Here is a 138,626-nt window from a genome sequence, read left to right as displayed (position 1 = left end):
CAGGACTGTCACAGCCCAGCAGTGATGGAGCAGGACTGACTGACCTGGGCACTGACAGACAATGTGGACATGACCTGGATTGTGTTTCTTCACATGAAAGCAGATCTCAGTGAAAGACACACTGTAATTTAATTCAGCACTATTCACACACACCAGGGTCTAGCAGTCAGCTCCTGGCTATAGTTCATTGCAAGAAAATTCAGGAACATCAGATACCCATAGAGGCCTTTAAAGGCTCTTTAAGTGCCAATCTTTAAACTTTAATTCATCATCATGAGTATGGTTCAGTATAACCCAACCTATTTTCCAATATGACAGAGGAGGTAAGAGGTTAGACGTCCAATCTTCAATAGCAAAATCATTGAACAACTGGACTGAGCCAACAGAACTTGATCTTGTTCATTTATACTTATATACAATTCAGTTGTATATAAGTATAAATATAGAATTGATTTGAGCTCATTGCACAAATCAATTCTGGGCTCATTTGTATCAGACTGACAGTTACTCAACCACCAAAAGTCTGCCCTTTGGCCAGCTGATACAGCACCTGAACACAGAACACACTGTAGCACCAAGCTCTAGAACACTGAGTCCAAAATATCATGAAAACACATTAAAACACACCTTAAACTGGCCAGATCACTGACACTGAAACACCATTAAAACACACCTGATATTGACCAGATCCACTGACACCTGGAGAGAAGGCAATTCACCCCACAGCACACCAGAACCCCAGCATACACTAGCCTCTCCAGTGTTTAAACAGTAAGGGCAGACAGATAACTAAATATAGACTCACTGACCACAGTCTGGCTGTTTAAACTGACCAACACCCAATGTCCAGGGAAGACAAGGTGAACTACATGCTCAGATAGTCTCAGACACTTCCAGTTATCCTGCTGTACAAACACATGAATGAGAAAAATGAGTTTTCCCAAACTGAAGAGTCATGTGCTGAATTTACACTTTATCCTTCATATAGTTATAGAATATAATTATCAGTAAATTATAATTTATGTATGACATATATTTATTGCTTATATTTATAAATACTATATGATTTGTGTTTTAAAGGATTTATTTTTATGTTTATTAAGAATATTCCTAGCTAATAGTAGACAGTAAGAGAGCAGGAGGAATAACTGTAGGGAAAAAGTTAGTGAGAGCTGGTTGATAATTTATATGGTTTGGATTTATAAATAAAGGCACACAGTGACAGTGTGGAGTGTTCTCAGTGAGCAGGTCTCAGCAGGACAGGAGCAGTGGGAATGGGATGATGGACAGATGGATCATGATGATGGACTCTAGATCAGTGAAGGAGTTTTAATTGTCCTCAGTGCTGGAGGCTGAAAAGATGAAAAGATTCTATGTCTCCTACCTGAACAGATCACTCCAGCATCAGAGTCATGGGAAGCGCCATAGTGTTTCACTTCAGTTGTTCTGCAGTGCCTCAGCGCAGACTCTGAACCTCTGCAGGAGACCAAGCCTAGCAGGACTGATCCAGATCCTGGTCCGAAGTGAGATCTTCCTGGTGCTGAAATAGCAGATCCACAGCCTAGCTGTCTGCACACCACTGTAGCATCATCCAGATCCCAGATAATACTGCGAACTGCCCCCCACTCTCCTTTATAGTGAATCTCCACTGTCCCCTCACAGGGACTGGCACCATTAGCCAGCCTCACATCAGCACTGCCTGCGGAGAGAGAGAAAAGTATCATTACCATGTTTACAGGATATTTTGTATATTTATACTGCACATACTCAAAATGTGTCAGACATTGAAATTTACTTTAACCTGTTTGACTGGATTGCTAGTCCATCTTCCTGTGAACTAGAAACTGGGGACACACAGGAGGTGGAACACAGAAAATCTAATATCATTTCAGACTGTATGAGATAGTAGATAATCTACTAGCACAGTGACTATAAGAAGGAAGAGATTCTGGAGAGTTTAGCAGCACAGTGACTGTGTCACAGTGACTGTGTCACGTAACACCAGGCTAGGGGAGGTAGGACCCTGTGCGTGGCAATTCAGGTATCTGTGGTTCAGTGCCAAAATGAGGGACGAAGACATGGTCTTGGACAAAAGCTAGGAGGTCAAAAAGCCGGGAAGGTTCCGAGAGCAGAAGGTACAAAAACGGGAGGCGGAGTCGTAGTCGAGGACAAGTGAAGAGTTGAATTGCCGGGAGAGTAGAAATCATAAGACTAGGACTGGGAACGTACGGAGCTCTTGTACTAAATATATTATTTTGTAGAATAGGTTTGTTGACTGGGTTTTGGAAAGAAAGAAGGGTCTTTATAGGAGATGTTTAGGGTTTGAGGTGACTTTGTAATTCTTTTTAAAAAGAGGGCAAGATGTAAGCTGAAGCCGGAGTGAGAACTGTGATTCTCACTGAAGAGAGTAACAGATGCCAAAGAAGTCAACCTGAGACAATCTCTCCAGGAATGTTTTTACAGAAGGACCTGAGTGTTTCGGTAGTGAAAGTGAATTGTTTAATTCTGCCCACATTTATTTTAACTTTTGTCTGTCTGCTCAGCCTGCTTTACTCAGAGCTCTTGGCTCCAGTATCCTTCTACCAGGTCAGTGCAACAGGTATCAAAATATATGTATTTAGTTAAACTCATAAAAAAAGATCAAATAGACCAAATGGCTCCTACCTGAGCAAAGCAGGGACACTTCTTGTCCATCACTACAGTTGACTTTCTGTGGAGAACTGCAGTTCACCAGATGAGTCTCATCCCCAGAGCACTGAATACCTGTCAGATACACAGGGCTGTCACTGTCCCATACAGAGAGGTTTTATAGACTTGTACTATAGAGCACTGAATACCTGTCAGACACACAGTACTGTCACTGTCCCATACAGAGAGGAGTTATAGACTTGTCCTACAGAGCACTGAATACCTGTCAGACACACAGTACTGTCAGTGTCCCATACAGAGAGGAGTTATAGACTTGTACTACAGAGCACTGAATACCTGTCAGACACACAGCACTGTCACTGTCCCATACAGAGAGGAGTTATAGGCTTGTACTACAGAGCACTGAATAGTTGTCAGACACACAACACTGTCACTGTCCCATACAGAGAGGAGTTATAGACTTGTACTACAGAGCACTGAATACCTGTCAGACACACAGCACTATCGCCTGTCCCATATACAGAGGGGAAATACATTTCCACTACAGATCCACAGCCCAGCTGTCTGCAGACCACAGAGGCCTCTCTGTAGCCCCAGGAGTGCTGGAGGAGTCTCCCCCAGGTGCTGTTGTAGTGAACCTCCACCCGGCCATCACAGTGACTCTCTCCTCCTGACAGCCGGACTCCACCGTCTAGAGCTGACAGGGAGGAATCTAAAAAAATGATAATCAAGATTATTTTCAGTCATACATCAGTAAAACAAAACAAACTCACAGAGGGGTTATCCAGAATATTATTTTGTAAAATTATCTTGATACAACACAGCTTATTATGTCTGAACATAGTGTTTTAAAAATAGTCATACTATTTTTTTTAAATATTCTTGCTTAAGACGTTTGCTACGGTGTGAAATTCTAATATGACACTTACTCTCTCTTCTAATACTATACTCTCTTCTAATACTGTAATTATTACATATATGAATATATAAATATTCACTGGCTGATGACAACTGTGCACATCTTTTCTTTTTGCCCTCCTTCACCTCAACTGCCTTCTTGCAGAAGCTCTTTAGATCATTCCTAATGAGTGATCTAAAGAGTTCACTCATTAGGAAGGTTATGACAGCACATTAAAGGTTATGACAGCACTGGGCAGGTGAGCTCAGCTCACTGGGACACTAAAAGGAGCACAACCTGTAGTGTGGACATCTTTGGCAGAGAGCTTGTGAATGAGGAATGTGAATGTGAACTGGCTTGTTTGTTCAGTTACACAGGGTGGGTGCAGCTGGAATTAGCAGCTGAGTAGTGTCCTATAGAACAGCATGAATGTGGGTAATGGAAGCTAAATAGAAAGCAGATGTGGATAGATAAAGTGGATGGATCTTGGGAACACAGTTGTGCTGGAGCTCTGTGGAGATGAGAGAGGATTATGGGAACAGAAGGCGGAGAGAGAGGTGATCATGGTTGTACTGTGGACTGTGGGAAAGACAGCTGGGTGAGAGGTGACAACAGATGTGCTGGAGCTCTTTGGAGGTTAGGCCAGTTTGAAAAGTGAGAAATATTTAGTGATTCTGGTAAGAAGATTGCTTTTACTGGGATTTTGAACAGTTGGTCTGATATGCCTGACTTGGAGACCAAGACCATGTAAATGGATTTGGTTGCTTCATGAGCAAGTGGCAGAAATTTGGATTAGACATCCTACTGATCTGTTATTTAAAGCTTTCTTAATTCTGAAAATGTGAATATGCATTGATTCTTACTAGAACAAATGACTCCAGCATCCTGCCCATGAGAGCAAGCAGCTCTGCCCCATGAAGAGACAGCGCACCAGGTGAGATGAGTCTCATTGCCCCAGCACTCAAACACATCAACCCCTCTTGATCCACTGCCTTGTCCAAACCAGGCCTGTCCTGGAACTGCTACAGCTTCCCCACAGCCCAGCTGCTGGCAGAGAACAGTGGCATCTCTCAGGTCCCAGTACTGGTCACACACTGTCCTGTATTCACCGCGGTACTGCAGCTCCACCCGGCCAGAACAGGAGTCAGGGCCGCCCATCAGCCTGTAGTCACTGTATTCTGCAGAGAGGACATGTCAGGATCCGTAAGCATTAACATCACTAGACTTTATACAAAGGACAGGAGAGTCAGGAGCTATACAGTATGAAATGTTATTAAGGTTGATTTTACAGAAGGTAGATTGTACAACAAACGTCTCATACATACGCATAATTATTGAATATTTAACTTCAAAACACAAGACCAATTATCTATCGCACTGTGAGAAATAAAAATGAATCATGAAAAGTTGAAATCACATGACCACAAGACCACTGCTTGCTGCAGCTCACTGACTGATCCAAAGAAATTAGTTTTTTGGTTCAATATGCAGTGCTCTGAAATGCAAAATACAAGCATATTAAACTTAGGCAAATATTTTTTTTAAAGTGATGAAACACTTTCTAAAAAGCAAGGACAAAAAAAATCAGGACTTTACACCATTTTTTCTTTAGATATTTAATTAAACTAGATGATGACACAGTAGAAACAATGCTCTCAAAGATCAGTGGGAAAGCTATGAGGAAGAAAAGTAATTATCCCATACTGCTCAGAATGTGATATTGAAGAGTTTATACAGCTGGGAATCAGTACAGACAGCAGTGCTCTCACCTGTACAGACCAGGCCGATGTCACTGCTGTGAGTGCAGCTCTGGTTCTCCCTGGTTGAGGTGGGACAGTCTTGGATTCTGGTCTCATTTCCCCGACACTGGATCTCCTCTGTCCTGATCAGCCCCTGTCCCTCTCCGAAATGAGCCCCTCTCAGCAAGTCTGCTGGAAATCCGCAGTCTAGTTCACGACAGACGACCTCCGCATCCTTCATGTCAAAGTCAGCCTCACAGATTGTACTCCAGGATGTCCCTCGCAGAACCTCAACTCTGCCAGAGCAGAGACTCCTGCCTCCTATTAACTGCACCCCTGACATGTAACAAAACATTTGTACACATTTTAACAGTATTAGAGCACATTAACAGTGTGTATAATACAGTACGTCAAAGTAAAATAAAATCAGATAAATTATATTCTTTAGATTACCTGTATTAAATCATTGTAATCCTCAATTTAAAAGATCTTAAAATCATCACTTGCATTTAATCTAAACGTTTCTGAGGTATTAATATGCTCGGTCACATTAGGAAAAAAAAGGAAAAATTAGAAACTCAGTTTTGAATTTAATATAAAGAGGGCAATAATACTGCAGGGTAGAGGTGCAGAAGGATGGTGAAAAAATCATACAGCACCGAGGCCTTAAAAGAGAATAAAGGAGGACTGACATCTAGAAAGTCAGCAGGAGCAGCTCCTGTAGTCTCAACAACAGTCAGAGAAACTGAAAACTCATGAACATTTATGAATCATTTAAACTACATCACTCATAGAGCCCAGAGAACAGTACTGTCACAGCCTGGCACTGCTGGAGCAGGACTGTCTGACCTGGGCACTGACACACACTCTGGACAAGACCAGGACTGTCACAGACTGGCACTGCTGGAGCAGGACTGTCTGACCTGGGCACTGACAGACACTCTTGACAACACCAGGACTGTCAGAGCCTGGCACTGCTGAAGCAGGACTGTCTGACCTGGGCACTGACAGACACTCTTGACAAAACCAGGACTGTCACAGCTTGGCACTGCTGGAGCAGGACTGTCTGACCTGGGCACTGACAGACACTCTTGACAAACCAGGACTGTCTGACCTGGGCACTGATTAAACAACAAACCTGAAATGATTGAATTACCCTAATGAGCCCAGAACTATTCTAATTCAGATTTATTTGTATCCAATGTTGTGTTGAGATCTCATCTCTCAATTAAATCTGAGCTCTTCTGATCCAGGCTGACAGAGACAGAGAGAGAGAATCAGCCCCTGGGCCAACTGCTACTGCTTTTAGAGTGTCCTGTCTGTGTTTATACCTCTTACTCCACACAGGTAGAAAGACACAAAGTGACAGTGGGGAGTGTCGTCACAGCTCTCAGCAGGACAAGAACAGTGGGAATGGGAAGATGGACTGATTGACCCTGATGATCAACTCAAGATCAGTGGAGGAGTTGTAATTGTCCTCAGTGCTGGAGACTGGAGAGAGTTAGACTCCTGTCTGACACATTACTCCAGCACCATCAACATTACTGACACATCAGTCTTACCTACCTGAACATCTCACTCCAGCATCTCTAGTGTGAGGTATATTATGGTGTTTCACATCTTGTTTTCCACAGCCTCTCAAAGAAGATTCTGACCCACTACAGGACATCAAACTCAGCAGGACTGATCCAGACCCTGGTCCAAAGTGAGCTCCATTTGGTGCTGAAAAAGCAGATCCACAGCCCAGCTGTCTGCACACCACCGTAGCGTCATTCAGATCCCAGTTTAAGTCGTCAACTGTCCCCCACTCTCCATCATGATACACTTCCACTGTCCCCTCACAGGGACTGGCACCATTCACTAGTCTCACATCAGAACTGCCTGGAGACAGAGAACATATTATTTCCATGTCTGGAGGAAATATTCTATATATGTATATATACATACTGAAAATATTTCAGTTAGTTAAATTTTACTTAAAGTTCTTGACTGGATTGATACTCCATATCCCTGTGAACTGGAAACAGGGGACATGCAGAAAGTTAACCACCTACTAATTCCACAAAGTCAACTTCTATTAAACACAGAAAGTCCACTATCTGCCATTTCAGATCCTTACTTTGTGTAAGATACTGGAGAGTCTTGCAGCACAGTGACTGTGTGTGAGATACTGGAGAGTCTAGCAGCACAGTGACTGTGTGTGAGATTCTGGAGAGTGTAGCAGCACAGCGACTGTGTGAGATATTGGAGATACAAGCAGCATAATGACTGTGTGTGAGATACTGGAGAGTCAACCAGCACAGTGACTGCGTGTGAGTTACCGGAGAGTCTACCAGCACAGTGATTGTGTGTGAGATACTGGAGAGTCTAGCAGCACAGTGACTGTGTGTGAGATACTGGAGAGTCTAGCAGCACAGTGACTCTATGTGTGAGATACTGGAGATACAAGCAGCATAATGACTTAATAGCTATCCACAAATTGTCTGTCTTTCCTCCAGCACCTTGATGATTCTCCAACGCTCTTTCGTTGACCTCCTTGGATTCAAATTAATCTACCATGCCGACATTTCTTCCTCTCCTTTCCAACCTGCTGCATTATGCTGCTTTATAGTCAAGGTGTAACGAAGCATAGATCAGGACCCTTTGCAGATGGAAGAATCCGGAAGGGAGTGAGACACGGGGAGATGACGATGAGGAACTGAGCAGGTTGACGAACACCCTCAAGTGCAAGGAGTGGACTACTACTGTTGATCCTTGTGTGTTAAGGTGGTTCTTTATTTTATGCTACAAAATGATTCTCTACTTTCTTCCAAGTTCATACACCCATCAGTATTTCCACCCTGGAACACTCCCTTCATGATCTTCTCTCCCCTCTCGTTAACGACTTTCTTGATGGCCTCTGAATTATTTTTTTTGCGCCATCAATTCCATCATTTTGTCCTGTCTTCCTCCCTCTATTGCTGAAATATCACTTTAGATCTTAAATATTTAGAGTTTAAATCGCTCCCTCCACTTTTGTTTTCAGATTTTGAAATTTATCAATAAACACAACTCGATATCCTAGTTGGGGCTTTGCAATTGTGTTATCCACATTATACCTCAAGGCAAATCTTTTTCTCAACTTCTGTCAGCTACTGTCAGCCTCTCTCAATGCCCACGTTATCAACTGATGCTCAGAAAGATATTAGAATGTGGATATTTCTCCCCCACTGGAACTGCCACTTTGTTTTGCAAGAACTGGTGTCCCACTCTGCACTACCTGTCCTTGATTGATGCTTCTCCTCTCAGTCTAATAGTAATATTCAATGCTCAATGGTTTTTCTAATTTCCAACCTCTCAAATCCAGGAGCTCTCTCTACATGCATGATCATCAGCCCTTCTGGAACTCTACCTTGTTGTTGCCATCCATGTCAGGGGAAATCAGAGGATGGGGGGAAGAAATAGAAATAGAACATTCTTATTTCATGCTGATAACAAATCCACCATTTTCATTACCGATAAAGGATGATCTTCTTCCCCCCAATTTCAAGCTTTTTGATCCTCATTTGCGCTGCCAGATTCTTGAAGGTAAATATATCAATTGTGTTTTTTTCCTATTAGACAGCTCTGAATTTGGTTACCGAGTAGCGGGTTCTGGAGAACTTGTTGTTGCTCTAAATCCTGGGATTCATGTCTTCACAGGTTTAACTCTGGGCGAATTTATTCTGGCTTTCTATTTTCAGGGATGTCATCTGTTCTTCCACTCTTCCAGGTGCCAGAAGTGGACAAACACTGCTGATATTTGTTTAAGTTTTTTGTTTATGCCCAATTAAATTCAGTCTATGGATTTTTAATTTAACCATTCTTCCTGTTCTAATTACAAGCCTCCTTCAACATCTCATACAGTTTTCTGTTACCCATACTTTGTATCTGGCAAGGAACACCTCCCTGGTCTTTCCAAAGCTGTAGCCAATGCTCTTTCTAGTTCACAGTAACCTAAACTCTTCTTGCTGATGTCCATTAAAGCTCTCTTCCTCTTCAAGTTCCTGAGTTCCACCATCTTCATGATCTACCCACACAGCCTACTCTTCTGCCTGAACTACATGCACTACCTTCTGCACATTCCACCAGCCACCTTCATCTCCATTTTAACCTCGCTATTCTGAATGTTTTTTTCCAAGTGCTACAAGATCTTACCTCCGGGATTCAATTCCACCTCAGGCTTCAGTCTTTTCAATGTCCTAACGGCTTTATATTGCAGCACTCCATCTCGCAGTTCGTGGAATCCAGAGACAGGACCACCAAAAGCATCTTCTAGGAAACATACTGTATCTCCTCCAACAACCTCTGCATCTTACCCCCTTCTAGGATGCTTCTAACTGCTGTAGATTCAAAGAGCCACAGAATTCACCAGTTTCTCCATATTCTGTTTTCAAGAATCACGTGTTTAATTCTGTGACCTGTCTCATATCCCAAACTTTAACTTTCATTTCTATGCTCTTCCAACCCAATCCAGTTCACTGTGGATCCTTCAGTAATCTGAATTGAAGCTGCCACCTACACTGCCCGAGCTCACTCGGATATTCAATTAAGACACTCAGCTGTCCTCCCTCCTCTGCAGTTGACCTTTACATTCTCTCAGGCATTTCAGCTACTCATTATCCCGGAGTGGATGCGATAGAATGCCCGGAGTGGGGGCGTCTGTTCCTCCGGACCGCCAGAGGTTTTCCCTCTCCACTGGGTTTTTTCCTCTCCAAGGGTTTTTTCCAAGGGTTTTTTCCTCTCCACTGTGCAGTCAGACTCACACTTAGCCTCTACGCATTTCTTTCCTGTTCTTTTCTCTTGCTTCTTTATTTTCTTATGCTTTGGCACACACTTTGTTTGTCCTCACAGGTGTTGGGAGAGAAAATGTTGGGCTGGGGCTCCATCTCTGGGCGGTAAGTGAAGCTCGCTTCCCCAACCTCTGGATGGCAGCACCACCTTGACCCTTTCTGGGGAGGTTCTCAAAAAGTGAGCCAGAGGGGGCCCCAGCCACATTATTCTCGGTCCCCTGAGGGCTTATCCCAATTGCAGGGCGCCGCCTCAAATCCGACTCTCAGCAACTCAGGGAACTTCTTTTGTTTCCTTCTCAAGCAGCTTTCCCTTCATTCTCAACCCCTCAGCCGGCACCTTTCAATATATTTCCTCAAGTCGGGACACTCTTTCTCTTCCCCTCTTAAGGGATTCGTTCCCAGTCACAAAGCAGCACCTCTCATGCAACTCAAGGGGCTATCCCCTTTTTTCTATCCCCTGATAGCAAGGCAGGAGCCTGGTTGCAAGGCAGCACCTCTCAAAGTGACTCTCAAAGAGTCAGGGGAGTCTTCCTTGCCTGAGGGCCTAGCTCCAAGTCGTGAGGCAGCGCCTCTCTGCCGACACTCCGGGAGTCATGGGTGTTTGTTTTCATGCTTCAGAGGCTGCCAAGTCAGCCAATCCACCTGGGTTCCCCCCTGCGGTCCGGGTGCTACTTTTCTCTACTTTACCAACCCCTGCTTCTCCCCTTGAAGTAATTATATATTAAAGCCCTGGAAAAATTGGTAGGATAACATCATATACCCTTTAGTAAAAGCAATTGTAAAGTTGTGCTGATGTAACTATTTACCTTCCAAATTACACAACAAGTCAGATGTTTTTGATATTATGATTTTAATCTAAATTAGTTATCATTTAGTATGTTGTGTGAAAAAAAGTCTCCTAAAAGTCTAAATTTATTATTATGTAGAACAGGTTTGTTGACTGGGTTTTGGAAAGAAGGGGGGTCTTTATAGGAGATGTTTAGGGGCTGAGGTGATTTTTTACCCTTTTAAATTCTTTTTAAAAAGAGGGCAAGATGTCAGCTGAAATTGTAGTGCAAACTGTTATGAGGATACCCAAATGTAGAGATATGGATCCTGTGCAGCCGCAGGAGTAGCCGGTAGACAAGGCAACAAACTATCCGAATCGAGAGGCGAGTTTGTGGTCAATGGAAGTAAGGAAGTAAGGAGGGTCGAAATCCAGGACAGACACTGGAGGCAAACAATGCAAGTCGAGAGGCGAGGTATGAAGTCAAATGGCAAAAGGGGAAGTCCAAAATCCATGTGTCATAAGGTTAGGGTACGCCAGGTAGAGCTCTAAGGGAGATAACTCAATACTGAGCAGCGGGAAGTGTGTTATGATGGTATAAATAGCACAGGGTGCCGCACGGTAAAGCATGTGCAGGTGTGTTAACTCGTGCGGCGGCGCTTGCTATTATTAACCCACTGCTGGTGCTGATTAGTTCACTTATGGGTTGATCTCCGCTGGCTGGCGGTCATGACAACCGTGATTCTCACTGAAGAGAGGAAAGGATGCCAAAGAAGTCAACCCGAGACAAACTCTCCAGGAAAGTTTTTACAGAAGGACCTGTGTGTTTGGGTAGAGAAAGTGAATTGTTTAATTCTGTCCACGTTTATTTTCACTTTTGTCTGTCTGCTCAGCCTGCTTTAGTCAGACATCTTGGCTTCAATCTTCTTCTACCAGATCAGTGCAGCAGGTATCAAAATATATGTATTTAGTTAAACTAATAAAAAAAGATCAAATAGACCAAGTGGCTCCTACCTGAGCAAATCAGGGACACTTCCTGTCCATCACTACAGTTGACTGTCTGTGGAGAACTGCAGTTCACCAGATGAGTCTCGTCCCCGGAGCACTGAATACCTGTGAGACACAGTGCACTGTCACTGTCCCATACAGAGAGGAGATTTAGACTTGTACTACAGAGCACTGAATACCTGGCAGATACACAGTGTCACGTCCACCAGCAAGTGCATTCTATCCAGCAATCGACCTCTCTCTAATGAGGCCACATCTACAGGTAATTCCAGCAAGCGCTAGCTGATCAAATTACCAGCAATGACACCACACTAATGTCCGCACCCTCAACTGCTGGGATATTCTAACCTTCAAGTCTGTGCTTGGTACTAGACTCTTTTCTAGGAGCTCCTACCTCACCATTCTTTACTGAGAAATACTCTTCCTGACTGAACCTCTGCCCTTCGATACTCAACCTTCGTCCCTTGACTTCAACTACAGCCAAGCATCTAGGGTAAGTAGCCATCGATCTCCTTCCCTTTTTACCCCTCTCTCCGACCCTCCGAAACTCTCAGAATAACGCACAGTGTTCTTCCTCTAACTCGTGGACACATCATTTGTAACACACAGCAGTGTTACCATTTCCCATACAGAGAGGAGTTATAGACTTGTACTACAGTACACTGAATACCTGTCACACACACAGCACTGTCGCCTGTCTCATACACAGAGGAGTTGTATATTTGCACCACTGAGCCACAGCCCAGCTGTCTGCAGACCACAGAGGCCTCTCTGTAGCCCCAGGAGTGCTGGAGGAGTCTTCCCCAGGTGCTGTTGTAGTAAATCTCGACCCTGCCATCACAGTGACTCTCTCTTCCTGAAAGCCAGACTCCACCATCTAGAGCTGACAAGGATGAACCTATAAAAATCAATAGTCATGTTTATTTTCAGTCGCACATCAGTAAAATAAAACAAACCCGTAGACGGGTTATCATAAATATTTTTTGTAAAATTAACTTGATACACCACAGTTTATTGTGTCTGAACATAATGTTTTAAAAATAGTAATAATATTTTTTTAAATAATCTTGCTTAAGAAGTTTGCTAGGGTGTGAAATTCTAACATCACACTTACTCCATCTTCTAATACTATACTCTCTTCTAATACCATAATTATTACTGTACATGTAAGAATATATAAATATTGACTGACAACAACTGTGCACATCTTTTCTTTTGATTTTTCTTCAAGATATTGAAGTGCTTGTACTGCTGAGGATCAGTACAGACAGTAGTGCTCTCACCTGTACAGACCAGGCCGATGTCATTGCTGGGAGTGCAGCTCTGGTTCTCCCTGGTTGAGGTGGGACAGTCTTGGATTCTGGTCTCATTTCCCCGACACTGGATCTCCTCTGTCCTGATCAGCCCCTGTCCCTCTCTGAAATGAGCCCCTCTCAGCAGCTGTGCTGGAAATCCACAGTCTAGTTCACGACAGACAACCTCCGCATCTTTCATGTCAAAGTCGGCCTCACAGATTGTACTCCAGGACGTCCCTCGCAAAACCTCGACTCTGCCAGAGCAGAGATTCCTGCCTCCTATTAACCGCACTCCTGACATGTAACAAAATATTTGTACACATTTTAACAGTATTAGAGCACATTAACAGTGTGTATAATACAGTACGTCAAAGTAAAATAAAATCAGATAAATTATATTCTTTAGATTACCTGTATTAAATCATTGTAATCCTCAATTTAAAAGATCTTAAAATCGTCACTTGCATTTAATCTAAACGTTTCTGAAGTATTAATATGCTCGGTCATGTTAGGAAAAAAAAGGAAAAATTAGAAACTCAGTTTTGAATTTAATATAAAGAGGGCAATAATACTGCAGGGTAGAGGTGCAGAAGGACAGTGAAAAAATCATACTGCACCGAGGCCTTAAAAGAGAATAAAGGAGGACTGACATCTAGACAGTCAGCCGGAGCAGCTCCTGTTGTCTCAACAACAGAGAAACTGAAAACTCATGAACATTTATGAATCATTTAAACTACATCACTCATAGAGCCCAGAGAACAGTACAGTCACAGCCTGGCACTGCTGGAGCAGGACTGTCTGACCTGGGCACTAACTGACACTTTGGACAACACCAGGACTGTCACAGCCTGGTACTGCTGGAGCAGGACTGTCTGACCTGGGCACTGACTGACACTTTGGACAGCACCAGGACTGTCACAGGCTGGCACTGCTGGAGCAGGACTGTCTGACCTGAGCACTGACTGACACTTTGGACAGCACCAGGACTGTCACAGGCTGGCACTGCTGGTGCAGGACTGTCTGACCTGGGCACAGAAAAACACTAGACAACACCAGGACTGTCACAGCCTGGCACTGCTGGAGCAGTACAATATCACCTGGGCACTGATACTCACAGACCACAGTCTGGCTGATTAAACTAACACTAAAGTTCCTGGACAGACAGGATAAACTACATGTTCAGAGAGACAGAGACACTTCCTGTTGTCCAGCTGCAAAAACACACAAATACAGGTGAAGACTTTTCCTAAATTTAATACCCAAATTTACACTTCTTCCACAGTTAATTACAATAGATATTTAATAATAATAAATATTATTCACAACATATAATTATTACTTACACTTATAATACTGTAATTAATATCATGTGATATTTTCCCAAACTATAATAATCACCTTGGCCCTGGCTAGCTCTTTTGAAAGCATGAAACTCATAATTTCAGGGCAGTGGGTCCCATGTGGGGTGCCAAGGGCGCAAGTCTAACAACTTTGTCCTGTTAAAACTGAAACAGCAACAGGAAAACATTGCTGCTCCATTTGCCAGCAGTGGCAAGCAAAAGTGAAATGCCATGAAATGGCAGGAGAGCAAATAGACCCTATCCGTAGCGGAAAAACAGGGATTAACTCAGGAGGTCAGACGATGTCGTGTAGAAACCTATGCCCACAGGCCGCAGAGGAGAGGACCAGGTGCTAGGCGGTCTCAAGACATCCGAACCCTTAATGCTGAGCAAGGAGCAGAGCAGACAAAGGAAGTAAATAGGCTATACAACAAGACACACCGGAAAGACATGAATAATCATAGGGATCTAGGAACAAGACAGAAGAGCAGCACCCTCTAGGTGTACAGGACGTGACACTCAGACAGGGTCTCCTGCCAATGTTTGTTCCTCTGATTTCCCCACAGGTAGAGAGACACATACAGTTATTACAGTGAAGAGTGTTGTCACAGCTCTCAACTGTGGAAATGAGAGGATGGACTGATGGATCATGATGATAAACTCTAGATCAGTGTCTCCTACCTGAACACCTCACTCCAGCATCAAAGCCATGAGAAATGCTATACTGTTTCATTTCTTGTTTTCCACAGTCCCTCAGTGCAGACTCTGACCCCTTGCAAAGGACCCAGCTCAGCAGAATTGATCCAGACCCTGGTCCAAAGTGAGCTCCTCCTGGTGGTGAAACCGCAGATCCACAGCCCAGCTGTCTGCACACCACTGCAGCATCATCCAGATCCCAGCCAAAGTCAGCTACTGTCCCCCACTCTCCACCATGATACACCTCCACTGTCCCCTCACAGGGACTGGCTCCATTCACCAGCCTCACATCAGCACTACCTGGAGACAGAGAAAATAATATTACCATGTTTGGAGGAAAAATTCTATATATGTACATATACATATTGAAAATATTTCTGATAGTTTAGTTTTCTGTGTTACTGGACTGCTACTCCATTCCCTGGTGAAACAGATTACATGCAGAAACCAACACAGAAAGCATACTAAGTATACTAACTCAACTTCTGTAAAACATTGACGCCCACTATCTGCCTTTTCAGATCCTGATCCTGACTTTGCGTGAGATACTGGAGAGTTTAGCAGCACAGTGACTCTATGTGTGAGATACTGGAGAGACTACCAGCATACATGTAGTAATTCTATGAATTCAGAGGGCTGGGACTTGTATTTCTCTTTTTCTAGGAGCTGTGGTCAGTAGAGTTTTCAGTGCCAGTGTCAGAAGTCTGAATCACTGATGCTTGTTTGTATCTATGTATGAGGCCTCATGTAATAACTGCAAAATAAGAATGGAAACTGAATACTGGTCTGTACACGGTATGAGATTTAAGAACTGATTTAAGTATAGAAAGTGAGGTACAAACAAAGGCAGGGTAGAGCTCTCTGAGAAAAGACTCAATACCGAGCAGCGGGAAGCGGGTCTGGATGGTTTAAATAGCACTGTGTGCTGCACGGTAGATTAACACGTGCGGCGGCACTTGTTATTAGTAACCCGCTGCTGGTGCTGATTAGTTCTCTTATGGGTTGATCTCCACTGGCTAGCGGTCATGACATTTTCACTGTTTCAATACACAATTTTTCCAGATTTCCACTGTTTAAACAATTCAATAACTGTTGAACTACACAGTTTCATTTAACACACCGAGCATTACTGCTCAGGTTCAGGTTCAGCCACCTGAAGAAGGCTCCAAGGCCGAAACATTGTGTATACTTTCTTCTTTTTTTTCAGTATAGAATAAACCTATTACTTGTTCCTTTGCAAACTTAAGATATGTGTATCTGTGTGTTTGCTTATGCAATCGTTAGTGTACAAAATGTACAGCAGAGGGGACAAGACACAGCCCTGTGGTGATCAAATTGAAGTGTAGCGAATGTCAGACAAGCACTTCCCCCAACTTGACCTGTTGAGACCTGTTAGTTAGGAAGTTTAGCACCCACCTTATCAAGTTCTCATTCAGATTGAAGCACTACAGATTCACACTTCCACTATTATCATCAACTCCTTTCATGTCACCATTTGCTTTACCATGTTTCTTACAATGGAGTTCACCATCTTGCTCCAATCAATGTTTACTCTTAACAACACATCTTTACCTCGTGTGGCTTCTACATAAATGCTAAACCAATGTCTAGTTATTTCCACAACTCAAACATAACACCACATTTCTGTGTGTGATAATCCTGTACATCCTATACATCCTGTATACCCAGGGCAACATTAAGACTATCATAGGCCTCAGGGCTATAGACTTTCAGGGGGCTCCACATCACTCCAACTCACATCACTCACATCACTCCCAATCAACAAACACAACTGTGCACTACACAACTTTGCCATACACTACATTTAAAGTTCAAATCTTGTTCAAAACGTTGTAAAAAACAGAGCTTAAGATAAGTTAGAATCAAAACTAAAGAGTCATTTAGTCTTACAGTTGCAAAAAGCCTCCTTGGCCCTACATACACATATACAGAAGCTACTTTCGAATTTCAGCCCCTTAAAACTGCTTTTAACACCACCACAGACGGTCTTCTCAACAGACACACAGCGCATTCCTACATTATTCCCAGCACTACAGACTCAACCACTGCCCACTCAACAATACAAGCACCATTACAAAGAATGCAGTTAAATAACACAAATCACACAAAATCACCTAAAATGGAAATAGGTGCTTTTACTCCTCCGCGGCGGGAGTGACAATAAGGACCATGGCTGGTAGCTTACCTGAAAAATAGTCAAGACAACGTAATCATTCTGACCAGCGATTGATACAAAAACTCTATACATTAGCCACAACATCCAATCATTCACGTTGTGCTCACTTTATTGTATATTTATGAGGTTTTAAAGAGTTTTACCAATCTGCAAAATGATGAGAAGACCAGACACGAATTAGTGTGCAGAATGTTCTGGCGGTGCCTTTAATTACTTTGCCTTTTCACTCTTGCCAGAACCGCGGTTTCCTTATCACTGCCAGTGGCAAAACGCTATTTACAGGATAAACTATTAAACAGCATTGAAGCTTGTTCTCATCCTCTTAGGAGTTTTCATGTTGTGTATAATCATGAAGAAAAATAAAAAATAATAAATTTAAATGAACAAAAAAGAGGGGTACCCCTTTCTTTCAGCTAACTAGTAAATTCATTAACCCTCTGTGTTATTGTAAAGTTGTCCTAAACGATGCCTCAAGCCTGAGTGCTCTGATCATGAATCTCCAACTGATGGAGGCAGGAGAAGTATTTATGTAACTTGTACAATATTATTTAAGTAATTATTTGATTTTCATTATCCATGCTTAAAAACTAGCATTCAAATGAACACCAACCAGATTGCAGTAAACCATTCTTATTAAATCTCCACATTATCAAAAAGAAAAATAGTCCTTATTATCTGAATCTTAACTGTAGAAGACCAACTCATTTATCTGTCAAATTTTACTCAAATGTGCAAAGTCAATATAATTGCTGCCTTCCAGTTCAGTTCCAGACCCTCTTTGCTATCTGTGTGGAGTTTGTATGTTCTACCTGAGCTCACATCTTTTTCTTTTTCTCTGGGTTCTCTGGTTTCCTCCCAGATACTATCAAAAGTGTGTGCATGTCTGTGTCTGTGTGTGTGCCCTGTGATGGACTGGTGTGCTTTCCAGTGTGTCGCCTGCATTGTGTCCGTTGCTTGCTGGGATTGACTCCAGCTTCCCCGGGACTCTTCATTCAATAAAGCAACTGTAACCCTGGTTTCTAATAATAAAAAAATCATATTTCACTATTATCTGAGCAGTAAATATTTTTCCTACAGTACAGCCTGTTCTTTTCAATGCCTAAACACAGCAAACCTGCATGAACCATACAGAAAAATATGTTTCTGTAATAAAACTACCACAGTCTCAAAAATATATACTCCTATCTGGAAACAGCTATGGGTCCAAAATAGTTTCACATCATATTTACCTCCAATATTCATTTTTTTTAATATATTGACCTCCAATAAATAGTACCTCAGTCTCTTTTAATTAATTTCTCTAAAACTATTACTGGCTTAAAACTGTTCCAAACTTCAAACACAGATTTACCTCAAATAACATTGAACTATCTAATGAGCTTTAACACTGAAAGTATCACATAATGAAAAAAATACACATCTTTAATAATTCATTTACCTACAATGCTACCTCGGTTTCTTATAATTATTTAGTGGGAAAACATTACTTCCTCAGACATTTTCTAGTGTTTAAACATGCATTTAAATCTATTATTATACCTGGCCTTAATAATTCTTCAAGCTTAAATATCACCTTCTCAAGAAATGATTTATATAAAAGTTCCATCTGTAATAAAGCCACAACCTGTAATAATAAAATATACTCCTGTCTTTAATAACGCTCTTATCTGTTTTAAGAATAAGAATATTGCATACAGATAATTATACTGGAGACATAAACTGAAGATAATAATAAGTAGCAGTAGATTGGCAGAGGTGATGCTATTAAAAATATAAAGTTGTTCTAAGCAGCTAATTATTTTACCTGACTTACAGACCAATCAAAATAGTTTTAATGTTTTCTTATGAATACCCATAGTCCTGGATTTAAAATAAAACATTAAAACCTCTTATCCCGAGCTCATTTACAAATTATGTTGTGCAGCTTTTCCATCTTAACTTTAATTCTTGTTTTCTGTCTGTCTGGAAAGCAGAAGACTGGTCACTTACTGGCTGAGCTGTGCAGCACCAGGACAGCGAGAGAGAAGATGGACAGGCAGCTCTCCATTGTCATCAGCACAGATCGCAGCTGAGACCTCTGTCTTCACCCCTGAGCCCACAGGGCAACTGAGCTGCTGCTCCACACCCCGGACCCCCAGTAACAACACAGCCCCCCGCCCCGCCAATCACACACAGCACTGCCTTTTCAGACTGACAGCAGGAACCTCTCACACAGGCGGGACGCCAATCACACAGGGCCCTTTCAGTCTTCTCCATATATATCAGAGACACATCACTGTTTCCTCTCCCTGAAGACACTCCCAGCAGTGCGGAGGAGAGGAGAGACAGGAGCAGCTCTGTGTCTCACTGGAGGAAACACAGATACAGATACAGACAGCAGGGCTGCAGGTGCTGCAGGGGCAGGAAGAGATCAGATATGAAACTAAAAAAATTGTAGACAAGTATTATATTTTTAAATCAGTATCAAGATAATCAATTATGTATATATGGTCCTGTAATTCTTGCTGTCTGTATCAGGAAGTGTCTAGTGACTGGTGTCCAGAATGTGGTCCTGTCCTGTTGTCTGTGTCAGGCAGTGTCCAGTGACTGGTGTCCTGAATATGGTCCTGTGTGTCTTGCTGTCTGTGTCAGGCAGTGTCCAATGACTGGTGTCCTGCAGTGACTCACAGAGTTGTTGTGTCTCCAGACAGTAATGTCTTCTGGTCCTGGTCAAGGGCAGTGTGAGGAGAGCCTGTGCTCAAGGTGGCAGTGAGGTCATTCAGGTCAGCACAGGAATACAGAGACAAGGTGGACTGAATAAGAACTGGCTGTCCTGTGACTGTGATCAATAATGTAAACGAACAAGAATAGCCAAGCAGTGTCTGTTCCCTCTGTACTGAGCCTGTTGGACAGCAACTCTTCCAGTTGACTCCCTTAGACCCTGAGCCTGTCTCTGTGCAGCTACAGTCCAAAAAGATGTTCCAACCCCTCCAGTTGTGACCCCAGTGTCTCTCTGCGTGGAGCCGACTGCATGACTGAGACTTTCTAACAGCACAGTGGAGCTGAACTGATACTGATAGACTGATACACCCCCAGTCTGAACAGTGTGAGGGCACAGCTCACATCCTCTTCCTTATTATTATAGGTAGTAGGAGCAGCAGTAGGAGCAGCAGTAAAATATTAGTAGCAGCAGTAGTATCAGTGGCAGCAGTTGTGGTAGCAATAGTAGTATTAGCAGTTATGCAGTATTTAAACTCTCCTGTTCAATATAGCAGAGGTCTTGTGTTACAGCTTCACCATAATAGCTGCAGCAGCAGGAGCCACAGAGCAGGAGTCAGTTTCAAATTAGAAAAAGCAACAAAATTATGAAAAAAAAAGTTCAGTCCTTGTTAATACAGCTGGAGCCTCAGGTCAGACCCTGCAGTGAGTCTGTGGTTTGTGCTCCTCCGAGCTCTTCCAGCACAGGAAGTCAGGCTGTACTGTGAGGCTGTGGGTGTCAGTGTGATGAGGCAGCTGAGAGCTGAGCTGTACAGAGAGACACACAGGGAGCCCAGTATTCAGAGCTCCAGTGCTGCACAGGGAGACACAGGAGAGCCCAGTGTTCAGAGCTCTAGTGTTGCACAGGGAGACACAGGAGAGTCCAATGTTCAGAGCTCTACAGGGTGACAGGTCCTCTCCCCACACAGCTCTCTCAGTGTGTCTCTCAGGGCTGAACAGGTGGGACTGTTCCTGTCAGAATAGAGGCTGACTCTCAGAGCTCCAATGTCAGTATGAGGAGAAGCTCTCAGACCTGACTGCTGCCAGAGCCTCTGAGCCTGAGTGTCCATGAGCACTGAGCTCCTCAGCAGCTGAGAAAAGCCTCCTGTCTCTTGTGGTCACAGTGTGGTTGAACACCTGCACTGTCTTCCTGCTCCTTCTCTTCTCTCTCCCCTTTCCTGTCTCTCTCGCTGCGTGTGCTCTTATCTGTCCATCTCTCTCTTCTCTTCTCTCACTCTGACAGTCTGTGCAGAGTATCTGAAGGGGATGTAACATTGCTTGGCAAAGGAAAAGACTTCTCAGAGTTAGAATAAAAAAAAGTATCTCCTCTCAGTCAGATTCACAGCTCAGACTCACACACAGAGCTCTGGGTCCCTCAGTACTTTACCCAAACTCCTCCCTCCTGAACAGACAGAAGCTCATCTCCATCCTTCTCTTTATCCCGACAATTCAGAACCAGAGAACATTGTGACAATCAGTGCTGCTACATGAATAATATTAGACAGAACAGACTGGACTCAGGTCACATCTCCCCCTTTTCTCCTTCCTCACAGCCTTTTAGAGACAGAAGTGTTTGACTGAAAATTGAGCAATATGTGATTATCTCTTATTATTATTTTTACTGATTTAATGAACAGCAGTATTGCTACTCTTATAAGTGTAATATGATTATCAGCAGCAGCAGACCAATGGTCTTGTCTACAATAGTGACCAGTTGACCAGTCTGTACCTCTCAGCAGTGGGACTCAGATCACACAGAAGACCTGTCTGTGTGTGATTCCACACCAGCCCTGGGATACAGCGTCTCCCACACGTCTCTCACGGAGAGTCTTATAAATATACAGTTAAACAGAGTCTGATAACAGTTATACAGTTAATTAAATCATCAAACTGGCTGAGGAACTGAGAGCTTGAGTGGAAATAAAACCAGGAGATGCTCTTCAACCTCCAGGATAAGGAGTCTGATCCTCCTGGATTCTGTTCTGTGGAGATTTGTGTAAAACGCTTAAAACCGCTCATTACAGGGACTTGTGGCCTTTCTCTTCTGCTCTACGGGAGTATGCTATACAACGCATTAGTCTGTGAAGTAAACTATTTTTTTTGTTTCATAAATTGTATTCCTCGGTTTGTCGCTCTCCATTTCCAGCTGTTATGAGTCGCCTTTATTTTTGGAGATGTTATATGTGTAAGAAAAGCCCCCCGGGCTCCGGACAGGAGTCTCCTCCAACGGAGACGCGCTCTGCTCTGTCAGAAAGAGCGCTGTGACGTCACAGACAGCAGCCAGAGCGCCGGGATCAGAGAGCGAGACCGCGGGAGGCGCGCAGAGCGCACGGAGGAGACTTATTGATCACTTATCTATCGACAACCAATTAATTCAACTGAAGAACCGTAGAATAATTGATTAACTTCACTGATTGGTGAGTACTGACCCTGTTTTAAATATCTAGAAAACAGTCAATACAGCCTCTATCGATCAATTACAATAGCGCCTTTAGTGTTAATAATGTTCAATCAGAAATTAAAGAATTATTATTCAAATGATTGTTTAGGAATTGTATGCTAGAGCTTAAAAATTATATTCCAAGTTGATAAATTCTTAAAAACTGTATTCCAAGTTGATAAATTTGTGTAAGTAAAAGCTGAAATGCATTTTTCCACTGTTTACAAATCATAAGTATGGTAACCACGGCGACAGGCGCCAAGTCACTGTGCACTGCTAGGTGTCTCGCCTTCGTCACAAAGAGCGGTGTGACGTCACGGATAGCAACTAATACTAATATTGTCTTCATGTTAATATTAGTGTAAGTACAATCGGTAGTTTTAACATTAATGCTAGTGTTCATGTGAGTATTAATGATGATAGTGCTACTGATTGTTTTAATACTAGTTTTCCTGTTAATATTAATGATAATTATATAGATAAGGTTAGATTATTTACACTAGTAGTCATGTTAGTTTTAGTGATAGCATTACTGTTATTATTAGTATTATAAGTGTAGTAGTATTTTGTGTCAGTGTTGGTGATGATGATAGTGTAAGTCTTAGTGATAGTGTTACTGTTGCGATATAATTGGTATTTGTATTAGTGTTATTTATAGTGTATTTGTAGTTATGAGTGTATGTGTTTGTGAGGAGTGTGTGGTGTCTGTCAGTGTGTGAATTTGTGTTTGTGAGTGTGTGGATGTGTGTCTATAAGTATTCGTAGTGTCTATGTGTGTGTCTGTGAGTCTGTGTAGTGTCTGTGTGTGAGTGTTTGGATGTGTGTCTGTCAGTGTGTGTGAGTGTGTGTGTAGGTGGACTTGTGCTCCACTGGTGTGTCTAACAGAAGTGATCCATCAACAGGTGTTGAGGTCCAGAGCTGTTTGCGAATGGAACCACTTTCTAGAGTCCAGACCCACATCCACAGATCTGTGAGTGCCCTGTTTTTATCACTATTACTAGTAATGACAGCAGTAGTAGTAGCAGGAGTATTAGTATCAAAATTAGTATTAGAATCTGAAGTCATGGTGGTAGTAGTAGTAACAGTAGTAGTATTAGCAGCAGAAGCAGTAACAACAGTGGCAGTTGGATTATCCAAGCAGTTACTTCAGAAACTAAGGTTTTACAAATTTATACTCTACTTTTCTATGCATGTTTTGTAAAGTGCCTTGATGCTCTGGATTAATTAAATTAAATTAAATTTATTTTTATATAGCGCCTTTCACAATAACTAGGTTGCCCCATGGCGCTTAACAAAGGAAGTGACTGTACAGTGGATATAAAAAGTCTACACACTCTTATTGAAATTGCAGGTTTTTGTGATGTTAACCCAGAAATCAAGATAAATCATGTCAGATGTCTTTCCATCCTTAATGTGACCTTGCCACCAACAAAATTCAAGAGAAAAATTTTGGAAAAATTGAAACTAATAAACCTACAACACCCTGGTTGCATAAGTGTGAACTCCCCCAACTAATACTTTGTGGAAGATCCTTTTACATTTATTACAGCAGTAAGTGTTTGTGAATAAGTCTCCATGAGCTTTGCACACCTGGACTTTGCAATTTACTCTGTAGACAAGCAAATCTGTTCAAGGAAGAAACTCAGTTTAGTGAACTACTGGTGAATTCAGCACAAGTTTTGTCATCACTTGTTAGGATGGCTGAGTTGTCTAAGGTGTCAGACTTGAGAACTGATATCTTTCATCTTGGTTGGGTGTTCTGGTCTCCAAATGGAAACATGGGATTAAATTCCACTTCTGACAGCTACTTTTTTATTTTTTGTGTATTGTTCCTGTCTTATTGTGCTGACAATGACAATAGGAGGAAAACAGAGAAACCGCTTATCAAGAACATGATGGGCAGGAAAATGCTTCGTCAACACTTAAATGTGATTAGCAGAAAGGAACTTTTAGATGGGCTCCAATTTCTGCCTTAAGAACTTTTTGAGCTGTCTGTAAGTAAAGAAAGATTTCCGGTAAGGTGTGCATTCAAAAGTCAAAGACCGAAATATAAAAGCAGCAACACTGCGATTTGTGAGTGTTCTGTAGTGTTAAAATCCACAGGTTTCCATGCTTCTTGGATTTCTTAGCCCAAGAAGTGATTCCTGTTTCATTTTCTATTCACCAGTTCGATTTGCATTACGCTCCTCAAACCTCAAAACTGAATAACAAACGCTAATCAAAGTTGCACAAGGGCTACACTACTTTGCCCTGTCTAAATACCATTATGTGAAATTAAGAAACCGCAGTATTTTTGACAAAGTGCGGTCTTCAAACAGCAAACGCTCAAGTGTTTATATTTACTTGTGAGCAGACCAACCTTGATTTAGGAAAGCCTTTGCTCGCCCCTTGCTATAACAACGATATCTGAATCGAGCCCCAAAGTGGTAAGAAAGCTGAATTACACAAAGCACATAAGACATTGGGTTGTCACTGTACGCTATCATGTTTTGCTTGCACTGTCCTACTAAAAGATTAGAGGGATCAGAAAGGACACAAACAAACCTTGCATCCACAATTCTGAACTTAAGGGTCACCAGCTCTACCGACTGCACCTCTCTTGCTCCTCTACTACAACAGTAATATTACTAGCGTTGGTTGAACATGGTATAGTAGGCTGACAGCTGAAACACATGGCTCACAAGCAGTGACAGAACCATTATCAGATATCGCTGCAGCATATTGGTTTGGAAGCAGGAGTAAATATCCCATGGAAACATGTATGCCTCCATTAACATCGTATAGTAGGTGGACATCTTGGCTATGAGGGTTCAAACCCTGTCCGTGCTTCTTCATTCTGCACCACGTTTCTTTATCTAGGTCTTCAAATTACTTGGCAAAACATTGGTTCTTGTTACTCTTTCTCTTAAGCGGAAGATTGGTAGTTCAAGCCCACCTAGAGGAGCACGTCTTGTGATTCCCATGTAAGCATAATATCTGCTCAAACTCGATTATTGTTCTCAGTGACACCTAAAACATCTTGATATTTGCAAGAAATGCAAATATTGTGCACGTTTCAAGCTACAAGAAGTAATCAATTTAGTACTTAAGTGAATATGATCTGGAATGCTCAATAACGACCAACATCAGCAGCTTCCAAGAAATTAATTTGAATTTCATACTCACCTTGCATTCTCAGCTATCATACTTCAAAATTACAGTGCAGATTTGGTGGAGAACTTCACAAGCATTATTAGGTTTGGACTGTACAATTGTATTTTAATATCTCGGTATATGTACCTTCATTTTAATATACATGTAACCATAAATGCTGTATAGTATATTGTACTTTTGTTGTACTTTTTAAAATATTTTACCTGAGGACGCAAGGGGACTGTTATATCTTGTGATACATGCAAGACATCTGTAAAAGAAGGTGACATTTTAATAAAATTGGTGATTAAAAGAAAACCACAACTTGTATGATATTATCTCTCGATATCGAAGACCAATTGAAGGATTTGAAGAAACTATCAAAGAAGCAACAGCAATAGCAGATGTTTGGGTTTTGAACCAATGATTACACCTCAATAATCAATTCGTCCTCAAAAAAAGAAGAGACAGGCATGTTTTGAGCCTCATAATGATCCTCTTCTGGATCCACAAGAAACGTGTTTTGGATGTACTTATAACTTCCATCAAAGAGAGATCTCATCAGTTGCATGCAATTGAAACTTTTGACTTTTTGGATGGTATTGAAAATATTTTTTAAAAATAAAATAAACAATTTTCCAAAGAAGATCTCATGAAGTATTGCCAGGATCTATTCTTAGCGTTTGGTAGTGATAACACTGCTGATATTGATGGGGTAGAAACGTACGATGCGTTGACAGGATTTCTGAAGCGAGAAGTCCTAGAATGCCGCCTATAAATGAGCTAGGATTCATACCAAGAAATACTTTTTGTTTTCCACCCAGAAGGCTGCTATTGCATTACACATCTTGTGAAGATTACCAGTTTTGGTAGCTTCTGGGCGTGATTTTCCAAAACCGAAACTAATAACAAAATTATTTAAGATGCACCATGTCCAAAAATTGTAAATCGAGACTAGTATTACTACAGAAGAAAATATTTAACTGAAATATCAATAAGACCTGTAAGTATAAAAAGTAGAACAATTAAATTTATATAACTTATTTTTTATTCTTATTAGAAATGGGCTCACACACCGGAAGACACTAACGTTTATCTTTGTTAGAGTGTGTGAATAACAGTTTAACCCAAAATGTTTGTAATTGTGATTTTGTTAAAATGCAATAAATCGTCTATCAGCAGTAAGAAATTATTAAGAAAGTAAGAATTTTTTTTATTTCACAAACGGTAAGACGTGAAGAGAGTTTACAGTTCGTATCCTTCGCTTTGTCTTAACTTAAGCGTTCAGGATCCAAGCCCGTGTGTGGATGGTTGTGTTTCTTGAATCTCTTGTAATCATCAAAAGTCGTTGTTTAGTCCTTCAGTACTTTCTCGAGTTGTACCATGGATATTTTAAACGATTAATACTATTCATGCTCTTTTGCCTTTTCCTTCACATACGGAAAAAGTGTCCTTATGGCTGTGCTCCACATCTACACGAGAGCACCTGTAACAGTACAGGACACGCAGTGAGGAGTTCGCGCAGCTTTCAGTTTAGTGCGGAGTCCAGAGGGAGGACTCGCTCGCTGAATGATTTCTCAAGAAATCCCGGGTGAGATTTAACAGGTGATTTCTTCAACAGCCACGACAAGTGTGGAGACGTTCTCTGGATTTCCTGAATATGACGTTAAATTAGTTCAAATCATTTGTTGTAGTTAACAGAACTAAATGCTTTGGAGGTACATCTAAAACAGCAGAGCAACACTGTAGCACTTCGTGTGTGACTGAACTTAATTGTGTAAACCTGGCTCTCTATGAACACCGACAAAGAGTTCTCACTCAACAGAAGATTGCGATGTGAGCACAATAATATAAAGCACGTGGAGATGCCAGGGATTGAACCCAGGACCTCATACATGCGAAGCATGCGCTCTACCCCTGAGCTACATCCCCAGTGGTGGGTGCTCATGGAGAATGCCTGCAATTTCCCACTTTCGTGTTTCCTCTACTACAGAGTAAATTCATGGGAATGAAGAAATAAGGAAGGAAAAATAATCGCATTGAAGCTTCCAGAGACTGGGCAAAAACGAATCAGTTATTTTTATATCCAGTCACACGGGCGACGGTGGTTAATTCCTCAGCGGGGGAGTGCTTTTTTACCTCCTTATTCTACTGTCTTTCAATTCTGTTTTCTTTGAAAGCTTTTTGCATCTTTTAAGTGCTCTCGGTTAAACTACGCATAGAACAACAGCAGTACTGATGATTTTCATGGACCGATGCACACTTCTTCTGTACAACTCCAGTGATAAAGCCCTGTCTGTAAATATTGTAGAAGAACGAAAAAGGGCGAAACAACGCTCCAACCACAGGAATGGTAACCAGAAGGATCGTGTTCTAATTTAATATGTCATTTTGAGATGCCTTGTCAACGCAGACAGGCGTTAGAGCTGAACAAATAATTTATAGTGGTGGTTGTAAACATGGAACATGTTATTTCTATACCAGGAAGAAAGGAGCAGACTCTTAAACTCTTTAACTCTTAAGTTAAAAGAGACAAAAATGACACCTAATCACAGCTAACATTAATTAAAATGACATCACAACAAAAGAGCAGAGCCTTGAGTGAATCAAATTCGTTTTCATTGAATGTCTGTGTCTTCATCACTTTCACCGGGGTAAAGTTAGCTTGAAGTTCGAAAACGATTTTGGCACGCCTGTAGCGTTTTTATGAAACAATTGCTTTGTATATACAATTGCTCTGTGTATAAAGTACATTGTGAATGTTCTCACAGCCTTCAGTTTGTCTTTTTATTCCACGTACGAATATTCTTGTGTCCATATCACATATCATATAACACAGAACGCCTTCAAACCAAATGCATTTTAAAGACCACGACTTTGGAAATTTTCACAACCCCTCCATAAACATATCAGTAAGCTAATTATTCTTTTCTGACACTCGGGGTTTTAATTGATGCGCAATTACGCACCATCTGGAACACTGGGGGACCGCTGTTTACATACATACTGTAACGGACAGTTCTTTCCGGACCCTATGCGGACGACACAGTCCGACGGAGTGGGGAAACACTAGGGAAACGTCATGCAGGAAAACGGGGCTGAAGACAAGGGGGCGTGTCCAAGGTGCGCTGGTGCACGGGGGAGGTGTGGCCGAGGCGAACAATCCAAGAGAGTAGTCCTTTGGGAATATGCAAAACAGAAGGGTAAGTCCAAAACCAGAAGATCCATCAGATCAAGGAATTAAAAACCACGAAGGCCGGGTCGGAACCGGCGGACGGGGAACAGGAACGGGAACGGAGGTTAAAACCTTAACAGGACCAGGCGCTTCCAGGTCCCGGACTCGCACGATATGGAAATCGGATGCAGAGTCCGGATGAGCGTCAGCGCCTGGCTTTTAAGGGGGAACGGGAATAGGGATCAGGTGCAAACAATGGGAGGGAACGAGGAAGAGCTGGGGCTCCCGTAAGAGGAGGGGTTAGCGATCGTGACACATACATTCACAACACAGAAATACTGCTCAATAGAGTTTCATGTGAAAAACCCATATATGACCATAGGAAACAGAACAGCAGTTTCCAATTACCCAGACTGTCAGCACGGGAATAAAGCTTTGTTTTATTTCTGAAACCCTTTCTTTATTTCCTGTTTTCATTCTGCATGAAAATTCCTATTCTTTACTCAACAGCTTTTTAAAAACAGCACCCATGATGTTCAAATCATGATGTCCATGATTGTTTACACAGAAGACTGGCAGAGCTTTGGGTTGTGAATCTCTTCTTCTTCTTGGTTTTATTGAATGTGGCACTGTGCACTAGGATAGGGGGATGCTGTTCACAAGCCAATAGCATTTAAACCACAGCACCCACAATGCTGCAAGTGTTTTACACACTAAGCAGGTCCCCTGACCTTTCCCAGCCTTGCTTTGGGTTGTGAAAGTGTTCTTTATTTTTTTATGATTTTTTTAATATAACACTACAGGTAATATACTGGAATAGGGGGGTCTTCTTAATACATGGGGTACATGGGGATAGCGCCTTAAAAGGTGGCTTCTCAAAGCTCTTTACAGAATGACAACAACAATAAATAAAAATACACAAGATAAAACACAATTACAATATATAGAGGAGACCGTGGATGGTGGTACTAAGAAAAACAGAGGGGTGAAGAATGGAACCAGTTCAGTAAAGGCTTTTCTAAAGAAGAGGGTTTTGAGTCTGGATTTGAAGTAGTTTAGAGAAGGTGACTCTGTGATATCCTTGGGGAGAGAGTTCCAGGGCTTGGGGACATAACAGGAGAAGGCCCTGTCACCCACAGAATGTAGATGGGCTTGGGAAACAGTTAGGAGAGCAGAATTAGAAGAGAGAAGGTTGCGAGGTGAGGAGTAGGGCGATAATAGTTCAGACAGGTACTGCGGTGCCAAGCCATGCAGAGCCTTATAGGTGAGCATGAGAAATTTAATGTGCATTTTTTCCCCTCTGTAACAAGAAACATGTGCACTCTGAATTGAGTGGGTGTCAAATTTGTAAACCTGAAATTATTTTTTATTCATATAGTCATTAAGATCCAAAAGACTTGGACAGAGATTCAACGAGCCCAGGCATAGAGACTGAGTGTCGAGCGAGCAGGAGCGGTGAGGAAGGAGACTGCGAGAACATAGATATAGATACTTTACACAAAGTACAGACAGTGCATCAAGACAATATACTGTACAAACAGTAGACAACGTACAAGTAAACAATGCAGACATGTAAACAGTGACTGCAGATGTGCGGAATAAATAAGAAATTAAGGTAGATGTTTCTATTAAATTAACAGTATTCGAAATGTAAAAAGAAAAGCAATTTGTTTTGTAAAAAAATGAGAGATGATTTTTATTTTATACAGGAAAGGTGTGCGTGTCAAGTTGATCTTTTCGGAGTGCACCATTTGAAAATATAAATTGGAAGTTAGTTTGGATAACTCCTGATGGATATTGTATTACAAATAAAGTTAAAAAGATATCTTTCAAAATTGTTCATAGGTTTTATCCAGTTAAATAAGTACTCTCTAAAGTACTTATTTAAGCATGAGCAGGATGATTTGTGCATTTTTTGTCGGGCTGAAAGGGAACCTTTGGTACATTTAGTTGTAAGGTGTGTGTTTGTGAAGTTGTTTTGGACGGACTTGCAGAATTTTGTTTGTAGGCATTTAAAGGTGTTTTTTTAGGTTTAAGGACTTTGATATTGTACTGTGTAAGATAACTTTTTTAAAAAAGCATTTATTTATAGCAAATTTATTAGTCATTCTTAGTAAATTTCACAATTAATTTAAATTTTTCTTGTATCCATTTCGGCTCCTGTAGTTGTATTTGAAAATTATTTACACATTTAATAAAAATAAAATAAAAATGTCGGTCGTATACGTTACACTATAATATAACGCAAACATGTATTCTGGACTATTTTTTTCAGATTATTATTATTTGACTAATATTTTTTTGGTTCATAGCAACGGTCACTAAGGAAGTTCATTTGATAACCCGGAAGTCCTCTGTTTGACCACGTTTCGCTTTTTGTGTTCAAACCCACGTGTTTACAGCCACTGCAGCTGCAGAAATAGTTTGTGTTTTTCAGATCGACTCTGAAAAAAATGGAAAATCTACTGCCTAATCTGGAAACTGGGGCGCACTCTTTCATGGAGATTGTTCTTAAATCGATCGTGCAAGAAGTTTCGGTAGTTTTCCAAAACCGGACAGATGATTCAGAGAAGTCGATTGAAGAAAAACTCCACCGTATCTCCCAGGTTCTGGCGAGACGGGTCTTGATTAAAATTATGTCTGTCGACAATGTTTTTGGGGCCGAAATCGCGCAAATGAAGCAGGAAAACGAGCTTCACTGTTTCATGGAGGTTTTGCTCAAATCGTTCGTGTCTGAAGTTTCAGAAGTTTTCCGAAACACAATGTCTGACTCCCAGGACTCGTTTCAAGACAAACTCCGCAGCGTCTCCCAGATCCTGGTGAGTCGGGCCGTGATTAATATCACACAGTGTGTGGAGGACAGTTTCGGGACAGAAATAACGCGAATGAAGGAAAACGAGACCTTTAAAGTGTGATTGCAGCTGTGGGAGAAGGAGTCGGGAGCAGGAGATCAGGGAGGGACAGATCATGTTGGACCACCGGGGTAAAGTTAGCTTGAAGTTCAAAAACAATTTTGGCACGCCTGTAGCGCTTTCACGAAATCTGTTAGAGTTACAAAAACACTTGCTTTGTGTATAAAATACATTGTGGATGATTTCTCAGCCTTTACTTTTTCGTTTTTATGACATTTTTTTGACCAAGCATGAATATTCTTTTGTCCATATCTCCGCAATGGAAGCACAGAACGCCTTAAAACCAAAAGCATTTTAAAGACCATGACTTGTGGATATTTCCACAGCCTTTACATCAAACTATCGGTGAGCTAATTATCTTTTTTTAAACCTCCGGTTTTTCATCGATGCGTAATTACGCACGAACTGGAACCCGGGGGACCGCTGTTCACAACCCGAGAAATACTGTTCAATACGGTCAATATGACCATAGGAAGCAGAACAGCGCAGTCTCCAATTACCCAGACTGTAAGCACGGGAATAAAGACACAGAAAAAACAATTGCAACGTGGTTGTCTACTTACCCACTTGATATCTATGTTTCTGCACCTCCTAAAGAATTAGATCACTTGGGATAAAGAAGACTACAGAGACGATGTAGAAGACTACAGCATTGTTAAATATGCTTGTAGGTATGGGGCATCCTTAAAAAGGTCTGACATATATTTCCACAATTTAGGGGCTGTGTGCCTAAATGCTCTGCTACGTGCTTGCTATTGTTAACGTAATCTGTTCATTGATCTAGACAGCATCCTACAACTACCTTAACCTTACTGTAAGAAAAGTATCACTTTGGTGTCTAGGCTGTTCTTTTTCATGAGTCTCCACTCCTGGAGATGTACATGGTACGATATTGAAAGCCAGTGGGGTTCGGACTTCGATGATGCAATTGTGTTTTATTGTTCCGGTTAGAATCCTTTTAGCACTGTGCCCTGTCTGAAGGTAGATAGGGTACTGTTTTGGAAACCTAATAAAAAGGAATCACCCTAGATACACTTCTATTTGATAGAAGCCATTTTTCTTTGATCTTTCTCACAACGGAGTGGAATTTCTTGATTAATCTATCTTACTAGGATGGATACAATTTTATCTGGAAATCTTTCACATAAATCATGTCATGGTGACTGTAACGAACAGTTCTTTCCAGACCCTATGCAGACGACACAATCCAACGGAGTGGGGAAACACTAGGGAAACGTCATGCAGGAATACGGGGCTGAAGACAGGGGGGCGTGTCCAAGGTGCGCTGGTGCACGGGGGAGGTGTGGCCGAGGCGAACAATCCAAAAAAATAGTCCTTAGGGAATATCCAAAACACACGAGTAAGTCCAAAACCAGGAGATCCATCAGAACAAAGAATTAAAAACCACGAAGGCCGGGTCGGAACCGGCGGATGGGGAACAGGAACGGGAACGGGAACAGAGTTTAAAACCTTAACGAGACCAGGCGCTTCCAGGTCCCGGACTCGCACGATATGGAAATCGGATGCAGAGCACGGATGAGCGTCAGCGCCTGGCTTTTAAGGTGGGCTGGGAATGGGAAACAGGTGCACAGAATAAAGTCTTGAGTGAAAGGGCTGGAGCACCCTTAAGGAGGGGGGACTAATATCGTGACAGTGACATACTGTCGATTTACATTTCTTTGCACTACTACAGTGATGTTAACAGTGTGTAGTGATCATATTTAAAAGGGACTGTGTTGTGTCATGATTAACTTTTTTACTGTTTTCATACAGACTTTGTTTGGTTTCTGGCAATAGATAACAAATGGTTTCTACTGATTTTGTGTTCTAGTGTTTTTCATTATTGTTTGGCAAAGTGTACGAAAGTTTACTCTTACCCAAGATAAATTTTGGGGGAGATATTGAAACTTGTACTTACGTGTCTTTTGGAGGTGAATTCTGCTGAGAACACGTTGACAGTCTTCTTGAGTTTCCAGCATGTCTTTTATGTAATGCTCGGGAGTAGGGGGTGGATGCTCACTCATCAACAGTGCTTGAAATATAAAACCGTAAGAAGGGTTACGAACTGCAAAGGATCCAAGGAGTATACATGGGTCACAGATCAAGATCTAGGTATTTGCACAATTTGCCAGATCTCTCTTAATCAAACTCCTTTTTTCTTACTTTGTGTTTTTACAGCAAGACATTATATTTTTTCTGTGCTAAATGGCAAGCTCTTTTAGGTGTTCATGGTTGTGTCTTTGTTTCTATACTATTGGAAAGAAACCTAGTAAGTGATTTGATGCATCCATGTCTAATCATTAATCTGACACAGTAATTCTATTTTTGAGATGCCTGTGTCATGTAATAAATTGCACAGATTATCAGTAATCTTTTATGTGTGCCTTCTTTGGTGTGTTTTTTGAAAAGTTATCTCTAATTTATAGAACCATTAATGCCAGAAGACAAGCCTGCAATCCAAACTTCTTAACAATAACAAACAATTATAACTTACTTATAAATTATAATTTACTGTATCTCTTGCAGTAAGTGCCCAGCCATCTACATTGGAGAAACAGGAAGGAGACTCGGAGACCGCTTCAGAGAACACGTCAGGGCTGTGAAGATTAAAGATCTCTCCAAACCCATTGTTTCTCATTTCACCTCTGACGGCCACGACCACACTAATCTCTCCGTCTGTGTTCTCAAAGACGGTTTTCCGAACTCATACATCAGAAAGACCACCGAAACTAAAATTATTCTGCAGTTAGGATCACACATTCTCCCTTCCCTTAACGACAGATTACTGTTCTTTTAAATTTTCTCCATTCATTGGAAGTTTCATTTCACACCTCTCTGCACCCATTCTGACTTCACACCTCTTGATTGGCCTCTCTTTCTGTCCCCTGCTCCCGCCTCTCACTCCTCCTCCCTCCCAACCTTTGTTCTCCCGCTACTTTACCTTTGCCTACTGCCCTGTCTCTCTCACACCTGAAGAAGGCTCCACGGCCGAAACGTTGTGTTCTCTTTCTTCTTTTTTTCAGCATGGAATAAACCTATTACTTGTTCCTTTGCAAACAATTATAACGTCCACTGAAATATGTCATCCTACTGTATGTTTCTGCTGAATCTAAAACTACATGTCCTGCTTAAAAAACCCTTTCATAGTGATAGTTTGCATGCAGAGCATACTCACCAAACTGGGGTTGGCAAAATGTACATATCCATGTTACTTCATTCTTTGCGCTTTCATACTCTTCTTTTGAGATGCACAATTCATGGAACCAGTTTTCACAACTGTCACACTGAATCTACACGGACAGTAAACCTTATATCAGTTCAGCTATCACATTTCAATGGTATGTTTTGTTAGTATGTGTGTACATTACACATACAGATAGAGATGATGTTCACTTACCCAGTTTGTCTGCCGCACCGGTGTTTCTCCATACATCAGGCACATGTCCTGGAGAGGAGCTATAATAAACATGCCAAATAGACTGATTTTTCCAATGTTATCTACAGATCATTGTTGCATAATTGAAGACAGTTTGATAGAGACCTTTTCGTATGCACTTTCCTGATTAGGTGTTCTACTGCTTCTTAAACCGCACATTGTCATGTCTCAGAATACTCCTGTCAACACCTGTTACCCTTTTTTGTGTCAGCGTGTGTTGCTATGATTTTAAGGGGGCACATGATCACACAGCTATCATGTTTCAGTTTGCTTTGCTTCACTATGGGCAATTTAGACCCACACTTTTCCCAGACAATGGTTGTGTCAACCACGACGAAGGCCAAAGTGTCATTGAATTTTAACTGTGTGAAATGTGATTTAATTAACTTTTCATCACTGTGTTATATAGTACAAAAAGAACACCCAAATGAGTTCTGCATATAAATAAATTGAGAATCTTTTTCATCCAGACTTGTTACAGAGAGAGAACATGCTTCAGGAAAATAATATACACCAAGAAAAGTAGGCAATGAGGATCAAATGGTACAATACCTGAAGCCTCAAGAATTCTGATTGACAGGTCTTCCCTCAACTTTCTCATTTCTTTGGCACTGCTGTTTATTTTGATATATGTTGGAATATCCGGGAAATTGTTAATGATGTCTGCGCCCATCTAACAGACAAAAGTTTGTTGCAATTATTTCCCTAAAAATCTCTCATACAATAGTTTTAAGTCCAAAATTTCGGCGTGGAAAGGTTATGCTGACCTGCATCACAAAGACCCCACAGCTTGAGGCATCTGCTTGCCTGGTGTGACCAATCACGCTTGGGTGCCAGTTGATATTCAACCAGTCTTCTTTTCCTAGGACATTCCTTCGCATCTTAAAAAAGTCCCTGTGAATCAAAACAATAGGTTATTGATAAATGAGGAAATATTTGTCATGCTGAACTTGAACCTGAAATGTATGTGTGCCCCTGCAGAATTTCACCACGAAACCAATGCTTGATTTCTTACCTGAACCTTTTTGCTGCTGCAGTGGAGTCTCCCATCTCGTCACTCCCCATAGGGTCGACCACAAAGACTTTCTGTGATGGAGCATACAGATACTGCAAGAAACAAAGGGCCCATCATCAGACATGAAGTTGCATTTAATGTGGGGCCAGACACACAGGCAGTTTCAGGAGTTTTATGTTGTTTAAACAAAGGTTTTTAATATTTGAATATTTTATATATATAATATTTATATTTATATATTATTTAACATTTAATATTTTGCAAACCTCGGCAAAGACAGTCAGGAAATGACCTAACAGTACTTTTTTTCCTACATGACACTTTGACTTGTTTGGTTGTCTGTTCATTACACAGCAGTATTCACAATAATACAGTGCCTTGCGAAAGTATTCGGCCCCCTTGAACTTTTCAACCTTTTGCCACATTTCAGGCTTCAAACATAAAGATATAAATTTTTTATTTTATGTGAAGAATCACCAACAAGTGGGACACAATTGTGAAGTGGAACGAAATCTATTGGATTTTTGAAACTTTTTTAACTAATAAAAAAATGAAAAGTGGGGCGTGCAAAATTATTCGGCCCCCTTGCGTTAATACTTTGTAGAGCCACCTTTTGCTGCGATTACAGCTGCAAGTCGCTTGGGGTATGTCTCTATCAGTTTTGCACATCGAGAGACTGAAATTCTTGCCCATTCTTCCTTGCAAAACAGCTCGAGCTCAGTGAGGTTGGATGGAGAGCGTTTGTGAACAGCAGCTTTCAGCTCTTTCCACAGATTCTCGATTGGATTCATGTCTGGACTTTGACTTGGCCATTCAAACACCTGGATACGTTTATTTGTGAACCATTCCTTTGTAGATTTTGCTGTATGTTTGGGATCATTGTCTTGTTGGAAGATAAATCTCCGTCCCAGTTTCAGGTCTTTTGCAGACTCCAACAGGTTTTCATCCAGAATGGTCCTGTATTTGGCTGCATCCATCTTCCCCTCAATTTTAACCATCTTCCCTGTCCCTGCTGAAGAAAAGCAGGCCCAAACCATGATGCTGCCACCACCATGTTTGACAGTGGGGATGGTGTGTTGAGGGTGATGAGCTGTGTTGCTTTTACGCCAAACATATCGTTTTGCAGTGTGGCCAAAAAGTTCGATTTTGGTTTCATCTGACCAGAGCACCTTCTTCCACATGTTTGGGGTGTCTCCCAGGTGGCTTGTGGCAAACTTTAGACGAGACTTTTTATGGATATCTTTGAGAAATGGCTTTCTTCTTGCCACTCTTCCATAAAGGCCAGATTTGTGCAGTGTAAGACTGATTGTTGTCCTATGGACAGACTCTCCCACCTCAGCTGTAGTTCTCTGCAGTTCATCCAGAGTGATCATGGGCCTCTTGGCTGCATCTCTGATCAGTCTTCTCCTTGTCTGAGCTGAAAGTTTAGAGGGACGGCCAGGTCTTGGTAGATTTGCAGTGGTCTGATACTCCTTCCATTTCAAGATGATCGCTTGCACAGTGCTCCTTGGGATGTTTGAAGCTTGGGAAATCTTTTTGTATCCAAATCCGGCTTTAAACTTCTCCACAACAGTATTACGGACCTGCCTGGTGTGTTCCTTGGTCTTCATGATGCTCTCTGCGCTTTCAACAGAACCTTGAGACTATCACAGAGCAGGTGCATTTATACAGAGACTTGATTACACACAGGTGGATTCTATTTATCACCATCAGTCATTTAGGACAACATTGGATCATTCAGAGATCCTCGCTGAACTTCTGGAGTGAGTTTGCTGCACTGAAAGTAAAGGGGCCGAATAATTTTGCACGCCCCACTTTTCATTTTTTTATTAGTTAAAAAAGTTTCAAAAATCCAATAGATTTCGTTCCACTTCACAATTGTGTCCCACTTGTTGGTGATTCTTCACATAAAATAAAAAATGTATATCTTTATGTTTGAAGCCTGAAATGTGGCAAAAGGTTGAAAAGTTCAAGGGGGCCGAATACTTTCGCAAGGCACTGTAATTTAGGAAAAGTGCACTGTCACCATTGCCTTAGACACTCACTATCAATGTCCACCTTTTTTAACAGGAGAGGAACACATACATTGTGACTTTGTAATTTTTTTAGATGCAACAAGGATAATCACTTGAACTGTAATGGTTCCAGGTGTAATTATAAACCTACGCTGTTTTGGATTACCTGCACCACACTTACCAACAATTTCCAGTGGACACCAGTGTTAAAAAAGGTAATAATGGCTTCATAGTTTTCAAAGTTGACCTGTAATGAAAAGAATGACAAGATTAGTACAACAGGCTGCCTCACAGGGATGGTGTGCTACCTTTGAATTTTGATTTCTGACTATAAAGGTAGTTTCTTTAGGCAGCACCATGGGCACAGTTGTGACCTGTTTTGATTGCTTGTAGCTCCCCTTGTTTCTCTATTGATAAAACAATCATCAGTTAGTGAAAAACCATGTTTGCCCCTCACTAATGTAATCCATCAACATTTGTGTTTGATGTCCTTACCTTGGACAAACGTTGTCTAGCCATGCGCTCTCTATTCCCACTCATGATTACACCAGTTGTGTAGTGGTTCATTAGGAAAACCTTCTTCCCCAAGTCCATGGATTCTTTCGCTACTTGAAAGTAACACTCAATGGTCTTATGGAAAAAGCAAACACAATTGAAGAAGATGTGATTTCATGCACTCACACACATTTGATTACACAAAAGCTCAGAAACCTTAACAAATGCATGCAATCAAACACTTTCATCTTACCTCGCCTATGAGCCACTCATCTGGTTTCAGAGACACAAACTCCGAGTGTCTGAGAATATATGTGTCTGCACTGCGCATGGATGGCAAAACTGCAACCACTAATTCACTCGGATTGATGTTCCAAAGGGCGTGAACCAAGCCAAAAGCATACACAAGAGATCACAGGAGCTAACATAACGAAAATTGAGATTATACACCACTGTCAACAAGTATAACAAGTTAGAGAGAAATGACAAAGAACACCTACAGTAGTAGAAGATGACATTCATAAGCTCTGAAAAAGAAGTGAATGTCCACACAGAGAAATATTTGAAATACAAATCCTACCTTCTTTCTGAAATCTGTTTTCTCTTTTATAAGTTTTGAGATGGGGCATGCATCACAGTGTGGTGTGATCACTTCAGTCATGCCCACGGCAGCTTGCTTGGGTGACACTTTCCCTTCTTCTTTGTGCTGCCATTCTTTACATTCTGTGGTTCCTGCTTTCCCCTGCTGTACTTGCAGGCCATTGCTGTCATCTGGCGAATTTTCACTTGTTTCAATATTTCTATTGCTAACTTTTTTTTTCCTGTTTTCTCATTTTTTGGGGGATTGGAATTTTCTGTGTTGCGCTGTTGAATTTATTTTTTGTTTCTTTGCCTACACCTGGTGCTCTCTTTGCCCATTGTTCCTGTGCATGTTCATGACGTGTCTTAGTGGTGATCAATGGTGCCATCAAAACCTTTTTGGGGAGATCATTTTGGATTATATGTTCTCTGTACCACCCTAGAGGGATTTTCTCATTATCGTAATAAACTCTGCTGGCCTCAGTTTCCTCCTGTGCTGAAGTATTGATTGCTTGACAATGCCAAACCAGGTCTCAACATGACAGTTAGTGGGTCTTGTTTGTGCTACCTCTGACATTGATATGTCTTTTTTGCTGTCTGAAGCATATCTTGTCAGGTCACCCAACAAAATTCCACTCCACAGTGGAAATAATGCCATGTATCTTTGCAACAGAAATCTAATTATGTCTTCACAGAAATAGGGGTTCACATTGTGTTGTGTCCCATAGTCATCATGTCCTTGAGCTGATATGCTGTCTTCATAAATACCTTTGAACTCCACAGCGAAAGGAGAGCAGCCCAGGCTGCCTCTCATGTTTGGGTACAGTACCTCATCTGTGTCTTTGACTTCTGCTTCCTTTTCCATCTGGTCTGGTGTGGTTGTTTGAGAAATGTAAGCGTTAAGGAGGCAGACACTAGATTGGACTTCAGTTGTGAACCTCCTGCTTGAGAGTACAATACACATGTGTTTGAAAACATTTCTGGAGACACTCAAAGTTGTGCTGTTTTGCAGGATGGCAAAGGAAAATGTTGCAAAGTCTCGCAGTGCTTTGTCTGTTGTTTTTTTACTAATTGCTTGAGAGACAGCCTTTATGACCTGGGCAGAGCAAGGGTGCAGAACAGTGAACATCTGAAGTTCTGTGTACTTAAGTTTGCCTTGGCAGACTTTCATTGCACGATTTAAGTATGCATGGTATACTGGTGTCCCCATTGAAGGCAAAAAAACCACTATGAATCAGGGCCCAGCTGTAGTCAGTTTCTACATGCTGCACTCTCTTGGTAGTACATGTTGAGATGTCAAACATGAATTTACGTAGCCAACGTTCTATACTGACAATGGTGTGGTCAGTTGTCAACATTTCAGACACTGGTAATGGAGGCTTTCTTTTCCACCTCCAGGTAACGTAAGACTGTATTACAAAATTATTTTGTTCTCCGATGGAATTTTTCTGACTACCCCTCCTGTCGCATCCAGGTAAAGGCTGACTTTCTCCTTCATCTTTAGATGGGCAATAAGAATTCACATACTCTGTTCTGTGTAAAGATAGGCAGCAAATGTGTCTAACTGCAAAATCTGTATATATCCTGAAAAATGGACAGTGTTGAAGTCGCATGCTTTCATATATTTTTGTGCCATATGTAATTCAATCACTGGATCATAGTGAATGCGTTTACTGTTCCTGAACTCTGATGAAATGACTTTCAGGACATTCTGTGTTAGTGGTTTAGATAAATTGCCTGCTGCAATTTCAGCAAGCGGAGTTCTGCTCAGGTTCCTGTAGTATACATTGCTGATTCTTTTTGTGAGGGCACTGGCAATCTTTCGACGATAAGGCTGACGTGCTTGTTGAAATTGTTTCCCTTTTACTGTGCTGTATTTGCCCTACTTGCACAACATCAATTGTGATGTCATCATTGCCCATTGGTTTGTGTCTTGTTGTCATTATGTATTTTACATTGCAGGACCTGAAGGTACAGACTGCTTTTATCATCAGAAAGTTTTTTTTTCTGCTGTTCTCTTTCCTGATGTATTGGTATTTGAAGGCTATTGGGCAGCAAGGATTTATCTTCCTGAACTCGCTATATAACATCTGGGTCCATGGTCGTCTTCGTTTAGATGTACCTTTTAGAGGTGCTATTTTTCTCCATTGTTCAGCCTTTAGACATACTTTGAAAGTTTTAGGCAGAGACATAATCTTTCTTAATCCCCTTTTATCCTGAGGTGACGTCCCAGACGAGCTTGCCCCCTGGGAATATTCACTGTGCTCTTCAGGCTTTTTTTCTGATTCTACACAGAATTTTTTTCTCCCTCTAACATGTCACCACTGTCTGTGCTGCCGTGTCCTGCCCATGCATCTTTTGTATCTTCTGATGAACTTCTGAGCTCTGTGTTGCCTTCCAAACTATGTCCCTCACTTTGACTTGAAATACTGACTATAGATTGTGTACTGTCATCTGGTTTGGAATCCCTACCAATACTCTCCTCTTTCTGCACCCTAAGCACTTGGGTTCTTACTTTTTTTCTATCTTCATGCCAAATCACTGATAACCATTTCTTGTTGCTGGGGCAATCCTCTCCAAGGACTCTGTTTGACAGTGTTGACCACATATTGTCATTCCAACTCATTTTTTTTTAGAGTTTAGAAAACCTCAGAAATTCGTTGATCATATTCCCTACTCCACCAGCCCTTGACCACAGGTCTGAGGGGTGCGTAGTGTGGTGCAGGTTCTTGTCCCATCCTGCTCTTGGTCCAGGTTGGAGGGTTGCACCGATTCTGAGTCTTGTTAGCTGGTATGGATTGGTTTGGGGGTGTTGATACCAGAGTGGTCCAGGAGGGGGGTGCAGGTGTCTCGGGGGCATTCTTGATTTTCTATGACTTCAGGTTGATTCTGTTGGTTCTGAGCGTCTTGGTTATATACGCTTGTGTGTATAGATGAAAAAGCTATTGAAGAGCACCCCATTCATCTCGGTGGAAGTTGCCATGTTCAAAAAATCCTAAAAAGAGAATTAAAGTTTCACACAACAAAGCATGACTGTGAAAGGTCAGGAGGCCTGCCTTGTGTGCACAACACTTGATTACAGTAAAAAAATCATGAAGCCATGAAGAAGACCCACCTGTCCCAGTGTATTACCTGTAGTGTTATCTTCAGAAAATCATAAAAAATAAAGAAAGGGGCCACAGCCACAGCAAGGTTGTATGAGGTTCGGGGGCCTGTCTGGTGTGTAAAACACTTGGTTTCAGAAGTGTGGCTGTTGTATTTGAATTGCTATTGAGCCATGAAAAAGACCCACCTATGCCAGTGTATTACCTTTAGTGTTATCTTCGGAAAATCATAAAAAAATAAAGGGGCCACAACCCAAAACAAAGCTGGGAAAAGTCAGAGGACCTGCTTAGTGTGCAAAACACTTACATGCAGCATTGTGGGTGCTGTGATTTAAATGCTATTGGTTTGTGAACAGAATACCCCTATCCCAGTGCATTGTGCCACATTAAATAAAAGCACGAGAAAAAGAGATTCAGAACACAAAGCTGTGTCAGTGTTCTGTGTAAAAAGTCGGTATGAACATCATGGGAGCTGTTTTTAATAAGCCGCTGAGTAAAGAATATTTTAATCTTCCTGCTGTCAGTAGTATTGTCAATATAGTTGACCCTTACCTGAATGAAAACAGGACGTAAAGGAAGGGTTTCAGAAATCAAACAAAGCTTTATTCCTGTGCTTACAGTCTGGGTAATTGGAGACTGCGCTGTTCTGCTTCCTATGGTCATATTGACCGTATTGAACAGTATTTCTCACGTTGTGAATGTGTGCACACAGTGGTCCCCGGGTTCCAGTTCTTGTGTAATTACGCATCGATGAAAAACCGGAGGTTTAAAAAAAGATAATTAGCTCACTGATAGTTTGGTGTAGAGTGTAGCGGCAATTCTTGTTAATAAGACAGAATTAAGCGTTGGTATGCTGTCCTAAAGGAGGCCCCATCTCACCCTCCATCTCTGTGGTGCTGCCACAGAGAAAGTATTTATGCAGGCTGATTTAAGATGTTTTCTTTTGATAAGGAACAAGCTCCCAGACGGGGATGCACTTAGCTAAGCCTGGCTATCATGATCAATGGTCATCCATTGGCGCCTATCAGTCTAGGGAGTGCCGAATGGACATCTGGACTGCATTCCTAAGTGTCAAGAGTAAGTGACTTATATCTCACCTTGACCAACCAATCAGGTACTGGCAGGGCGTGGTAATACCACGTGGGTCTCCAATGCCCGCCAAACTCTCAACCAATCAGCACACATCTGGGTCTTGATCAAAAAGGGAGCGCAAGCTCAGATCGGGACACGTGACAACTGCTGTTGTCTGCAAAAGGACTTGGACTTTGTTCTAAGCGCGAGGCCGAGGATCCCGTACGTACTCAGAATTCTACCAACGTGAATGCTCCGCTTGATCAACGGCAGCCTACAGTTGGACCCTCGTCGACAACCTGAATAGCTTATTCAGAAGCAGCGCTGGACCGGGAACGAACCAGCCTCTTCCCAGGCAAAAGAGTGACTTGTGAGGACTCGCGGTCACACTCTGTGCATAGAGACTTTATACTAGCCAGCCGGACTGCTGGTAGATCCCCTCGGAGCAACAACTGCCCTGTGCGCCGCAGTCAGATTCCTCCGCCCATCCTACACCGAGCTGCACCTCGACTGGTTGGCCGGTAGCCAGAGGACGCCGACACAATGCCCATTGGACAACCGCTGGAACAGAGGCTGCAACAGAGCCTGTCAGCTGTTGGTGTTCGTGCCGGGAAATTCCAAATCCATACACAGTGGATAAGTAAACCCCATGTTCTACATTGCGTCTCGAGAATTCAATTGTACCTCAACACAGGTTGTTATCAATTTAATTCATGAGTAATGTATTTACTTCCGAGTAGAGTAACAGTGGGTAATAACACTGATTAGCGATTTGGTAACCGAACGATATATATTGACATATATTCTCTGTTGTATATCTCTTTGTGTTTGCATCTCTTCGAGATTATATACCTTGTATATTGATAACCCTCACAGTAAGGTCTGCCGCTCGTATCCAGGCAGACTAGTATATGTTTGGTGCACAGTTTATATTAATAAATGTATTGAACCCGTGTGTGTGCGTTGTTAGTTGTTCTGACGATTGATTTTCTAAAAGCCCCAATGAGCAACCTCGTGATTACTGCTACAATTAATAATTGTCTCAGTAAACCCATCAAACCACTACAAGAGGCTGTGGAAATATCCACAAGTCGTGGTCTTTAAAATGCATTTGGTTTTAAGGCGTTCTGTGCTTCCATTGCGAAGATATGGACAAAAGAATATTTGAGTGTGGTCAAAAAAACGTCATAAAAACGAAAGAAGTGAAGGCTGAGAAAGCATTCACAATGTATTTTATACACAAAGCATGTGTTTTTGTAATTCTAAGAGATTTTGCGAAAGCCCTACAGGCGTGCCAAAATCGTTTTCTAACTTCAAGCTAACTTTACCCTGCTCACGTTTTGCACGTTCAAGTAGTTTTAATGCAGTTCCTTCATACACGGTGCTGATCTTTTGGGAAGCAGGAGGCAAAGCCGACACATTCTCATACCGGGAGTCAAACCCAGGCCGCCTGGGTAGAAACCAGGAATCCTAACCGTTAGACCATATGGGTGCGAACAACCGCACTGTTCCCGGCATCATGCAAGCAAACTACATAAATATGAGAAAACACGCAAGAGAGTTGTCACTCAGAGTGTCGAAGGGTCGATGTATACTGGGGCTCAGTTGAAATGCAACGTCAGGACTTTTCCGAATTATGTCACACGAAGAGAGCACAGCCTTTTCCGCCCTGCCACGTGTGTATCGGTAACTCGCTGTGATCGTATAGTGGTCAGTACTTTGTGTTGTGGCCGCACCACACCCCGGTTCGAATCTGGGTCACGGCAGAATGGGGGCGTCTGCTTTTACTACTTGCACGAATGAAGGCAAAAAAAAGCCACTCGATGTGAACGAACGGTGCTTTACAGAGGAGTACTGCCTGACTGGATCGTTGATGAATGACAGAGGCCACTCCGACCTCTTCTCGGTTTTCTTCAATGACTTACTAAGGATCTTCTGCACATTCGCCCATGCAGGGGAAGCCAGTTACACCAAAGCAAACGCAGGAAAGTGCATTTCAAGCAGAGAGCAGGAGGGACTTGTTTACACCGAGAGTGGTCGGAGAATGGAACAATGCGCCCAGCCCTGTTGCTGGAGCCGATTCTTGATGAGATCTTGGGCTCACTAAGAGTCCCCCGCTGGATGCTAATCTTTCTGTTGTTTTTGCAGGTGATGCGCTGCTTTTGAGCCGACAGAGCTCGTCCTGGTCTGTCGGCACAGCCCAATTGCAAATGATCGGCTCCGCGTACAGAAGGAACGTGCGTTTGGTACAAGAGTGCACGAAGGCACCGGAAATACATTGGGAACAAATGACCGGTCACTCAAGACCTCTGTGAAGTATAGGAGCATGCAAAACAAGGCTGTTTCCACCCGGTCTCGAACCGGGGACCTTTCGCGTGTTAGGCGAACGTGATAGCCGCTACACTACGGAAACCTGCAGGGACCGCTGCTGGTGTCTCACTTGGGTTTCGGGCTGAGAAAGGGACGCGTCACTTTAGGCAGGGGGCGCTGGAGAGAGGAACAAAGGGCGCGATGAAACAAAATGCCGAAACCCGGGATCTTTAGATCTTCAGTCTAACGCTCTCCCAACTGAGCTATTTCGGCGGTGCGCCGAGCCCACAGCCACCTGCTCCAGCCTTCCTGTGTTGCGGCATGAGCGCACCAAGAGTAGCGGGAGAGTGTTGCAGGAACGTCACTCAGAAGGAAAGCCACCCAGCTGCGCCCTCTGAGCTCTGTCCAGCGCATCTTCCTCGCATGGACTCCTGCCTGCGACGGGCAGGAAACAATTAGCAAGAACAGAACGACACCCCATGGGCGTCTCATGACCACACCTTAGGTTGTGACACGTGCAGGTGTGAGGGGTTGCCGGGCTACTTTGGAGCAGAGCTTGGGCGGAGGGGGGGCGGGAAAGCATACAAAGAGGTGACACCTCAAGGTCTGCACGATCACAGCTCTCCGCCGCCCCAGGCTTCCGCTCGATAAGCTACTGGACACACCCGCCCCTCCTCACACAGACCGTGGAAAAGCCCCCGAGTGGGAGGGCTCTCTCTTCCTCCCAGGAGCTCTTGGACACAACGCACAGACAGGGCGCGGGGAGCCGCCGCCTGCAAACACGGCTCCAGGCAGGACTCCACTCTGCAGGAGCCGCAGAGCAGAGGAGATGGGGGCAGCTTAGCTCCTGTGCAGAGACCTGAGCTGTTGTTGCTGCGGACGCTGTCTTTTCTGCACTCGGGGTAGGAGTGAATGTTGAGTTGCTCTTAGAAATGAAGCAGAGCACTTCAACGGCAAGGGTGTGTGTGTGTGCGTGCGCCCTGGTGATTCTGGGAGACAGATCGAACCTGGACTAAAAGAGAGGGGGCTTAGCCCTCTTCCATTTGCTAGTTCAAAGTTGTACAACCCATTTGTATCTCCTAGGCGGCGCAGTCGTCGTCCACAAAGAAGGCTTTGAAAAGCGTCAAAGGCAAGTCATTCCGAGTTGGTCGTTTGTGTTTTCCGTTCAGACGCGAAATGCTGAAATGATCTCTCGGCTCCACGGTTGTCATTTCTGCTCCGTAAAGGAATCACAGCACGCGTCGCCTTCCAGCACGCTGGGTCGGGACACGATTCCGGGTGTCGGAGCGTGCGATGTCTTCCTCGTTAGTATAGTGGCAAGTATCCCCGCCTGTCACGCGGGAGACCGGGGTTTGATTCCCCGACGGGGAGTAGCTTTTCTTTCACCTCCTTAGAGAAAGGACTGCCTTTCACTTCTGTTTTCTTTCACAGCGTCGTGCACCTTTTCATTGCTCTCGCTTTCAGAGCCTCCGCACGGCACACGACTCGACATCAGGAAGCACATTGAAGTGAAAGCAGGAAGCGCTGCGACATGCACTGTGCAGATCCCGCCACACTAAGAGGTGAGTGGGTCTGTTCGATGCACAAAGAATGCTTTGATAAGCGTCAAAGGCAAGTCATTCCGAGTTGGTCGTTTGTGTATTCCGTTCAGACGCGAAATGCTGAAATGTCCAATCTACATAAAGATGAGAAAACACGCAAGAGAGTTGTCACTCAAGGGTCGATGTATACTGGGGCTCACTTGAAATGCAAAGTCAGGACTTTTCCGAATTATGTCACACGAAGAAAACACAGCCTTTTCCACCTGCCCCGTGTGTCTTGGTAACTCGCCGTGATCGTATAGTGGTCAGTACTTTGTGTTGTGGCCGCAACAACCCTGGTTCGAATCCGGGTCACGGTAGAATAGGGGCGTCTGCTTTTACTACTTGCACGAATGAAGGCAAAAAAAAGCCAATCGATGTGAAAGAACGGCGCTTTACAGAGGAGTACTGCCTGACTGGATCGTTGATGAATGACAGAGGCCACTCCGACCTCTTCTCGGTTTTCTTCAATGACTTACTAAGGATCTTCTGCACATTCACCCATGCAGGGGAAGCCAGTTACACCAAAGCAAACGCAGGAAAGTGCATTTCAAGCAGAGAGCAGGAGGGACTTGTTTACACCGAGAGTGGTCGGAGAATGGAACAATGCGCCCAGCCCTGTTGCTGGAGCCGATTCTTGATGATATCTTGGGCTCACTAAGAGGCCCCCGCTGGATGCTAATCTTTCTGTTGTTTTTGCAGGTGATGCGCTGCTTTTGAGCCGACAGAGCTTGTCTTGGTCTGTCGGCACAGCCAAATTGCAAATGATCGGCTCCGCGTACAGAAGAAACGTGCGTTTGGTACAAGAGTGCATGAAGGCACCGGAAATACATTGGGAACCAATGACTGGTGGCTCAAGACCTCAATGAAGTACAGGGGCTTGCAAGAAGAGTCTGTTTCCACCCAGTCTCGAACCAGGGACCTTTTGCGTGTTATGCAACCGTGATAACCGCAACACTACAGAAACCTGGAGGGATCATTGCTTGTGCCTCGCTTGTGTTTCAGGCTGAGAAAGGGAAGCGTCACTTTAGGCAGGGGGCACTGGAGAGAGGAACAAAGGGCGCGATAAAACAAAATACCGAAACCCAGGATCTTCTCCCTACTTTGCAGTGAGCAGTATTTTTTTCTTTTTCTTCCCTTGTATTTTCCTTGCTATCTTACTGTCCCTTTCCCCCCACGCAGAGATGGAAAACATGCCGAAACCCTGTTTCACCCTGTGTTTGTGCAACGTCAGTCTGTGCATGGAAAATAAATCATGCAACTGCAGTGGCGCAATCAGTCAGTGCGTGGTGCTTATACGGCAGCGCCCAGCGGAGTTATGCTGAGGTTTGAGCTTTACCTGGAGCAGTGTAGCCTGTGTCTTTAGCTACTGAAAGCAACTCTTGAGATTAGGTGCTCTTAGGTATTTGCTGGAGATCAGGTCTAAATTAACATGAATGAAACAAGTAAAGGTTTACTCTGTACCAAACCCAAAGAAGGCTCCACTGCCCGAAACGTTGTTTAGCATGGGATAAACCTTTACTCGTTCCTTTGCAGCCCATGCATGCTGACACAGCTACTTACTTAAATTACCATCAGCTGTGGACCCTCAGCTGGCCTGTACACAGGTAGATGAGAGATATCTTCTTAGACGAGAAGAGCACGATGGAGTACCGAAAACTTGAAAAAGCTCTCGCAGTTAGATTATGTGTTTTTGTTGTTCCCCAGATATGTTTTTAATGTTCTTTTTAATTTTGTTTTGCAGTGAGCACTGTTTTTTCATTTTCTTCCCTTGTATTTTCCTTGCTATTTTACTGTCCCTTCCCCCCCAGGCAGAGACGGAAAACATGCCAAAACCGTGTTTCACCCTGTGTTTGTGCAACGTCAGCCTGCGCAGGTCTTTAGCTTTTGAAAGCAACCAGTTTAGATGCTGCTACGTATAGGTTGTCCTTAACACCTTATGTAGTGGGATTGTAGTCTTTTAGGTATTTGCTGGAGTTCCGGTCTAAATTAACATCAGTGTAACAGGTAAAGGGTTTATTCCATGTCACACCCGAAGAAGGGTCCACGTCGTATTTCCTTCTCTTTTCAGCATGGAATAAACCTATACTTTTTCCTTTGCAGCCCACGCATGCTGACTCAGCTTCCTACTTAATTTCCCATCAGCTGTGGACCCCCTGCTGTATACAGATAAATGAGGTCTACTGGGACTAAGGGAGCACGATGGGGTACCGAAGACTTGAAAAAGCTCTCACATTAGAATCTGTGTTTTTGTTGTTCCCCAGATTTGTTTGTAATGTTCTTTTTGTTTTGAAATTGTTCCGTTAATTATTTTTTTTAAATTGTATTTTCTGTAGTAGTTAGACTACTACAGTGATTTACCTAGGTTCCCGGAAGGCTTCTCGCATTGTGGCTGTCGTGTTTTCGGGTTACATGTATTTTTTTTTCTATTGATAGGACCCCTATCATTACATTACTGTGGGACTAGTTAACTAAGTTCTTACATTGTACCTGAAATTACCACATAAACTACTACTCAATTATGTTTTTTTTTCTTTTTTTTTAAGTCCAAGGACCTCAATGCGCTTTTTATGTTTGACATCTTCAAGGAAAATGGTGAAATCGCAGGTGGAAGAGGAAAATGATCCTTGAGTAGAGGAAAGACGACCATCTTGAGCACTAACTCATGTCAGGAGGCTAACTTCTGTGACCAGGTGATGGAGTGGTTAAGGCGATAGAGTGCTAATCTATTATACTCTGCACATGTGGGTTTGAATCCCATCGTTGTCGATTTTAAGTTTTGACAAATGTGCTTTTTTAAAGTGGGTGACCTCTCGTTTCATCTTTCACTCCTGTACTAGAGCAGTAATGTTTGTAGATCTGCATGAACTTGGTATAGTAGGCTGACAGCAGGAACACGTGGTCCACAAGCAGTGAGAGTATCAGAGGTGTCTGCAGTGTGTTGGTTTGTGAACAGCAATAAAATAACTTGCCGTGGAAGCATGTGTGCCTGCATTAATATAGATCCATCGAGCAGAAAAAGCAACACAAACACCGACTTAAAGTCAACGGTAAGTTTCCATAGCTGAAAACACAGCCATTGTGCTCCAGGTGAAGCTTGTGTTGCAGGATGTGGGTCATTGAGGCAGTCACGGGCTGGGATTGAGTGGGTTATGTTGATTAGTGTTACAGGATGTGGGTCATTGAGGCAGTAACAGGCTGGGGTTGATTAGGTTATGTTGATTTCCATAATGGTGTCAATGTTGCCTCTCACTCAAGGGAGGCGACTGCAGTTGTCCTAATGAATACCGCCTAGCAGGTACAATTAGGTATCGAGACTTGGAGGTGTGAGGAGTCGCTGAGCCAGTTTTAGCCAGACCAAGGGGTGAACTGATAAGGTCCCATGACACCTAGCTCGGCACACCCACACCCCTCAAACAACACAAGCTTCCTCCTGGAAAAATACTGGGCAAATCCGATTCTGTCAGGGACATTGGAAAACTCCCTGAAAGGGATTGGCTAAGGAGTGGGATACAAACACCTGAGACAGAACAGAGGGGGCTCCCGATTCCCACTGGACCCTGGACACGACACAGGCAGCACAAGGGAAGCTGCAGAGTGCAAGACCCCGGAGGTACTCTGCAGAGACTTCTAATACCTGGAGGCAAGGATCTACTGGTTCAGTAACTGACGACAACAAGAGACATTGGCATTGAAACAGAGGTACTGTACAGAGACATTTAACACCTGAAGGTGAGGAACAAGGAAACTGGCACAGCTAGCCGATTCAAACTGAGGGGAATGTAATACAGCCCGCAGAGGATTTCTATCATTATCTGAATGGAGACTGGGGAACAGGACTAGGCGATACCCGTCTCCTTCAAGTGGGCCATCAGAGACTACAGGTACTAAGTAGAAACGTTCGAGTAGCCTCTCTTCAGTATTTTACAGGAAAGATTGCTGCCCCTGGGAAGGACCTTTTGCTGCTGTGAATACAGTTTTCATTGTGTTTTTGGGTGACAGTGAATGTGAATGTAGTTGGAAAATAAAAAGGGCACTTATACAATACAAATGCTTGTCGCTGGTCTGTGTGAGCATTGGTGATTCTGGGAGATAAAAAGAACCTGTGGTAATGTAGAGGGGCCCTAGCACCCCGTTTGTATTGCTAGGTGGCATAGTCGGACATGAAGCAGGAACATTCCTCGCCCATAGGGTTCACTTTACTGTGACACAACCACATAGGGCTTGATTTAGTTTAATGCATGAATGCATTTCCTTTCTGCAACAACTTGTTTTTCAAAAAATTCATACAGCTTGTGAAAAATGAAATTTAATTCTTGGCTATCAGTGCAGAAGAAATCTTGCCGGTTGGCATGAAAATGCAAGCAATTGCATGTGAATGGAGAAAAGCCTCTCTCAACAGTCTCTGTGGTGCAATCAGTGAGCATGTTCAGCTGTTAACTGAAAGGTTGGTGGTTTGAACCCACCCAGGGATGATCTTGTTATTATTGTCGATGTAAACACTGTCTCCGCTAAAACCGAAACCTTAACCCTCTATATTTGCAGAAAATGCGAGTCTTTTGCTTGTGTCCAACAACAACACTTAAACAGTTGAGTGCCTGAGTCAATATCACTGGGGAAGTCCAATAGTGACCAACATCGCAACTCCCAGAAAACCATATTCACCCATGGAAAACTATCTTTGACTGGCGGGAGATATCATTTATACTCCTGTTGCGTCCTCTGCTTAAAGAGTTTAGAAATACAACGCGGAATTGTTTGAGAAGCATTGTTACGTTAGCACTGTGAAGTTGGATGTTGATATTTTGATATATTTACCTTGATTTTAACATAAATATAAACATAAATGCTGTACAATCTATGCTGTACAATCAAACACAGGTATATTTTGAGTCTTATGCTGATCGTCTTATGGATCCAAAAGAAAATTTTAAAGCTGATACATTTTGGATTGTAATTTGTATCTAGCTGCAACATCCCTGGAAGAGAGATTTTATTAGTTGCATGCAATCAGTATCTTTCACTTTACGTATGGTAGTGGAAATAGTTTGAAAAATGTTTTCTAAAGAAGATTGTATTGCCAGGACCTGCCATTAGCGCTCAGTAGGGATTACGCTGTTGATATAGATGGAGAAGAAATGTAAGATGAATTGATGATCTAAGATAAATTAGCCCTAACACGCCTCCTGTAACAGTGTTTGTATTCATAGCAAGTAATATTCTTTTTCAAACCCGAACGTTGCTTTTGCATTAAGTGTTATGTAACCATTAGCGGTTTCGGGAGCTTCTGAAGAGCGCACTTTTCCAAACTGAAGCCTATAAGAACATTATTCAAGATGCACCATGGCCCAGAATCGTGCATCGGGACAAGGATTAACATCAATTGAAAGTACTCCCAAATAAAAGATTTGACCGAAAAATTGAAAGAGTAGGCAAGTATTAAAACAACGCCATAACTGCTCGACTTACAGTCGCTTTCCTGGTTCAGGCTTTGTAAAATGACATGATCAGTGGAGTCATGCCACGGTTGTGAGTTCAAGCCTCACCTGGAGCAGCCCGGTTTTCTGTCTTGACAGGTAAACAGTGTTTTGTGTTATTTGCTAAATGGAGAGAGGATTCTGTGTTAATTGTGCTCCTCCTGGGAGAGGTCAAGATGAGAAGTTCACGAGGCTGGTGGTAAATATCCTGTCCAGGAATACCGGGGCTGTAGGGGGTCAGATCTATAGATGTAGTAAATACATCAGTGGAGACGGTGTGTCTGCTCTCTGTGAGAGAGCCGGGCGGAAAGAATAATCTGTGGTCTGGGAAGAAGAGACCCTCGTTGGAAGAGTGGCGCTCCTCACAAGAGAGAATGAATAAAATCGTTTTCAGGGACGCTGATTGTTCTCTTTGGGTGAATTAAAAGCACTTGTCACAAGTGACCTCGTGGTGCAACAGTAGGGCGTCTGACTCCAGATCAGAAGGTTGCGTGTTCAAATCACGTCGAGGTCAGCTGAGGAGTTTGCAGGTGCTGCTGGTGCCGACCCTGGAGATTACACCACGTAGTCGGGTTTTATCTGTACACCACATAGGTAATCTGAATGAAATAACAGCGCAGTACAGAACACCCAGTCAGGAGCTTATGCAGCGAATCATCTTGAACACGACAAGAGGAAAGACACACTGCATATCCGCAAAACATCACGTCTGGCTTTAGAGACAGTAACATCAGAGAATGGAAGTTTCAGACCTCTTTATTATTACAGGTTCAAGCAAACCTAAAAGTTAGGGAGTGTTTGGTCACATTTGTATGAAAAATTGTCTGAAGCCTGTAATTATAATTTGCCCTTTTTTATTGTGGTTGAAACTCCCATGTACTAACACCTTACAGTATATTCATGTTTACTTAAATGACTAACGCTATTGGACATTAGCGTCCTTGTTTTGTAATGATTTGCTATTGCATGCAGGAAAAAAAGGAAACCAGACCCAACGTTTGCTTTCAGGTGCGGTTCATTTACATAACGGACATCTATTTCTGAGGAGCCTGATTTAAAATCACACAACACCGATAGAAGTCGAATCGACAATCGTATAAACCGAAATCAGACACGTTATCCATTAAACCATTTGCCCGTCACATAACTGAATTGCACATGGTGAGTTCAGCGCCGCTACTAGTAATACACCACCCCATCTAAAATTTCTAAGTGAGAAACGTTTTTTACATTTTTATCAGTTTTAAAAAATCTCACTTTTAAACAGAGAAAACGTTTATGTGTCGCTCTGAAATTCTGATTGATTTAGAATTCAAAGAAAAAAGTGTTTTCTTCCACAATGCCGTGAAATTATCACGTCTTTCACTCTACTTCTCTTTTGTAGTAAAGCAGACCTTGCTGGGTGAGTATTTGCTCTGGTAAATTAGGTCGCGGATCATGTTAACTCACTTCTGCTAAACACAACATTTCCTTGTACACGAGAGTGTGTCTTTATACAGCTGTTAAACAAAGGGCTGGTGGTCAGGGACGCGCTTCGGATTGTTTCGATGTAAACATAATCTCCGCTAAAAGCCCTCTTGAACTTTGCAGGAAATGTGCGTGTTTTAAACCATTTTCACGTGTGGAATTTTATCTTCAGCTGGCTGTAGTTAGAATGCCTTATACACCCGTTGTGTATCCTTAGCATAAATATTTTAAAATTATAACACAGAGTTGTTGGAGAGCTTGACAATCCTTGACAATCATTATTAAATGAGCACAGTACAAATGTACATTGATATTTTTGTTGTATGTCCCTTAATTTTAAAATATATAAACATAATTGTGCTGATATGGATGTTTATTTGAAGGATTTGAGGAATCTATAAAGGATCTGAGAACAACCAAAGAAACATTTGGGCATCTGCATATTTGTAAAGATTAAAGAGCACCGTAAGTGTGAAGTTTGCACACACGAGAGAAGAAATCAGTTTCAATGCACGTCATTAAACTGATGGTATGCTTATCAATCGTGCATAAAACGTGTATAGCAGAAGATGGCTTTGATCCATCGATCTTTGGGTTATGGGCCCGGCACGCTTCTGCTGCGCCACTCAGCTTTGTTTAACACAACTGCTTTTGCACCTGAGATGAAAAGTTTCAACGGTAAACGCAGACGTCACTGAGCACTTGGTCTTTTGTAGTACAAATCATCACACGCTGCTCTACATGGGCGTGTCTTCAAGATCGTTGAGAACCAAAGCTTCTGCCTTCCTGGCTACTGATTCTTTCTTCGTTAATTCCCAAATCTTCAATGAGAATCAGTGAAACGAAAACCAAACACATGAACACACTCGCGTCCTAGCGTGAAAGAAAAATGATGGAAGCGTTTGAGAAATAACGAGTAGTCTGAACAGCTCCAGCCTATCAACTGCTCTACAAAGTGATCGCTATCTCCACACCCAGTTTATAACACTGAAAATGATTCAGGAAGCATAGCAAAGGTCTAAAACCAGTGGTTGAAAAGCGTCTAGATACATAAAATGACAATTTCTCAAAAGTAAAATCTTCATCTTTTAAATATTGTCATCCATATATTTTCGTTTTTCTCTTTTTTACATAACACGCTTTCGAGAAATAAACTGTCTTGTAATGAAGGCTGCATTAGAAAATGTGTATCTAAATTAAAATCGGGTTTATTACTTCTGCGTTTTTCAGCTTTCTTAGCGCTTGGGTCTCGATTCAGATATTGCAATGAAAGCAACAGGGGAGTAAGTTTTCCTTTTCTAAATCAAAGGTGATCTGCTCACAAGGAAGTATAAAAACTTCAGCGTTTACGTTTTGAAGACCGCAAATTGTCGAAACAATATTGCTTCATAAGCTAATAAGTAACGTTTCTGAGCACGCATTGTATTACTAATGCTGTTATTAATTTAAAAAAAAGCTTAAATTCACATTATGGAATTTGGACGGCTCAAAGTAGTCTATTCCTTGTACAACTTTACTTGCCCGCTGAGTAGAGTTAAAAGCAACGGCAGCAGAAGTAGCAGTAATAGCAACAACGTGGTTAGAGTGTCACAATACACTCTATGAAAGAATTGCGGCTTCAGATCGTTTTGTTCTGTTGAAGCTGCCTACAGGCTCCGATTTGCTGACATTGGCTGTGATCTTTTTCATGAAATTCTTCACATATTTGAAATATTTAATTCGGGTTCGCCTAATGCACGGTGCAAACAGTACCTGCAGCAGGATGCTGTGGCACATGAAGTCGTTTTGTTTATCGGTTGTAAGGACTGAGGAGCGTACTACAAATCGAGGAAGCGAAAAGAAAATTAATCAGGAGTCACTTTATGGATTGTTAATCCATTGTGCTCTGCTCGTCTTGGTTCAAATCCCGTCCTTGTCATGGTTAAGGCCTGAGACGTGTGTTTTTTCTAAACGGTGTTTGCATTTGTTTCCTCTTTTACTCCTGTAAACTCAGGATTTTTTTTCCTTGGTGGCAACAATACGCTTCTGCAATACAGTAAATCGTAGACTCCGCTTTCAAATTAGCTGCACCAGGCATTCGGATACAGAAAAACACAGGGATTTAAAATTCAGGAATATGAATGGCCAATTGCTTACAGCTAGGGTTTTTACGTTTTCTTATTTAGCGATTTGTGTATCAATCTTTTAACAATTCATTAAAATGCTAACAATATGTAAAATCAAAACAACAGCACCGTTAAATGCTGGGGAGACAGGTAGTTTTTTTTTCCAATCAGATGCCAATCTCTAATGCTGTGTGTGAGAGCTTACTGTACATACCTTTCCTTTTCTCACATTTTCTGACAACTATTCCAAAGGGGCACCCTGTCAGCTCCTAATACTTTTTAAACGTCTGCCTGCATGTTTGATTATTGTCGTTTTATTTAGGAAAAGTTCAATATTGATCATAACTAAAGACAATTAGGATCACGAATAAAAAGAGGGCTGAAGATGCGAGTCGCTCTTGAATCAGAGCTGGGCGACACGGGCTTCTGTTCTGATATGATTGTACGAGAAGCAGGAGGAATCTCTTCTCTCCTATGGAGCATGAGCTGAATCAGGAGTGAGACATTTCGTATGCTCGTGCATATGTCAACGCCTGACCTACATCGTAAAACTAAAACTAAATTAAAAGCTAACATTAAGTTGTCAAAGACATTCATTTATATACAAACAAGAGACAGACATAGTAATGATTCTACATTAACTTGTCCTACACTGATCAGACTAATTGAAATGTATGAAAGCCCGTTTCCGCCAGGGAGTTACAAAAAAACGTGCTATGGTATCGCAGAATTCCAACTAAGTAACTCAGAATTGCGACTTAGTAACTCACAACTCCGACTTCATATCTCACATTTGCAACTTCGAAATAGCCCATATTTAATTGTCTGTCATTTTGTTATTGTGACGGATTCGGGTTCTAGGGTTTGTACCCTCGCTGCTCCCACTCTAGCTCGTGCCTTACTGCATTGGCTCGAGCCCAGGTCTTGCCAGCTGAGCTAAAGAACACTTTCTTTAGTCCCGGCGGCCAGCATCCCTGTTATGCGCAGGGGAGAGCGGTGCCCTCATCACTGCAACCAGATCGTACAAATTGTATGTCGCAAAGGAACAAGTAATAGGTTTATTCCATGATGAAAAAAAGAAATAATAATAATAATTACATTATTTTGTATGGAATCCCATTTTCGCCAGTGAGGCTTCCATAGTACCCGGATGGAATAGTGGCCGGTGGGCTTTTTTAAAAAAATATATTGAAACACCAGAAATACAAAAACGGAGACAGAATATGAAATAAGATACAGAAATAGACACTTCACATCCAGAGGAATTCACAATTATTAAATCTGAAACTTATAAAAAATAAACTCCTCTTTACCTCAGCTAGCAAGGCCTGGGTTCGAGCCAATACAGTGAGGCACGAAGCAGGGTGGGAGCGGCGAGGGCACAAGAATCCGTTACAGTAACAAAAGGACAGACAATGAAATATGGGCTATTTCAAAGTCGCAAATGTGAGATATAAAGTCAAAATTCTGAGTTTTTAGGTCGCAATTCTGAGATTCTAAGTCACAATTCTGAGATACCATAGTGCGTTTTTTTTTTTACTCCCTGGCGGAAACACCGGGGTAAAGTTAACTTGAAGTTCGAAAACGATTTTGGCACGCCTGTAGCGCTTTCACGAAATCTCTTAGAGTTACAAAAACACTTGCTTTGTGTATAAAATACATTGTGGATGCTTTCTCAGCCTTTACTTTTTCGTTTTTATGACATTTTTTTGACCAAGCACGAATATGCTTTTGTCCATATCTCCGCAATGGAAGCACAGAACGCCTTCAAACCAAAAGCATTTTAAAGACCACGACTTGTGGATATTTCCACAGCCTTTACATCAAACTATCGGTGAGCTAATTATCTTTTTTTAAACCTCCTGTTTTTCATCGATGCGTAATTACGCACGAACTGGAACCCGGGGGACCGCTGTGTGCACACGTTCACAACGCGAGAAATACTGTTCAATACGGCTTCATGCGAAAAACCCGTATATGACCATAGGAAGCAGAACAGCGCAGTCTCCCATTACCCAGACTGTAAGCACGGGAATAAAGCTTTGTTTGATTTCTGAAACCCTTCCTTTACGCCCTGTTTTCATTCAGGTAAGGGTCAACTATATTCACAATACTACTGACAGCAGGAAGATTAAAATATTCTTTTCTCAGCAGCTTATTAAAAACAGCTCCCATGATGTTCAAACCGATTTTTTACACAGAACACTGACAGCTTTGTGTTCTGAATCTCTTTTTCTCTTGCTTTTATTTAATGTGGCACAATGCACTGGTTCACAAACCAATAGCATTTAAACCACAGCACCCACAATGCTGCAGGTAAGTGTTTTGCACACTAAGCAGGTCATCTGACTATTCCCAGCTTTGTTTTGGGTTATGGAACCTTTATTTTTTTATGATTTTCTGAAGATAACACTACAGGTGGGATGGGTGGGTTGTCTTCATGGCTCAATAGCATTTCAAATACAGCACCCACACTGCTGAAACCAAGTGTTTTACACACCAGACAGGCCCCCGAACCTCATACAACCTTACTGTGGCTGTGGCCCCTTTCTTTATTTTGTAATGAGTTTCTGAAGATAACACTACAGGTAATACACTGGGACGGGTGGGTCGTCTTCATGGCTCAATAGCATTTCAAATACAGCACCCACTCTGCTGAAACCAAGTGTTTTACACACCAGACAGGCCCCCGGACCTCGTACAACCTTGCTGTGGCTGTGGCCCCTTTCTTTAATTTTTTTATGATTTTCTGAAGATTACACTACAGGTAATACACTGGGACAGGTGGGTCGTCTTCATGGCTCAATAGCATTTCAAATACAGCACCCACTCTGCTGAAACCAAGTGTTTTACACACCAGACAGGCCCCCGGACCTCGTACAACCTTGCTGTGGCTGTGGCCCCTTTCTTTAATTTTTTATGATTTTCTGAAGATTACACTACAGGTAATACACTGGGACAGATGGGTCGTCTTCATGGCTCAATAGCATTTCAAATACAGCACCCACTCTGCTGAAACCAAGTGTTTTACACACCAGACAGGCCCCCTAACTTTATATAACCTTGCTGTGGCTGTGGCCCCTTTCTTTATTTTTTTATGATTTTCTGAAGATAACTGTAACGCTGCTCTGTAGAGGTGAAAAGGATCCAATGCAGATGCAGGAGTCGCAGGGAGGTAAGTAAACGTACCGAGCAAATCCAGGAGCTGAGTCGTAGTCCGAAGGCGAAGGTGAGTCGAGAACCGGTAAAGGCACTGGTGGCGAACAATCCAAAACGTGAGACAGAATCGTAGTCGAAAAGAGAGCTACAGGGTCAAATCCAAAACAGGCAATGATAGCAAACAATCCAAGGGGCGAGACGAGATCCGAAGTCCGAAGGCAAAAGGTGCAGGCAGAATTCCAGGAAGGCAAAAGAGGGGTAAGAACGCTAGGCTGAGCAACAAGTAGAGAACTCAATACCGAGCAACGGGAATCAGGTACGAATGGTATAAATAACCCGGCGTGCCGCACGGTAGAGCAATTGCAGGTGTGTTAACTCGTGCGGCGGCGCTTGTTAGTAGTAATCCGCTGCTGGTGCTGATTGGCTCGCTTACGTGTTGATCTCCGCTGGCTGGTGGTCGTGACAATAACACTACATGTAATACACTGGGACAGGTGGGTCATCTTCATGGCTCAATAGCATTTCAAATACAACAGCCACACTGCTGAAACCAGGTGTTTTACACACCAGACAGCCCCCAGAACCTTATACAACCTTGCTGTGGTTGTGGCCCCTTTCTTTATTTTTTTATGAGTTTTTCAATATGGCACCATTAGACAGGCGGTACATGGGGATAGTACATCGTGCTCTTCACGAGTCAATAGCCCTTCAAGCACAACAGCCACAGTGCTGCAACCAGGTGTCTTACACCAGACATTTCCCCTAACCTTATACAACCTCGCTTTGAGTTGTGGAACATTTATTTATTTTTTAATTGTTTTTTTGACTGTAATCAAGTGTTGTGCTCACTAGGCAGGCCTCCTGACCTTTCACAGTCATGCTTTGTTGTGTGCAACTTTAATTATCTTTTTAGGATTTTTTGAACATGGCAACTTCCACCGAGACGGGTGGGGGGTGTGGGGGTGCTCTTCAATAGCTTTTTCATCTATACACACAAACGGATGTAACCAAGACACTCAGAACCTGTCACGCAGGGGCTGACTGCTGAGGATAGGGATCCAATGCGGTGCCCTTGGTAGGGTTGGCGCGAGACGCAGGCGTAGTCGGAATAAACAGGCAGGGGCCCGAGTCCGGGAAGGCGTAGAAGTTGCGTCGGTAGGCAGAGGCGTAAATGAAGAGACAGGCTGGGGTCAGGATCCGAGAAAGCGTAAAACAGGCGAAGGTACAAAATCGAGTGGCTAAAGCAGTTGTCGGAAAACCGGGGTCGAGGTCCAGGGGAGAAGTCATAGTAAGGCAAAGGCGTAGTTAGAAGGTAAGCTCCAGGAGAGAATCTCAATCGTGAGCAATGACCGGGGGACAGATGAGGGTTTAAGTAGAGGACTGATTGACATGTGCACGTTTGGTATGGGGAGAGCTCGAGGGAATGCGGGAGCGCTTGCCTGCGTGGGGGAGATTCATGACAGAACCAACAGAATCAACCTGAACTCATAGAAAAACAAGAATGCCCCCGAGACACCTGAATCCCCCTCCTGGACCACTCTGGTATCAACACCCCCAAACCCATCCATACCAGCTAACAAGATTCAGAATCGGTGCAACCCTCCAACCTGGACCAAGAGCAGGATGGGACAAGAACCTGCACCACACTACGTACACAGGTTTGTATTTTTGGCTGAAGATGAAAATGTCTAACATAGATTGTTTTGGTTCTAGCAAACAATAAAAATAGTTGTTAAAATCCAAACACACATAATGAGATCACTCTCTGTCAGTATGTGTAACATTCTGGGTCTGGGCTCCTCTGTATTTGGGCTAAAGAGAGTTCAACAACATTTATTAAATGCACTGACATCATAATCTGACAAGATCCATTGTTTAGGGGAGACTTGACCACCCACTGTCCCCCTGGTATCGTGAAGCTCATTGTCCTTTAGCTTTCCAAAACCAGAATCACTTGGGACTCCGGGGGGATCGGTGTATGCAAAATATGAATTCCTTATGCAAGAAATTGTATATGGTCAATATAGCGATCATATCTTATCAGCAGATGGTAATCTCCAAGGAACAAGTAATAGGTTTATTCCACGCTGAAAAATGATCAAATGATTGATGAACCCAAGTGATTTGAAAGAAATGTTAAACAACTCAAAGCGAGGTTGTATAAGGTTAGGGGAGCTGTCTGGTGTGTAAAACACCTGGTTGCAGCACTGTGGCTGTTGTGCTTGAAGAGCTATTGACTCATGAATAGCACCCCCCAATCCCCATGTACCGCCTGTAATGGTGCCCTAATGGTGCCATATTAAAAAACTAAAATTCTTATTAAAAAAATAAAGAAAGGGGCCACAACCACAGAAAGGTTGTATAAGGTTCTGGGGGCTGTCTGGTGTGTAAAACACTTGGTTTCAGCAGTGTGGGTGCTGTATTTGAAATGCTATTGAGCCATGAAGACGACCCACCTATCCCAGTGTATTACCTGTAGTGTTATCTTCAAAAAATCATAAAAAATTTAAGAAAGGGGCCACAGCCACAGCAAGGTTGTACGAGGTTCGGGGGCCTGTCTGGTGTGTAAAACACTTGGTTTCAGCAGTGTGGGTGCTGTATTTGAAATGCTATTGAGCCATGAAGACGACCCACCTATCCCAGTGTATTACCTGTAGTGTTATCTTCAAAAAATCATAAAAAATTTAAGAAAGGGGCCACAGCCACAGCAAGGTTGTACGAGGTTCGGGGGCCTGTCTGGTGTGTAAAACACTTGGTTTCAGCAGTGTGGGTGCTGTATTTGAAATGCTATTGAGCCATGAAGACGACCCACCTATCCCAGTGTATTGCCTGTAGTGTTATCTTCAAAAAATCATAAAAAAATTAAAGAAAGGGGCCACAGCCACAGCAAGGTTGTACGAGGTTCGGGGGCCTGTCTGATGTGTAAAACACTTGGGTACAGCAGTGTGGGTGCTGTATTTGAAATGCTATTGAGCCATGAAGTTGACCCACCTGTCCCAGTGTATTACCTGTAGTGTTATCTTCAGAAAATCCTAAAAAATATAAAGAAAGGTTCCACAACCCAAAACAAAGCTGGGAAAAGTCAGAGGACCTGCTTAGTGTGCAAAACACTTGCAGCATTGTGGGTGCTGTGGTTTAAATGCTATTGGTTTGTGAACAGAATACCCATATCCCAGTGCATTGTGCCATATTAAATAAAAGCATGAGAAAAAGAGATTCAGAATGCAAAGCTGTGTCAGTGTTCTGTGTAAAAACTCGGTTTGAACATCATGGGAGCTGTTTTTAATAAGCTGCTGAGTAAAGAATATTTTAATCTTCCTGCTGTCAGTAGTATTTTCAATATAGTTGACCCTTACCTGAATGAAAACAGGGCGTAAAGGAAGGGTTTCAGAAATCAAACAAAGCTTTATTCCCGTGCTTACAGTCTGGGTAATGGGAGACTGCGCTGTTCTGCTTCCTATGGTCATATACGGGTTTTTCGCACGAAGCCGTATTGAACAGTATTTCTCGCGTTGTGAACGTGTGCACACAGCGGTCCCCCGGGTTCCAGTTCGTGCGTAATTACGCATCGATGAAAAACCGGAGGTGTAAAAAAAGATAATTAGCTCACTGATAGTTTGATGTAAAGAGTGTGGAAATATCCACAAGTCGTGGTCTTTAAAATGCTTTTGGTTTGACGGCGTTCTGTGCTTCCATTGCGAAGATATGGATAAAAGAATATTCGTGCTTGGTCAAAAAAATGTCATAAAAACGAAAAAGTAAAGGCTGAGAAAGCATCCACAATGTATTTTATACACAAAACAAGCATTCTCGCAACTCTAAGAGGTTTCGTGAAAGCGCTACAGGCGTGCCAAAATCGTTTTCGAACTTCGAGCTAACTTTACCCCTGTCTTCTTTCAAGCCTATGAACTGACCCCCTTTTTATTTTCATTTTCAAACTTCAGAACCGAATAACAAAAAGGTTTCATGTGTGACAGCATTCGGTTGCAAATACCGTTTCCACGATGTATTCAGCGACGGGAATGAAATATTTTAGTGCTGGCTCAAATGCGAGGAATTTCAGAAAAACCCGGAAAAGCAACGCTTGTAGTAAATGACAAATTTAAAGCGTGTAGTCAGCATGAACAGAACAACGCAATGCTCTGTAAAAACGATCTGAAGCAGCAATTACTCTTTTATCTCGGGCAGTTCATTCCGATACGATGTTTCCGCAGAATAAATGAAATGCCGAACTCCAAACATGTTGTTGCCATTATTGTTACTCCTGCTGCTGTAGTTTTAAGCTTTAATCAGTGGGTATGTAATGTTGTAAAGGGGCTGGACTACTTTGTTCCATCAAAATTCCATTATGTGAATTTATGCTTTTTTTAATATAAGCATTAACAATACAATGCGTGCTCAAAAACCGTTACTTATTAGCTTAAGAAGCGGCAGTGTTTTGACAAAGTGTGGTATTCGAACAGTAAATGCTGAAGTGTTTAATACTTGCTTGTGAGCAGATCTCCCTCGATTTAGACAAACTCTTGTTCGGCCGATGTGGAAAGAAAGCTGAATTTCGCTGGGTACTGGGTATCACTGTTACGCCATCAGGTCATGCTAGAAGGATTGGGGGATCAAATTGACACAGAGGGACCCGATGTGGGGGCTGAACCCACAGTTCTGAGATTAAGAGATTCTTGCTCTATGGACTGCGCCTATATAACTCTTATGCTCCAGCAGTAATGTTTCTGGGTGTGGATGAACATGACATAATAGACTGACAGTAGGAACACGTGGCCCACAGGCAGTGACAGTATCGCTATATTTGGCTGCAGTATATTGTGTTGAGAGCAGCAATAACTTTCCTGCAGAGATGGGAGTGCCTTTAATACAGCTCTTTCAATCAGACAGAGTAACAGGAATTGACCTAAAGTTTCGGCTGTGGATCCATCTCCACATGGGGGAAAGAGACAGTAAAATAGCGATGAAGAAACAAAAAGATTTGTGCTCGCTGCAAAGTAGGAAAGAGGTGGTCAGACACATAAAACAGCTTGGTGATAATTTGCAGCGACAGTTTTATGTTATTTAGTACACGGATTTGTTCCTTAAGATGTGTAATTTGTATGTTGGTTGTATGAGAACAGTTTCTTCTAAAGTCCTGTCAATTGACAGTGGAGAGCTAGCTGGTGCACATCTTCAAGAAGACTCTCTTTAAGGCGATTACAAGTTTCTCAAACAAATCTGTGTCATATTTTTAAAATAGTTTAGCTAATGAGCAACGAGAGTATAAATGAATTCTCCCACCCTCCATTCGAAGATAAAACTCCATGTGCGAGTCTAAGTTTCCTTGAAGCTACTGATGTTCGTCATTATTGGACATTCCCGGTGATATTGACTAAGAAGCTCAATTTTTACGTGTTGTAGTTCAACATGTGCAAAACATTCGTATCCCCTGCAAATATCGGCAAGGTCAGTGATATTCTCAACAATTTGTGCCATTGCAATTCTTGCAATTCGTGCCATACTTTTTCGAAATGTATCCTGACATCCCAGGATCAGAGGGTCATATTTAAAAAACTGGTGCATTAAAATTTCTTGTACTTCAGGATTTTGATAGTCTGTTACATTGTCTTTCACACATCGGTGTCAGAACTGTGAGACATTTTCATAATCGGGGGGAAGGCCGTAGCAATAAGCAGAAAGTACAGTCACCTTTTCCCAGTGTAAGTCCGTGTTGTGGTGAGTTTTTAAAATTGGTTTGCGATTTTCTGAAATCTATTCCATACAAAAATATAATTTGGACAGTCGCTATTTATTTGGATATTCCTTTTCAGTAAAGATGTCTACAGTATTCCAGCCGGATTAGTACTGATCGAAGAGAGCCATCTACAGGCGAAAGGCGACATAACATCACAGCAGCACCATTTAAGGTGGAACGAAAAACACGCATAAGAAGCTGGCGAATAAGAAGCCAACTTAAGCCTCGTAGCAGACCCTTGGAGGCACGCTCAAAATAATCATCTTTCCTAGTACTTCAGAGTCATATTTAGATCGCTTTACTACAATTTTATTTGATTGATTGGAGATGTGAAGCCATCGAGCCTGTACTGCACTTTCACATTGAAATTGAAGCCATTTCTCATGCTTTCTCTCAGTTTCGGGGCTGCAATTGAGTGTAAAGGAGGCGACTTGAAATTGAAACGTGTAATCACCTTACAGAGGGTCTTCACGACGGGGTGCGTCAGCTAGTTCTCCATTATTGTCAGTTTACCGGACTTCTGAAGAAACCTATCTACAGCGAAGATACAAACTGCACAGTTTAAGGCACATGAAGATAAATCTGTTTGCTGATTGACTCAAAAACTGTCGATACAAATAATCTGCCAGGCTGATTTACTTGTCTGACCACCTCCCTCAGTTCCCCTTTGCTGTTAGCACAATTCTTTCAGTTTCTTTTCTTGTATTTTCCTTGCTATTTTAGTGTTCCCCATGTATAGATGGATCCACAACCGAAACCGTTTTCACCCTGTGTTTCTGCAGCGTCAGTCTGTATGAAGAACACAAGATGCACAGCTCCAGTGGCACAATCGGTCAGTGCGTGGTACTTATACAGCAGTGCACAGCACAGTCATGCCGAGGTTGTGAGTTCAAGCCTCACCTGGAGCAGTGTCTTTAGCTACTGAGAGCAACTGTCGAGTTTAGATACTCTTAGGTATTTGATGGAGATAAATTAACATCAAACGAACAAGTAAAGATTTATTTCGAGTCACAATCAAAGAAGGCTCCACAGCTGAAACGTTGTGTTTACTTCTATTTTCAGCATGGAATAAACCTATACTTTTCCATTTGCAGCCCACGCATGCTGTGATGCAGCTCCCTACTTAAATTACAGCTGTGTACCTCCAGTTGACCTGTACACAAATATATGAGAGAGGTCTACTGAGACAAGAGGAGCACTGAAGACTTGATAAAGTTCTGCATTAGATTCTGTGTTTATGTTGTTCCCCAGATTTGTTTTTAATGTTCTTTCTCTTTTGAAGTTGTTGCGTTTGGTTTTTTTTCTGATTGGTAGCTACAACGGGTCAGTTGCAACAAACTGGCTGCTGAAATTTGTCAGCAGCTCTGTAGCAAACCTGTTCTCAATTGCAACAAACCTAAAATAACAGCTGCTCCCCATTAGATGTTACTAAAGTAGGAGACTAAGCAGACGAAGTGGAACAATAGATTACATTGGAACTGTCCTGAATGTAGTGGAAATAATATCGTCATTAAGTAATGAACAATTGCTTTCCAGACACTACAATTATTCACAAGGAATTTTATCAATACATATTTTATTAATAAAAGTGTAATATCTTAATAATGAAGTTTAAAGTTATCTATATTAGTAGCTGTATTACAGGTAATGCATGCACAGACTTTATTATACTATAATGAATTTTCAGGTATCCCGGGGAGAGAACTGAAATGAAGGAAATACATATTTAAAAGGGGTGTAAGTCTTAAATGTGTTCGTTCACATAGGGGTGTTAATTGAATAGATTTGTTGTAATATTATTTGACTCTACACTTCTGTTTCTCAGGAGACAGCATTAATATTGGGGATTTGCGGATACAGATAATAAGTTGTACTATACAGGCAAATGTATGGTTACCTTAATGAAAAAAACTCTTATCATTAACCTTTTCAACATTATTATTTAAGACAGTCTTTCAGAACAGTATTCTCGTATTAGTGGCTATAGTCTAATGATAACGGTGGTGAAACAGGTGAAATGTGCGGAAAGAATTGGAGATGGAACAGGAGACTCATCCAGTCGATAGAAAGCTTGGGTAGGACTGCACAAACACCGTGCCAGTGCTTAGTAGCGTCATTTAAAAATAATACGTGGTTTAACAATATCAACTGCTCTTCTGTGAGCTCAGCTCCACTACTAGTAATACATTGCCCAAATTTTCAAATTAGATACATGTGTTTTCTACATGTATGTAATTGGTACTTTTTTTGTTTTAACTGATTTAAAATATAATCTTTATAAAACAGACAAAGGGTTTATGTGTCGCGCTGAAATTCACACACAAGTAAGGAAAGATATCGCGCTTAGGAAGAAATCCAGAGTGGAGACGCCGGCGATTGAAAACAACCACATACAGCCTGTATGTGCTCTACCACTGAACTAAACTTCTGACAACTACTGTATCATTATCTGCAGCATTTTCTTTTAGGAAGAGTGAGGAGTCTACAGGCCTAGAAAATAAGACAACTAAGTGAAAGATACATTTTCACTTTTTGATTAAAGAACATAAAAAACACCTTTCTTCCAGCCAGATTCAAACCAGAGAGCAAAGAGTTCCCAGCTGTTTCCACTATATTCCTCCGCTCGTACAACTGAGTTATCGAAAACACAGGAAGCCCACCTTTTGTCTTACATAAAGCACAATGTAGTGCAGTGGTCCTATTTATTTAAATCCCAGTTCGAAATCAAATCTCATTCCCATAGTCCTGTTTAGTTTGAATTTAAGCAGTTGTAGCAGCAATACTTGGTAATAAGACAGAATTAAGCGTTGCTGTGCTTTCCTAAATGAGGCCCCATCTCACTCTCCATCTCTGTGGTGCAGCCACAGAGAAAGTATTCATGCAGGCTGATTTAAGATATTTTCTTTTGATAAGGGACAGCTCCCAAACGGGGATGCACTTAGCTTAGCCTGGCTATTATGATCAATGGTCATCCATTGGTGCCTATCTGTCTAGGGAGTGCCGAATGGACATCTGGACTGCATTCCTAAGTGTCAAGAGTAAGTGACTCATATCTCACCGTGATCAACCAATCAGGGATTGGCAGGGCGTGGTAACACCACGTGGGTCTCCAATGCCCGCCAAAATCTCAACCAATCAGCACACATCTGTGTCTTGGTTAAAAAGGGAGCGCAACCTCAGATCGGGGCTCTCCTTGGCCATTTTCGCACATCCTCAGAGACAATCACATGATAACTGCTGTTGTCTGCACTGGGACTTGGACTTTGTTCTAAGCGCGAGGCCGAGGATCCCGTACGTACTCAGAATTCTACCAACGTGAATGCTCCGCTTGATCAACGGCAGCCTACAGTTGGACCCTCGTCGACAACCTGAATAGCTTATTCAGTAGCAGCGCTGGTCCGGGAACGAACCAGCTTCTTCCCGGGCAAAAGAGTGACTTGTGCGGACTTGCGGTCACACTCTGTGCATAGATACTTTCTACTAGCCAGCCGGACTGCTGGTAGATCCCCTCGGAGCAACGACTGCCCTGCGCATCGCAGTTAGATTCCTCCGCCCGTCCAACTCCGAGCTGCACCTCTACTGGTTGGCCGGTAGCCAGAGGATGCCGGGACAACGCCCATTGGACAACCACTGGAACCAAGGCTGCAACAGAGCCTGTCAGCTGGTTTGGTGTTCGTGCCGGGAAATTCCAAATCCATACACAGTGGATAAGTAAACCCCATGTCCTACATTGCGTCTCGAGAATTCAATTGTACCTCAACACAAGTTGTTATCAATTTAATTCACGAGTATTGCATTTACTTCCGAGTTTAGAGTAACAGGGGAAATAACACTGATTAGCGATTTGGTAACCGAACGATATATATTGACATATATTCTCTGTTGTGTATCTCTTTGTGTTTGCATCTCTTCGAGATTATATTCCTTGTATATTGATAATCCTCACAGTAAGGTCTGCCGCTTGTATCCAGGCAGACTGGTATATGTTTGGTGCACAATTTATATTAATAACTGTATCTCGTGTATTGAACATGTATGTGTGCGTTGTTAGTTGTTCTGACGATTGATTTTCTAAAAACCACAGCGAACCACCTCGTGATTACTGCTACAATGAATAATTGTCTCAGTAAACCCATCAAACCTCTACACAGCTAAGGAAGAGTAGCTCGGAAAATACCCAACTCAACAAGCGAGCGCGTTGGTTGCTCTTGCTCTTAGTGCAAGGAGCTGTTTTTTATTTCGCATTCATCATTATTAACCAGAAACAGCTGCACAACTGGTCGCATTTGTGATTATGTCACTTCTCTGCTTCAGCAAGGTCAATAAAAGACTCTGAAAGTAGTAGAGAAAAACTGAATTAAAATCATATTAGCAATTCTGAGCGATATCTGCATACAGGCAATCCAACAAGAACGTTGAAATCTTTGAATATCATCTCTCTATATATTGCGCTGCTTTTCACTTGGAGTAAAACTATTGGATTGAAGGGTTAAAATGTATTGTTGTTATTTGGAGAAATCAATGAACTCGTGATTTTATATGTTTTAAAATACGGTCATGCGCACAGAAAAAAGACAGTGCTGATTATTTTTCTGGAGACGGAGCACTGATGACCTATCCGAGCCAATTGATAAGGCCCACCCAGTGGATACTCTAGCAGAACGTGGAAGAACGTTCACCATTGTAACCAAGGCAACCACAGGAACAACATCAAGAAGCACAATCAATTCCCCATTTAAATCTTTCGTGTAAGGTATGCCATGTGAAAGCATGAAGTAAATCCCCTGATCTCTTTTGAACATGGACAAGGTATTTCTGATGGAGCGCAATGAGCAACGATTTAATGAACTACTCCTGCCGATGATTCAGCTTAAAGAAGTAAAAGCTTCACAAACAAAAGCAGCTCGCTACCACAGCCAATATTAAATGTACTTGGTGGCACATTACCATATGCACTGGCTCAAAAGTGGTCTCGGCAGACGTTGTTCCCTACATAAAGCTGAAAGCGCCAAAGAGCATTTCCATTGAGAAAAAAAAATCTTTCTTGATGTTAAACATAGAGAGCCTGCCTTTTAGAAGTTCTCCCTCTAAACACCTTGTGCAGCCTCCCGACAGACTAACAAAAAGCGCCTTTTCACCAACTCAATTTATAATACGCCCCTCAAAACTCACAACCGAATAACAATCCATCCGTATATTTGATTTCCAAGATCCATTCAAGGCAACTTGGGTCTTCGCAAGCAAATCATTTCAGGGAAGAAACTCAGTTTAGTCAACTACTGGTGCATTCAGCACACCACTTGCTTTCGATTGTCAGGGTGGCCGAGTGGTCTAAGGCGCCAGACTCAAGGACATGTGTCTTTCCAGCTGGCTTGGGTGTTCTGGTCTCCAAATGGAGGTGTGGGTTCAAATCCCACCCCTGACAGCTTCCATTTTTACCTCTCTTGAATTGTTCCAGTGCTAGCTGACAGTGAATGACTGAAATATAAAAGCAGCAGAAGAAAGCAAGCAACTCAGTGCAATTTGTGAGTATTCTGCACTGTTAAAATGCACAGGTTTTCATACTTTTTGGAATTCGTAGCTCAAGAAGTGACTCCTGTTTCATTTTCTATTCACCAACTCGATTTGCATTCCGCCCCTCACACCTCACAACAGAATAACAAACGGCTTCATGTGCCACAGCATTCCCCTGTAGATTCGGTTTGCACTATGAATTAGGCGACCCCGAATGAAATATTTTAGTGTTGGCTCAAATGTGAGGAATTTCATGAACCCTCAGAAAGGAACGCTTGCAGAAAATGCCAGCAATTCAAAGCGTGTAGGCAGCATGAACAGACCAATTCTGCAATTTCTTTTATCGCGTGCGGTACTTTCCGAGTCGATGGCTCTGCATTAGAAATGAGAAGTGCTGAACTCTAAACACGTTCTTGCCATTACTGCTACTCCTGCTGCTACTCCTTCGTCCTCGAAAAAAGAAAAGACAGGCATGTTTTGAGTCTCAAAATGATCTTCTGGATCCACAAGAAACATGTAAATCTGATTGATTCCGCAGTATTTTGGATGTACTGTACTTATAACTTCCATCGAAGAGAGATTTCATCAGTTGCATGAAATTGAAACTTTCGACTTTTTGTCTGGTATTGAAAATATGTTTAAAAAAAACCATAAACAATTTTCTAACAAACAACTCATGAATTATTGCCTGGATCTATAATTATCGTTCGGTAGTGATAACACTGCAGATATTGATTGAGTAGAAATCTATGATGTATTAACAGCTTTATCTGAAGCGAAAAGTCCTAGAACGCCATCTATGAAGTTTTAGGATTCATACCAAGAAATGCCTTTTGTTTCCCACCCCAACTGCTGCTTTTGCATTACACATTATGTGAACATTACCAGTTTTGGTAGCTTTTGGGCACAATTTTCCTAAATTGAAACTTATTACAAAATTCTTGTAAATCAGGACTAATTTTAATATCAAATGAAATTACTACAGAAGAAAAGGCTTAACTGAAATATGAATAAGACTATGCAAGCCTAAAAAGTAGAACAATTTAATTTCTATAACTTATTTTTTAATTTTTTTAGAAATTGTCTCACACACTGGAAGACACTAACATTTCTCTTTGTTGGAGTATGTGAATAACAGTTGAACCCCAAATGTTTGTAGTTGTGATTCTGTTAAAAGTCAATAAATCGTCTATCAACAGTAAGAAATTATAAAGAAAGAAAAACATTGTTTTATTACATAAACTATAAGACAATGAAGAGAGTTTACTTCGCTTTTGTTCTTTTGACTTATGCGTTCAGATTCCGAACCCATCTGTGGACGGTTGTGTTTCTTGAATCTCTTGTAATCATCAAAAGTCGTTGTTTTGTGCTTCAGTTTTTTCTCGAGTTGTACCATGGATATTTTATGTGATCAATACTTTACATGCTCTTTTGCATTTTCCTTCACATACAGAAAAAGTTCAAAGTGTTCATGTCACTGTGCTGCACATTAACTCTGGACCACCTGTAACAGTAGAGGACGCGCAGTGAGGAATTCGTGCAGCTTTCAGCTCAGTCCCGTGTCCAGAGGGAGGACTCGCTCGCTGAATGATCTCTCAGGAAATCCCGGGTGAGATTCAAAAGGTATACCTGGCTCTCTATGAATACGAGCAAAGAGTTCTCACTCAACAGAAGATTGCGATGTGAGTACAGTAATATAAAACACCTGAAGATGCCAGGGATTGAACCCCGGACCTGTGGAGCAGTAAGTGACTTGTAGCGCTGACATAAGAGATACTTACATAAAGTGCTTTTACTGACCATATTACAAATCTCAGGAAGTAAGGTCTTAAAACATTAGGCAGTAGTGGGATTTAAACCCACGCCCCTGAGAGAGTGGAGCCTAAAATCCAGCATATTAGACAATTCAGCCACACTACCTCTGGCCCCTTCTCCTTTCCTCTCGTTGCTGAGTATAGGTGCCTTCATGCAATTGAGCCAGGTTTGAATCCCAGCCAATACATCTCCAAATCTTTTCAAATGAATCTGTGATCTTGTAGCACATCCTCTGAAACCAGCAATCGAAATTGGAAACGTCTTCTTCAACACTGAAAAGCTCAATTAGGACGAAGCAGTTGTACACAGGACAGCAGTACCGTATGTGTTCTTGATTGATTGAGACTCGTTCGCAGTGGTTCTTGCTCACCAAATAACTTAAAAGCTGAGGAAGAACGCTATGAAAAATACTAATCAAAATACAAAATAATAATCATTATTAACCAGAAACAGCAGAAAAACTGGTCACATTTGTGATTATGTCGCTTCTTTGCTTCAGCAAGGTCAATAAAGGACTCTCTGAAAGTAGTAAAACACTAAAGAACTGCAAAACTGAATTCAAAATCATATTAGGAATTCTGAGTGATGCCTGCTGACATGCAATCCAATACGGATGTTGTCTTTAAATAAGAATTCTCTATGTTTCCCTGCCTTTTCCCTGGAGTGAAACTATTGGATTGAAGGAATTCTTATCACAGGTTTACAAGGTGCCGTTGATATTTGGATAAATCTATGAACTCGTGATTTTTATATACTTTAAATATCGGCCATATGCACAGAATAAAATGACAGTACTAATGATTTTTCCTGAGACGAAGCACAGCTTATCTTTCCAAGACAGCTGATAAAGGCAAGCCAGTGGATACTCTAGCAGAACATGGAAAAACGTTCAGCTTTGTAACCAACAAATTCCCCATTTAGATCTGACATGTGAGGTATGCTTTGTGATTGCTTGAAGTGAAACCCACAATCTCTTTGGAACTTAGACAAGTTATTTCTGATGGAGCGCTATGCGGAAAGACTTAATCAGCTCTACCCCTGAGGATGACTCGACTTGAAAATGCAGAACATTAACGTTTCACAGATAATAGGAGCACAACCGACATTAAAATTGAGGGCGCATTGTGATTTGCACTGACTCAAAAGTGATCTTGGTAGACAAACTTCCCTGCTGAAGGTGGAAACAAGAATTTGTGTTGAGAAGAAGAAACACTTTTTTCTCCCTGCTTTGATGTTAAGCTGATAAAGTAGCTTTTTGCTCCACTTGGTGGTTGTAACACAAAAACTTCTAGCAGCAGTGGGATTCAAACCCACACCTCCAACGAGACTGGAGCCTTAATCCAGCACCTTAGACCACTCAGCCACACAACCCACTATGCCCTGTCTCTTTGTCTCATTACTTTCCCAGAGGAAGCCGGGTGGCTTTTGCTCTTGTCCGACAGTGGCGCTATGACTATGGAACCGACTGCACCTGCTTTTCCTGAGATGCTTCCCCTCTCATGGTGAGATCTCGACTTCTTTAACACCTCTGGATACAGTTCTTCTGTGGATCGGTTATGTGGGAGACGGCACTTCGATACTAAGATCGAAAGTGATCTGAAACTACCCAGCTTTCAATCTCTGAGGTAGTTGTCACTAAACTCGGACGTGATGTGCCGTGTGCCATTACTTTTGTTGCGTTCAAGAGTATTCGTTGCGTGAGCTCCTCACTGCATGTCCTGTACTGTACTGTGATTTCATTTAGAGTACAGCGACTAGAATGCCTTGAATGTCTATGTAACGAACAGTTCTTTCCGGACCCTATGCGGAGGACAGTCCGACGGAGTGGGGAGACACTAGGGAAACGTCATGCAGGAAAACGGGGCTGAAGACAAGGGGGCGTGTCCAAGGTGCGCTGGTGCACGGGGGAGGTGTGGCTGAGGCGAACAATCCGAGAGTACTCCTTAGGGAAAATCCAAAACACAAGGGTAAGTCCAAAACCAGGAGATCCATCAGAAGAAGGATTAAAAACCACGAAGGCCGGGTCGGAACCGGCGGACGGGGAACAGGAACGGGAACAGAGGTTAAAACCTTAACGGGACCAGGCGCTTCCTGGTCCCGGACTCGCACGATATGGAAATCAGAGCAGAGCCCGGATGAGCGTCAGCGCCTGGCTTTTAAGGTGGGCTGGGGATAGGGAGCAGGTGCACAGAATAAAGACAAGTGAAAGGGATGTAGCACCCTTAAGGAGGGGGGACTATAATCGTGACAGTCTATCAGTATGTATATATATAAACGCTAAAGAACATGTAAAGTGATTAACATTTCCTTGATATAGATTTTCTGATTATGTCTTGGCTTCATTTAATGAATTTCCTTAGTGACAGATCATTTCTTTCCGGTATTTTTTTCTGGTGCTGTTATTGATCGCATACAAAACATTATTCTCATAAAGAACATGTCACCTACAAAGTCACTATGAAACTGGTATCAGAAAAAGTTTCTTAATATTTCTTTTGATTAGGATGCAAGTGAATTTGATCATTAACTATGGAACTTCCCACAGTTGAGAAGTGTCCAAGTGGCTGTCAAAGGACAGCACTTTGCTGGCACTGTGAATAGTTGGCTAAAGTGCCTATCTAGTAAACAAGAGATCCTGGGTCCGATTCCCAGCGGTGCCTTTCTTCCTGTCTTACTGTACAGAATTTATCCTTACGGGCAAATCCCATGCCTTTTAATTCAGGTGAATGCAAGTGTTCGTTTCCTTTCTGGAACAACTTGTTTTGAAAGAAATCTATACAGCTTGCGAAAGATGAAACACAAATCGTGCTTATCAGTGAAGAAGAGGTACTCCCAGCAGGCCAGCTAATACCAGCAAAGTTTTTTTTCACCCTTACCCAGAGAATGGAGAAAAGCGAGGCGCCTGTGGCTCTGCAGTGTAATCAGTTCGCGAGTTCGGTGGTTAGCTGAAAGAGTGGTAAATGGAGCTCGCCCCAGCCCGTCCTTATTCTTTTAAAGAGGATAAAAAATGAACTTCGCCGCCATTACTACAGATGCAGCCATTCAAAATGGGTGAGGTATTTCACGGCATACCCCGGTGGGCGTGTCACGGCATCACGCGGTATCACGCATTTCACGTGTGTCACGTGACTAACTATCCGGCGTCGCCTTGTAAAACCGCCAGGGGGAGCTTGACCTCTCATGTACAGCATTTGAGCCTTTAATTTTGAACTGTGTATTATAGCATGTTAATCATCAGTCATTAAAATGTTGGTATATTTTATGAAAGCAAGATTGCTCAGTTGGACAAAAGTACACAACCTACCTTTATCAGAAATATTTATGCATCAAAGCCTTTACTGAAGATATTACTTAATAATTAATAATGGATGACTTTGGACAAGCTGTATACTCAAAGTATAATTTCTTTAGCACATTTGTACAAGCACTTGGAATCTGTCCAAGCCATACTTTGTCAGGCATTTTGTTTTACTTCAACGGGCATAAAAACTTCCTTGCTTTTAACAGGGCGTTTCATAATTTCTAGCTACAAAAATGATTTAAAATGCGACACCTATCATTCAACTAGAGCTTAAAATATCACAAGGAAAAATACACACTGGTATTCCATTTCTCCCTAAACATTGTAAGCTTCGAAGTCTTTAACTAACGTGATACCGGAGTCAACAAGCATACTTTTAGAATTTGATTAAAAGGGAATATAATATGGAATCGCGTATCTAAAGAATTTAATAACGGTATGATTATATCCGTGTACTGCGGCAGGGCTATGTAGGACTGTTTCACCTGCCTGATCACGTGAGCTGTCTTGTAGCCTACTGGTCTAGGTGTGTGACTACCAACTAGCAGCTTGTGTGTTTGATTCCAGCTGGTGCTGGACTTTTCATTTTTATTTATTTATTTTTTAATCGTGTAACATAAACATATTACCGTATGCAAACTGTACTGTATACAGTATGTATATGTATATTTAATGTCTTAACTGTGCCCATTTAATTGAATTAAAAAAAAATATTTAACACGAACATTAAGCTGTTTACATCTTCCGCCTGAGAACAGTCACCCGTTGCTACCCAACGCAGAATGGTGATTGGCTGACACTATCTGACACCCCTCTGATTGGAGAAAAAAGACGTGCTGGTCTGCAAAACACACTGTGCCAGGAAGAGGATTTCTTTCTATTCAAAACGTGTATTTTAAAAGTTTTAGAAGTAAAAACCTTACAGCGTACACAGATTTCTAAACTGATCAGGATCGTTATCTTTGTCTTATGCATAATAATGTTCACCGCTCTGTCCAGCAAATTAATAATAAACTTTATTTTATATAGCGTTTTAAACGAATAAGTAATTAGATTGCTCATAAACCTAATCACTTGCTTTTTCTTTTTATTTAGGCTCAGATTTCAACTATAGATCGTATTATTAATAACCATAATAACAACCAACCAACAAAAACAACCATATAAACATAATGGTGGTGCTGGACCTTCCAGTTTTATATATTTATTTTTTAATCGCGTAACATAAACATATTACCGTATGCAAACTGTACTGTATACAATATGTATATGTATATTTAATGTCTTAACTGTGCCCGTTTAAGTATTGAATATTCATATCTAATTTTACCACTGAATGGAAATCTTAACATTAACATACGTTATATGGCTGGTCTCGGTACTTTAAAGAAAAAAATACACACCGGTATTCCATTTCTCCCTAAACATTGTAAGCTTCGAAGTCTTTAACTAACGTGATACCGGAGTCAACAAGCATACTTTTAGAATTTGATTAAAAGGGAATATAATATGGAATCGCGTATCTCAAGAATTTAAAGACCAGACAATCGCAAACTCGTTTTCAATAAAATTATTTTATTCATTCAGCAGTTTGTGAGAGGGACATCCAGCAGGGAGAGACACACACACCGGTTTTCATTGACAAAATTGTTTTTTTTTCAATTCCTCTTGTCTAACAGGAATGTTTTGTTTTTGGACAGACTGTTAGACAAGAGGAAAAGACCGCCTCCTCCTACGAAGCATTTCGTTGATCCGATCACGAATTCTTTTCCAGTCGTACGCAGCAAGGGTTGAGAATCTCCGATTCACCATCGTACTAATGGTTTCCCAGAGATTGCAAGACAAGGCACTTTTGCCTCTGGACCCATCGAAATTTACAGACGTGGTCCACCCCCAGTAAATTTCAAAAGTCTTCCTGGCACAGTGTGTATAGCAGACCAGCACGTCTTTTTTCTCCAATCAGAGGGGTGTCAGATAGTGTCAGCCAATCACCATTCTGCGTTGGGTAGCAACGGGTGACTGTTCTCAGGCGGAAGATGTAAACAGCTTAATGTTCGTGTTAAATATTTTTTTTAATTCAATTAAACGGGCACAGTTAAGACATTAAATATACATATACATACTGTATACAGTACAGTTTGCATACGGTAATATGTTTATGTTACGCGATTAAAAAATAAATAAATAAAAATGAAAAGTCCAGCACCAGCTGGATTCAAACACCCAACCTGCCAGTTGGTAGTCACACACCTAGACCAGTAGGCTACAAGACAGCTCACGTGATCAGGCAGGCGAAACAGCCCTACACAGCCCTGCCGCAGTGCACGGATATAATCATACCGTTATTAAATTCTTTAGATACGCGATTCCATATTATATTCCCTTTTAATCAAATTCTTAAAGTATGCTTGTTGACTCCGGTATCACGTTAGTTAAAGACTTCGAAGCTTACAATGTTTAGGGAGAAATGGAATACCGGTGTGTATTTTTTTCTTTAAAGTACCAAGACCAGCTATATACTGTATGTTTACGTTCCAAAATTAATATCGTTTATGGCCTTCACACGCGTTACAGTATGCTCCTATTCTTTTTATGCTCAGCTACTAAGATTTCCCTTCAGTGGTAAAATTCAATATCTACAACGGGCACACTAAAGACGTTTACAGTAAGTCTTTCTACGACAGACCAACGGACCAAGAGTGCCTGTCGGTCAACCAATCACGCACCGCGGTACCCCGTGTCATCATACCTGCGGTATCTGTACCGCGTTGTCTGTACCGCGCACTTTGAATGGCTGCATCTGTACCAGCTTTAAAAGACTGGCATGGGCACGGAAAAAAACAGACTACAGATGACTTTTCTGGAACCGAAGCAGAGATTCCTTTACGAACCAACTGATAAAGCTCAGCCAGTGAATACTGTTAACAGAATGTGAAAGCACGATCAACTTTGTAACTGCAACCACAGGAAAAACAGCAAGAAGCAGGCTCCATTCCCCATTTAAATCTGTCGTGCGAGGCATGCTTTTTGCACGCATGAAGTAAATCCCACGATCGCTTTTGAACTTGGACAAAGTACTTCCAAAAGAGCGCTATGCACAAAGATTTAACAAGCTCAACCCCCGCCGACGATTCGGTGTGAAGAAGCAGAACATTCAAGTTTCACAGACAGAAGCAGCACGCCAGCACAGCCAACATTAAAACGGAGGGCACACTACGATTTGCATTGACACAAAAGTGATCTGGGCAGACGTCGTTCCGTGCATAACGCAAAAAGTGGCAAAGCGCTTTTGGGTTGAGAGGACGCAAGAAGGTTTTTGTTTTGTGCCTTGATGTCAAGCTGAGAAAGTATCTTTAAACACTTTGCTTAGTTTCTCGAGAGACTGCCAAAAAGTAGTTCCCTCCCTTTCATCTGAAGCCAGCTGAAAGGAGGTCTCAACAGAAGCACCTGGCAGCGGTGGGATTCGAACCCACGCCCCCAAAGAGACTGGAGCCTTAATCCAGCGCCTTAGACCGCTCGGCCACGCTACCCGCTGTGTGCTGTCTCTTTGTCTCATTACTTGCCCGAAGGAAGCCGGGTGGGTTTTGCTTGTCACCCGGCTTAGTGGCGTTATGTCCGTGGAACCGACTGCACCTGCTTTTTCTGAGATGCTTCCCCTCTCATGGCGAGTTCTCGACTTCTTTAACACCTCTGGATAAAGGTCTTCTGTGGAGCAGGTTTCAGACCTCTGCGTACAGCACCCTTGATGTCATTTTATTTTTACAGCAGCCGCATCCGGAAAGTTGTGTCTTTTACGTTTTATTTGAACAACAAAACTATATACAATACAAACAAGAGCACATATAACATATCAAGAAAATTGTCAGGGGCACATGTTATAATACAATTACACTTTATGAAAAACGATTACACAAGGTAAATAAAGATAAGGTCCGCACAGCTTGTTCTTACATTTCGAAAGAGTCCGTAAATACCCCTTTACGTCTATTTTGAACTGTTCAAACGTAGGACTCTTCCCAGACCATTTCACTTTATACCACATTCCTAAACGAGGATGCTTCTCCTGTTTTAGAACTATTTTGGGCGGTATGGCTTATACAGCACACCCACAGTATTCTAATGGTGGACTGCAGATCTGTGCTATAGTTCAGTCGAATTCAAAGGATCCAGCAATCGTACTGGATTTGACTGGGATTCTGAAATGTCTCTTGCAACAGTATTCGGGTTTGCTTGAACCTTTGATAAAAAAAGTGATCTGACCTGAAACTACCCAGCTGACAATCTCTGAGGTAGTTGTCACTAAATTCGGACGTGATGTGGCACACATGTGCCGTGTGCCTTTACTTTTGTAAAAAACTGGTATCGGGAAAAGTTTCTTAATATTTCTTTTGATTAGCATGCAAGAAAATGTGATCATTACCTATGGAATTTCCCGCCAGCGTGGAGCTTGAATTCATAACCTTGAGACTCAGTGTTCAAGAGTCACAGAAGAGGTCAGCCTGGGCTTCAGTTTGCCAACGATAAGCTCCGGCAGTGCTCCTCTGTAAAGCAGATTGTTCGGATCGGTTATGTGGGACGGCACTTCGATACTAAGATCGTTTGCAGCACATGCATGGTTTCCCCCTTCACGCAAAAAACATAGACAAAGGAAGGTCTCTTGTCTTGGGCTGCTGACTCCCGGATTTAAAGCGCTCTGGGTGCCAGCTATGTCTCTAACAAGCACACTATAAAGACAGGAATTACACTTTGCTCACGTCACGCATGGAATGGCGAGGCTACTTGTTCCAATATTATCTAGTCTCACCTCATATGGTGCCGATTCCTGGTTTTCATTTAAGAAAGAGCACTGCAAACACTGTAAACAGTGCAAAACGTGTGATGAAAGAAGTCTTTTCCCCCCTTTGTCTAAAGCAGAACACAGCGGTGTGCCGAGGGTTGTGAGATCAAGATTTCAGTGGAGCACTGTCGTCTACGTCTTTAGCTACATGAGTTGGACATCCTCTTGTACACGGAAAGCAGATTGAGATCCTCTGACATGAAAAGTGCCAGATAAAAGCCATTTCTCATCCTTTCTCTTAGTGGTGGAGCTATCGCATGTAAATGAGGCAACTTGCAAGGCGAGCAGGCTCGGTGCACACCAAACGCAGATGTCTCAGAGCAGTTGAGACGTGTCCAAGTGGCTGTCAAAGGACAGCACTTTGCCGGCACAGTGGCTTAGTTGGCTAAAGCGCCTGTCTAGTAAATAGGAGATCCTGGGTCTGATTCCCAGCGGTGCCTTTCTTCCTGTCTTACTGTACAGAATTTATCCTTATGGGCAAATCCCATGCCTTTTAATTCAGGTGAATGCAAGTGTTCGTTTCCTTTCTGGAACAACTTGTTTTGAAAGAAATCTATACAGCTTGCGAAAGATGAAACACAAATCTTGCTTATTATTGAAGAAGAGGTACTCCCAGCAGGCCAGCTAATACCAGCAAAGTTTTTTTTCACCCTAACCCAGAGAATGGAGAAAAGTGAGGCGCCTGTGGCTCTGCAGTGTAATCAGCTCACGAGTTCAGGGGTTAGCTGAAAAAGTGGTAAATGGAGCTTGCCCCAGCCCTTCCTTATTCTTTTAAAGAGGATAAAAAATTACCTTCGCCGCCATTACTACCAGCTTTAAAAGACTGCCATGGGCACGGAAAAAAACACACTACAGATGACTTTTCTGGAACCGAAGCAGAGATTCCTTTACGAACCAACTGATAAAGCTCAGCCAGTGAATACTGTTAACAGAATGTGAAAGCACGATCAACTTTGTAACTGCAACCACAGGGAAAACAGCAAGAAGCAGGCTCCATTCCCCATTTAAATCTGTCGTGCGAGGCATGCTTTTTGAACGCATGAAGTAAATACCACGATCGCTTTTGAACTTGGACAAAGTAGTTCCAAAGGAGCGCTATGCGCAAAGATTTAACAAGCTCAACCCCCGCCGACGATTCGGTGTGAAGAAGCAGAACATTCAAGTTTCACAGACAGAAGCAGCACGCCAGCACAGCCAACATTAAAACGGAGGGCACACTACGATTTGCATTGACACAAAAGTGATCTGGGCAGACGTCGTTCCGTGCATAACGCAAAAAGTGGCAAAGCGCTTTTGGGTTGAGAGGACGCAAGAAGGTTTTTGTTTTGTGCCTTGATGTCAAGCTGAGAAAGTATCTTTAAACACTTTGCTTAATTTATTGAGAGACTGCCAAAAAGTAGTTCCCTCCCTTTCGTCTGAAGCCAGCTGAAAGGGGGTCTCGACAGAAGCACCTGGCAGTGGTGGGATTCGAACCCACGCCCCCAAAGAGACTGGAGCCTTAATCCAGTGCCTTAGACCGCTCGGCCATGCTACCCGCTGTGCACTGTCTCTTTGTCTTATTACTTGCCCGGAGGAAGCCGGGTGGGTTTTGCTCTTGTCGCCCGACTTAGTGGCGTTATGACCGTGGAACCGACTGCACCTGCTTTTTCTGAGATGCTTCCCCTCTCATGGCGAGATCTCGACTTCTTTAACACCTCTGGATAAAGATCTTCTGTGGAGCAGGTTCCAGACCTCTGCGTACAGCACCCTTGATGTCATTTTATTTTTACAGCAGCCGCATCCGGAAAGTTGTGTCTTTTACGTTTTATTTGAACAACAAAACTACATACAATACAAATAAGAGCAGATATAAGGTATCAAGAAAATCGTCAGGGGCACATGCTATAATACAATTACACTTTATGAAAAACGATTACACAAGGTAAATAAAGATAAGGTCCGCACAGCTTGTTCTTACATTTCGAAAGAGTCCGTAAATACCCCTTTACGTCTATTTTGAACTGTTCAAACGTAGGACTCTTCCCAGACCATTTCACTTTATACCACCTTCCTAAACGAGGATGCATCTCCTGTTTTAGAACTATTTTGGGCGGAATGGCTTATACAACACACCCACAGTATTCTAATGGTGGACTGCAGATCTGTGCTATAGTTCAGTCGAATTCGAGGGATCCAGCAATCGTACTGGATTTGACTGGGATTCTGAAATGTCTCTTGCAAAGGTATTCGGGTTTGCTTGAACCTTTAAAAAAAAGTGATCTGAAACTACCCATCTTACAATCTCTGAAGTAGTTGTCACTAAACTCGGACGTGATGTGCCACACGTGCCGTGTGCCTTTACTTTTGTAAAAAACTGGTATCGGGAAAATTAAAGTCGAAATCCAAAACAGTAACATATTTAAGAGTAAATGCCTCCTAATAGTAGGCTGGGCAAACGATTTTTAATTTTTTTTAAAAATAAATAAAAAATGAGATATAATGATGTGTTCCTGCTTAACTTAGACATTGCACGACTTTAAAACATATAAAAACAGGTTTCGAGAGTTAAAAACCACTTTTTATGCGCGGAAAATGGGTGATTTTTCTTCCTCGTGATCAGCTCAGAATCTTTGTGTACGCTGTAAGGTTTTTACTTCTTAATTAAACGTTTAAAATACACGAATTTCATAAAGACAACACACGTTTCGAAGAGAAAAAATCCCTTTCTTTTCTCTTCCTGGTGTGTGAAACTGATCAGCAGGTCTTTTTTTCCCAATCAGAGGCTCTGAAAATAGCGTACCGCCCACTGCGCTCCGTCAGAGAGGGGCGCGGCACCGAGAGAGGGAGGAGGCGCGGAGCTCAGCAGTACAGAACGAACGTTCTACTGCCTGGAGCGCTTATGGCAGCGATCGCGTCTGCATTTATAACTAAGTTTTTAAAATTAATCAAGCAATATGAACCATCTCTTTTTACTTTTAAGTCACTTAATTATCATTAAGCACAGCTTTCTCACCACTTAGACTACTTTTTGATACCATCCTTAGACAAAGCAGAAACTTCTTGTTCTGTCTAATGACATTACAAGTGGAAAGATTACAGATTTTAATCGTCTTTAATTTTGTTACGTTATACATTTTAGAAACGTTTCATCCATACAAACACCACAAAACTATTCTCGATTGTATTTCTGAATGGTATGTTACACTTAGTTCACTGTTTTAAATAAATCTAATTAAGAAAGTTAGGTGTTAGCATAAACTATTAGCAATAATATTAAATTTAGCACTGTAATAAGTTGTTGCAGTTTCCCCCCGCATCTTGTAAAAATATATTTTCATTGTTCAAATATACATTAAATCTGACTATCATATAATAAGTTAAATACAAAACTAAAGAAAAAATAGGGTTAAATATAATTCAAAATATTTTACTAACAATGTTAACTGTTTATAAATAATAAATTGTATTAACTAAAGAGTAGGATGGCGCAGTTGTTAGTATGCTTTTTTTTGTTTCTTTTTCGTAAATACAACAGTAGTACCTGATGTCTCAGTGGCTTTCAAAATTAAATTATGCATGCAAACCTGTGAACTAGAAAGATAACTAAGATATCCATCCATTTATAATGGTGGCAAAGTGGTTAGCATTGCTATCTTGGAGCACTGGGGTCCTAGGTTCAATTCCTGCCATCCTGTGTGTGTGGGGTTTGCATGTTCTCTCTAGGTTAGATGGTTTTTCTCCATATGTGTGATATGACTCCCTCTCGCACTCCAAAACATACTGGTAAGTTAATTGGTTTATGGGAAAACTGGCCCTGGTGTGTGTGTGTGTTTGTGTCTGTCTGTCCTGTGATGGACTGGCGCTATGTCCAGGGTGTATTCTGCCTTGTGTCCGTCGCTTACTGGGATAGGCTCCAAATCCTCTGTACTGGATAGAGAGATTAGAAATGGATGGAAGTAAAGGCACTGTGTGGATGGAACTATACACAGTGTTAGAAACCCACTATGAAATGGCAGCATCTCACTGAGAATAAAATATTTTATAGTGCTGGCTTAAGGAAACAGCCTTTCCACCTCTCTTGCACATCAGTATCCATACCTAGTTATTTAAACAAATTGCCTTAATTATAAACATCTTAATATGCTGGCTCTGTGGATCCACATCAGCTCAATTCCCATTCCTTCAATTCATGTGCATCCAACACACAGTTCAACGCTAGCAACTACACAAAATCTAAAATACAATCCTCATTTCAGTATCTATGTAAACATACAGTCTGTTAACTTCATCATCTTCATCAAAAGTATGCCTTACCCCATTAGGAAGTGTTCTTGTTATCTGTGTATTCCTCAGCTATCCCAAAATTATCTTCTTCTTATCAACATCTCTAGTCTTTTATCCTGCAATAACTCAGCCAACACTTAAATCCCCAAAAGCTGCTTGTGTTAATTTCTTGAAATCACAAATATCATGTGTAAATACTGGCCATGTAATACTCTGCATTGTGGAATAATAGTTTATTTTAAAGGGAACTAGAGAAACTAAGAACTAGAGAAATCAAGAAAGGCTTTTTTTTTCTAGAATGAATAAATGCACATCCTGTTCACTGGGGAAATTAAATCCACACTGAGCAATCTTCAATATGTTCAGAATATGACAGCGAGAATCCTATCAGGGATGCATTACACCCGTTTTCAAGTCCTTGCATTGGTTATCTATCAGGTTTCGAGTCAACTTCAAAATCCTCATCCTCATTCAGTACCTACAGTATATGGCTTATTATCTGTCTACTCCCCACCTTTGTCCGTCTGACTCTGGTCTTCTAGCTGTCCTCAAGAACATCTACATTCTGTGGGTGACAGGGTCTTCTCTAGCTGCACCCCAGAGCTCTCAATTTGTATTCCCAGTGATATCAGTCACGTACCCTGAGTGCATTTAAATCTAACCTCAGAACCTTTCTTTTCAGAAGACTTAGTGTCTGTATCTGCTTCATTTTCTAATTTTGGTAGCACCTCTAACTGCTTGTCTTTCTTATATGTATTTACTTTGTAATCTGTGGTCCTTTTATCTGTTTTTATATCTACTGTATTGCTTTGAGATGCCACTTTTAAAGGTGATATATAAAATAAAGTTTTTTTATTATTGTTATAGAGAAACATGATCAGATTTTCCCTGGTTCAGAAATTAGAGAAACATGATCAGATTTTCCCTGGTTCAGAAAAAAAAGATCTAAAGTATACTAGTTTGTCACTCTTCTCATTCCCTTTGCTAAATGACTTTTCATACTAATCTGATCAATCTAACTGCCTGTTTTCTGTGCTTTCTCTATCCTGCTAGATTTGCAATTATTCTGAAAATTTTCTTCTTGAAATAACTCATTTCTAAATACCTTTTTTCACTGTTAACATCTTGCAGCAACTCTGCGACAAAATATACACTTAGCACAGTTCATCCTGCTACCAACATTGAATAAAAAAAAATCTTATGATTTCTATATTTATGTCTTTATTTAGTGGTTTCATTAGTGACAAAGGCTAAACTTTCTTGGAAAAATGTATTTTATGTGTTGCGGAAAAAACTGACTTGCTTTAACAAAGTATGTTTACAAATCATTTCACCTGGCAATCTACCTGAATGCCCAACTATCTGAGAAGCCCTCCATGAAACCATGGTTGCTATTAATTCATTTAGGGCTCATTGACAGAATTGCTGTTTTTTATGCATGTGATTCCTCACTCTGTTTCATGTTTATAGATAAGACTTTATTGATTGCGAAGGGAAATTGATGTACATGTTCATGTACATGATGAGCATGTTTGCATGTTCTTTTGTAACACACCTTTTTGTGATTTTTTTGTATATCTAAGCAAGTGTTCCTGCATCCCTCTTCTGCACTATAGGCATGGCTTTTTTTCTGTTTGCTCCATTTCTAAAATTTTTTGCTCATGTGCATTTTTGTATTGTTTTACACCTCTAGCACTTTCACGTTCTGAATTTTCATTTGCCTTAATTTGTAGAATGAATTTGAGTTTTAGCCTTAAAAATCTTAAGTTTTTACTATCTTTTGTTTCTTGTCCTATAACTGTTATTATTGATCACCGAATTATTGTACCTGACATGACTTCATTCAGCCTTTCCTGAACGTCTATGACAGGCAGAGAGAGTGCTGTTTCTGGTGTGATCTTTTGCAGCTGACATTTCACTGTTTTAAACGAACAAGAAATTAGATTGCTCATAAATCACTTATCCTATATAAATACAGCGTAATTGCCCTCCGAAAATCCTCTTTTTCTTGTTCGTTTTAGAGACCTTGATCGAAACTGATTTTAGATGTCAGAAAGGATTTCTTTTCTCTGTATTTCCTACATTGCTTTGTCGAGATTTTAACTTTATATTTAGGCTCAGATTTCAACTATAAATCGTACACTAATTAATAGCAGTAAATACTGATGTTTTGCTCCCTCTTACCACAAAAATATATATGTTTTGTAGCTGGGATGAACTTTATTTCGTACGCTTAGCTACTACCATTCGGACACGAAGCGGTTAAAGATGGCGGCAAATCAGACACCCAGAGAGGGGGGGGGGGCATCTTCTCGCCTCCATAACTAAAATGCCAAATAGGAGTGGCTTAAGCGACATACACAGTCGTGTAACTGACAGTTTGAGGTAGCCTATCGTGTAAATTTCGCTTTGTTGCTGATAGGTTAAGCTTTCGAAACTCTGCCCCAAAGTCATGTGACTGATTTTTCGCCCTGTTTCGTTGGTTAAACGCAATGATCACAAGCACCACCATGGTAACTGGGATGTGTAGTTTTTAATTCCGTTTGAATTATAACTGTACGTACTGTCTTCATATTTGGCCAGGGCCTTTAAAGAGAAGGCGTGCCAAAAAATTTCGGTGCCGTCGTCTCCGCTTTAAAGGTACCCCCGTGCTGGAAGAATTTGACCTCGGAACGTTTGCCCAGCGTACTAATAGCTAGCAAGTGCTCCTAGTAAGTAAAGTTGTTTGTGTCCCTGCCTGTCACGCGGGAAACCGGGGTTTGATTACCAACGGGGAGACAGCTAGTTTTTTTATGATCAGATTCCAGTCTTTAATGCTGTGTGTGAGAGTTTACGTAACTTTCCTTTTCTCACATTTTCTGACGACTATTCCAAAGGAGGGCCCTGTCAACTCCTAATACTTTTCAAAAATCTGCCTGCATGTTTGATTAGTTTTGTTTTATTTAGAAAAAGTTCAATATTGATCATAACTAAAGAAAATTATGATCAGAAACAAAAAGAAAATGTTGAAGATGCAACTCGATCTTGAATCAGAGCTGGGTGACATGGGCTTCTGTTCTGATAGGGATAAGTACAAGAAACAGGAGGAATCTCTTCTCTCCTATGGAGCATGAGCTGAATCAGGAATGAGACATGTCATATATCAACGCATGACTTACATCGTAAAACTAAAACTAAATTAAAAACTAACATTAAGTTGTCAGAGACATTCATTTATATACAAACAAGAGACAGACAAAGCAATAATTCTACATTGACTTGTCCTGCACTGATCAGACTAATTGAAATGGTCTGATTCAGAGCCTGTGCAGCTCGTGCTACTACAACAACGCCAGTATTGAACCCTCAGCACCATACTGACTACTGAGCACAAGTTCAGCTGCTCTCCAGCTTTGTTACGCACATTTTTTTTATTGCAAATGGAGCTGATCTCCAGACAGTAGTGTTAATTAGTCAGCAGCCTCTACTAGTAATACATCGCCCCTGTCCAAAATCTCTAGGTAAAAAAAAACACATTTTATACATTTGTCTGTTTAAAGATATAATCTCTTTAAAAAAGACAAAGGGTTTGTGTGTCAACTGTTTCACTTAATTTCGAACGCAAAGAAAAGTAGTTTTCTTCCAAGAAATCACACATTTGTCGCATCCTCCATACTATACTTCTCTCTTGTAGTAGTAAAGCATTTTGATTTAAACTGATCAATATATTAAATGTTTCATCTATACACTTACGATTAACATAGGCAGCCTTGAACGGTTTGCGTAAATCAAATACACAGATGGATTCAGAGTGTGCTTTCCAACTTTTGTGTAACATTTTCCTTTGATAGGACGGAGTTGTTTTTAAAATCTGGATTAAATAAAAAGGAGTGACGTCAGTGTAAAACAGCTTTCCTTCATGGGGAACAACAGTTGTGTTCCATATTTCTAATTATTTTGGTTTCAAGATAGCAATTTAGTATGAAACATAAAAGCCAGCTGGATAAATCTGTTACACGTCATTTACAATGGTCTTTCAACTAATAGCCCGTGCAGGGATCAAACCCCAACTGTTGGTACGAGTTGTGTAAGGCTCTGCAACATGCAGATGAGAAACTAACCTCCGCTTCTTCATTATATACACAGTGAGCTATATATGCGGGCCTACTGCCCCCTACGGGCTCTGTATTTGATTGCGGTACAAGACCGGCCATGGAGAAATGAAGTGAAGAGGGTGTGTTCATTAAAAGGCTCATAGCGTCCCTGGGAGGTCTCAAACCACCACCCTTTTGGTTAACAACCAAACCACAAAGACTCACGTACAGCTTAACACTTCTCAGTCTCAGTGAAAGTGATACACTCGGTAAAATTTCTGGAGAATCATTTGTCAATTTCCCTACGGGATTAATAAAGTATTATCTATCTATCTTAAAGGAAAATCACCAACAGTGGCCGATATCTATTGGAGTTTTTTTCATTCTATACTGCAATTTCTGAAAGGTACCCTGTGAAAATACGAATTTTGACGAGAAGGGATGGACATATAAGGTCAGCAGGCTTGGGGAATTGGACCTTATGGTGAAGGCTGCGGGCTCAGCATCAGCAGAACCTGATCAGTATCGGTTGACTCCGATATACTTTGACAACTTAATTCTGGATTTAGAGACATTTACCTTAGTGTCGGTATACTAAGATGTTTTGGTAACGAGGAAGGAGGGACAAAGCAAATTGGCAGAATGTGTGCTATTTTGTTGACTACAAGTCCTCACATGCCAGAGGGTCAATATAAAAAAAACGTAACAGTATAATCTCTTGTACTTCACAATTTAATAGTGTCTGTTACATTGTGTCTCACACCTCAGTGTCAGAATTGTGAGACGAGTTTGTAATCAGGAGGGTGGGGCATAGCAATTCAGCAGAAATTGCATTCACCTTTTCCCAATGCATTCTCACATGCCATTTTCTCACATGCCATGCTCAGAGGGTCGTATTTAAAAAACGGTACAGTACAATGTCCTGAAGTTCAGGATTTTGATAGTCTTTTCCATTGTCTCTCACACATCTGTGTCAGAATTTTTAGACATTTTTATAACCAGGAGGTAGGTTCGATCACCCTCTGCTCATCCTCAGTTAATCATATAGTCTCATATACCATGTTCTAAATGTTCCATTTAAAACTGCTATATTAAAATTTCTTGTAAAATGCAAGAGTTTGAGACTTTTTATGATCAGAAGGCAAGGTCGTGGAAAATATGCAGAAAGTGAATTTACGTTTTGCCTTTGTCTTATTTACTCGTGGTATAACATGCCAGTTTGTTTTATTGTGAGTTGTGTTTCTGAAATGTGTTTCATACAAAAATGCAATTTGGACAGTCTCTACTTACATATTCCCCTTTACCGAGGAAATGTACAGTAATACATCGGGATAAGTATTTTTAAAAATGACTGTAGAGAGCCATCTACAGGCGAAAGACGACATAACATCACAGCAGCAGCATTTAAGATGGAACGAAAAACGCAAAGCACCAGCTGGCGAATAAGAAGCCAACTTCAGCCTCGTTAATGCAATAGCATTAGGTGAGGTGGAAAAATATTTCTTGCTCTGAATCTTAACATTTTTATAGGAGGTGTTCTAGGACTTCTTGCCTCAGAAAAAAAAACTGCCAGTACATCAGTTATTTCTACTCCATCAATAGCAGCAGTGTTATCAGTACTGAGCCCTAAATGTAGGTCCTATCATCATATAAAAAGTCGAAAGTATCGACTGCATTCAACTGATAAAATGTATCTTCTATGAGAGTTATATCTTTATCCAAAATACATCGGAAAAAAATTTGCACGTTTTTTGGGGGGGATCCTGAAGACTGAGACTCAAAACTTTTTTTTTCCTTCTTTCCAGGAGGAAGGATTATTCAGATGCAAACATTGTCCCAAAATCAATGTACTCTCCATTGATATTCAAATCCTCAAATTTTTAATCTGAACGTCGATATTGAAATATGATATCGTACAAATTGTGGTTTTCTTTTTAAAGCAAATTTTATGCTTTAAATTAAAGAAATTGTATTTATTATGAATGTGCCCGAAATTTTTCAGTACTTTAGAGGGTTCTGCCATTTTATATGTTATGCTGTTCCTGTCTGATTTATCAAATGTGTCATTTAAATCTACAGTCATTTCTATAACAGTCTGAAGGCCTTGCAGTAAAGATTGCAATTCATCCAAAAATGCCAAGCTTCCCACTGGTGATACATACAAGGAAATGAATGTATATTTTCCCCCCAAATCAACAAATTTAAAATCAAATACCTCCCTCATCTGCAGGTGGAGAGAATAATGTCAGAATAAATACAGGTTTAAAAGTCAGGAGCATTGATAGTCCTATTTTAAAATGACACTAAAATGCTCACAATATATTAAAAAGCTCTGTAAAATGCAAAAATAATAAAAGAAATATTAAAACAAGGTAAAAAGAAATAATACACAGTTATAAAGCTCAGGAATTATCAATGTGAAGTTACAATGGGTTGATTGTGTTTCATATGATTTAAAAAATAAAATGTTTGCAAAAAATCCACTTACAATATGCTAAAAATGGCAAGAATACTTAAAACAGGAGTGTAATTTTTTTTAAAAAATAATTAAAACAAGTTAAAAATAAATACTTAATGGGTTTAACATTCAGGAATGTGATTGGTCAGATGCTTACGATGAGTGTTGCTGGTGTTTGGTGTGATTTACCGAAATGAAAAAAATATTCAATTTAAAAACGGCAAGAGCTCGTATGAAAAAAAAGTTCGTAAGTATCTTTGTTGTAACAGCTGCGCCAGAACTAGTGTATTCATATACTGTACATCAGAAAAGTACCTGAACTTGACTGGTTTATATTCAGTTATATGCATTGGGAACAAAAGGGAGACTTACATGGATTTTATGAGGTTTTAGGAATCAGAAAATGTATTTTTACACGTTTATGCCTACGAGCAGAAATAACTTCCTGCTTTCAGCGCTTTTATTGTTTCTGCTTGTAACCTCGAACAGAGAAACCCAGTACTGACTCACAGAAACACCCTGGAGTTTCTGTGTTTCTGGGATTTAAGAGGGATGTACAGATGCAGCCATTCAAAGTGCGCGGTACAGACACGTACCGGAGGTAATTGGCTACAGCGTCGCGCATCGTGACGCAGGATGACGCGGGGTACCGAGGTACGTGATTGGTTGACCGACAGGGGCACTCGTGGTCCGTTGGTCTGTCGTAGAAAGACTTACAGTACAGTAAATGTCTTTACTGTGCCCGTTGTAGATATTGAATTTTACCACTGAAGGGAAATCTTAGTAGCTGAGCATGAAAAGAATAGGAGCATACTGTAACGCGATTAAACGATATTAATTTTGGAACATAAACATAGAGTATATGGCTGGTCTTGGTACTTTAAAGAAAAAATACACACCAGTATTCCATTTCTCCCTAAACATTTTAAGCATCGAAGTCTTTAACTAACGTGATACCGGAGTCAACAAGCATACTTTTAGAATTTGATTAAAAGGGAATATAATATGGAATCGCGTATCTAAAGAAATTAATAAAGATTTATATTAATGTACCGTAACACAAGAATAGTACACGCTGTACATTGTCTGTCGATAATGTTGAGAGGGTTGAGAATCTCCGATTCACCATGCTACTAATGGTTTCCCAGAGATTGCAAGGCAAGGCACTTTTGCCTCTGGACCCATTGAAATTTACAGACGTGGTCCACTCCCAGTAAATTTCAAAAGTCACAAGATTTCGAAACACGAGGGCGGCATAGCGGTCGGCTCTTGCTTTCCCGTCTATGCCGATGCACTGCAAGTACAACCCCCCTCATCTCCTGGGTGATGGGTAGCAGTTGGACATCTGGGAGAATTATTCGTCCCACTGGCGTCTGTGAATTCCGCTGTGCTTCCTGGGGGGAAGCATCAACAAATTCCTGCGCGGTGGTGAGCGGAGAGGCCGGGATGGAGTGTCCTGAGGCGGTGTGTGCTCTTCGGGGGGCAGAGCTTCCGCCAGGCATTGCAACCTGCGCAGCGGGGAGAGGCACTTTTCGGGAGACAGCTGCTCAACTGTTTGACTGCTGGAACATATTGTCTCCTTCCTCTGCATTTTCAGGAGTGTCTCTAGCCTCCCAATCCTCCCCAGTAATGCATCATACTGCTCCCGCTGCTGCCGAAATGTCTCCACACAGGTGCTGCTTCTACAGGTTGGCACCCTGGCCAGTGGCCGAGAGCAGAGACCCACGGCCTGTGGCAAAATAACATAATTCATGTAAGAAATAAAGTCACACAGTAGTATTCATCAGTCGCGGAACAGAAGTCAAAATAAACTTTTCTTTTTTTCCGTCTTACCGCTTTCTTTTTTACTGTCCTGGTGGTAGATTTCGAAGATCGTTTCGCCCGTGCGGTGTTTTCTTGAAGAACAGGCTACGAAGAAATAATTATAATTGAATTTAAAATTCAAAACGGCAAAAATACCTTGTAATATGCGCTGTAATCGCATATTTCAGATGAAGTCTGCTGTATTTGCTTACCCTTCGCTCTTTGGAAGCTGGGGCGGCAGAAGCACCCCGTCTCTTCCCGTAAAAGGTCTTGGTCTCCATATTGTACTGTGGTCGCTGTAGTGCAGGTTTGCAGTTTTTTTTGTGATGGGAGCTCACCCAATCCCTTGGTGTATTTATGCTATATTCACATGTACGGCTAGAGTGTGTTCATTGTCTTCCAATGAAAGGCGGGTGCCTTTTGCCGAAGTCGGGAGACATTAGAGGCTTGCCACACCCGGACTGTTAAACCAACGCATTAGCACGTCAAAGCCCATTGAGGACCCGGGCGCAATAGTTGTTTTGTCCCTTGATTTACTGATGTGCATTAATTAAATCTTGTCAGTCAGGTCTTTTTTTCTCTATTTGAATTGTCGTTTACACATGCACGACTTTAAAAGCTAGCAAGACAGGTTTCGATTCACATTAGCTGGCGAGCCTTGTTAACAAAAAAATGAATAATAATGTAACATGCCACTGTTTGTTCATGAACAAAGTTATACTGAGATTTCCTTAGATACGCGATTAAAAAATAAACGTTTCATATGTTGCTGTTGTGAATGCCTGTGGAGTGTATCTTATTAAGCTCTAAATTGCATTTTGAGCGCGGTTTTTGACTTTTTTTAAATTGCATTTTGGGCGCGGACAGCACATACAAGGGTTAATGAACTGTGCCAAGAAATTTAAAATGGTATTCTTTAGGTGTGAGGGTAGGAGTGGACCGCAGCAGGCATAATCAGCAAACCAGGAAAACAAAGAACAGGACAGGTGAGATGTGTATCCAGAAAGCGAGTGATCAGAAAAAGGAAATGGTGTTACGCTCAGGTTTTCGACCCAATTGTTTTAACTTGCTAATGCATCAGACACATTTCCTGGCGTATTGTGTTTTAAATAAAATAGCAGTGTCTTTCCCTGGCATTAGCTCATCGGTATGGTGTAAGTTTTATCTGTACCATACCATACAGTATATAGGTACAGAATTCAAGCTGCACCACTGTATCGCTTTGGTAAGGGGACGGACAATGACTAAAATCATGAAGACTCTCTCACACCAAATAATGAAGATGAAAAGAAACGGGAAGTCAACACGGGACATTGTACAGCAGTTGGCTTCGATGGACATCTTCGTTTCTGAAAGCACAGTGAGACGGCATTATAAAGGGGAGAGGAGGCAAAGAGAATCTAAACCGAGGACGATTCAAAGGTAAATACATTTCTAAAAATACCTTTCTTGCATGTAAATACAACTACGCACATTATTTTTAAAACTAACTGCTGACCTCTTTTTTTTCAAGTCTTATTGTGCGAGCTATCGACAAACTGACTGATGAAAATGATGAGCTACCGGCGATGCAAGTCCAAAGACAGCTATGGGCTGACCTCGGTGCGACCGTTAGTCCGACATCGATAAGAAGAGTACGCAGACAAGAGGAATTGAAAAAAACAAATTTTGTCAAATAATTTTTTTGAATCCCCGGCGGAACACATTCCATAAGAATCAGCGCTTTACTTCGCGCTTTACAACCCTTACTTCGTGCGACTGGAAAAGAATTCGTGATCGGATCAACGAAATGCTTCGTAGAAGGAGGCACTCTTTTCCTCTAGTCTAACAGTCTGTCCACAAACAAAACATTCCTGTTAGACAAGAAGAATTGAAAAAAAACTTTTTTGTCAATGGAAACAGGTGTGTGTGTCTCTCTCTGCTGGATGTCCCTCTCACTCTCTGCTGAATGAATAATAGCATTTTATTAAAAACGCGTTTGTGTTTGTCTGGTATTTACTTTGGTCCCTTTTAACTGTTTTTCGATCTACTGTATTGCTTTGAGATGCCACTTTTATGCTGAAAGTTTATTAAGATACTTAGAAGACAAAGATACTGTATCAATTTATGTTGCATTAGCCTGATTATGATTAAAAAACACATATAATTAAACACGCGTTTACGATTTAAATCAGAACACGATTTAAATCAATATAAATGTTTATATTGTAACGCATACTGTCCAGCCTCCATTTCTCTATAAAAATGTATTCTATTGCACACACACACACAATAGAAGCAGGAAGCAGAAGCAGGGACCGTTGTCAGAAGGGAAGAAGGTGACTATTCATTGTAATCAAAAATGACTTAAAATCGATCATGTTGTGATATTTTGAAATATAAAAGTCAATTGATTGTCCATAATATCGCTATTCTATTTTTTCGAAGAAATGTTTGTTAAAAGAAAAGTCCAGCACCAGCTGGATTTGAACACCCAATCTGTGAGTTGTTGGTCAGGCACGTAGACCAGTAGGCTACAGGGGAAGTCGCATGAACAGGGAGGCGAAACAGCCCTACACAGCCCTGTCGCAGTACACGAATATAATCATACCGTTATTAAATTCTTTAGATCCGCGATTCCATATTATATTCCCTATTAATCAAATTCTAAAAGTATGCTTGTTGACTTCGGTATCTCTTTAGTTAAAGACTTCGATGCTTAAAATGTTTAGGGAGATATGGAATACTGGTGTGTATTTTTTACTTTAAAGTACCAAGACCAGCCATATACAGTACTGTATGTTTATGTTCCAAAATTAATATCGTTTATGGTCTTCACACGCGTTACAGTATGCTCCTATTCTTTTTATGCTCAGCTACTAAGATTTCCCTTCAGTGGTAAAATTAAATATCTACAACGGGCACAGTAAAGACGTTTACTGTACTGTAAATCTTTCTACGACAGACCAACGGACCACAAGTGCCCCTGTCGGTCAACCAATCACGTACCGCGGTACCCCGCGTCATCTTGCGTCATGGTGCGCGACACCGCAGCCAATTACCTCTGGTACGTGTCTGTACCGCTCACTTTGAATGGCTGCATCTGTATGTATTTGTTGCATGTAGCCACAATTCTGAATGGCTATGAAGAAATAGGATTCTCTCACAACGGCAGGGACTCCAGTTAAGAATACTGGGCTTGTTTCTGAACTGATTTGTAGTTTTACAGCTGCTGACAGAAGCAGCTTGAGTAAGGTGTAAATAACACAATAAATAAAGAATTCCAGTAACTCAAGGTAACAACCATGCAGATGCAGATGCCAGACGAGCGCCACTGGGAGAGCGGGAGTCTGAGACCCCTGTGAAACCTCTACTGGGGAAAGGGGAGAATTCAGGTTGAGGGCTTTAATAGATGTTTAATAGTGGTTAGAACAAATGTGTAAAGAATGTGGGGTTGTATAATGATGGGATGTGGGCTGGCACATACCCAAGTGTATGACAAAGATGATCCCGTGGTACGGACTGCCCTGCCCCTTGGATACTGATCTAGGGGCATACTACACTGGGAAGGTGTGCCAGGCTGTAATTGCCTCACTAGGGGTAAGTTAGAAGTCACATTGCTCCCATCACCCACAGTCTGAAAGACCAACTAAGGAAATATCAACTGAAGGAACATCGTGGGTAGATGCTCTACCTGCAGTCCTGTGCGGTTTGCGGGCTGGAGCAAACAGAACTGTGAGACTGAGCCCATTTGAGATCATCACGGGCAGCCAAAGAAACTCCCTGGAGGCCAAGTTTGGCTAATGCACTGATGAATTAACTAACTCTCTATTAAAGTATTGTAGGTTTGTTAACTGAAGCAGTGCACAGGGCTCGTGAACAGGTGCCGGACGCTTGGGGACCTCCAGTAGAGGGGAGACACGACCGGATACCTGGCGAGTGGGTGTAGGTGAAGAAGAGATACCCTGCCAGACGTTGCAATCCTGCTGGGAGAGACCATATCAAGTGCCACCAACTACTGATTGTGCCATCTGAGTGACAGGATGAGATCGCTGGATCCGCGCATCGCACTTGCACCGACCCACGGCACCAGAGACTGAGTGAACAGAAAGAAGGATGTTGTTACAGTTTCTGTGTCTGATGCTTCCTAAGACCAACAGTGTGCTTGTTAGGCCTGAGGAGCATTACTGGGGATATGGTATCAATACATTCCGGGTGTTGGCATATCTGTCAGCCAAAAAATTATAATCGGAGTTGGGTCAATATTGCTGTTCCAAGATCCTGACGATAGATCTCCACATGACTGAGGTCTGTGTTTGGGTCCTGGAGTAGGACTTTATGTATTTGTAGGATTAGGGTTGTTTTATATGTATAATTGTAACTATCACTTGTACAAAAACATCAATAACATCTTGTTGTAACCGTGGAACGCACAATGTCATGGTAATGCATGCCTGTACATCTAAAAAGGAAAGATCTGCCTTGACATTGTATGTGTAAAAATAGGCAGTCCTGACGTATGCCATATTTTATAAGGGGGGAATGAAGTAAGAGATAAGATGTAAAAAGGGTTAACTTAAGTCAGTTCTGCCTGAAAATTAGACTTCTAAGCAACAGGGGTTTATGGCAGGAAAGGGGGTTAACTGATAAGGATTCCAGATGCGAACAAGGAACCCCATGGGGGCATAATCTTAAACTGACCATTTGGCCAGGGGCTCTTAACTGGCCAAATATCATGACCCCCCCCCCCCTTACCATAACATCGAATGACGTCTGAAGCAGCAAGCAAGGACTATATAACCTAAAAGTTTGTATCGGCACATCGAACAATACTTTGGTTTTGTTGTTTCTTGCGGGAAACAAGACTTCGGCTATATTGTTCCTTGCATGCAATAAACTCATCTGTTTTACTTCATCTTGGGATCAAGAACCTTATTCCTTCTTTTACAACAGTACCAAACGCACGTTTCTTCTGTAACCGGAGCCGATCATTTGCAATTGGGCTGTGCCGACAGACCAGGACGAGCTCTGTCGGCTCAAAAGCAGCGCAGGACCTGCAAGAACAACAGAAAGATTAGCATCCAGCGGGGGCTTCTTAGTGAGCCCAAGATCTCATCAAGAATCGGCTCCAGCAACAGGGCTGGGCGCATTGTTCCATTCTCCGACCACTCTCGGTGTAAACAAGTCCCTCCTGGTCTCTGCTTGAATTGCACTTTCCTGCGTTTGCTTTGGTGTAACTGGCTTCGCCTGCATGGGCGAATGTGAAGAAGATCCTTAGTAAGTCATTGAAGAAAAAAGAGAAGAGGTTGGAGTGGCCTCTGTCGTTCATCAACGATCCAGTCAGGCAGTACTCCTCTGTAAAGCGCCGTTCGTTCACATCAATTGGCTTTTTTTTGCCTTCATTCGTGCAAGTAGTAAAAGCAGACGCCCCTAGTCTGCCATGACCCGGATTCAAACTGGGGTTGTTGCGGCCACAACGCAAAGTACTGACCACTATACGATCACGTCGAGTTACTGATACACACAAGACAGGGCGGAAAAGGCTGTGCTCTCTTCGTGTGACATAATTCGGGAAAGTCCTGACGTTGCATTTCAACTGAGCCCCAGTATACATCGACCCTTCGACACTCTGAGTGACAACTCTCTTGCGTGTTCTCATATTTATGTAGTTTGCTTGCATGATGCCGGGAACAGCGTGGTTGTTCGCTGCCATATGGTCTAGGGGTTAGGATTCCTGGTTTTCACCCAGGCGGCCCGGGTTCGACTCCTGGTATGGCAACGTGTCAGTTTTGCCTCCTGCTATCCAAAAGATCAGCACCGTGTACGAAGGAGCCGCATTAAAACGTGCGAGAAGAGGGGGCGCTTGTTTCCAGCCGAAACTTCTCGCGTGTGAGACGAGCTGATCATCGCTGCAGGAGGTGGGAGGGTTACTCTGGTAGACAGGGCTGACCTTCGGCAATAGGATTTATAGTCTCCAAGATGATATTTGCACTTTCTGGAGAGGCGATTTTCTCCACTTCAGTAACCCGATTTCGTCGATTGCGTGGAGAGGGCTGTAGAATGTGGCGCCGTCTTTCCTGCTCCGTCCATGACAGGCGTGCTGGTCTCTGGAGAGAGAGCACGGTCCATCAGCGCACTCCAATAAAGGCACTGGAAGCAGCTGAATCGCATTGGCGAAGCTCAGCACTGGGCCGTTGGGCACATCTTGCCACTGTTTCCGTAGTGTAGAGGTTATCACGTTCGCCTCACACGCGAATGGTCCCTGTTCGAAACCGGGCAGAAACAGACTTCTTTTGTCGCCACGCACAAAAGGGGATTGGGGATTCGCCTAGCACTGTGATCGAACAGACCCACTCACCTCTTAGTGTGGCGGGATCTGCACAGTGCATGTCGCAGTCCTGCTTTCACTTCAATGCGCGTCCTGATGTACCCCGGTCTCCCGCGTGACAGGTGGGGACAGGTGACACGTCCTATACTAACGAGGAAGACATCGCTCTCTCTGACCCCCGGCATCGTGTCCCGACCCACCATGCTGGAAGCCGACGCGTGCTGTGATTCCTTTACGGAGCAGAAATGACAACCGAGGAGCCGAGAGATCATTTCAGCATTTCGCGTCTGAACGGAAAACACAAACGACCAACTCGGAATGACTTGCCTTTGACGCTTATCAAAGCGTTCTTTGTGCATCGAACAGACCCACTCACCTCTTAGTGTGGCGGGATCTGCACAGTGCATGTCGCAGCGCTTCCTGCTTTTACTTCAATGTGCTTCCTGATGTCGAGTCGTGTGCCGTTGCGTAGGGTCTGAAAGCGAGAGCAATGAAAAGGTGCACGACGCTGTATAAAGAAAACAGAGAAGTGAAAGGCAGTCCTTTCTCTAAGGAGGTGAAAGAAAAGCTACTCCCCGTCTGGGAATCGAACCCAGGGCAACTCAACATTCACTCCTACCCCGAGTGCAGAAAAGACAGCGTCCGCAGCAACAACAGCTCAGGTCTCTGCACAGGAGCTAAGCTGCCCCCATCTCCTCTGCTCTGCGGCTCCTGCGGAGTGGAGTCCTGCCTGGAGGCGTGTTTGCAGGCGGCGGCTCCCCGCGCCCTGTCTGTGCGTCGTGTCCAAGAGCTCCTGGGAGGAAGAGAGAGCCCTCCCACTCGGGGGCTTTTCCACGGTCTGTGTGAGGAGGGGCGGGTTTGTCCAGTAGCTTATCGAGCGGAAGCCTGGGGCGGCGGAGAGCTGTGATCGTGCAGACCTTGAGGTGTCACCTCTTTGTCTGCTTTCCCGCCCCCCCTCCGCCCAAGCTCTGCTCCAAAGTAGCCCGGCAACCCCTCACACCTGCACGTGTCACAACCTAAGGTGTGGTCATGAGACACCCATGGGGTGTCGTTCTGTTCTTGCTAATTGTTTCCTGCCCGTCGCAGGCAGGAGTCCATGCGAGGAAGATGCGCTGGACAGAGCTCAGAGGGCGCACCTGGGTGGCTTTCCTTCTGAGTGACGTTCCTGCAACACTCTCCCGCTCTTCTTGGTGCGCTCATGCCGCAACCCAGGAAGGCTGGAGCTGGTGGCTGTGTACTCTCTGCACTGCCGAAATAGCTCAGCTGGGAGAGCGTTAGACTGAAGATCTAAAGGTCCCTGGTTCGATCCTGGGTTTTGGCATTTTGTTTCATCGCGCCCTTTGTTCCTCTCTCCAGCACCCCCTACCTAAAGTGACGTGTCCCTTTCTCAGCCCGAAACACAAGCGAGACACCAGCAGCGGTCCCTGCAGGTTTCCGTAGTGTAGCGGCTATCACATTCGCCTAACACGCGAAAGGTCCCCGGTTCGAGACCGGGTGGAAACAGCCTCGTTTTGCATGCTCCTGTACTTCACAGAGGTCTTGAGCGACTGGTCATTTGTTCTCAATGTATTTCCGGTGCCTTCGTGCACTCTTGTACCAAACGCACGTTCCTTCTGTACGCGGAACCGATCATTTGCAATTGGGCTGTGCCGACAGACCAGGACGAGCTCTGTCGGCTCAAAAGCAGCGCAGGACCTGCAAGAAAAACAGAAAGATTAGCATCCAGCGGGGGCCTCTTAGTGAGCCCAAGATCTCATCAAGAATCGGCTCCAGCAACAGGGCTAGGCGCATTGTTCCATTCTCCGACCACTCTCGGTGTAAACAAGTTCCTCCTGGTCTCTGTTTGAAATGCACTTTCCTGCGTTTGCTTTGGTGTAACTGGCTTCCCCTGCATGGGCGAATGTGAAGAAGATCCTTAGTAAGTCATTGAAGAAAACCGAGAAGAGGTCAGAGTGGCCTCTGTCGTTCATCAACGATCCAGTCAGGCAGTACTCCTCTGTAAAGCGCCGTTCGTTCACATCGATTGGCTTTTTTTTGCCTTAATTCGTGCAAGTAGTAAAAGCAGACGCCCCTATTCTGCCGTGACCCGGATTGTTGCGGCCACAACACAAAGTACTGACCACTATACGATCACGGCGAGTTACCAAGTTACATGTGGCAGGGCGGAAAAGGCTGTGCTCTCTTTGTGTGACATAATTCGGAAAAGTCCTGACGTTGTATTTCAACTGAGCCCCAGTATACATCGACCCTTCGGCACTCTGAGTGACAACTCTCTTGCGTGTTTTCTCATATTTATGTAGTTTGCTTGGTGGCGCAGTTGTCGTGCACAAAGAACGCTTTGAAAAGCGTCAAAAGCAAATCATTCCAAGTTGGTCGTTTGTGTTTTCCGTTCAGACGCGAAATGCTGAAATGATCTCTTGGCTCCTCGGTTGTCATTTCTGCTACATAGAGGAATCACAGCACGCGTGTTAAAAGAAGACTGTGATATTTGGTGTGTCTTGGATTAGACGAGATTAAAGAGTGAGTAGTTTTGTCTTTATATTTCTGTGATGTTATGGGACCAATGAAGAATGTGGCATTCAGACTAATGTGGAGTATTTGTTTCCTTAAGGAAATTGCCACTGCCGTATACTGGGGCATTAGGACCCATATGGACCGCAGGGTGAGCGCTCAGCGACAGAAACCAGACTGTACCGTGTGTCGGGCTCGGCTGCGAGCAGGACAATGACTTCACTTAAATGTTTAAATGATAAAACCCAAATGAAACAAACCTGTATAAATTAGTGGTGGAAAGGAGTCTTTTTATATAGCAAAAGGTCTCTGATCCTTTGGTAAGAACGATGGGTATATAACCCATTGTCCTCAATATTAGAAATGAATCCTTGAGCACTGCTGTTGTACCAACGGTCCATAAAAGCCTAACATTACCCTTTCTTGCATAAATTGTAGAACATGCCGTCACATTTCAGTTGCACCTCAGTAGCAGTTTGATCTATTATCACCCTACTCCCCACCTCATAACCGTCGCTCTTCTTATTCTGGTCTCCTAACTGTCCCCCAAGCCCATCTACACTGTATGAGTGACAAGGCCTTCTCCTGTTATGCCCCCAAGCTCTGGAACTCTCTCCCCAAGGATACCAGAGTCACCTTCCCTAAACTCCTTCAAATTCAGACTCAACACCTTCTTCTGTAGAAGAGCCTTTACTGAACTGGTTCCATTCTTTACCCCTCTGCTTCTACTTTCCTTAGTACCACCATCCATGGTCTCCTCTGTCTATTGGAACTGTTTTATCCTGTGTATTCTAATTGTAATTATGTCAAGTACTTTGAGAAGCCACCTTTGGAACCATTATATAAAATAGTTTGTCCTAAAACCTTGAAGCTTTAATAGGGCAGTGCAGTAGGGCTAAAAATTGACAGTGTTAGTGGGCCATCATGATTTGTGCAAATTATAGGTAGTCACAAAGGAAGACTAGGATTCACTTGAAATCCATGACACGGGACACTGAAACAGTGGAGAGGCTTTGTGTAGTAAGTGTTCAAGCTCAATCTACACAGTCTGTGCTGCTGGTAGAGGTGGTTGTGAACACCTGTCTTCCCCATCAAGTGCTGGGATCTCCAGTCTCAATCCTAATACTCCTCATGACTGTCCAATACCACTGCTGTGAAACCAACGCCCATAAGACAAGACCTCCAAGATTCTAACTGTACCATTATTCACTGATGTTTGTGCACCAGTATTGTTCCTCTGCTAAGGAAGGGAAGGCCTACTTTACACCAAGCCCCTGTTGACAATTCCTTCCTTGTGTTTATTTTAGACAGTTTGTGCAGCCTAGAATAGGACACCAGATCTCACTCTTACTGGGCACTACAGTAGCAACTCACACTCCATAAGCACTACCCCTCTCGGAAACAGGAGGATTTCCAGTATATTGAACACCTCTGTCTCTCCCCCAGTAAAAAAAATAGTCACACTGCCCTGCCCAAGGAATAGTGCGGCCATCTTCCCCCAGTACAATGCTTTATTACTCCAGCCATTTTCAGTCCTCATTGGCAGCAATACAAGATGCATTCTTGAAAGGGGAACCCCCCCACAAATACTTTCATTGATTAATGGGTCTCACTTCCCTTGAATTCCTCCATCCCATTCAAACCTATAAACCATAAAGAAACAAGGGCAAGCAGAAGGGTCTTTCACAGCTTTATTGAGATGTTGCCATTACAAGGCAAGTGGAGGCAGGAGAGTCACAAGGGCCAGGCTGGAGCCTTCATTCAGGCACCTGGAGAGGAAGAAGGAGAACAATCCAGCTACACTGCAGGACACCCACCCCTACAGGAGCTCCTCCTGCCAGACCCTACCTGTCCACTGGCCAACATCTCCAAAGTCCTCTGCTCCCTCCACATCCTCACTGGTGCTCTCAGCATCTTCACTGGAGCTCTGAGGGTCTCCCTCCTCATCCTCATTCCAGTCAGCTCCCACATCCAGAGGACCCTCTACTGGTGCCACAGCCACCCGACTGCTGGTCACCAGGCTCCTGGTACCTGTGGACAAGCAACACCCAGGATTGAGGGATCTGCTATACCCAGAGACCCACAGTCTACTCATCTACACAGTCCTTTTGTCCAGCACAGGATCATTCCTCAGTTGTCCAAGCATGGTTGTCTCTTGGGCAGAGATGCATCCACAAGGGATAGAGAACCAGACCCACCTTCATTCCGGCTGCCAGCACACCTGGACTCACAGCAGGCACAGACCTCATGTCACCATACAGCTCCTCCCACCTGGAGGAGAGGAGGACAGGTGAAGCCTCCACCTGGCATGTCCCAGAGCACCCTCAGCAGGCTCCTTGCAGAAGTACCTCTTCGCCTCCCTGTTGTAGGTGCAGGACTTGGTCCCTGGTGTTGCTTTAGCAGGAGCCACAACCATGACACAGTGCATATACAGCTCAGTCACTTCATGCTACAAGAGGGAAGGTCACAGCATTAAGGGATCAAGGCCAATAGAGGGACAGAGAAGGACCTTCTGCCATCAGTGAAGGCAAGCTGGCAGCTCTAGGCACTACAGCTGTCACAGTCTGGTTCACATCTAGATCATGGACGTGAAAGCAGACCATGGATCAGTAGAGCAGGAAGGCTGAGCAGCCTTTGAGAGCAGTACCTTCCTGGACAGCTTCTTCTGGAAGAGGAAGGCATCAATCGTGAAGCGGAGCACATCCTTCTGCTTGGAGGGGACAAACCTGGACAGGCAGCCATCTGCCTTGCTGTCCACCATGCACCTGGGGACAAGGACAAGGATGAACCCCTGCAGGCTCTCGGGGCTCCTGCACACCTCTCCTCCCAGAAGAGGCCGTACCCCAAGTTGTCGATTACGGGGAAACGGGGCTGAGAGTGCTGGTCTGGTTTCTCCGTTACGTAACACGAGTGGATGTACAGCCTCTGCGCCGCTGTGGCAAAGTAGGCAGTGGCCTGGAAGTACATGGGCTGACCAAGGAAATACTCATCCTTGGGAGAGAGCCGGACCCAGCGGGCTGGAGAGAGAGAGACAGCATTACACCTGCACACAGCACCCGCAGAAGGCAGGAGGAGCCACTTGCTCAAGGAGCTTACAGTTGGTGGTGAGCAGGACAAAGCTGTGCTTGTTCTTCAGGTCCTTGAAGAAGGTCCTTCTCCTGGCCCACGTGGGGACATAGCCAACCTTGTAGGAGTAGTGGAACCTGCAGGACAGAGGGGATGAGGGGCTTCTGGACACTTTCCCCAGCAGCTTCTCACCAGCAGCAGAGCCCTGCCTACCTGTTGTAGGAGCACTTGACCGGCACAGAGAAGGGAATGAAGCGATGCACAGGTGCACTGGAGGAGGGCGGGGCATAGCGGAGAGCGTTGGAGTACACCAGGCGGCCCTGGACAACCTGCAGGGTCACAGAGGAAGGGATATTCCCAGGCAAGGCAACCCCGACACTAGCCCTACAGCTCACATCGATACACTGCCTGTAGATGAAGACCCGCTTACCGATCGCTCAGTGCCGCACTCGTGAAGCCCGTAGATGAAGTAGAAGTAACTGCGTGTGGTTCAGCTGACGCTGCAGTTGCCCAGGGTCATCTCCGATGGCCGACAGCTGAAGCCGAACAGGAGCTGACTGACCCTCACGTACATCCTGCTGGAGTCGCACCACACGGCCACTCCTCGGGTGCCCCCGATGGCCGGGCGAGCCGGCTGCCGCCCTCGCTGGGGAGGAAACAGGACGCTCTTGATGTAGGCGGGTAAGGGGCGGCTGCCGGCTTCGGGCTTCATCTTCTCCTTGTCGAAGTAGGGCGAGTACGTGTCTCTGGACACGGGAAGGCGGCGAAAGTCGGGAGCCAAGGACTGCGAGTCGTTCTCGCTTGCAGACAGGTCTTCGGAGGGCGCATCTGCCAGGCTCAAGTCCTCCGACTGGGCTGCGTCTTCAGGAGCCGGGAAGTCGGCCTGGAGCGCTAATTCCCCAGAGTCCCAGCCAGCCGGCCCGGTGGAGATCAGTGCGGGGAGCCCAGCCCCTGCGCACAGGCACAGCACAAAGAGAAACGTGCGCATTGCCAAGTTGACGTCCCACTAAACTGCTTCAGAAGTAAGACAAATAAACCACCAAACTTTGTTGAAGCACGAGAGCATAAAGTGTGAACGCGGTGACTAGGTTTTTATACTAGCAGGACTATGCTACCACACACATGGTCACACTACCGCTCAATCAACACAATCAATTACACACAGAGACCCGGATTGTTCTCAGCGTCTAATTAGAACCTGCTTCCAGTCTGAGGCGGGACTCCGTGAAGCCGCCTGAACACTTTCCCGTGTGTATCTGAGCTCAGCGGAGGAGTTCCACGCAATTTAGACAGAATTAAATCACCCACACGTGTAAAATTTGCTCAGATTAATTTATTGTTCAATTAGTTTCTAATTTCCGAGGACAGTGTGTTAAACTCGCTGCCAGACAGAGTACAGAACATGTGACACGTCCGTCCACACTTTCCTTTATCGAGGGGGCTGTTCTATCAACATGTACCGCAATGAAAATAATTTTACTATTTTTCACGTGTAATTGCATGTCATATTAAAATGTGTAATACAAGCATTTCTTTGCTTCCCAGTAAAGAAATACGGATCAGCTTTTGACATGATCTGATAATACTTTGTCTGATTTTCCAGAGATTGCTTTTGCTTCGCAGCACTGAGAACCAATGGAAGCCCGTTTCCGCCAGGGAGTAAAAAAATCGCACTATGGTATCTCAGAATTGTGACTTAGAATATCAGAATTGCGACCTAAAAACTCAGAATTTTGACTTTATATCTCACATTTGCAACTTCGAAATAGCCCATATGTCATTGTCCTTTTGTTATTGTAACGGATTCTTGTGCCCTCGCCGCTCCCACCCTACTTCGTGCCTCACTGTATTGGCTCGAACCCAGGCCTTGCTAGCCGAGCTAAAGAAGAGTTTCTTTTTTAAGTAAAAAAGGACATACAATGGAAATATGTAAAAAGTACAAGTTTCAGATTTTATAATTGTGAATTCCTCTGGATGTGAAGTGTCTATTTCTGTATCTTATTTCATATTCTGTCTCCGTTTTTGTATTTCGGGTGTTTCAATATTTTTTTTTTAAAAAGCCCACCGTCCACTATTCCATCCGGGTACTATGGAAGCCTCACTGGCGGAAATGGGATTCCATAAAAAATAATGTAATTAATTTGATTTTTAACAGGGAACTGTACAAGACAAGTCATCAGGCCTATAGATCCTATGATCTTGTACGATTAATCAATATAGTGTAACTGAACGGCCGACATACAATTTGTAGTTCAGGTGGGTAGCTGCATCAGCATGCGTAGGCTGCAAATGAACACGTAATAGGTTTATTCCATGCTGAAAAAAAGCCGAAACGTGTTTTCTTTCTTATTTTTTTCAGCATGGAATAAACCTATTACTTGTTCCATTGCGACATATAATTTGTACGATCTGGTTGCAGTGATGATGGCACCGCTCTCCCCACCGGGGTAAAGTTAGCTCGAAGTTCGAAAACGATTTTGGCACGCCTGTAGCGCTTTCACGAAACCTCTTAGAGTTACAAAAACACTTGCTTTGTGTATAAAATACATTGTGGATGATTTCTCAGCCTTTACTTTTTCGGTTTTATGACATTTTTTTTACCAAGCACGAATATTCTTTTGTCCATATCTTCGCAATGGAAGCACAGAACGCCGTCAAACCAAATGCATTTTAAAGACCACGACTTGTGGATATTTCCACACTCTTTACATCAAACTATCAGTGAGCTAATTATCTTTTTTTAAACCTCCAGTTTTTCATCGATGCGTAATTACGCACGAACTGGAACCCGGGGGACCGCTGTGTGCACACGTTCACAACGCGAGAAATACTGTTCAATACGGCTTCGTGCGAAAAACCCGTATATGACCATAGGAAGCAGAACAGCGCAGTCTCCCATTACCCAGACTGTAAGCACGGGAATAAAGCTTTGTTTGATTTCTGAAACCCTTCCTTTACGTCCTGTTTTCATTCAGGTAAGGGTCAACTATATTCACAATACTACTGACAGCAGGAAGATTAAAATATTCTTTTCTCAGCAGCTTATTAAAAACAGCTCCCATGATGTTCAAACCGACGTTTTACACAGAACACTGACACAGCTTTGTGTTCTGAATCTCTTTTTCTCATGCTTTTATTTAATGTGGCACAATGCACTGGGATAGGGGTATTCTGTTCACAAACCAATAGCATTTAAACCACAGCACCCACAATGCTGCAAGTGTTTTGCACACTAAGCAGGTCCTCTGACTTTTCCCAGCTTTGTTTTGGGTTGTGGAACCTTTCTTTATATTTTTTAGGATTTTCTGAAGATAACACTACAGGTAATACACTGGGATAGGTGGGTCATCTTCATGGCTTAATAGCATTTCAAATACAGCACCCACACTGCTGTACCCAAGTGTTTTACACACCAGACAGGCCCCCGAACCTCGTACAACCTTGCTGTGGCTGTGGCCCCTTTCTTTATTTTTTTATGATTTTCTGAAGATAACACTACAGGTAATACACTGGGACAGGTGGGTCATCTTCATGGCTCAATAGCATTTCAAATACAGCACCCACACTGCTGAAACCAAGTTTTTTACACACCAGACAGGCCCCCTAACTTTATATAACCTTGCTGTGGCTGTGGCCCCTTTCTTTAATTTTTTATGATTTTTTGAAGATAACACTACAGGTAATACACTGGGACAGGTGGGTCATCTTCATGGCTCAATAGAATTTCAAATACAGCACCCACACTGCTGAAACTAAGTGTTTTACACACCAGACAGCCCCCAGAACCTTATACAACCTTGCTGTGGTTGTGGCCCCTTTCTTTATTTTTTTATGAGTTTTTCAATATGGCACCATTAGACAGGCGGTACATGGGGATAGTACATCTTGCTCTTCACGAGTCAATAGCTCTTCAAGCACAACAGCCACAGTGCTGCAACCAGGTGTTTTACACACCAGACAGCTCCCCTAACCTTATACAACCTCGCTTTGAGTTGTTTAACATTTCTTTCAAATCACTTGGGTTCATCAATCATTTGATCATTTTTCAGCGTGGAATAAACCTATTACTTGTTCCTTGGAGATTACCATCTGCTGATAAGATATGATCGCTATATTGACCATATACAATTTCTTGCATAAGGAATTCATATTTTGCATACACCGATCCCCCCGGAGTCCCAAGTGATTCTGGTTTTGGAAAGCTAAAGGACAATGAGCTTCACGATACCAGGGGGACAGTGGGTGGTCAAGTCTCCCCTAAACAATGGATCTTGTCAGATTATGATGTCAGTGCATTTAATAATGTTGTTGAACTCTCTTTAGCCCAAATACAGAGGAGCCCAGACCCAGAATGTTACACATACTGACAGAGAGTGATCTCATTATGTGTGTTTGGATTTTAACAACTATTTTTATTGTTTGCTAGAACCAAAACAATCTATGTTAGACATTTTCATCTTCAGCCAAAAATACAAACCTGTGTACGTAGTGTGGTGTAGGTTCTTGTCCCATCCTGCTCTTGGTCCAGGTTGGAGGGTTGCACCGATTCTGAGTCTTGTTAGCTGGTATGGATGGGTTTGGGGGTGTTGATACCAGAGTGGTCCAGGAGGGGGATTCAGGTGTCTCGGGGGCATTCTTGTTTTTCTATGAGTTCAGGATGATTCTGTTGGTTCTGTCATTAATCTCCCTCACGCAGGCAAGCGCTCCCGCATTCCCTCAAGCTCTCCCCATACCAAATGTGCACATGTCAATCAGTCCTCTACTTAAACCCTCATCTGTCCCCCGGTCATTGCTCACGATTGAGATTCTCTCCCGGAGCTTACCTACTAACTACACCTTTGCCTTACTATGACTTCTCCCCTGGACCTCGACCCCGCTTTTCCGACAACCGCTTTAGCCACTCGATTTTGTACCTTCGCCTATTTTACGCTTTCTCGGATCCTGACCCCAGCCTGTCTCTTCGTTTACGCCTCTGCCTACCGACGCAACTTCTACGCCTTCCGACCCCTGCCAGTCCCTCGACTACGCCTTCGCCTGTCGATTCTGTGCCTACGCCTGTACTATGCCTTCCCGGACTCGGGCCCCTGCCTGTTTACTCCGACTACGCCTGCGTCTCGCGGCAACCCTACCAAGGGCACCGCATTGGATCCCTATCCTCAGCAGTCAGCCCCTGCGTGACAGGTTCTGAGTGTCTTGGTTACATCCGTTTGTGTGTATAGATGAAAAAGCTATTGAAGAGCACCCCCACACCCCCCACCCATCTCGGTGGAAGTTGCCATGTTAAAAAAATCCTAAAAAGATAATTAAAGTTGCACGCAACAAAGCATGACTGTGAAAGGTCAGGAGGCCTGCCTAGCGAGCACAACACTTGATTACAGTCAAAAAAAACCATTAAAAAATAAAGAAATGTTCCACAACTCAAAGCGAGGTTGTATAAGGTGAGGGGAAATGTTTGGTGTAAAACACCTGGTTGCAGCACTGTGGCTGTTGTGCTTGAAGAGCTATTGACTCATGAATAGCACCCCCCAATCCCCATGTACCGCCTGTCTAATGGTGCCATATTGAAAAACTAAAATTCTTATTAAAAAAATAAATAAAGGGGCCACAACCACAGAAAGGTTGTATAAAGTTAGGGGGCCTGTCTGGTGTGTAAAACACTTGGTTTCAGCAGTGTGGGTGCTGTATTTGAAATGCTATTGAGCCATGAAGTCGACCCACCTATGGCACTATATTACCTGTAGTGTTATCTTCAAAAAATCATAAAAAATATAAAGAAAGGTTCCACAACCCAAAACAAAGCTGGGGAAAGTCAGAGGACCTGCTTAGTGTGCAAAACACTTACTTGCAGCATTGTGGGTGCTGTGGTTTAAATGCTATTGGTTTGTGAACAGAATACCCCTATCCCAGTGCATTGTGCCACATTAAATAAAAGCATGAGAAAAAGAGATTCAGAACACAAAGCTGTGTCAGTGTTCTGTGTAAAACGTCGGTTTGAACATCATGGGAGCTGTTTTTAATAAGCTGCTGAGAAAAGAATATTTTAATCTTCCTGCTGTCAGTAGTATTGTGAATATAGTTGACCCTTACCTGAATGAAAACAGGATGTAAAGGAAGGGTTTCAGAAATCAAACAAATCTTTATTCCCGTGCTTACAGTCTGGGTAATGGGAGACTGCGCTGTTCTGCTTCCTATGGCCATATACGGTTTTTTCGCACGAAGCCGTATTGAACAGTATTTCTCGCGTTGTGAACGTGTGCACACAGCGGTCCCCCGGGTTCCAGTTCGTGCGTAATTACGCATCGATGAAAAACTGGAGGTTTAAAAAAAGATAATTAGCTCACTGATAGTTTGATGTAAAGGCTGTGGAAATATCCACAAGTCGTGGTCTTTAAAATGCTTTTGGTTTGAAGGCGTTCTGTGCTTCCATTGCGGAGATATGGACAAAAGAATATTCGTGCATGGTCAAAAAAATTTCATAAAACCGAAAAAGTAAAGGCTGAGAAATCATCCACAATGTATTTTATACACAAAGCTAGTGTTTTTGTAACTCTAAGAGATTTCGTGAAAGCGCTACAGGCGTGCCAAAATCGTTTTCGAACTTCAAGCTAACTTTACCCCGGTGCTCTCCCCTGCGCATAACAGGGATGCTGGCCGCCGGGACTAAAGAAAGTGTTCTTTAGCTCAGCTGGCAAGACCTGGGTTCGAAACAATGCAGTGAGGCACGAACTAGAGTGGGAGCAGCGAAGGTACAAATCCTAGAACCCGAATCCGTCACAATAATGAAATGACAGACAATTAATTATGGGTTATTTTAAAGTTGCAAATGTGAGATATAAAGTCGGAGTTGTGAGTTACTAAGTCGCAATTCTGAGTTACTTAGTCGCAATTCTGCGATACCATAGCACGTTTTTTTGTAACTCCCTGGCGAAAACGGGCTTTCATACATTTCAATTAGTCTGATCAGTGCAGGACAAGTTAATGTAGAATCATTACTATGTTTGTCTCTTGTTTGTATATAAATGAATGACTTTGACAACTTAATGTTAGCTTTTAATTTAGTTTTACGATGTAGGTCATGCGTTAACATATACACGAGCATACGAAATGTCTCCCTCCTGATTCAGCTCATTCCCCCTGCTTCTCGTACAATCATATCAGAACAGAAGCCCGTGTCACCCAGCTCTGATTCAAGAGCGACTCGCATCTTCAGCCCTTTTTTTTGTTCGTGATCATTATTTTCTTTAGTTATGATCAATATTGAACTTTAAAAAAAATAAAACGACAAAAATGAAACGCAGGCAGATTTTGTAAAAGTGTTAGGAGTTGACAGGGTGCCCCTTTGGAATAGTTGTCAGAAAATGTGAGAAAAGGAAAGTTACGTAAGCTCTCACACACAGCATTAGAGATTGGAATCTGATTGTTAAAAAAACTACCCGTCTCCCCAGCATTTAACGGTGCTGTTGTTTTTATTTTACATATTGTTAGCATTTTAATGAATTGTTAAAAGATTGATACACAAATCGCAAAATACGAAACGTAAAAAACCCAACTGTAAGCAATTGACCATTCATATTGTAACGCCCTCGCCTGGTGGTGAGGAGGAAGCGCCCCTAGGCGCTCGTAGTACCGCTGGGCATGCTGGGAGTGGTAGCCGGGAAGAGTCTGAGGGTCAGCACGATGACCAGCGGCTGACCCTGCCTGTGTAAATAATGTCCTAGTAATTCTAGTGCCCTGTGTAGTCCTGTAAAAGTAGAGTGTGTTGTTAGGTAATTACCACCCTAAATGTGTGTACGTGTTCGTCAGTCTCCTCATGTGTGTGTAGATCCTGTGTTTGGTTTTAGTGTGGTTGTAAAATAAAGCCAGTGCTTGGTTAATCGCGTCTCCACTGTTCTTTAGTTCTGAAAAAGAACCTGCCAAACGCTACAATATTCTTGAATTTTAAATCAGTGTTTATCTGTGTCCATGTGCCTGGTGCAGCTATTTTTAAAAGCAGAGTCTATGATTTATTGCGGAAGCGCATTGTTGCCACCAAGGAAAAAAATCCTGAATTCTCCTAATTAAGAAATACCAAATTATCATCTAATTACGAGATAGCAACGATATCATACGTCTGTATGAACAACCTGTTATATTTGCAGTGGCAGTACCTACAGACTATCGAAAGGTTTGCTGGCACTGTGGGTTTAGTGTTCCTGACAATGTGCACGCTGAGAAATGCGCACGGACTGACTTTCTTCTCGCAATGAAAATGTTACCGCTTGTACCTCATGTAAACATAGTTTTAACCATTAGCACATTCATATATATCCTGAATCAAGAACGAATGTGACCTGGAATCCATTGTACCGCTTCAAACTGAAAGTCAGATATTTAGTCTCAAAACTACATGACTCAGTGACTCCAAAAAGTGACTCCTGTTTAATTTTCTTTTCGCTTGCTCGATTTGTAGTACGCTCCTCAATCCTTACAACCGATAAACAAAACGGATTCATGTGCCACAGCATTCTGCTGCAGGTACGGTTTGCACCGTGTATTAGGCGAACCCGAATGAAATATTTCAAATATGTGAAGAATTTCATAAAACTTGAAAAAAGAAGATCACAGCCAATGTCAACAATTCGGAGCCTGTAGGTAGCTTCAACAGAACAAAACGATCTGAAGCCGCAATTCTTTCATAGAGTGTATTGTGACACTCTACGCTGTTGCTATTACTGTTACATCTGCTGCCGTTGCTTAAAACTCTACTCACCGGGCAAGTAAAGTTGTACAAGGAATAGGCTACTTTGAGCCGTCCAAATTCCATTATGTGAATTTAAGCTTTTTTTTAAATTAATAATAGCATTAGTAATACAATGCGTGCTCAGAAACCTTACTTATTAGCTTATGAAGCAACAGTGTTTCGACAATTTGCGGTCTTCAAAAGTATAAAAAAGTTTTTATACTTCCTTGTGAGCAGATCACCTTTGATTTAGAAAAGGAAAACTCACTCCCCTGTTGCTTTCATTGCAATATCTGAATCGAGACCCAAGCGCTAAGAAAGCTGAATAACGCAAAAGACATATTGTCGATTTTAATTGAGGTACACATTTTCTAATGCAGCTTTCATTACAAGACAGTCTATTTCTCGAAAGCGTGTTATGTAAAAAAGAGAAAAACGAAAATATATGGATGACAATATTTAAAAGATTAAGATTTTACTTTTGAGAGATTGTCATTTTATGTATCTAGACGCTTTTCAACCGCTGGTTTTAGAACTTTGCTGTGCTTCCTGAATCATTTTCAGTGTTATAAACTGGGTGTAGAGGGAGCGATCACTGTTGAACAGTTGATACTGTAGGTTGGAGCTGTTCAGACTACTGTTGTTATTCCTCAAATGCTTCCATAATTTTTCTTTCAGGCTAGGACGCGAGTGTATACATGTGTTTGGTTTTCGTTTCACTGATTCTCATTGAAGATTTGGGTTGTCCAAGATGGTAGTTTCTGCACAAAAAGACAGGAAGAAAGTCACAGCTGGGATGTGGAGCCAGGATCTCCAGTTAACGAGACAGGTACTTAAACCGACTCAGCCACAGTGCCGGCAGAATTCTCCTCTTTTACAGCAGCTTGGACACACCGCTCTGAGCCATTTGCGTTCAGTAAGCCCTGAGTCTGCCGGCTGAGCAAGCTGCCTCCTTTACACGGAACAGGAGCCCTGACCGTAAGAGAAATGGCTTTTATTGGGCACTTTTCATGTCCAATGCGCTTGACATCTCCCAAGGGCGACAGAGTTCATTTATGACACTTTTCCTTTCTTTCTTCTTTCTGTACTCTTTGATGAAACTAAATGAGAAATCATCTAAGGGAAAATGTATTTTTTCATGGAGAAAACATGCACCAGGAAATGTTGTGTTTAGAAGAAGTGAGTTAACATGAAAAGTTACCTAATTTACCAGAGCAAATGCTCACCTAGCAAGATAAGCTTTACTACTAGAGAGAAGTAGAGTGAAAGACGTGATCATTTCACGCCGTTGTGGAAGAAAACGCTTTTTTCTTGGAATTCTAAATCAATTAGAAATTCAGAGCGACACATAAAGGCTTTGTCTGCTTAAAAGTACTGATTTTTTAAAACTGATAAAAATGTAGAAAACACGGTTCTCACTTAGAAATTTAAGATGGGGGTGGGGTATTACTAGTAGCGGCGCTGAACTCACCATGGTGCAATTCATTTACGTGACGGGCTAGTGGTTTAATGGATAACGCGGCTGATTTCGGTTTATAAGATTGTCGATTCGACTTCTACAGGGGTTGTGTGATTTAAATCAGGCTCCTCAGAAATAGATGTCCGTTATGTAAATGAACCGCACCTGAAAGCAAACGTTGGGTCTGGGTTCCTTTCTTTCCTGCATGAAATAGCAAATCGTTACAAAAAAAAACACCAACTAATGTCCAATAGTCCAATAGTTAGTAATTTAAGTAAACATGAATATACTGTAAGGTCTTGGTACATGGGAGTGGATTTCAACCACAATTAAAAAAGGGCAAATTATAATTACAGGCTTCAGACACTTTTTCATACAAAAGTGACCAAACACTCCCTAACTTTCAGGTTTGCTTGAACCTGTAACAAAAAAAAACTTCCATTCTCTGATGTCACTGTCTCTAAAGTCAGACGTGATGTTTCGCGGACATGCAGTGTGCCTTTTCTCTTGTCGTGTTCAAGATGAAATGCTGCATAAGCTCCTGACTGGGTGTTCTGTACTGCTATGTTATTTTGTTCAGATTACCTAGGTGGTGTACAGCTAAAACCCAACTGCGTGGTGTAAATTCCGGGTTCAGCAAAAGCAACCACATCAGCTGACCTCGACATGATTTGAACACGCAACCTTTTGATCAGGAGTCAGATACGCTACCATTGTGCCACGAGGTCACTCATGGCTAGTGTTTTTAATTCACCCAAAGAGAAAAATCAGCGTCCCTGAAAAAGATTGTTTTCATTCTCTCCTGTGAGGAGCGCCGCTCTTCCAACGAGGGTCTCTTCTTCTCAGACCACAGATTATTCTTCCCGCCCGGCTCTCTCACGGAGAGCAGACAAACCGTCTCCACTAATGTGTTTACTACATCTACATACCCGACCACCACTGCATCACACAGCTGCCAGGGCACCTCACCGTGTCAGGCCACCACTGCGTCACACATACTGTATTTCAGCGCCATATATTTCATGGATATTATGGAATATAATGGATGGATATCTTAGTTATCTTTCTAGTTCACAGGTTTGCATGCATAATTTAATTTTGAAAGCCACTGAGACATCAGGTACTACTATTTATGAAAAAGAAACAAAACAAAAAACATACTAACAACTGTGCCATCCTACTCCTTAGTTAATACATTTTATTATTCATAAACAGTTAACATTGTTAGTAAAATATTTAGAATTCTATTTAACCCTATTTTTTCTTTAGTTTTGTATTTAACTTATTATATAATAGTCAGACTTAATGTATATTTGAACAATGAAAATATATTTTTACAAGATTTTACATTAAGCACTTAAAATTAATATGGTTAATAATAGTAAACTGTAACATGCTGTAACAAGATCGGTTAAACTGCGAAGAAAATGCTTTCAGAGAAAATGTTTCAGGTGTGAAGAACATAGATCTCCAATGCAATTTCAACCAAACCTGTTCCCACACACCCTGCCCCCACTACCATTAGAATATACACAAACATTTTAGGGTTTCATTCTGAGCAGATGACCCTCACACCTGAAGAGTGCTGGCTGTGATGAATTAAACCGGTTTTACAGGTTTCAATCACAGACCATGTGACATGGGACTCAGTAAACTAACAGTGCCACTGGATTTGATAATACCTAACCAAAATCCGCAATATGGAAACAGAACCTGTGTGATTGTTGATAGATGATGTACTCGTAACATTTTTTCAAGACGAACTACAACATTTAAAAAATGACTTGTATGTACTTGATATCTCTAATCAATCCACGGGTCCCAGCACAAAACGAAAGTAAAACGCATACCGTTTCGCGCTTCTTATTAGTTGCTCAGAAGTAATTTGACCGTATGAAATGCATAATATAAACCTAGAAACATATACGTGAGCAGTACTTAAGCACTGTAGTATCGGTGTTAAGACATACCTCTCAAATACTGTAAATGAAGTTCAAAATATCTCAAGACCGATTCTGGTCGTAATGAAACCATGTTTCGTGTATGTTTTCTTTTTCATCTTGAAATAACTCATTTCTAAATACCTTTTTCACTGTTAACATCTTGCAGCAACTTTGCGACAAAATATACACTCTGACAGTTCATCCTGCTACCAACATTAAATAAAACAAATCTTAAGATTTCTATATTTATGTCTTTATTTAGTGGTTTCATTAGTGACAAAGGCTAAACTTTCTTGGAAAAATGTATTTTATGTGTTGCAGAAAAAACTGACTTGCTTTAACAAAATATGTTTACAAATCCTTTCACCTGGCATTTTCGTAGTTAGAAATTATGGAACGCTCTGTTAAAAGCAAGGGAGTTTTTATGTCCGTTGCAGTTCTTTTGCAACATGAATATAATTATATCGTTATTAATTTCTTGAGATATGCGATTCCATATTATATTCCCTTTTAATCAAATTCTAAAAGTATGCTTGTTGACTCCGGTATCGCGTTAGTTAAAGACTTCGAAGCTTACAATGTTTAGGGAGAAATGGAATACTGGTGTGTATTTTTTTCTTTAAAGTACCGAGACCAGCCATATACTGTATGTTTATGTTAAGATTTCCCTTCAGTGGTAAAATTAGATATGAATATTCAATACTTAAACGGGCACAGTTAAGACATTAAATATACATATACATATTGTATACAGTACAGTTTGCATACGGTAATATGTTTATGTTACGCGATTAAAAAATAAATAAATAAAACTGGAAGGTCCAGCACCAGCTGGATTCAAACACACAACCTGCCAGTTGGTAGTCACGCACCTAGACCAGTAGGCTTCAAGACAGCTCACATGAGCAGGCAGGCGAAACAGCCCTACATAGCCCTGCCGCAGTACACGGATATAATCATACCGTTATTAAATTCTTGAGATACGCGATTCCATATTATATTCCCTTTTAATCAAATTCTAAAAGTATGCTTGTTGACTCCGGTATCACGTTAGTTAAAGACTTCGAAGCTTACAATGTTTAGGGAGAAATGGAATACCGGTGTGTATTTTTCCTTGTGATATTTTAAGCTCTAGTTGAATGATAGGTGTCGCATTTTAAATCATTTTCGTAGCTAGAAATTATGAAACGCCCTGTTAAAAGCAAGGAAGTATTTATGCCCGTTGAAGTAAAACAAAATGCCTGACAAAGTATGGCTTGGACAGATTCCAAGTGCTTGTACAAATGTGCTAAAGAAATTATACTTTGAGTATACAGCTTGTCCAAAGTCATCCATTATTAATACTATTAGTAATATCTTCAGTAAAGGGTTTGATGCATAAATATTTCTGATAAAGGTAGGTTGTGTACTTTTGTCCAACTGAGCAATCTTACTTTCATAAAATATACCAACATTTTAATGACTGATGATTAACATGCTGTAATACACAGTTCAAAATTAAAGGCTCAAATGCTGTACATGAGAGGTTAAGCTCCCCCTGGCGGTTTTACAAGGCGACGCCGGATAGTTAGTCACGTGACACACGTGAACCGCGTGATACCCCGGTGGGCGTGTCGCGGTATGCCGCGAAATACCTCACCCATTTTGAATGGCTGCATCTGTATGTTTAAGTTCCAAAATTAATATCGTTTATGGACTTCACACGCGTTGCAGTATGCTCCTATTCTTTTTATGCTCAGGCACTAAGTAAAAGGAGATGCTTCATATTGCTTGACTAATTTTAAAAACTAAGTTAGAAATGCAGACGCTCCATCAGTGCGCTGCTTTGGTGCACCGGCTCTTTCACAGTGCCTGTCTGCCGTAAGCGTTACAATATACATACCCAACACTGCTTGTACCCATCTGTCATGCAAATAAAACACCTTCAATTGAATTGAATTGAGGGGAGAGGGGGGGAATACTAAAGCCAATAATGGCTCAATACCCTCAATGGGCTTTGACATGCTAATGCGTTGGTTTAACAGTCCGGCTGTGGCAGGCTTCTAATGTCAACTGGACTCGATTGGAAGACAATGAACGTATTTTGTGATATTTAGAAATATTAATTTGTTTGGTGCGAGTGAGGTTTTATTTAATCTCTGACCAAGGGAAACGTTTCATTTTTTCAAAGAAATGTTTGTTAAAAAATAAAGTCATAGTTCCATGGGATTCAATCACAGACCATGTGACATGGGAGTCAGGAAACTAACACACAGCGCCACCGGATTTAATAACGCAATAAAAACGCTATAAAATAATATGACTAGGCACAGAAAAAGTTTACAGCACAGTACAATAATAAATGCTGACCATGACTTTAGAAGCATAAATTACCTTACACTCAATTTAAACACAAGCTGTCTTTCTGTTTTAACCTCTAAGCTGGTTCATACAGAAAATGTAGAAATGCATTAGCCTGATTATGATTAAAAAACACATAATTAAACACGCATTTGCGATTTAAATCAGAACACGATTTAAATCAATATAAATGTTTATATTGTAAAGCATACTGTCCAGCCTCCATTTCTCTATAAAAATTTACTCTGTTGCACACACACACACAATAGAAGCAGGAACCGCTGTCAGAAGGGAAGATATGTTCAAAATATCGCAAATATCGATCATATTGCGATATTTTGAAATATAAAAGTCAATTGATTGTCCATAATATCGCTATTCTATTTTTTCGAAGAAATGTTTGTTAAAAGAAAAGTCCAGCACCACAGCCCTACACAGCCCTGTCGCAGTACACGGATATAATCATACCGTTATTAAATTCTTTAGATACGCGATTCCATATTATATTCCCTTTTAATCAAATTCTAAAAGTATGCTTGTTGACTCCGGTATCACGTTAGTTAAAGACTTCGATGCTTAAAATATTTAGGGAGAAATGGAATACTGGTGTGTATTTTTTTCTTTAAAGTACCAAGACCAGCTATATACTGTATGTTTATGTTCCAAAATTAATATCGTTTATGACCTTCAGATGCGTTATGCTCCTCTTCTTTTTATGCTCAGCTACTAAAATTTCCCTTTAGTGGTAAAATTCCATATAAATATTCAAAACTAAGCGGATTGAAATGTGCACAGTAAAGACATTAAATGATTAAATCTTTTCACTACCAACCAATGCACCACGAGTGCCCCTGTCGGTCATTTTGGCCAGCCAATCACTGTTATTCCTTTCAGATTACCTATGTGGTGTACAAATAAAACCCAACCGCATGGTGTAATTTCCAGGTTCGGCACCAGCAGCACCTGCAAACACATCAGCTGACCTCAACATGACTTGAACTCACAACTTTCTGATCTGGAGTCAGACATGCTACCATTGCACCACGTTAATTCCCCCAAAGAGAAAAATCAGCGTCCCTGAAAAATATTTTTTTCATTCTCTCCCGTGAGGAGCGCCGCTCTTCTAATGGGGGTCTCTTCTTCCCAGACCACAGATTATTCTTTCCACCCGTCTCTCTCACAGAGAGCAGACACACCGTCTCCACTGATGTGTTTACTACATCTATAGATCTGACCCCCTACAGCCCCTTTATACAGCCCCGATATTCGATATTCCCCGATAAAGAACAAAAAATATTCCTGGATAGGATATTTACCACCAGCCTCGTGAACATCTCATCTTGACCTCTTCCAGGAGGAGCACAATTAACACAGAATCCTCTCTCCATTTAGCAAATAACACAAAACACTGTTTACCTGTCAAGACAGAAAACCAGGCTGCTCCAGGTGAGGCTTAAACTCACAACCTCGGCATGACTCCACTGATCATGTCATTTTACATGGCCTGAACCAGGAAAGAGTTTGGAAGTCAAGAAGTTATGGTGTTGTTTTAATTCTTGCCTACTCATTTAATTTTTCGGTCAAATCTTTTATTTGGGAGTACTTTCAATTGATGTTAATCCTTGTCCCGATGCACGATTCTGGGCCATGGTGCGTCTTGAATAATGTTCTTATAGGCTTCAGTTTGGAAAAGTGCGCTCTTCAGAAGCTACCGAAACCGGTAATTGTTTCGTAACACTTAATGCAAAAGCAACGTTCGGGTTTGAAAAAGAATATTACTTGCTATGAATACAAACACTGTTACAGGAGGCGTGATAGGGCTATTTTAACTTAGATCATCAATTCATCTTACATTTCTTCTCCATCTATATCAACAGCGTAATCGCTACTGAGCGCTAAAGGCAGGTCCTGGCAATACAGTCTTCTTTAGAAAACATTTTTAAAACTATTTCCACTACCATCTGTAAAGTAAAAGATACCGATTGCACACAACTAATAAAATATTTTTTCAAGGGACGTTGTAGCTAGATGCAAATTACAATCAAAAATGCATCAGCTTTAAAATTTTCTTTTGGATCCAGAGGACGATCAGCATGAGCCATCAAGGAGCCTGTAGCCACAAGAAGGTTAAAAGCACACAAGTGATCTGTCTTTGGTCAAAGGAATTGCTGGAGTAGTAGGACGCAGAGCAATATCTAGCAGCTGTAGACGATGTTCGGAGAAGAGATAATTCTGTTTTCAGCACAGGGAGTGAGAATGAGCTCAGTCCGGCCTCCAGGAGAATCCATTCTGGTTCGGTTACTGTCAGACTGTGCGTCTGAGGCTCTTTGGATCACAACGTGAAAAAAAACAAACAAAAACAATTGCTCACATCATGTGATTTCCACTAGAGGAAGAGAAGATATCACCTTTAAAAGAATTAGAACTTAATATTTGGATCCGAGAGCACTTGGTGGTGGTGGAGGGGAGACCCCATTACCTGTAATGCGCTTTGAGTGGAGTGTCCAGAAAAGCGCTATATAAGTGTAAGCAATTATTATTATTATTATTATAAATTATTAAAATATCAGATTGTGTTTCTGTAACATTTCGTGCACAGTACGCCATATTTAACAAGAGAACAACAGTCTCAACGAGGCCTTTACACACAGTCTGGGGTATTTTCCCCCTTTATATTTTTGCCACTTTATATCGAACCTATTATACTCCCAAAAGTGCACAGTAGATTTTACTTTAAAAAATGCACAATCCACCGCTGGTATAAACAGATGTGTGCCATGTTTGCCTTTGTCAGCATTTGTTTCAAAAATAAGTTCACGATACGTTAAAAACACAAGAAGCACAAACCTAATAACACAACGATACAAAATCAAAACCAAATCATAAAGCCAATTAAGTACCTATCCTTTGAAAACAGAGAACACCTTTATATCTACAAAAAAACCGTGACATTTGTATCTACATTTGAATTACAAAGCAGACCAAGTAGTCGCTGAATTCAAAGTTCAGATCTTGGCCAAAACAAGAAAATCAGACGTGAGCTGAATTCGGAACAAAAGCCTCTGCTTCGCCGTTTACTGAGCTTTTGATCAACGTCTGAGTGAAAAAGCCACTCTCTGGCACATACTGCCCAATGTAGCCTAATGTTTCGGGTGATCTAAATCCCAGTTCGACATCAAGTTTCCAACTCGTTTCCTTAGTCTTGTTTACCCACGAACCAGGATTCTACTGTATGAACTTCCGGGAATATTACAAAATGTTTGATGGGGCATCAATCATTCCAGGCGGAAATTGACTCTTTTTTTTTTCTCGAGGGATCATATTAAACATTTCATTCATATCGAGAGGAGGATCACCATGAGACACAAAACAAACAGTTTAATTCTGTCTTTTTTAGAAAGTAGCGTTTGTGATACATTAATAATATTTTCATGGAAATATAGAAGTTGTAAATTTTTAAATTTATATTTGAATCGAAATGTGGTTTTGAGTCAAATATTAGCGTGTTCATTTAATTAGTTTGTGTTTGTCATTACTATATATATATATTGCCATGTTACTAGAATTTGTAACTAAAGTTAGTTGTGTTTTTTTATGATGATTAGCCATTTGTTGATTACAATTTAAAAGGTATGGGTTTAATAGTCGTATATTCTACATCTTTTTCCCACTGGGATGTGCCGGTTTTAATTGAACAAAGCTAGATACACATTTTCTAATGCAGCCTTCATTACAAGACAGTTTATTTCTCGAAAGCGTGATATGTAAAAAAGAGAAAAACGAAAATATATGGATGACTATTTCAAAGATGAAGATATTACTTTTGAGAAATTGTCATTTTATGTATCAAGACGCTTTTCAACCACTGGTTTTAGACCTTCGCTATGCTTCCTGAATCATTTTCAGTGTTATAAACTGGGTGTGGAGGTAGCGATCACTTTGTAGAACAGTTGACAGGCTGGAGCTGTTCAGACTACTCTTGTTATTTCTCAAATGCTTCCATCTTTTTTCTTTCACGCTAGGACGCGAGTGTGTACATGTGTTTGGTTTTCATTTCACTGATTCTCATTGAAGATTTGGGAATTAACGACGAAAGAATCAGTTGCCTTGGAAAGCAGAAGCTTTGGTTCACAACGATCTTGAAGACACGCCCATGTAGTGCAGCGTGTGATATTTGTACTATAAAAGACCAAGTGCTCAAAGTGACGTCTGCGTTTACCGTTTAGACTTTTCATCTCGGGCGCACTTTTAGAAAGCAAAGATAGAGCAGTTGTGTTGAATCACACTATGACAGCTGTCAGCAGAGTGGTGCAGCGGAAGCGTGCTGGGCTCATAACCCAGAGGTCGATGGATCGAAACCATCCTCTGCTATGCACACCGTCAGTTTAATGAAGTGAATTAAAACTGATTTTTTTCTCTCGTGTGTGTGCAAACTTCACACTTACTGTATTCGTTAATCTTTACCAATAGCAGATGCCCAAATGTATCTTTGGTTGTTCTGAGATCCTTGATAGTTTCCTCAAATCCTTCAAATGAACATCCATATCAAAGCACAGTGTACGAAGTTAATTTATTATATTTTTTACTATATTTATTATACACGTGTAAATTAATTACTTTTTCGCAGTAATTAATGTATTATATTTATTACTATATTTATTATACACGTGTAAATTAATTACTGCGAAAATAATTTACTCCGTACACTGTGCAGAGTGCCGTATACTCCTCGTTGCGGCACACACGATACATACAGTAAAAAGCCTCAGGCACTGTGTTAGATGTGTTTTCGACGTTATATATGCGTTTATTCATGTCGTCGATTTTACGGTTGCAATTCGATGTTGATTATACGTCGAGGCGACGTATATATACGTATAGCCGTATTTTCGCCGTAAATATACGTATATTCGACGAATCAATGCCCACAGCTTGGCATACAAGGGTTTTGCTGAGGGGGTTTTGCCACCTGCCTGAAAAAAAACAGTAAAACGTTTGAGTGCCTATAGAGTTTCTATTTTTATTTTCTTGACAAAAGTTGGTACCATTTCCTGGACACCCCGTCCCCCATCAGTGCGCGGTGCCCGGGGAAAAAGCTGTAGGGGGGCGTCTGAAATTCTGAGGGTGGGGGTGATATTTCAGTTGAAACGGAGCTGTATGGTGCAGCTACCCAAATGAAATCTCGCAGCAAAATACAAATCTCACGGTTTGTATTGCCTGGAGCGAAAAAGTACCATAAGCGTTCATTTTTGCAGCTACATAGATGTTCTGAATCGTTAAGAAAAAAAATGTTGTAAAACCAACAGAAAGCACAGACTGCTATAACTAGTCCTAATTATATAACGATTTTAAGTATAATGATAAACTACTGCAAGGAATCGGTCCACCTGAGCAAACAGGATCGTAATGTTGACACTCAATAACGACACTGATATGTGCAGTTCCTGGATGGATAGCCCTCCTGCCCATCAAACAGACTGAGTGACTGTTCGTGTCATTTAGTGTTGTCTGACCATTGACAAAGTACAACTATTTTTTTAGGGCGCAAATTAAGTTAGGTAAATCTTTTTGCCCAAAACTGAAGGGGCGACGTTCCTCCCTCCCCCCGTGATGCCAGGCCTGTCCCCATCCTTTTCCATAATGTCATTATATATAATACCATACAACAGTACGATCCTTACTAACTGCATGCATTAAAATTGCACATCAGCTCATAGCAGGGGGCACATAGCGGCGATGTATTATCAATGTTAAATTTCAACCATAATATCAACAACATTAATAAACGCATACGTTGAGAAAATATCGAACCCAGTATATTTTCCGGTTATATACCACAATGCATTGCTAGTATTCGTTGGTCACCATTTTGGACACGTTTTTCAAACGTAGAAGTATATCCGCAAATATCTCAGCAATCCTCTTTTGACGAGTAAGAATGAACAATAATAATACTATCTGAATACATACAGATCTTTCTTAATATTATTTTGATTAAAATAGTACGTGAATAAGCAAAAAATGGCATATAAAAATAGTGTGAATGGGGAAGATGACACAAAATCGTTTTGCCATTTCTCTATTCTTATTCTATGTTGTACTTTCAAACTTTGGGTACTCTTTAATTAGGACAGACTTTATTGCTCAACTGCTATGATGCAAGCCAAATTTTATACATTTATTTCAGCTTTGAGCTTAGTAAACCGTTCATTTTTTAGATTATACTGAAGAAAGATGTGAAGACGGGGGTTTGAATTTAATCTTTTCTGTAGACTTAGACTTCTAAGTCACAAGCTGGGGTTTATGGCAGGAAAGGGGGTTAACTGATAAGGATTGCAGATGCAAGCTAGGAACCCCCCTGGGTGTAATGTTAAACTGACCATTTGCCCAGAACATCGTAAACTGGCCAAATACCATGAACCCCCCTCTTTACCATCAGACCGAGTGACGTCAGAAACGGAGAAGAAAACACTATATAACCCAAAAGTTTGTAACAGTACGGGGAACAATACTTCGGTTTTGTTGTTTCTTGCGGGAAACAAGACTTCGGCTTTATTGTTCCTTGCATGCAATAAACTCATCTGTTTTACTTCATCTCGGGATCAAGAACCTTATTTCTTCTGTTACAACAATACTAAAGAAGATATTAATCATCATTTATTTGGGAAGTAATATTATATAATTTTCTCCTAGCTGCGGTGCTGAAGTCCCACCCTACATCAACAGAAAAAGAAATAAAGGAGCACGCAATGCGTTACTTGAAGAATGCATATGCAAGGCACGGGGCCAGGAGATCTGGACACTGAAAATGATAGGTTTTTGGTTCTAACTGTTAGGACAATTAGACAGGGTTTGCAAATAGTGGACAAAAATCGTCTTAACTTCCATTGTAATATTTTTTTTTTCTTGGAAATATAGAAGTTGTACATTTTAAAATGTATATTTGAATCAAAATGTGGTTTTGAGTTAGTGTGTTAATGTAATTAGTTTGTTTGTCATTACTTTACTGTATATTGCCATGTTACCAGAATTTGTAGCTGAAGTTTAAGACTAGTTGTGTTTTTTATGATTATTGCCCATATGTGGATTGTTGATTGATTGTATACAATGTATAATTTGAAATACATATGTTTCAGGTGTGAATGTGTATTTTCAGAATACATTTCTAAACCTACTCATTGGCTTGGTTTACTTGTTTCTACACCTATAAAACCTATCTTTGATGTATAATAGACCTCTACCTATATACGTATAATAGACCTCTAATGTTATCCGTATAATAGACCTCTAACCATATACGTATAATAGACCTCTAACCATATACGTATAATAGTCCTCTAAAGTTATCCGTATAATAGACCTCTAAAGTTATCCGGAACTCCAACCATATATGTATAATAGTCCTCTAAATTTATCCGTATAATAGAACTCCAACCATTTATGTATAATGAACGTCTAAACATAGACGTATAATTGACGTATAACTTTAGACGTATATTAGAATTTCATTCTAGACGAATTGCAGACCACATTTAGACGTCTAAGGTATGCATTTAACAGACGTATATTATACGTCTTTTGCCCACTGGGTCTGCTTCGTGGTTTATTAAGCTTTTGATCAACGTCTGAGTGAAAAAGATTTGCTATTTTATCTCTTTGATTAAAGTTCACAAAAAGCACATTCCTTCGAGCCGGAATCGAACCAGCGACCTAAGGATGCCTTACTATTTCCCCTACAGTCCTCCGCTATACCAACTGAGCTATCAAAGGGGTGTAGGGAGCATTGTTTCCCTTGAATTTAAGCCACGAAGCAGGTTTCTACAGTATGAACTTCCGGGGAAATTTCAAAATGTTTGATGGGGCATCAATCGTTCAAGGTGGATATCGACACTTTTTTTTTCTCGAGGGATCATATTAAACATTTCATCAGTATCGAGAGGAGGATCACCATGAGACACAGAACAGTTTAATTCTGTCTTTATTAGAAAGTAGTGTTTGTGCAACATTAAAAATATTTTCGTGGAAATATAGAAGTTGTGATTTTTAAAACTTATATTTGAATCGAAATGTGGTTTTGAGTTAAATATTAGCGTGTTAATGTAATTAGTTTGTGTTTGTCATTACTATATATATATATTCCCATGTTACTATAATTTGTAGCTGAAGTTTACTAGTTGCGTTTTTTATGATATATTGTAATAAACAATATTGTAATAAACATTATCATGTTTATTACAATATTGTATAAAATGCATAATTTGAACTACATATTTTTCAGGTGTGAATAATTGTATATTTTCAGAATAAATTTCTAAACCAAATCATTGGCTTGATTTATTTGTTTCTACACCTATAAGACCTATCTTTGATGTATAATAGACCTTTAACTATATAGGTATAATAGTCCTCTAAATGTATCCGTATAATAGAACTTCAACCATTTATGTATTTATGACTTATAACGATATACGTATATTAGAATTTAATTCTAGTCCCATTAAGGGACATTTTGAGCCAGTGCAGTCAGGCCAGTTCCACTTCAACTGCGCCCAACAACGGAGGTCGTTTTGAAAACAACGAGAGTAAAGGGACACTGCATGTCTGCAGAACATCACGTCCGAGTTTCAGGACAGTAACATCAGAGATTGGAAGCTAGGGAGTTTCAGGTCTGTTTTTTAGTATAGGTTCATGAAAGTCTAAATACCTTTGCAAGAAGTATTTCAGAATCCCAGTCAAATCCAGTACAATTGCTGCACAGATCTGCATTCTACAATAAGAAAACTGTCCGTTTAATCAAACACGCCTCATAAAGCATTTTTAAAACAGGAATGCATCTTTCTATAAAAATAAAATGACTTGAAGGGTGCTATAAGCTAAGGTGTGAAAGCCTGCTCTACAGAAGAAGTATATCCAGAGGTGCCAAAGAAGTCGAGGTTTCACCTCGTGAGAGAAAGCATCTCAGAAAACGAAGTTGCAGTCGCTTCCATGCGTCATAACACCACTAGATCAGACAACAAGAGCTGAAGAGCCGCTGTCGAGAGTAACGCGGCCGAGCGCTCTAAGGAGCTGGATTAAAGCTCCAGTCTCTTCGGGGGCATCTTTTGGGATTACACCACTGCTGCGTATCTCCTTGTTAAAAATCCCTATTTTTTGTTGTTGCTGCCTCCAGGCGATGTAAACAAGATTCAGAAAAAAATAATTTAACCACCCTTGAAGGTGTGGTGGCCAAGTGGTAAGGCGTTGGTCTCGTAAACCAAAGATTGTGGGTTCAAGCCCCACCTGTGCCTGTTTCATTTGTCACCACTTTCCTTTAGTTTCAAAGTCTTTAAAAAATTTGCAATGTAGGAGTTTCTATAGTAAGAAGAACATAACTGTCGCCAGTGATTATTGCTCTTGCATATCCTGCACTGTTTTTTAGTCGACAAAGCCTGTCTCTCTTCACACTCATCTTCCGAATGATCGCCTCAGCATTGGGAAGGAACGTGCATTTGGTACAGCCCCCACTCCACAGTCTGATCACAAACAGATCGAGTGAGCTGTCAGTCTAGGTTGGAAGTAAGGTTCGAAAGCACTTAAAATCTGACTTAGGAACGAGAAGACCGTGTTTTTTTTTAAACGAGTAAACGATAAAATTATATAAGTAGTGGGACAAAACATTGTCTGTCTGCAAGACTATGTCATGCTAAACGCCACAAATTGTCTTCTTCCAGTTGTGTCAATTGTCCTAAAGTTACGGAAAATCGGATGCAACCGGTGCATTCAGCATACATTTCTTCAGGATAGTCGATTGGTTTAAAATAACGATTTCATAGATTTGTGTCTTTTAAGCTTTGTGTTCAGCTCTCCAAATAGAGGCGCGGGTTCAAATCCCACTCCTGACAGTAAGCCGTTTTACCCCGTCTTACACTGTTCCAGTCTTGTTGTGCTCGCTGACAATCACAATAGGAGGAAAATGGAGAAACTGCTTCGCAAGAACATAACGGACAGAAAAAAGCTTCGTAAACACGTGAATGTGATTAGCAGCAGTAAGGTATGCATTCAAATGTTTAAGGCAGATTTATAAAAGCAGCAGAAGAAAGGTGCAGCACAAGGCAATTTGTGAGAATTCATGGGTTTTTATGTGGCTTGGACTTCTTTCAAGTCTATGAAGGTGACCCCCTTTTCATTTTCATTTTCAAACTTCAGAACCGAATAACAAAAAGGTTTCATGTAAGAACGTTGGATTGGTTTCATGATGTATTCGGTGAACCTGAATGAAATATTTTAGTGCGTGCTCAAATGCGAAGAATTAAAAAAAAACCTGGAAAATCAACTCTTGCAGTAAATGTCATAAATTTAAAGCGTGTAGTCTGCATGAACAGAGCAACGCAGCAGTCTGTAAAAACGAAGCCATAAGTCCTCTTTTATCTCGGGCAGTGCATTCCAATAAGATGGCTCTGCAGAAGACATGAGAAATGCCGAACTCATTGTTGCCATTATTGCTACTCTTGCTACTGTAGTTTTAAGCTCTAATCAGCGGGCATGTACAGTTGTACAGGAGGTAGACTATTTTGCGCCATCAAAATTCCATTATGTGAATTTAAGGTTTTATTAATAACAGCATTAACTATACAATGCCCGCTCAAAAACCGCTACCCATTAGCTTAAGAAGCAGCCGTGTTTTAACAAAGTGTGGTATTCGAACAGTAAATGCTGAAGTATTTAATACTTGTGAGCAGATCTTCCTCGAGTCAGACACACTCTTGCTCGCCCGATGCTTTCAGAGCAATATCTGAATCGAGGCTCAAAATGGAAAGAAAGCTGAATCAGGCAATGGTCATAAGGCACTCGGGGTCACTGTACCCTATAACGTCCTGCTTGCACTGTCCTACTAAAAGCTTAGAGGGATCAGAAAGGACACAAACAACCCTTGAATCCACAATCTTGAACTTAAGGGTCGCCAGCTCTACTGGCTGCGCCTCTTTTGCTGCTCTATTACAACAGTAATATAACTAGCGTTGATTCAACATAGTATAGTAGGCTGAGACTTTGAATGCAATGGGATGGTGGCCAAGAGCTAAGTTGTCGGTCTTCTAAACTTACTGTGCCTTCCTTATTCACCGCCATGTTATTTTATCTAGATTGTCAAGTAACTTGCAAAACGTCTCTACTTGTTACTCTGTCTCAAAATTGTAGAGAAAAGTTATCTGTTATAGCCTTAACAGAATGCAGAAACCAAATATATGGGATTTGTTAAGAACTTTATTGTCTTTTCACAAATTACTACAGAATAATACAAAGAAGACATTTTATAGTCTTATATTGAAACCATGAAACCTATGCACACATTCACAAGAGATTACAATAGAAAAACGCATTTGTTCCGGAAAATTAGATCACGTATGATGTTAAATAATTTCTTAAAATTACACTAAATTGCAATCTTGAAACCAAAATTAGAAATATTGAAAACAACCTTTGTTCCCCAGGAAGAAAAGCTGTATATTTGATTGTTAATATACTAATAACAAAATTATTGCACCATGTTCGAAAAATGTATATCAAGACTAGTAAGAAGACAAGATTTTACAGAAATATTAAAAAACGATGCAAGCATAAAAAGTAGATAAATTAAAATCAATTCAGTTTTTTTTTTGTGTCACGATTATAGTCCCCCCTCCTTAAGGGTGCTCCAGCCCTTTCACTTTAGACTTAATTCTGTGCACCTGATCCCTTTTCCCAGCCCACCTTAAAAGCCAGGCGCCGACGCTCATCCTGGCTCTGCATCTGGTTTCCGCACCGTGCGAGTCCGGGACCTGGAAGCGCCTGGTCCCGTTAAGGTTTTAATCTCTGTTCCCGTTCCTTGTCCGCCGGTTCCGACCCGGTTCGTGTTTTTAATTCCTGTTTGGATGGATCACCTGGCTATGGACTTATTCTTGTGTTTTGGATTCCCTGTATGGATTACTTTTGGATTGTTTGCCTCGGCCACACCTTCCCCGTGCACCAGCGCACTTTGGACACGCCCCCCTGTTTTCAGCCACGTATTCCTGCATGACCTTTTCCTAGTGTTTCCCACTTCTTCGGATTGTGTCGTCCGCATAGGGTCCGGAAAGAACTGTTCGTTACATTTTGTTTTTGAGAAATGGGCGTGCACACATCGGAAGACACTAACGTTTATCTTCGTCAGAGTGTGTGTATAACAGTTTAACACAAAAGGTTTTTAATTGTGATTTTGTTTAAATTCAATAAATCATCTATCAAGAAATAAAGAAATTGTTTTATTTCGTAAACTATAAACCATGAAGAGATTTACAGGTCATGTCCTTCGCTTTGTAGGTAAACAATCAGTCTTTTAACTTAAGTGTTCAGCATTCAAGTGGATGGTTGTGTTTCTTGAATCTCTTGTGATCTTCAAAAGTCATTGTTTTGTCCTTCATGTTTTTGAATTGTACCATGGATATTTTACACGTTCTCTTTATCATTTTTCTTCCCATATGGAACACGTTCAAGGTGTTCTTGTCGCTGTGCTGCATGTAGATAATCTACACAAGAGCACATGTAACAGTACAGGACACGCAGTGAGGAGCTCACGCAGTTTTCAGCTCAGTGCGGAGTTCAGAGGGAGGACTCGCTTGCTGAACGAGCTCTCAAGAAATCCCGGCTGAGATTAAACAGGTGCTTCTTTAACAGCCAAGACAAATCGGAAGACCTTCTTGTGGATAATGGCTCTCACTGTGGTTCGCTGGAGTCCCAAAGCTTTAGAAATGGCTTTATAACCTTTTCCGGACTGATAAATCTCAATTACTCTGTTGCTCATTTGTTCCTGAATTTCTTTGGATCGCAGCATGATGTCTAGCTTTTGAGGATCTTTTGGTCTACTTCACTTTGTCAGGCAGGTCCTATTTAAGTGATTTCTTGATTGAGAACAGGTGTGGCAGTAATCATGCCTGGGTCTGGCTAGAGAAATTGAACTCAGCTTTCCAAAGATGTGATAAACCACAGTTGATTTATGTTTTAACAGGGGGCGGGGGCAATCACTTTTTCACACAGGGCCATGTAGGTTTGGATTTTTTTTTCCCTTAATAATAAAAACCTTCATTTAATAACTGCATTTTGTGTTTTCTTGTGTTATCTTTGTCTAATATTTCAATTTGTTTGATCTGAAACATTTCAGTGTGACAAACATGCAAAAAAATAAGAAATCAGGAAGGGGGCAAACACTTTTTCATACCACTGTATAGACAGTGGAAGACTCCCTTTTTTGAAGCATTTGATGGATGACGATGAATTTTTCTTGGGTATGTACATTCGTCTTATTGAAAGTGAAATTACAGCGTTGCTAGCGAGAGCGTGTCTCATGCATCCATATCGTTTCCATTACATGCAGCAGATATACACCTGACGCAGGCGACAGGCTTAACAGGGAATAAATCTGTGGTGTTGAGTCGTCAGAACTCTCCGGCATCAGTGGGTAAGAATTACAACCGTGTACATCTGTATTGTGGACAGTGTCAGAGTCTGGGTATAAGCCAATGGCTGTAGCGAACATAAATGGCGTTACAAGGGTCAGCTACAGAGAACTTAACACCATTGCTCAAGAGAGCATGTACCTATTAATTTCCATTAGATGCTTCTGTTACACAACTGCTGCAGGCAGCAGGCTCGACGGGGAATTAACGTGCGGAAGAGAAGCAGAGCATTTCTAAATAATCTTTGACAAATGGTGTGTATTACTTAAGAGATGTCTGTGATGCATTATAAAACACACTTTTATCAATCACATTTAAAGGGGAATTTAACTAATTTAAAAAATGTCCTGCTTACGTAAAGACACTGCTCCGGCTTCAAATAATGCTAGTGGAGCCCAAAACATAAGGCACAGCACAACCATGAAAAAAGGTTAGTATTATTTAGGCGGTGGCAAGTTGTATTTTAAAACACCTCTTTCATCAGTTACAATTAAAAGGTTACCCCAAAACAAACATGAACTTGGTTCCATATCACTTAAACAGTTACTTCTTTTGGAGGAATGTTAACATAATTAAAAGTTCCTAGTTAACTCAGTTTTCTGTTTTTAATATATTCAGCATTGCTGACTAATCCTTAATACCTATTTCTTAATCACACAGATGTGGCATTTTTGAGAGTGGAAAAAGATGTGGGAGAAATGGGGGAGCAGACGCTAGGCCCAGTGGAGAGCATTTCTTCATGGAAGGCCGTAGTTAACAAAACACTGTCCGGATTAAAAACGTGCCAGACCTTTGGATAGAACTAGTAGTGCGTTTAGAGAGTTGCCAAATGGTAATTTTTTAAAGTGTATGAGCTGCATAGCTCAGTTACTAGCTATGGTGAGCACTAATGAAATGGGTAAAAAGAGAGAATCTGAGCACCTAAAATCTGTTTATGCAGATGTACAACCGATCTACCAAAAAAAGTCCAGTCGTTTCCCACTTTCCTTTTTGACATAACTTCTACAGAGAATGCAGCTCTATAGGCAGCATTTCACGACCTGGCAATGGTGTTTTATGGTACAAATGCACTGAATGCTGATGGATGTAAATGACTAAACATGCGGTTTTAAAAGTGGTTTAAAGACCGACCCCTTACCAACATCAAGCGTCAGTATGTTAATAAAAGAATTTAGCTTGCAAAAGCATTTTTGTTGAGACACAAAGGATTCAAAGACACAACATTCCACATGACCAACCCGATCCACACAATGAGAATGCTGGGGCAGAAAATAATTTAATGGTCAGGTGTACTGTAGTAGAACCTGATAACGATAACTTTGAAAACCGAGAGCTGGTTATGATTAACAATGAGAATCAGGATAGTGGTGGTGGCAATGTGAATAGACACCCCTCACTTTTCCTGGAACTTGTGCGACATTATGATAGGACGTATAATTTAATAATAATTAGTAATTAATCATTTTAAAGCAACAGGGCACTATGAAGAATTTTGTTTTGTTAATCTTGACAGAATAGACTCATGTACAGGCTATAAATGCTGTGCATGGAACAGTCCAAAGAATATTGGATGAATGTTTGCCAAGTGTACGTCCTTATGACTTTGTATGCATTTGTCTTCCGGCAGCTATAATAACCTGCTTTTCTCGCTCAGAAGGCAGCCCGGAGAATAAATGCTGCTGAATTTTTTTAATTACATCTCAGGCCTTTTACAGAGCCACACAGAAGTTCTTACAGATGACACAGTGGTCACAGTGGTATGGAATATGGAGGGCGGTGACCGCAGAAGGTTTAAATCCGTTTTGTACAGTAGGGTAATTGAATGGAAACAAGCACATCTTATCGCCTTACGTCATCTGGACAGGAATCTGTTTTGCAGGTTGTGCGTACGGCTTGGTGAATACTGGTAGTAGCAATAAGGAAAAGTTACAAGGGGCTGAGCAATTACACTGCAATTTGGGTTTTTCAGAGAATCAGAAAATTAGCTTGTCAGATGTTGCAGCTTTTGAAATGCATTTAAAGGTGCTCATTTAAATTTTGTACCATGATCAGGGCCAGTGGAAATATTTTACATAGGGTCCCACGCCGCTTAATCTAAAATACTTTTTGATAAATAAATAAATGAAAAGGTTGTCTTTATCTATTTTAATGACTTAGATGAAGATCTGATCACATTTTAGGTCAAATGTATGCAGAAATTCAGACATTTTAAAGGTTTCACAAACCTTCTAGTACCACTGTAGTTATTTTATTTTTATTTTGTTGTGTCCATTGTCCCCTGGCTCTTGACCTGTGAATGCACACAGGAGACTTTCAGGCAGGGGGCTTGTTCTGAGCCTCTGTGAAAGACCCACATGCTCTCATGAATAACTGCTCCAGTAGCACATCACCGTACAACTACAGCTTCAAGAGGACCTCCACCTCAGTGTCCTCTACAACTGAAGGGACATCACCACCTCAGAGACAATCTCAGTTTCTTCCATCTCCAGCTGGCTTCCACAGACTGCCAGAGGAGGAAGAGCCCCAGCTGACAGAGGACAGCAGCAGCATAAGAATTCTGCCTTAAACCAGCTGTGCTGACAGTACTAGTGTCAGTAACCTGAGCCCCTGGGTCCCTATGCTGACAGGAGTGACCAATAATTTAGATGCAGAGGTGCACTGTGAGAGGCCTGTGTATTCAACAAACGAGAGCCCATTCAACATCCTGGCTACAGATGACGATGGGGTGAGCTGTGAGACACTGCAAGAGCAGGGCAACAGCTCTTAGGCCTGCTCTGTCATTTTAGAGTGTGCTACAGCAGGGACAGGTTTTCCTTGCATCAGAGCACCGCATATATGCCTCTTCAAGAATACACTTCTGTCTGCAGCACTGACAACCTGTCTGTCTCACCATATACACCGGTCTGCATCAGTGATGCAGACACATGCAGGGTTGCACAGCCTCTCCACTGAAGCTCTGCAAGGGAAAGCCAGGACTAGACTTCATCCCTGAACGATCCCCCTCACTGCAGCAGGAGCAGAGACTAAACACTGAATCCATCTTTTCTCCAGAAAGCAACGGCCTCACTGCCATTTCTCCCAATCCAAACAACAAGTTACAATAGCACCATTTTCAACTCATCTGGGAGTTCACACTGCAGTACCGACATGAGCAAGTGGATACCGATTTGGGCCAGAACAGCATCGCTCCTTGTAACCCAGTGCTGCTTCAGAAAACCAGGCCTGCTCTTGTGCTGGGCAGATCACAGTCACCTGTGGTGATTTGACTTCACATGAGGCCTGTTGAAAAGCACCAACCAGTGACTGGCTTGATACCCCAGAAAGAAAGAAACCGAACTGATCTCAGGTTCTGTTTTATGTGATTCCAATAGGAAAGATGTTACATACCAGTTCTTTTGTTATGTTTTAAAAGCTTCTATGTTTTCTTTTCTGTCATAACGTTATTGTTTTTGTTTTGCTTATAGTGTGATGTACTGCAGTTCTGTTGTTGTTGTTTTGTTTCAGTTTTAACATAGGAATTGTTTTATCATTTTTTTCATCTTCCATGTTCCAGTTGAACAGGTTTTCTTAAACCATTAGATCTCAGTTTTGGAATATTCCCGAATGCTGCACTATACAACACTAGCAGGAAAAAAAATAATCCAAAATAAAATTTACAGATAGGAGAATATTCTCACTCGTCCAAAAGTTCCCTTTGGACCCCACAATCCAGGTCTGAGTGTAAAAAATGTCTCAGTACAACCTTTTACAGATCATCATGGTGGTTCAGTGGTAAAATTCTTGCCTGTCATGGGGGAGGCCTGGGTTTGATTCTCAGCCAATTAAACATTTTTTGCAGCTACATTACCTTGCAACTCACAACTGAAAATGCACTGAAACTGTGCAGCTTTGAACCTGGTCAGTACCTGGATGGGGGAGACTTCCTGGAAAAAACTAAGTTTGCTGCTAGAAGTGGTGTAAAGAGACTCTTTGGATCTTCCAATGTCTAATAGCATTAGTTTCCTTCAAGGTTGTCCAAGAGTGTACCTTTCACTGATGCACAAATATTAATCATGGGGGTGTACCCTCAAGGTGCCTTACAACTGATCAGAGACGTATCATAGCGTATGATCATTTCCACACACTCCTTGTGTTGGAATAGTAGGATGAAGTAAAATACTGCTTTGACATGTAATGGCATTATATTCAACTGCAGGACTTCAGGGGTGTTTTTTTCATCTCATTTGTAAGAGCTTAAATCAAAGACAATTCCTTCATCTAAAACGCATAAAAAAGCTATTCAAACTGCAGTGTGGTGCAGCTTCTCAAATCCTTGTACACATTTCTCTGTTATTGATGTTTTTTTTAACAAAGTTCCATTTTCATGTCCGAACTTGGAGACTTTATAATTCTAACTTTAAGTCACCCTTTAATCCTCTGAGGCCTATCTGTCTGCTAGCATGTATTTTGTATTTTTTTTTTTGTTTTTAAACAGAGATCAAATATGAAAAAGGTTTCAGATGCCACCTTGCACTCCATGTTGGATTGTAGCAAGAATGCAGCGTTGGGAGTGGGGGCACTCTCTGTAGTTGTGGCAGAGTGGTTAAAATGATGCCTATGTGTTTGATAATTGTTTTTCCCAAAAAAAGTTCATTATTGATCATAATCTCCAGCAAACAAAAAAAGTGCCGAACATGCGAGTCATTCTTGAATCAGAGCCAGGCTACACGGGTATCTGTTCTGTGGTGGTCAGGATATATTTGTACGAGAAACAGGAGGAATTGCTCCACTCCTATTAAGCATAAATTGAAACAGGATAAGAAAGGGGCATTTTGTGTGTTTGTGCATATGTCAACGTATTATCTACATCATAGTGCCTTTCTCATTTGAACGATACTAGAAGGACCACAGAGCAAGCTTTGTCAAGAGTGGGATTCAAACCCGTACCTCTAGAGTGACACCAGTATTTTAAACTTTGAACAAATGTGTCAGCTTTTATAATCCATCTTATTTGTGGAGTGGATGTGTATCTAAGAGTAAAGCAAAGATGCTCACTAAGGTGGAGATGACAGGTTCTGCGGGAACTGCAAATCATATTGCTACGAGATTATCAGGAAATAATATTTAATTGCATTTTGTTTATGTGGTTGGTAAAGTGTATATATATATTGCTTGTCCTGTCCAGATTAAACAAAAAAAAATAGTTGCATTGAAAAAAACAAAACTTACTTATAATTCCATATTTTTATGTTAATGCTGACAAAATAGATTTTCATATTAGGACAGATTCATACAATATCTCTTGATTCTTTATTATTTCCCCTTTAGTTCAGATATATTTATTGTATTTAATTTTTATCCTCTATGGGTATAAACACATTTTAGATTGTGCAACAAAGACTTTGAGGTTTTTGGTAGAATTTAATGAGATTTGTTTTTTTTTCTC

General features: G+C 41.7%; 1 protein-coding gene, 2 long non-coding RNA genes and 14 other non-coding genes across 17 annotated transcripts; 8 read left to right on the top strand and 9 right to left on the bottom strand.

Moving 5' to 3' along the window:
• Nucleotides 1-3,274: 3,274 nt before the first annotated feature.
• On the bottom strand, nucleotides 3,275-5,585 carry LOC138242393 (uncharacterized). Its single transcript, XR_011191548.1, has 3 exons — nucleotides 5,317-5,585; nucleotides 4,411-4,725; nucleotides 3,275-3,361 (listed from the first exon to the last, which is right to left on the bottom strand). It is a non-coding gene; the product is annotated as an uncharacterized lncRNA (long non-coding RNA).
• Nucleotides 5,586-27,567: 21,982 nt separating this feature from the next.
• On the bottom strand, nucleotides 27,568-27,639 carry trnaa-cgc (transfer RNA alanine (anticodon CGC)). Its single transcript has one exon. It is a non-coding gene; the product is annotated as a tRNA-Ala (tRNA).
• Nucleotides 27,640-45,849: 18,210 nt separating this feature from the next.
• Nucleotides 45,850-45,922, bottom strand: trnav-aac (transfer RNA valine (anticodon AAC)). The gene has a single exon. It is a non-coding gene; the product is annotated as a tRNA-Val (tRNA).
• Nucleotides 45,923-47,118: 1,196 nt separating this feature from the next.
• Nucleotides 47,119-47,190, top strand: trnad-guc (transfer RNA aspartic acid (anticodon GUC)). Its single transcript has one exon. It is a non-coding gene; the product is annotated as a tRNA-Asp (tRNA).
• Nucleotides 47,191-47,647: 457 nt separating this feature from the next.
• Nucleotides 47,648-47,719, top strand: trnah-gug (transfer RNA histidin (anticodon GUG)). The gene has a single exon. It is a non-coding gene; the product is annotated as a tRNA-His (tRNA).
• Nucleotides 47,720-66,158: 18,439 nt separating this feature from the next.
• trnai-uau (transfer RNA isoleucine (anticodon UAU)) lies at nucleotides 66,159-66,252 on the top strand. The gene is made up of 2 exons: nucleotides 66,159-66,196; nucleotides 66,217-66,252. It is a non-coding gene; the product is annotated as a tRNA-Ile (tRNA).
• Nucleotides 66,253-70,656: 4,404 nt separating this feature from the next.
• trnal-caa (transfer RNA leucine (anticodon CAA)) lies at nucleotides 70,657-70,769 on the top strand. The gene is made up of 2 exons: nucleotides 70,657-70,694; nucleotides 70,724-70,769. It is a non-coding gene; the product is annotated as a tRNA-Leu (tRNA).
• An 8,653-nt stretch (nucleotides 70,770-79,422) lies between these two features.
• On the bottom strand, nucleotides 79,423-79,504 carry trnal-aag (transfer RNA leucine (anticodon AAG)). The gene has a single exon. It is a non-coding gene; the product is annotated as a tRNA-Leu (tRNA).
• A 2,759-nt stretch (nucleotides 79,505-82,263) lies between these two features.
• trnal-aag (transfer RNA leucine (anticodon AAG)) lies at nucleotides 82,264-82,345 on the bottom strand. Its single transcript has one exon. It is a non-coding gene; the product is annotated as a tRNA-Leu (tRNA).
• Nucleotides 82,346-99,094: 16,749 nt separating this feature from the next.
• Nucleotides 99,095-99,166, top strand: trnae-uuc (transfer RNA glutamic acid (anticodon UUC)). Its single transcript has one exon. It is a non-coding gene; the product is annotated as a tRNA-Glu (tRNA).
• Nucleotides 99,167-100,963: 1,797 nt separating this feature from the next.
• trnaf-gaa (transfer RNA phenylalanine (anticodon GAA)) lies at nucleotides 100,964-101,036 on the top strand. The gene has a single exon. It is a non-coding gene; the product is annotated as a tRNA-Phe (tRNA).
• Nucleotides 101,037-101,145: 109 nt separating this feature from the next.
• Nucleotides 101,146-101,218, top strand: trnav-aac (transfer RNA valine (anticodon AAC)). Its single transcript has one exon. It is a non-coding gene; the product is annotated as a tRNA-Val (tRNA).
• A 3,131-nt stretch (nucleotides 101,219-104,349) lies between these two features.
• Nucleotides 104,350-105,110, bottom strand: LOC138242555 (zona pellucida sperm-binding protein 3-like). The gene is made up of 4 exons (XM_069198091.1): nucleotides 105,069-105,110; nucleotides 104,874-104,991; nucleotides 104,575-104,675; nucleotides 104,350-104,497 (listed from the first exon to the last, which is right to left on the bottom strand). Exons 2-4 carry the CDS (start codon nucleotides 104,985-104,987, stop codon nucleotides 104,350-104,352), a joined length of 363 nt encoding a protein of 120 aa, XP_069054192.1. The 5' UTR covers nucleotides 104,988-104,991; nucleotides 105,069-105,110.
• Nucleotides 105,111-105,158: 48 nt separating this feature from the next.
• Nucleotides 105,159-106,187, bottom strand: LOC138242373 (uncharacterized). The gene is made up of 4 exons (XR_011191527.1): nucleotides 105,723-106,187; nucleotides 105,506-105,621; nucleotides 105,323-105,429; nucleotides 105,159-105,243 (listed from the first exon to the last, which is right to left on the bottom strand). It is a non-coding gene; the product is annotated as an uncharacterized lncRNA (long non-coding RNA).
• A 9,939-nt stretch (nucleotides 106,188-116,126) lies between these two features.
• Nucleotides 116,127-116,198, bottom strand: trnar-ccu (transfer RNA arginine (anticodon CCU)). The gene has a single exon. It is a non-coding gene; the product is annotated as a tRNA-Arg (tRNA).
• Nucleotides 116,199-127,435: 11,237 nt separating this feature from the next.
• trnay-gua (transfer RNA tyrosine (anticodon GUA)) lies at nucleotides 127,436-127,523 on the bottom strand. Its single transcript is given in 2 exon segments — nucleotides 127,436-127,471; nucleotides 127,487-127,523. It is a non-coding gene; the product is annotated as a tRNA-Tyr (tRNA).
• Nucleotides 127,524-128,968: 1,445 nt separating this feature from the next.
• Nucleotides 128,969-129,040, top strand: trnat-cgu (transfer RNA threonine (anticodon CGU)). The gene has a single exon. It is a non-coding gene; the product is annotated as a tRNA-Thr (tRNA).
• The last annotated feature ends 9,586 nt before the right edge of the window (nucleotides 129,041-138,626 follow it).

The sequence above is a fragment of the Lepisosteus oculatus genome, chromosome 14, assembly GCF_040954835.1.
Source record: "Lepisosteus oculatus isolate fLepOcu1 chromosome 14, fLepOcu1.hap2, whole genome shotgun sequence".
Classification (NCBI taxonomy): domain Eukaryota; kingdom Metazoa; phylum Chordata; class Actinopteri; order Semionotiformes; family Lepisosteidae; genus Lepisosteus; species Lepisosteus oculatus.
Note: the sequence above shows the minus strand (reverse complement) of the source record. Positions and strands in the feature narration are given on the sequence as shown.

Bases quoted from the DNA above. Each gene is read 5' to 3' on its own strand.
- LOC138242555 (XM_069198091.1), bottom strand. From the start codon at position 104,987: ATGGTGGACAGCAAGGCAGATGGCTGCCTGTCCAGGTTTGTCCCCTCC. The intron at 104,676-104,873 runs GTACTGCTCTCA...TCCCTCTTGTAG, and splicing joins AGAAGAAGCTGTCCAGGAAG to CATGAAGTGACTGAGCTGTA. The intron at 104,498-104,574 runs GTACTTCTGCAA...CCTCTCCTCCAG, and splicing joins TACAACAGGGAGGCGAAGAG to GTGGGAGGAGCTGTATGGTG.